Source organism: Oreochromis aureus, linkage group 7 (assembly GCF_013358895.1).
Source record: "Oreochromis aureus strain Israel breed Guangdong linkage group 7, ZZ_aureus, whole genome shotgun sequence".
Lineage (NCBI taxonomy): Eukaryota > Metazoa > Chordata > Actinopteri > Cichliformes > Cichlidae > Oreochromis > Oreochromis aureus.
The window spans coordinates 65855220-65979852 of NC_052948.1; the positions used below are offsets into that span (position 1 = coordinate 65855220).

At 46.4% G+C, this 124633-nt stretch overlaps 5 protein-coding genes across 9 annotated transcripts in view; 4 read left to right on the forward strand and 1 right to left on the reverse strand.

Annotated features, from left to right (window-relative positions):
* The first annotated feature begins 32125 nt into the window (after positions 1–32125).
* Positions 32126–78574, forward strand: LOC116331652 (carbohydrate sulfotransferase 8-like). Its single transcript, XM_039615806.1, has 4 exons — positions 32126–32417; positions 47768–47953; positions 75099–75139; positions 76601–78574. The coding sequence occupies exons 2-4, from the start codon at positions 47791–47793 to the stop codon at positions 77624–77626; spliced, it is 1230 nt and encodes a 409-aa protein (XP_039471740.1). The 5' UTR covers positions 32126–32417; positions 47768–47790; the 3' UTR covers positions 77627–78574.
* A 2907-nt stretch (positions 78575–81481) lies between these two features.
* Positions 81482–88755, forward strand: LOC116331635 (BTB/POZ domain-containing protein kctd15-like). 3 transcript variants are annotated; one of them, XM_031754381.2, is made up of 5 exons: positions 81728–81891; positions 83839–84014; positions 86643–86787; positions 88011–88313; positions 88402–88755. In XM_031754381.2, exons 1-5 carry the CDS (start codon positions 81865–81867, stop codon positions 88561–88563), a joined length of 813 nt encoding a protein of 270 aa, XP_031610241.1. In that variant the 5' UTR covers positions 81728–81864; the 3' UTR covers positions 88564–88755. The 3 variants fall into 3 exon arrangements, with proteins under 3 accessions (XP_039471517.1, XP_031610241.1, XP_031610242.1); XM_031754382.2 differs by lacking the exon at positions 81728–81891 and adding an exon at positions 81906–82374; XM_039615583.1 differs by lacking the exon at positions 86643–86787 and having other exon boundaries at positions 81482–81891.
* Positions 88756–88757: 2 nt separating this feature from the next.
* LOC116311356 (transcription initiation factor TFIID subunit 4-like) lies at positions 88758–106039 on the reverse strand. The gene is made up of 15 exons (XM_039615580.1): positions 104818–106039; positions 103780–103946; positions 101095–101181; positions 100541–100729; positions 100339–100461; positions 100161–100250; positions 99882–100073; positions 99526–99589; positions 99145–99253; positions 98052–98221; positions 97584–97714; positions 97279–97404; positions 95623–95679; positions 93339–93455; positions 88758–90894 (listed from the first exon to the last, which is right to left on the reverse strand). Exons 1-15 carry the CDS (start codon positions 105857–105859, stop codon positions 90733–90735), a joined length of 2826 nt encoding a protein of 941 aa, XP_039471514.1. The 5' UTR covers positions 105860–106039; the 3' UTR covers positions 88758–90732.
* Positions 106040–106649: 610 nt separating this feature from the next.
* lsm14aa (LSM14A mRNA processing body assembly factor a) lies at positions 106650–112111 on the forward strand. 3 transcript variants are annotated; one of them, XM_039615581.1, is made up of 9 exons: positions 106650–106939; positions 107854–108017; positions 108316–108463; positions 108848–109051; positions 109370–109552; positions 109638–109803; positions 109881–109922; positions 110011–110254; positions 110439–112111. In XM_039615581.1, exons 1-9 carry the CDS (start codon positions 106819–106821, stop codon positions 110460–110462), a joined length of 1296 nt encoding a protein of 431 aa, XP_039471515.1. In that variant the 5' UTR covers positions 106650–106818; the 3' UTR covers positions 110463–112111. The 3 variants fall into 3 exon arrangements, with proteins under 3 accessions (XP_039471515.1, XP_031584323.1, XP_039471516.1); XM_031728463.2 differs by having other exon boundaries at positions 106651–106939; positions 109884–109922; XM_039615582.1 differs by lacking the exon at positions 106650–106939 and adding an exon at positions 107494–107559.
* Positions 112112–122807: 10696 nt separating this feature from the next.
* The window catches only part of gpia (glucose-6-phosphate isomerase a), an 8219-nt gene continuing 6393 nt past the window's right edge, over positions 122808–124633 (forward strand). Inside the window, exons 1-3 of the mRNA XM_031728464.2 lie at positions 122808–123052; positions 123885–123975; positions 124240–124308. Of these exons, the coding sequence (XP_031584324.1) occupies positions 122934–123052; positions 123885–123975; positions 124240–124308 (279 nt within the window). The 5' untranslated portion in view covers positions 122808–122933. The remainder of the gene's footprint in view (positions 123053–123884; positions 123976–124239; positions 124309–124633) is intronic.

Consider the following 124633-nt stretch of genomic DNA (forward strand, 5'->3'; position numbering starts at 1 on the left):
TGGCACAAATACTATGTTTTAGCACAAAAAATATGTTTTGGCTCAAAAACTTGTATTTTGCAGTTATACTATGATTTGGAAGAAAAACTATGCTTTGGAAGAAACACTATGCTTTGGAACAAATACCATGATTTGGCAGAAATACTATGAGCAGTAATAATATAACATAGCAGAAATACTATTATTTGGGTGAATGCTATTGTTTGGCACAAATACTATGATTTAGCACTGTACAGAATGGTGTACGTCAGTTTAATGCTGGGTGGTGCTGCAATAGTAGCTATCCTCGGTCAGAAGGAGAGGCTGGCATCCAGGGATTAGATTACCACAGGTGGAGTTTATTGGCAGTCAGATGGATGTTACAGGGAGATATGGCATACAGTAGGAGGATGTGGAGGGGTGATATGGTGTGGTTTCTATGATTAAGAACAGGGTGTACATTACAACATGAATACGGATTAAAGATTAAAGAAACTGGCAACAAATTCCTCCACTACAAACCAGTCTGATACCACTTCTTGCAGTGTTCACATTTACTAAGGCACTACCCAAAAGGCGTCACAAGAGGGCACTCCAACACAAGAGATGACCTATGTACACTGATGCACTTAGTAACAGTCAGCCTCCTACTTAGCCACTACGTAATACAGCGATATTACAGTGTACAAATTCACATAAATATGATTTGGCAGAAATACTAAAGTTTGGCTCAAATACTATAATTGAGTACAAGTACTGTAAGATAACAGAAATACTATGATTTAGCAGAAATACAATGTTTTTGCAGAAACACTGTAATTTCACTCAAATACTATGAGATAGCAGTAATACTATGATTTGGCAGAAATACTATGTTTCAGTACAAATACTATGACAAAGCAGAAATACTATGACTTAGAAGTAATACTATAACAAAAGGGATTCCTCAAAATAATATGAAATTGCAGTAATTCTATGATTTGGCAGAAATACTGTACATCGTACAAATACAATGCTTTGGTACAAATACTATATTTTGATTTGAATACTATGATTTGGCACGAGTAGTATGATTTAGTACAAATACTACGAATTGGCAGAAATACTGTGACCTAGTAGTAATACTATAACATAACAGAGATACTATGATTTTGCAGACAGTCTATGTTTTTGCACAACTAGCACAATATGGCAGAAATACTATGATTTGGCACAAATACTATGATTTAGTACAAATACTCTTATTGGCACAAATACTATGTTTCAGTACAAATACTACGATTTGGCAATAATACTGGGTTTTAGCACAACTACTGAGATTTGGGTGAAATACTATGATTTAGAAGAAATACTATGACTTCATTACAAATACAATGTTTTGGTTCAAATAATATGATTTCCAAAAATACTATGATTTGGTACAAGTACCATGATTTAGTACAAATAATACAATTTCGGTCAAATACTATGAAATTGCAGTGATACTATGATTTTGAAGGAATACTATGATTTGGTAAAAATACTATGCCTTAGTAGTAATACTATAACATAGCAGATATACTATGATTTTGCAGAAATTCTATGTTTTGCACAAATACTACAACAACTACTACTACAAATACTACAAGAAATACTATGTTTGGGCAGTAATACTATTATTTGCTATAAATACTATTATTTGGCACATATACTATAATCAGCAGATATACTATAACATAACAGAAATTCTACGACTTAGTAGTAACACTATAATATAACAGAAATTTTAACTGGGCACAAATAACATGATTTGGCACAAATACCATGATTTGGCAAAAGATACCATGATTTGGCACAAATACGATCATAGTGCAGAAATACTATGATTGGGTACAAATACTATGATTTGGCACAAGTACTATGAATAAGTACAAATACTATGATTTCATGAAATACTATGATTTAGCAGAAATACTGTTTTAACATAAATAATATCTTTTCAAAGAAATTTCTGCTAAAGGTACTATTTCTGCTTTTTAGCAGAAATACTGTAATTTTGCATAAATACTATGATTTGGGATGAATACTATGATTTGGCAGATATACTATATTCAGCACATAAACTATAACATAACAGACATTCCTCCACTTAGTAGTAATCTCATAACATAAAATAAATATTATGGTTCTGCCCCAAAACCATGACTTGGGAAAAATACCATGATTTTTCAAAAATACTATGATTTAGCAGAAATACTATGATTGAGCAGAAGTACTAAGATGTAGTAGAAGTACTTTGATTTAGCACAAATACTATTATGGAGGAGTAATACTTTAACATGGGAGAAATATTGATATACACACACACATACACATAGAGCAAAGTGTACAGGGGCTGTTAAGAGTCTGGGCTTGGTATATCTAGGTCAGCTAAATTAGCTGCACCTGCTGTAATCAGCACTTACACACACAGACACAGAGACAGCTATGAGTTTTCTGCAGTGTATTTCTCACATTCAGGATTCCCCTCGAACAAATGGCCATAATTTCCTAACCGTAGGGGCTAGAACGCTCATTCTGACACCGTTTTGTTCAGAAGAGATGGGGAAAACTTCAGGCCTTCATAATTCAGAGATAAAATATAAATTATTGAAGATATATGACTTGTAATACACTGTAACTGAGTAGAGGCGAAGCAAAACTGCCTTGACTTGCCCTCAAACAACGTTTTGTAACTCTTAATCTATATGGAGCATCAAAATCATTCTTTCACCGTAAGAAACAGCAGGCTTTGGTGAACAGTCATGGAAATTTTCAGGTCTCTGTTGAAATCAATCAAAAGATATGACGAGAGAAAAAAAGTGCCTCATTTCCAGAGTTTGAAATCTGAAGTAATCTGAGCGAGGGACAAATTTCCTACCCTCAAACAAGTGTAATTCATGGCCAAACGGTAATAGGTGAGGAAAAAATTCTTGAATTGTGAGCATCAGGGATGTCTGAAGATATATTGGCACAAGCATCATGTCTCAACTTTGTTTCGTTAAGGAGATATGACGATTTGAAAATGCCTCTCATTAGAGAATTCCAGCGCTGATTTTGAAGAAACTCTCCATTGAGTTTCTATGGAGAGTTTTGAGACTTTATGTTACTCTGAGGAGATTTGCAAAGAATCTATAAGTCCCACAACAATGATAGTGACATTTTCTGAAAGCCAGCAAAAATACCTACGTTTTGATGTATAATTTGTGGGGGTTGAGTGGAAATTGAGTGAGTAGCAAGAAGTTGTTTAGACATGAAGAGAAAATTCAGAACGGACCAGCACTCACTCTGACTTAATTGCATAGCAACCATAGCAACGCATGTATTTTCTGAAAAATCTCAATTTTGCAACTGAAAACTTAAAGAGAGATAAGATTAAAACGGTAGAAGATCTGAAAAAGCTGAATCAGACAGGAATAGCCCAATAATCTGAGAACATTTTAAAGTTTGAATGGAGTTTCTAGGTGAAAGTATGACAAAGTAGTTAAGTTTCAAAGACAAGCAAGTTTTAGCAGAATTGTGGAAGTTTTCCATTCATTTCAATGGGACAAATTAAAGGAAAAAAGTGTAATATTTTAAAAAGTATAACAGTAATAAACACCAAAAGTCATAGCCGGCATTAGCAGAAAGGGCAGAACAGTTTAGAGTTTGAACGGAGAAAATCGGCTGAAAACTGAGGGAGTAGATAAGTGCCAAAAAGTGTACGGAAGCAACTGGAATATAGTGGAATAAAGAATAAAGAGAAACAGGAACTCAATAGTGTGGAAGCCCTTTAGGGCATCCACACAATTATTGTGCAGGACAGTTTGGTTAATCTCAGCGACTGTAGAAAACTCTACAGGTGGTTTTAAAGAGGAAACCACGGCTGCATTCATCACGTTCTCCTGGTTCCTCATTCGTCTGCCCGCCTCTCGGTCCTGCTCATCGGTTCTTGCTCTCTCACTATGATCAGCTGATTTCAGTCGGTGTGTAGGAGGAAAGTGGAAATTACTTTTATTTTTATTGCACATAAACGTGATGGTGCAGTGGCGCCTGCTCCAGAACAGAATCTTTGCTCTTTGCAAGCACCTGCACAGGTAGCATGCTAACGCTAAGGATCATTTGTTGAAATTACAGCAGAAACATTCAAATCTGAACAAACATCCATTTTTTTTTCATCATCGTTTCGGTCACTTCCTGTCCAGTGTAGTTTTAGCTCCTCGCTGCCCCCTGCTGGGTGGGCAGAGCTGTGTGGAGCTGTGAGCTGACTCTCCACAAACATCTTCATGTTTACACTTCCTGAGAAACGTCTGCAGATCAGGGGTCCGTTCTTCGTACCTCGCTAAGTAAGTTAGCCGGATTTGAATGTTGACGATTTCGCGTGATCTTGGATCGTTCGGTTCTCCGAAGCTCATCTGGGACTTGCTGTCATAGCAACAGATCCGTAAGCGTAAACCTGCTCGGGAGCAGGTTTACTTTATGTAAACAGGATTAGATCGCGGCCTCTCAGGTATGTCCGCTGCAGTTATATGAAAGCAAGAGCGATATTTCGCCACTGTTTTACCATAAATAAATATTATCAATGTAACTAAAGATAATGCAGCATTTGATTCTTTTATTGATTTCATACAGATACATACAGGTCATTTCCGAAAAAAAGGAAATGTACTATTAATCATTCTATTACATGTAGTAGATCATGTCAGATGTAATTCATATTTTAGAGTAGTAATAGTAAATTACTACGTGCAATCAAGATGAGAGACCACGACTAAAAAAGCGAAGGTGGATTTGGGAAGTCTGTCGCAGCCATGTCCTGTCCGTTTGTACGCGAGCAAGGAAGGTGCAAGATTGATAAGGAGAGTTTACAGAATTTAGCGGATATTGCGGGATAGACAGGATCCTTTAGCTCAGCGTGACAGTGTGCTCATATAGAGATATCGATTCTCCCGTGAGGGTATTATTTACTTTCTCTCCTCTCTCTCTCTCTCTCTCTCTCTCTCTCTCTCTCTCTCTCTCTATATATATATATATATATATATATATACTACTGTACTGTATATACTTACTCCCAACTTACTGTGCATGCTTCAGTCACTCCTTGCATGGGAACAGGTAAAAGTGATGGAGTGTTATGTCAAACTACACACAAAAACCCACAATGTCAATAAATGTCACAGTACAAAAGGGGTGTGACGAGGGGTGCAGGACCACCACCTGTCTTTATTTGCTCTGCCCTTTTCTTGGTTGCTGTTATAAACAAACAAACAGATTATTCCAGGGTCTCTTGTCATAGACTAAAAGCAATATAAGTGATAAATATTACCATTCTGTGGAATATTTTTATATTTCACTTTACTTTTCCCATGTTCTAGTGGGTCCTGTTGTGGCTCTAATGTGAAAGAGGATATGATGTAATATAATATAATGTGGTATAATATAATATCACATGATATAATATAATATAATAAATTACTTACGAGTTTAATTTGTCAGCAACTTTCTGCCAGCCCTCTCTCCTTGCTTTTGCAGCCTTTGCAGTGTTCCCCTGCGTTTTAATTAAACTCTGAAACTCCTGATATCCCTCAATCAAGAGTTCTTGGTCTGCTGCCGTGAAATACTGTGCGCGCTCCTTCGACATCTTCGCCGACCAATCACAGGGTTGCCGATCAATGTTTCTACTATCGATGCGTAGCCCCTTTTAAGCCACCCAGTGATCTCAGATTACTTCATCCTGGGCCCTGTTTCAGAAAGCCGGTTTAGAAAACTCAGAGTTAAAAATGATACTCAGGGCTGAGTAACCCCGAACTGTCCAACTCGGAATATTCGGTTTCAGAAAGGCTGATAACAATTAGTTCAATCAACGCGGAGTTGCTTTAACCCCAAGTTAAGCGCCGCGATAAAAGCCCTGATTAGTGGAGCACAGATTAAGCGAGTCACCATGGAGACGGAGGGAAAGAAGGCGCGGTCAATGTATTTTACAGCGCTTGAGGCCGAAATTCTGATGGCAGCATATGCCGATAACATGCAAATTTTATGGAAAAAAAGTAACACAGCCTCAGCTGCAAAGAAAGGGAGCATGCATGGCAATGCATAGCCGACAGAGTCAATGCGTGAGTGTTAATTTAAACATTGATCTAGGGATTTCCACCCATTTAACACGTTATTTTATTATATTTCATTTTATTTTTATTTTATACATTTTATTTTGTGATGTGATGTGAGCGCATGTGCAACCCAACAGGCCCCAAACGTTCCTGGCAGCAAGTAAAAATGAAATATAAAAATGTAGAGGAAGAGGGTCCAGCCACTTCTCCAACAAACCTTTCCTCAGTAAAATGTTCAGCACTGATTTACAACCAACCTAAGTGGGCATGTACTATGAATGTCAATGCTATTTTCTGTGTTTCAATAGCTCCCTGTAAAGCAGCTGTACAAGACCTGTTTGATCAAGAAAATAAAAAAATGCTTTTTGGAAATGGAACACTTCAAGCAGCAGAATGGAATGTGAGTGCCATCTATACAGCCAATCACGCCTGGGAACCCTGAAAATAAATGTAAAATCTAAGTAGTAGTGTTAAAATCTCCCAATTCTTTTAATCTTTGGGCTGAAGGAAGGACAATACTCGGTGTATAAATGCTCAATCAACAATCATTTATTTCCATACAATTCAACACTTTTGAGCATAAAAACCATCATGATGGGGAGACCTGCCTGCAGAGGGTCACAGCAACTCTCAAAATGGTGACGGGTTACTCAGCTTCTTATAGCCTCTAGTAGCCCCCACCTAGTCGTAAAAGCCTAAACATTCACATTCTTTCTCTCACACGGCGCCTAAGTTATGACCTCGGCTCCCTGTCTTTCTGCTCTCTGTAAAGGTGGGGGTATGGAATGTGGTCTGTCTCTTCTGCTATCAGAACAACAAGGCCTTCTGCACCCAACATTCTCTTCATGATTCAGCAGTATGCAATGTCAAGAAACCATGTAACACGTTCAACAGTGTCAAATAATACAGGTCAATCCAATAGATCTAATGATTTTCACACTCTTTTAGGTCAGAAGTATAATGCAAACTAAAACTACATACTGATCACACACTCTATATTAAGGGGTATAATATGATCTACAGCAGTATCATAATTCAACTACTTTGATTACATATATATGGTAACATATGATAACAGAATAATCTCACAGTAGTTCAAGTATCACCACATCATGAATTAAGTTTTGTTCATCCTGATACCTGCAATTTTGTGGAATCCTCTTTGATAAATCTTGTGGGTCTATGACCGGGAACACCACAAACAAGTACAGGAGACGTTTCAGTGCAACTGTAACATTCCTGACTGCCCGACAGACGGTAGCCTTGGAAACGTGCTCAGCGTCACCAATATTATACAGAAAGCTCCCGTTTGCAAAAAAAACGAAGTGCAATACAAATAATATGTACAGAACTGAGAGAATGTCCGCGATGTGTCACATGAGCAATATAAGGCCTGAGGATGTTATTCAAATAAATTATGGATTGTGCTGAAAAACGGTAACGTTCACACAGAAAATCATCAGGAAATGATAAAATGTCCAAACGCGCTCTAATCACTCTCTCCCGGCGGAGAGCTCTGTGGAGAATTTGGGCTTCAACATCTACTGGCTCTTCAAGGAAGGGGCACGCCATGTCTGACACTTCCTACAGTCAGGTTTCCGACAAAGAGGCGGAGAAGTTCAGGGTTAGTTGAAGTAAACCTGCTAGGGGGCAGGTTAGCTTCACGGAGTGTGTCGTCATAGTAACTCACTCAGAATTAATCTAAACTTGCTTTGTGAAACCGAAAACCCAGAGTTTTCGTTAACTCAGGGTATACTTACTCAGAGTTTGCACTAAACCGGCTTTCTGAAACAGGGCCCTGGGGTCCGTTCTTCGTACCTCGCTTACTACATCCAAGATCAAATGACACATCCAAGATCAAATCATCGCGCTAACCTTTAGCTCGCTAATCCGGTTCTCCGAACACACCTGTTGTTGACGATTAGTATAGCTGGATGAAGTAATGCCAGATCACTGGGTGGCTTAAAAGGGGCTACGCATCGATAGTAGAAACATTGATCGGTAACCCTTTGATTGGTTGGCGAAGATGTCGAAGGAGCGCGCTCAGTATTTTACGGCAGCAGAGCAAGAACTCTTGATTGAGGGATATCAGGAGTTTCAGAGTTTAATTAAAACGCAAGGGAACACTGCAAAGGCTGCAAAAGCAAGGAGAGAGGGCTGGCAGAAAGTTGCTGACAAATTGAACTCGTAAATAATTTATTATATTATATTCCATTATATCCTCTTTCACATTAGAGCCACAACAGGACCCACTAGAACATGGGGACAAGTAAAAGTGAAATATAAGAATATTCTACAGAATGGTAATATTTATCACTTATATTGCTTTTAGTCTCTTGAAAAGAGACCCTGAAATAATCTGTTTGTTTGTTTATAACAGCAACCAAGAAAAGGGCAGAGCAAATAAAGACAGGTGGTGGTCCTGCACCCCCTCGTGTGTGTGTGTGTGTGTGTGTGTGTGTATAAAAACACCCAGCACGCCCCTGCGGGCGGTTTATCCTTCAAGCTCGGGTCCTCTACCAAAGGCCTGGGAGCTTGAGGGTCCTGCGCAGTATCTTAGCTGTTCCCAGGACTGCGCTCTTCTGGACAGAGATCTCCGATGTTGTTCCCGGGATCTGCTGGAGCCACTCGCCTAGCTTGGGAGTCACCGCACCTAGTGCTCCGATTACCACGGGGACCACCGTCACCTTCACCCTCCACATCCTCTCGAGCTCTTCTCTGAGCCCTTGGTATTTCTCCAGCTTCTCGTGTTCCTTCTTCCTGATATTGCTGTCATTCGAACCGCTACATCGATCACTACAGCCGTCTTCTTCTGTTTGTCTACCACCACTATGTCCGGGTTGGTTAGCCACCACCATTTTGTCCGTCTGCATCTGGAAGTCCCACAGGATCTTAGCTCGGTCATTCTCCACCACCCTTGGGGGCATCTCCCATTTTGACCTCGGGACTTCCAGGTTATACTCGGCACAGATGTTCCTGTACACTATGCTGGCCACTTGGTTATGGCGCTCCATGTATGTCTTGCCTGCTAGCATCTTGCACCCTGCTGTTATGTGCTGGATTGTCTCAGGGGCATCTTTACACAGCCTGCACCTGGGGTCTTGCCTGGTGTGATAGACCCCAGCCTCTATGGATCTTGTACTCAGAGCTTGTTCTTGTGCTGCCATGATTAGTGCCTCTGTGCTGTCTTTCAGTCCAGCTTTGTCCAGCCACTGGTAGGATTTCTGGATATCAGCCACCTCCTCTATCTGCCGGTGGTACATACCGTGCAGGGGCCTGTCCTTCCATGATGGTTCCTCGCCTTCCTCCTCTTTCTTGGGTTTCTGCTGCCTGAGGTATTCACTGAGCACGCTGTCAGTTGGGGCCATCTTCGTGATGTATTCGTGGATGTTTCTTGTCTCATCCTGGACTGTGGTGCTGACACTCACCAGTCCCCGGCCCCTTCCTTCCGCTTAGCATACAGCCTCAGGGTGCTGGACTTGGGGTGAAACCCTCCATGCATGGTAAGGAGCTTTCTTGTCTTTATGTCAGTGGCTTCTATCTCCTCCTTTGGCCAGCCTATTACCCCAGCAGGGTACCTGATCACGGGCAGGGCGTAGGTGTTGATGGCCCGGATCTTGTTCTTACCGTTCAGCTGACTCCTTAGGACTTGCCTGACCCTCTGCAGGTACTTGGTGGTTGCAGCTTTCCTAGCGGCCTCTTCATGGTTCCCATTCGCTTGCGGGATCCCCAGGTACTTGTAACTGTCCTCTATGTCTGCAATGTTGCCTTCTGGTAGCTCGATCCCCTCAGTTCTGACTACCTTCCCTCTTTTTGTTACCATCCGACTACACTTCTCCAGTCCGAACAACATTCCAATGTCATTGCTGTATAGCCTGGTAGTGTGTATCAGTGAATCGATGTCTCGTTCACTCTTGGCATACAGCTTGATGTCATCCATGTACAGGAGGTGGCTGACAACTGCTCCGTTCCGTAGTCGGTATCCGTAGCCAGTCTTGTTAATGATCTCACTGAGGGGTTCAGGCCTATGCAGAACAGCAGTGGGGACAGAGCATCTCCTTGGTAGATCCCGCACTTGATGGTGACTTGTGCTATGGGCTTGGAGTTGGCCTCTAGTGTTGTACGCCACATCCCCATTGAGTTCCTGATGAAGGCTCTTGGGGTCCTGTTGATCTTGTACAATTCTAGGCATTCCAGTATCCAGCTGTGGGGCATTGAGTCATAGGCCTTCTTGTAATCAATCCAGGCAGTGCACAGGTTGGTCAGTCTGGTCTTGCAGTCTCGGCTGACCGTTCTGTCTACCAGTAGCTGGTGTTTTGCGCCTCTGGTATTCTTGCCAATCCCTTTCTGTGCCCCGCTCATGTATTGACCCATGTGCCTGTTCATCTTAGCCAATATGATGCCTGACAGGAGCTTCCATGTAGTACTGAGGCAGGTTATTGGTCGGTAGTTGGATGGGACCGGTCCCTTCTTCGGTCCTTGGGGATCAGGACCGTCCGACCTTCGGGTTAGCCATTCCGGTGTCTCTCGTTAACTAGCAGCTGGTTCATTTGTGCTGCCAGACGCTCGTGGAGTGCAGTCAGCTTCTTCAGCCAGTAGGCGTGAACCATGTCGGGCCCTGGTGCTGTCCAACTCTTCATACTGGAGACCCTTTCTTGGATGTCTGCCACTGTGATGGTTACTGGACCCTGTTCAGGGAGGTTGCTGTGGTCTGCCCTCAGATCCACTAGCCACTGAGCATTGCCGTTATGGGTTGCGTCCTTCTCCCATATGCTCTTCCAGTATTGCTCCGCCTCCAGCCTTGGTGGTGCTGTTCTGTTATTGTTCCCTTGCCACTGAGAGTACACCTTTGCTGGTTCTGTGAAGAACAGCTGGTTTATTCTCCTGCCTTCTCTCTCTCTGGTGTACCTCCTCAAGCGGGTGGCCAAGGCTGTGAGTCTTTGCTTGGCAGTTTCAAGGCCTCAGGTATGGACAGCTTGCTGTATTTCTTATGCACCTTCTTTGTCGCGCCTTTCTGCAACTCCGTTAGTTGGCTAACCTCCCTCCGTGCTACTTTGATCTTGCCCTCTAGCCTCCTTCTCGATGGAGGGTACTGCCCCTGTGGCTGTTCAACTTGTAGCCAAGCATCTCACTGATCACTGCTGCCGTAGTGTAGATCAGCTTGTTAGTGTCGGTAATCGTGGTTGTAGGTATCATCCGTAGTGCTGCATTAACATCATCTAGCAGACCTTCTGAGGGTACTTCACGTAATCTTGGTAACCGGCTATGGGGGATCCAGGTTTCAAGCTTGGCCATGATCCTATCTTTCAGGTCAGTTCCTCTCGCACTCAACGATCCTTCTCCTATCGCACTTGGGGCTATGTACCCAATCTCGGGTGGGGTGATGATATCTCCCCTGACCTGGCGTCCTGACTCCTCTTTGCCGTAGCATTTATGTTGTACCTCGTCAATCTCTAGCTGTGATAGCAGTCCCTTCTTTCGAATGTTGGAACACTGAGCTACTAGTTGTTTCGCCGTCATTGTGGATATTGGGTATCGAAGAATCCATAGGCCCCTCATCCTATTCATGTAACCCCTTCCGCCAGGGTTACTTGCGTAGTAGCATTCCAACAACGCCACCGATGCCTTCTTGTTCCAGTAGCCCACTTGTCGTCAGGGTGCCCTGGTTCCTCAACACCTGACGCGGACCTTGTTGATCCGGGCGACGTCCGAGCCGGCATGCCTTCATATTTATCTGTCTCGCTCATGTCTGCGGTAGGCTCGCTTAGCATAGGGGGTCTAGCCTTAGGACCCTTACTGGATACAGATGCCCCAGGCAGGAATCGAACTTGCGATCCTCTGCTCCAAAGGCGTGTAGTCTAACCGGATCCTGTCTATCCTGTCTATCCCGCAATATCCACTGAATTCTGGAAACTCTCCTTATCAATCTTGCACCTTCCTTGCTCGCGTACAAATGGACAGGACATGGCTGCGACAGACTTCCCAAATCCACCTTCGCTTTTATAGCCGTGGTCTCTCATCTTGATTGCACGTAGTAATTTACTATTACTACCCTAAAATATGAATTACATCTGAAATAATCAAATACATGAAATAGAATGATTAATAGTACATTTCCCTTTTTTTCGGAAATGACCTGTATGTATCTGTATGAAATCAATAAAAGAATCAAATGCTGCATTATCTTTAGTTACATTGATAATATTTATTTATGGTAAAACAGTGGCGAAATATCGCTCTTGCTTTCGTATAAATGCAGCGGACATACCTGAGTGGCCGCGATCTAATCTTGTTTACATAAAGTAAGCCTGCTCCCGAGCAGGTTTACGCTAACGGATCTGTTGCTATGACAGCAAGTCCCGGATGAGCTTCGGAGAACCGAATGATCCAAGATCACGCGAAATCGTCAACAATCAAATCCGGCTAACTTACTTAGCGAGGTACGAAGAACGGACCCCTGGAGTTGGACACCCCTGATTTAGGGGCTTCCCTTCACTCAGATCTCAAACTGTGTGACTGTCATTCTTGTTGGGCTGATGTTTTAGCTTTTATTCACAGTTAGAAATAAATTGCAGTACATTTTTTTATCAAGAATATTTTTCTCTGATTCCAAACCAAATTCATATAAATGTTTGAAAACAGCTGGCCTGAGTGTGGATGCCATCAAACTCCAAATAACTATAGATTTTATTGGACTATTCCACTCCGGTTAAAAACACACAAAGAAATAAATGAACACCTCTTTAACACAAGATTCAGCAGTATGTTTACTTTCATTGAGACATGTTGGCTGTCTTATTGGTTCTGCACAGAGACAGTGGACAGAGAGTGTGTGAGGCTGACCTGCAGATCTGATGTCATCACATCTGGAATAATTTCATCAGTGTGAACACAGACCCATCTTTCTGTCATTGCAAACTTTGAGTTAGTAAAGCTCTCCAACACAGTGATCTTGGTTTTTCTTACACACTGCAGGTATCTCATGATTAAAGCTCCCAGTATCAGAACACACAGTGTCACTTCTTCTCTCTCAGAGTTCTGAGCATTGAACCCCACACTGACTGAGACCTTCTCCTGTAGTACAACTGTCCTCCCTCACAGATGTTATCGATCTTCTGCAGCAGCTCCTGGACCTGATCCTTGTTTTCCATCTTGTTGTTAAACACGTGGTACACACCGCTGCAGCTCTGCAGCAGCTGCTGGATGTTGTCGTCCTCTCTGGTGAGCATCTCCATGTCGATGTCGGTGTTTTCCAGTCGGTCTCCGTAGGTGAACAGCAGCATGGTGTGTTTGGAGACATCAGGGCTCAGCATCTTCTGCAGAGCTTTCAGTCCTTCCTGCTCCTGTGGGGTGAATCTCGCAAGCTGGAGGACGAGGATGAAAACGTGACGACCTGGAGAGCTCAGCTGGACAGCTCTTTCTAGCTCTGCTTTCACCTCGTCTGCAGACAGCCGAGTGCTGAAGAGTCTGGGGGTGTCGACCACAGAGACTCTGTGACCCAGAACATCAGCTTGTTTCTGCACACTGCTCAGGGTCAGAGGGCTCAAACTGATCCTACAGTTAAACTCCTTCTTTCCCAGGATGGTGTTTCCTGCTGAGCTCTTCCCCACTCTCTCCTGATCCACCAGCACCACCCTCAGGTCAGTACCTGAAACAACACAGGGCATCAGCAGGGAGGTATGCATTGAACAGTGTATCAGCATCAGTGCAACCAAAAAATGACAAGATGGGAATTTAGCTTCTTTGATTAAGTTCAGCTTTATTTTGATTGCACCAGCTCCCAACAACAGTCCTCTCACTTTAGAGACCCCACAGCGTTACAGAGAACCCCCAAAGTCAGATCATCACCTATGAGCAGCATTTGGAGTTAGGATTCAGGGTCACCTGATCTAGGCCTAACTATAAGTCTGAAGTCTAAATCGTTAAAGTACAAAGAGTGCAGCATTTTGTTTAAGAACATTTGTCTCATAAAGATTGTAACTTACCAGCTTTGTTTTTGTTAACAGTAAAAAGTACATGAACTATATTCTCACTGTCATTCTCTCTACTTTCACTAAACATTTCAAAACATTTTTATTTTCACTGAAATGTTTCATTTCAGCCTTTTAAAAACTTTTCTTTACAGCTCCTGTAACACAGTGAGCTCCCGAACACCAACAGAGCGATCACGTCCCTGCTCTTCATCAGTGATGCATGCTTCAACAAGTCTAGTGCAACACTGTGAGTCACAAACATCCCATAATTACACCATGAGAACAATCGTCACGCCTCCATCAGCATCGTGAGGCACATTTTTATCTTTAATTGCTTACTTTGATCGAGATTGTTTAGTTCATTTTTTTAATCACTAAAAGGATTTCAAGAGACTCAAGAAACTTATTGTCATGTCGTATGGTGCTACCCAGCCTGAAACGAAATGCTGTTTCTCACCAGCCTCTACAGTGCAATAAGCAATACAGTTTAAAAAGAATAAGTTTAAAACAGAGCAGCATGAAAAGGCATAAGTAGCATAAAATATAAGTTGGAAGTTGGAATACATCACGGATCAGTTGGCTGCGGTCGCGAGGTCTCAGAATCTGCTCTGTGAGCAAAAGAGTGACAAGATCTCGGATTCGAAGGTAAATAACATCATGGAAAAACTCGCAGCTATCCAACGGATGATGGAGGGACCAGTGTCGGAGTGCTAAAAGAAACAGCTCGAAATTCTCATGAGGTGGTTGGAAGACAATTGCTATCATAATCTGGCTACCCCTCCGGCGCCAGCTGCGGGCTCAAGGCTGGAGCCGATCAAACCAATCCCTGATAACGACTATGTTGAGACTGTTCCTTCCCATCCCATGCAAGGCCACCTGGGTTGGCTGGAAGACTGTTTACTTAGCCTGGCAGGGCGAAGGACACTGTCTCAGCTGAACTCTGGACACACACACATACATATACTGATACTGATAAGCACTCACCGACGCATCACCCTCCCTACCCCGGATCCAACGCCACCTCCAACGCTTACCTCCCCTCTGATGTGGACATCGGGTCAGTTGGAGGCGCAGTCGAACGATTGCAGCGGTCCCAGATCAGATGTACACACTGGAACTCTTTTCCATGTTGCTCGTCTGTGTTTTATTGTGCTATGGTGTGTTGATATCTGTGCATTCCTGTATTATCCTTTTGTGTTACACATTTCGATGTTTTTCCTCGCTACCTAGCCTGACCTGTCTCCCCAATGTGATGTTGTGTAATGTATGTACGGTCGGCAAGGTCTGTCATCTCGGTTGCGGGCAAAAGACCTGCAACTGACAAATAAAGGCTATCTCTCTCATCTCATCTCAAGTTCTAAAACAAACTCCGGTCACATTCTTTCGGGTAGATAGTAGCAGTCCTTTTATTTTATAACTCATACACACAAACTTTCTTTTGCTAGAAAGTCCAACAAGGACGTGATGTTTGAGAAAGACACCCAGCAGTTGGTAAAGTGATGTCTCCGATATTAGAAAAGCTTTTATTCTGGAAGTCCATCAGCAGGCCTTTGACTCAACACAGGAAATGTGTTCAGTTATTATTTTCAAAATCAAAACAGATGTTAAATTACAGTTGAAATATTTTCACGCTTAAATATTTTCTTGTATTTTATGATAATCTGGATTTAATCTTTTGCAGCTAAAGCAGATTATCACTGTGTAATGTATCCCATCTTTTTCATTACTAAAGCTGCTGCTAGCACAGCGCCCCCTGCTGTCATAACAGCACCTCACCTTTAATAAAATTGATAAAGCTCTGATTGAATGAGTTTTTTCTCTCCGCCTGTTTTCTTGCTTCTTCTGGCTTCATCTTTGGATTTACTCTCAGATGTCTCCTTATTTCTTCATCTATGGCTTTCCTGGCCTCCGTGAACATTTCACTGGTGTAGTATCTTCCTTCATTTTTCTGAACCATTGCATTGATCTTCTGCAGCAGCTCAGAGACTTGAGTTGGATCTTTTTCTTTGTTGTCAAAAACATGATATCCTGCATGGCATTCATGAACGAAGTCTTTAATTGGTTGAATTTCACTCATTAATTTTTCTATGGTGACTCCTTCAGCCTTCAGCTGAAGAGAACTCTACTCATACTGAGCTCCTGGTGAGAGAGCAGTCTGAGAACAGAAAACAAAAAGAGAGTGTCCCTCCACCCAGTAAAGGTAAACAGTCCTCTAGCCGACCCAGGTGGCCTTGAAGGGTGCAGCACAGAGAGTCAAAACAGTCCTGTTATCAGGGAGAAGATTTTGTTGTTTTCAGCCTGCCTCGGCCTTGGGGCCTTCCAGCAGCGAAGGCTGATGAGAGAAATTATGTTTGGTTTAGTGTGAACAAACTGCATTAAATTTTACAGCCAATCTAAATGTCCATCACTGGTCACCAGGTCTCTCAATTTCCCACTGAAGAGCCGTGAGCTTTTCCAAGATCTTTTCCATGTTGTGTTCAATAAGCACAGTCTGAGTACTCACAGCCCTTCCCATTACATTGATCATAGCGGCCAGCCTTGTGGGGTATTGAACAGCATTAACCACTTTCTTCAATCTGAGAAAGCCAGGTCTGAGCCGGCTCCGACCAGCAGGAGCCCTGTTGTCATCGTTCAGAATAAGTATAAATCTTCAATATCCTCAATCGGCCTGCTGTGAAGAGCCCATGTTTGTCTTTCTCAGGCAGCTGAGCTGTGATGGATCAGTGTGAATTTTACTGAATGGTTTCACTTTCACCTCCACCCTTTTATAATCTGTCTCTAGTCCCCTCCCTTTAAGGTGGTGTCACAGAAGGTCTCTGTGTGGATGTCACACTTTGCCTCGTCTCAGGTGAAGTGGACGCCTGTGCTTCAGTTGTGGTACCAGCAGGGGGCGATCATTTATTCAAAGCCAACAAACGCTACTAATGGAGGGAGGTGTGAAGTACAGTCCAGGTGCCATGTCTGATATGTTTTTACCTTTAAATGTGTGACTGTTGTTTCTTTTAAATGTTTCCTATGGCTGCATATGTTTGATCATTATATGTACAACATTAACGAGCTAGCTCCATTAGCATGTAGCTGTACAGCTGCTAACCTCCTTCTAACAGGTGTCCTGTAAAGTTCAAAGGGGGGTGTCTGAGTTGATGACCTGCGCTGTCACAGTGTAACATCAACACATTTTTAAAGTACGCCAGCCCTGATTGGTCGGGTTGTTTTAGCAGTCTGAGCCATAAATATGTGAACATTTTAGCTCAAGTCGAGACTTGTGAAGCTACTCTGACTGCTGATATTCTCAAATAAATAAATACACATCCAGTATTAATGAGCACTGGACATAAATGTCTCGTGGTTGCAGTCACATGACTAGATGGTAAACCTGTCATAACAGCAGAGGCTGCTGCATTCATTAGAGCATGTCTATAAAAGGCTTTGGTTACAACAGGTGCTGCTGTATCAGGATGAATGAGATGAAAACTGTGCACCCAGTTTGTCCAGCCAAGGGTTTTTGGAGAGGAGGACTTTGGAAGATCAGTGTGGGCTAAAGCGCGTGAAGTGGGACTGCAAGTGTCGCCATTTTATCTGACTTTTTGCTAACGTTTTACTTCCAAATTTACAGGCTGGTGAAGCCTGGAGGTGGATGTTTGCAGACAGAGAGTGCTACTCAGGGCCCTCGACATGCACAGGGGAGAAATACTGTTGCTGCAGGAGGAAGAAGTCATCGTGCACCTCCATCAGAGGGCTGGCTGGAAGCATCAGGACAACAATATCAGAAATGTGTTTAGGCAGAAATCTGGCTGAAAAATTGATATTTATTTCATGCTCAGTTGGATTAATTGAATTTGAAATGATTTGTCTCTGACACTAATTTCAGGATTTCCCGTCCTAAACTGTAGCTTTGCTCTCAGGTCCAGCTCGTACTGACGCTGGGCTCAGACCCGTGGCTTCCTGACGAACAGTAACTCAAAGGTAAAAAGTCCCGTGGAAGCCTGGGGCCCCTCCCACACTGCAAACAACCCAACTGCATTCATCCTCCTGAATGAATTATGGACCTTAAGTCTGATTCAGCCACTCCAACAGCCCGTCGGTCTGCGGGTGGTAGAGATTTAATAATTCAACTGTGATTCGTGCAGTTCTTTTAGTGTGCGAGATGGAAACAACACGCCCTGGTCAGTATCAGGATGACAAAGTAATATCTACGTGAGCTCCGCCCCGATGACGTCCATGCTGGTGCACTCAAACAGGACCTCCACTCTAGGCACTCTTTGAGCAGCCAGCTGGGTCAGCGGCTGATGTTCCAGGCGTCCATCCTCGCCCACCCTCTCCACCAGCTGAGGCTCAGCTTCGTCCACAGACTGCGCTTCAGCTCCAGGACCCAACAGACGTAATCCTGCAGAGAGACAGCAGGAAGTTTCATCCAGGATGGAGTTTAAGGAGAATCCAGGAGAAACAAAGAACACCAAACACACCCTGCAGTCAGCTGAGACTGAAGAAGTCACTTGGATGAGTGACGAAACATTTCTCCCACTGAAAACGCTACGTCCAGATGAACAGATTCAACTTTTGGAGATTTACTTACCTGGATGATTGACCATGCATCAAGACAAAAAAAAGAACACCAAAGGTCACGCCGCCGTGCTGTCTCCCTGCTGGTGACGCTCAGCAGCTGTCTGTATCTGTGAGGACAGAAGAAGAAGAAGAGGCTCGGTGAGCAGAGCGACTTCCACTGGAAGTCTGACTACTTTTTACTTTAATCCCTACATTTATACAAATATCTGAACTTTCTGCTCCTCACATTTTCAGACAGACTCGTTACTTTAAGTTTAAGGTGTTTGAGGGCAGTTATGATTTCATCACTGCAAACAGAAACACATTTATGTTGGAATCACCAGGATGGGGCATAAGAACAGATGATGTGTGCCACAGTCAGGGGTTAAAGTGCACCGCTGTGGTTTTATTTATTTACTTGTGTCCATAAGTTACAGTACTTCAGCATCTAGCTCCTGAAGAGGAGCATAAAGGGAGTAACGTTTGTTTTTTAATTTGATTGAGTTTTCTGAAACACCACAGTCCACTGTAAATACATCATGCAAAGATTACATCAGCGTAATAGCAGAGCAATCGGGAGAACAGGACCAAACTAAAGGGGGAAAAACCAGCCGACCTTTATGTATGTGGGACTCGAGACGTCCTCAGTCTCAGAGGACTCGTTAGGATCCCAGTGTCTGTCCCACTCTGGGTTTTAATTTGATCCTTTTATTCTGAAGGATCCCACTTCAGGTGGAAACGCTCCACTTCCTTCAGAAGCCTGTATGACAGACACTGGCTGTATCCCAATTCAGGGTCTGCAGCCTTAAAGGCCACATTTTAAGGCCGATTACATCACAGCGACGAAAGCTCTCCCAATTCAAAGGCTGCTCAAAATGCGGCCCTCAAATGCGTCCTTCATTTCCCTGAATTTTAAGGCTGTGGCGGTGTAGACTTCGTAGCCCAACATATCCCACAATTCATAGCGCGGCGGTGGGTGTGGATAATTTTGCAGAAAAAAACGGTGGAAGCGGAGCGGCCGAAGAGTAAACTTTTAAAAGTAAGTACTGAATATGATGTCACTTATTTATGTGCGAATGTTTAAGAACATTAAAACATTACTGTTGGCCACATGTCGGCAAAGTTATGTGACATTAGTGATGTTTGTACTAACTTGGTTTTAAAGCCTTTACTTTAAAATATACGCCGTTCAATAGTCGACCTTAATCTTACAGAGAATGTGATGATTTTATGGATAATTAAAGTCAGTCATATATCCACAAACACAACAAGCTGAAAGTCAGTGATGCTGCTCGGTTTGCAGTCCTGAATATGACGGCACAAGCAGGATTCACTGCACTGTTAATGTTAGCTATGTTATATTGCTGCCTCTGTTCGGTGGTGTCGAGCCAAACGGACTTTAACGTGTGTTTGAACGAGCTGACGGTTCACTCGTTAAGCTGAAAGAAAGATGCTTTAATCACAGGAGTCACACATGTGCCCACTGGACCATCTGGAACTCTTCTTGTTTAGCACTCGTAATAACACAAACACTAAATCCTCCGTCTCTTGTGCTGTTTTGTAGCAGTGTGTACACCTGAGACTGTCACCTGTCTGTCTGTCCTGCACTCTCTCTCTGTTTCTTTCTCTCTGATTGTGGAATAAAAGTATGAACATGTATTTATAAGTTACACTTGTGTTTGAATCCTGCAGCTTATCACACATTTGATTTCCATGTGTGACAACTGCAAGTGTCCAGAGTGAGGACAGACTGAGGGACCCACTGCTGCACATCATCTGTGAGGCTTTGCACCCTGATGATCCACCAGGACAAACTCAGCAGTGTGTGAGGAAGAGGAGGAGGAAGAGCCAGCAGCAGCTGACAGATGGAGAGAATAGACAGACTGTTCCCTGTTTGTGAAGGACTGCTAGGAAAGTTTAACATAACTAATTGTCTGTCCTGAATCAGTCTTATTAGGTAATGTTCAAATAATGTTATCATCCCAGTGTTTTCAGTGTGGGAGAAAGTACTCAGGGCCTTCAAGTTACACACTATGAAAGGCAGCAACAAGTTTAATATTCAGAAACCTAAAGTATGTATCAGCAGCAGAATGGAGCTAAAAATAAATGTTTGTTTCAGTTCTATGAAGCTTTGAGTATTTTGGATTAGTAGCACTGCTGTGTTTGTTGCATCATATTGCTGTAATTGTTTATATGCTTTATATATTTTGAGCTAAGTTGATCTATAGTGTTACATCATATTCTATAAGGATGTTATGTGTTTGTAGACTTTCTGCCCAGTTTGACCCATTTAGCAGAAGTCAGCCTGTTTAAGGCTCTGATATCTATTCTGTATGACTTAAAGCAGTTATGACATGGTCTGATTTTCTCACCCAATAAAGGAATATTTCATATATCAGTCTGATCTTCATTCTATCAGAAACAGTTTTCACAGCTCGTACATTTGCTTTTTACACATATATGTAAGCATTGAGCCAAATTTAGTAATGCCAACATACTGAAAGAACAATGTTTGTCTTTTATTGTCACAGTCTGGCTGAGGCAGACTGTATGTGTTGTGAAGAGCGGACCCAAAATGCAGACACGAAGGAACTTGGACCAAAACTTGAGTGTCAACAAAAAGCGAGCCGTTTAATATGCAGTGTTGGGAAGGTTACTTTTAAAATGTATTCCATTACAGAATACTGAATACATGCCCCAAAATGTATTCTGTAACGTATTCCGTTACGTTACTCAATGAGAGTAACATATTCCGAATACTTTGGATTACTTAATATATTATCATGCTGTTTACAACTACGTGAATGTCCTATTGCTGTGATTTATTACTGTTACTGAAGGTCCGCGGCTCCGAAACGTAGTAAAGGGACCTCTGGCTAATACGTCGGGTTCCGTGTCGGGCTGGTAGCCGAAAACTAGCTTTACTTTGTTGTCTGGGTCAACTTTGCTTGCGGGAGACAGAGAGGCGTTGAAAGGCTGCTCCAACGGAACTTATTTTTCCGGAGGAAAACACGAACACAGTGTACAGTTGAGTCTTAATAGCTTACTTACAGCTGGGCTCGTCAGGCACTCTTCTTGGCTGCTGTGGTTATTATTATATTTACATGCTTCCAGCTCCGCTTTTGCTCCGTGACAGCTCGGACTTTTCCTTTCTCTCCTCCCTCGCTCACAGACACATAACGTGTATGGTAGTCCATTCTCCTGCAGCACAGACTACACTGCCCATCAGGCTACATGCTTTAGGGCCATGCCTGTAGCATTCTGCCTTTTAGCTTAGCACAACAACAACAACAAAAAGGCGCTCTCTCACCCAGGAAACACGCAGAGAGAGAGCGTCACCCTGTAACCATAGCAACCGTAACGCTGCCGCCTGGAACAACAGAACGTAGCTGTCAAACAAACCCAAACAGTCCTGACCCGCGACAATATGAAACAGGGAAGTACCGCCGTGTAATCCATTTATTTCAACAAAGTAACTGTATTCTGAATACCACCTTTTTAAACGGTAACTGTAACGGAATACAGTTACTCATATTTTGTATTCTGAATACGTAACGGCGGTACATGTATTCCGTTACTCCCCAACACTGTTAATATGGCTGATAAAAAGTACAAAAACAAAAGGCAGATGCACACAAGAAAGAACCTAACTACAACTAAACTGGGAAAACTAGATGCTAAACACAAAAGGTAAAGAACAAAACCTTGGACATTGCGCAAAAAAAAAAAAAAAAAAAAAACCTAAACATGGAAAATCGTAGAAACATGACGTGGAACAACAGACGACCTGACAAAGAATGAACAGAAACACACAGACTAAATACACACAAGGGTGATTAGGGGAAGTGGAAACACATGGGGAAACAGCTGACACTAATCTGACATAACAAGACAAAGGAAGCAAAGTTGACTACACTGACATAGGACACAGACCTTCAAAATAAAACAGGAAACGTGAAGCAGACATGACAATACAAACTTGATAACATAAGACACGCAGTCAAAACAGCCTCACAGACAAAGGGTGAGGGAAACTTAAATATAGGGGAAGAAGACACAAGGGGAATCTAAATAAACAAATGAGCTTAGATAACCTAATGAACTTAAAAATAAACCATAAACATCAAAATAAACTAAAACTCAAAACACTGGGTCAACAGACCCAGGAACGTGACACTTATACATAATACATCTGTATATACACTGTCACAGATACTTGTCTTTGAGTGAAGATTTAAGGTGATAGGAAATATAAATAACTGCAACTTGAATCTTTACTGCAGCTCAGCATTTGACACAGAGTTCAAACTCAGTGCTGTAATAACGAATAATGATTAATATAATAACTATAATATTGGCCATATTATATTTACATTAGCAAAGTGAGATGACTTTAGTCTCATGAACAACATCAGCTAATTGTTATTTACTAACTAATCTTAAATGACTGTTCAGTACAGAAATGAAGCCCAACTATCATGTTTTACAGTCCTGTGGTCTCAGCCTCAGATACTTATCAACTCACACAGAGCTCATGTAGAAACAAACGAACAAAATATGTTCTCCTTCATTTCTGTCAAACAAAGCTGTATGACACGTGGTTAGTATCATGGTTGCTAGGCAACCTGGGCAGCGCGACGCAGGCTAGACCGTCCCATTTCACAAGCCTCGCACTTCCGGCCTTAGCGGTCTTTGAGTATGCGGCCTTTGAGGACCGTTGAGGCTGCGTATTTTAAGGCTGCAGACCCTGAATTGGGATACAGCCGTTCTAGCATAGCTCCATAGCTGATTATACCACGGAGTAACAGGTGGGGTGGGAGGGGCCCTCCACTGGGAGATGATGAGCTTACCCCCCAGCGTCAGTGCAGTCTGCACCCACTCAGCGGCTTTAGGTGGAAGATGTTTAGAGCAAAAATCAGAGGACTCAATGGGCAGCCGTGTCTCGTACCTCTGAAGGTTAAAGGACTGTGATGACACGATGCGTTAGTATTCAGAGCCCCATTTATTCTCACCCTTTGTGACGTGTCAGGTAAAAAGTATAAAATCCAGCCCACCAGGTTTTTCCTGATGTCAGACTAAAAGTCTTTTGACTAAAATATGGGACTGTGTTGTATTAGAAGCAGAGGAGAAATAGTCCCTTTACTCTCCACATGTTTGAGACTCAGATTAAGTAGAGTCAAAAACGTGTCCTCCACTCCTCTAATGGGCCTCTATGCAAACTGCATTGGACCCAGCTGATCTTCAGTCTCTTCCATAATCACATTTCAAGTTTTTCAAAGACTTTGATCATGACTGAGGTGAGAGTGACAGGCCTGAGAGGGCACGTGTTGTATTTGCAAGGATTTATTAAAACTAACCTGAAATATGGGACTGAGTTCTTTAGCACAAGGTGTAATCAGGCAGCCACTGATGTTATCAGGACCCTGGCTCTTGCTCACATTAACTGTATGAGAGGCCTTTTGCTCATCACTGAGTTCAATGATAAAGTGCTGAGTGTGTTTCAGTTTCTGGTGCTGATGTTCCTGCTGTGAGACTTGGATGGATGACCCGTCAGAGCTGCAGCTGCAGACAGAAAAACAATGATGAGCAGGAGCTGTGAGCTGGACACAGAGGTGGTGTTTCACTGAGCTCCTCACTCTGACTGTAAAGGCCTCAGAGGTCAGAAGTCACCGCTCAGAGCCTCTCTACCCTCTCTCAGCAAGGAGCTGTTTACCTGCCTCAGTGACCTCCCCAGCGATGGGCGGGTCCTCGGACTGCTTCCTGTGCAGTGGGATGGACACACTGAGCTCCTGCTGCTGCTCTGGTGTCTCGTAAACAGGTCACATGACCTCTGCACCCGTAACAGGTCACCGCAGGTAAAGGTGGACTCAGTCCTGTTGTGCCTGTGTGAAGCTGTGCAGCTTCTTCCTTTGTGTTTCAGGTTTCTTTGAATCTGAGGAGCTGCAAACATCCACCAGCTGCTTGCTGAGGCGGAGGTCCCCAGAGAGGAGGAGGAGGAGAGCTGGTAAACAGCAAGGACGAGGAGGAGCAGGAGGGAGGAGGAGGTACGCACACACACACACACACACACACACACACACACACACACACACACACACACACACACACACACACCACTGCTCTACAGTCAATTTACCACAATAAGAGTCTCTGCTTCCTGTCCTGCTGGTAAATAAAAGCATCATAAACCTGCTCAGATCTTCATTGATTTTTCTAAATGAGGCATTTTTATTCACTGAACCTGAATTTGAGGTTCGCAAGTTTTATTTTTGTCATATTTTTTGTCACAGACATCTGCACACAGTCAAACTACAGGGAACATAAAAAGAGAGTTAAAGGAGGAAGCAGGAGGAGTTTCGCCAAAGCCTCCAAACTGTTTCAGCTTTTTCACGTTTCTTCATGAATAACTGTAACTGTAGTTTTATTGACTGTATTTGTGCTGCTGTGGCAGAATTTCTGGAACACCGTGCAGTATAATAACACTGAGGTCACATTAACGTGCTGTGCATCAATGATATAACTGTTCATGTGTCATTACATGAAATTCTCTTACTGTGTGTGACTGCACAGATGGACTTGTATATAAATGTCAAAGCTAACATTCTGTTGATTGTTTTCACATGGTTTAAATGGACAGACCTGCAGCTGTAACAGCTGAACTCATTTAAGTTAAATGAATTATTCAAACAGGATGCTCTCCTAATGTTTCTCTCCTAATTCATAGTTAGGATTAGAACAAACAATAAAAACTAATAAACACAAATTTGCCGAGCAGCAGTTTAAACTGTGCTAATCATAACAGTTAAATCTGTGACGTCACTCTGGTGTGTGTCTGCGTTACAAACTACACCAGATTCGGGAGGAGCCAAGATGGCGACCTGTGTGGACGCTTCTCTGTAAGCTCGTGAATCTCTGATGTGTACCTAACCTTTTAAATGATCTAAACGGACTCAGATAATTCTTTTTTTAGAAGTGACTCACTGCACTTGTGTTTTGCGTACGTACAGGACATCTAGGCCAAACTGAGTTTCTTATTTTCCTGCCGAATCCCGACACACTGGAGTGTTAGCTTGTATTGAAACATTTAGCTAATAGCCACGGGATAAGTTTGCAAAATGGCCAAAAAAGAGGCAAGAAGAAAGGAAGGACTGATAATGGACTTGGAGCCAGATAAAACCTTTGCAGGCTTATGCAAACCTCTCCTCAGACTCCTCTCAACAGCCCCAACCCAAAGAAGAGCCGCATCGAAGCGCGCATGAGGTGAGAGAGAGAAGCTGTATCCAATGCCGACATCTTAAAAGCTATTAATGGGCTGAATGACAGATTCTCCAAATTCGAACAAATGGTGAACAAAAACACGGCGGAGATTATTGCTGTGCGGGATCACGTGAAAGGTCTTGAAATACAAAGCAAAGAGACAGAGGTTACTGTGAAGAAGCTGAAAGATCGCATTGCTGCACTTCAGGAGAAACAAGAGGAGACGGAGAGATACGGAGAGAGCCGGCAGTGGAACCTGCGTTTGCTGAATCTCCCAGAGCATAGTAACGAAGATATAAGAAAAGAGGTGATGGATATAATCGCCCTAATCATCCCTGAGGAAAAAACCAAATTCGAGTTCATGATAGATACTGTTCATAGAGTTGGTCGAACAAGAGATGAAAACAGCTCACGCCCCATCATCATACAGTTCGCCATGCGCACCTTCCGACACAAAGTGTGGAGAGCTTCCCTCAACTCTGATGTGATGAAGAAGAGGAATCTCAGGTTGGCTGAAGATCTCACCTACATGGAAAGACAGTGCAGAAATAAACTGTGGCCAACTGTCAAACAAGCTCGTGATTTAGGAAAGAAGACCAAATGGATTGGTCCTGTGGCCATCATTGATGGTGTAAGACACACTGCATAAATAAGAGGTTATTAAAAGGTCAGCAAGATGACTGAAATACTTTAAGTTCACTCTGTAAGTTACCTAACATTAACAGGTATTTCAACTACCTCAGGCTCTCAATGTTACTGTTCAATATTTAATAATTTTGAGGCACTTGTATATTGTTTTTTTTTGTGTGTGTTTTTTGCTTGAAATACCTCAGGTTCATTAGGTAATATGTTTACAACCAGTAATATCCTCTTTAAATTTTCTATAAAACTTTCATACCTCCAAGTTAGTTGTACCAATGTTTGGTAAACATTATTATGGTTATGCTTGAACTTGCCTATGTTTTACAGTGTGAGTAGTTAAACATCCTACTTTTATTGGAGTATAAATGTTAATTTGCTTAAGCATCTGGGTCACTTCATCGGGGAAAAGAAAACAGAGTCTGAAGACTTTATGTAGGTACTCAACACTTAGTGTTCCCTTTTGAGAGTATCTTCTTTAGGTGTTTATACTTAGCACCTTATAAGTTTCTAGTTAGTTTAACAGACATCCAGTTCACTTTATTCATTCCCTTCTTTTCTTATGGCAGACTTACATTTCAGTTCCTTAAAAATACTATCCCTTAATGTTCGAGGTATTCGTGACAGTACCAAAAGAAAGTCAATTTTCATTTTCTGTAGACGGAAAAATGCTGATTTGATTTTTCTACAAGAAACTCATTCAAGTGATAATGATGTAAAATTCTGGAAAGCACAGTGGGGTGATCAGTGTTATTTTTGCCACGCCTCTCAACATTCAGCAGGCGTAGCCATTCTCCTTAACAACTTTAAAGGTAATATTATTGAATCATTGTCTTCAGATGAAGGAAGATGGATTATTCTGGTTTTCAAATTGGACAACACCTTCTTTATAGTCTGTAATTTATACAGTCATAACAACACAACTCAGGCCAAATCTATGTGCATACAATTATCTGAGAAACTTGATTTTTTAAAATCAAAATATAAGGGAGCCCACATGATTCTTGGAGGAGATTGTAATGATGCTCCAGACGATCTTATAGATAGAGTACCAATAAGAATATCTCAACACTCAAGATTTAAAAGCACGGCATTTTTCTGTGAACAACTTGCAGTTATAGATGCATGGAGATTCTTCAACTCTAATACAAAAGAGTTTACCTGGAGCAATGCAAACGGATCTCTACAATCCAGAATTGATTTGTGGTTAATATCTTCTTCATGTTTACATTTTGTTTCAGAATCTTCTCATGATTTTGCTCCATTAACTGATCACAAATTGATCACAATCCACTTAGTTGGCAATAAACAAAGTCAAAGTAAACTACATGGTTTTTGGAAGCTAAATAATAATTTATTGAATGATGATACATTTTGTAGTATAGTGGAAAAAACGGCAGAACAGATATTCGGGGATACCAATATGAATCACACACTAAAATGGGAATTTTTCAAATTCAAAGTAAGGGAAGCGGCAATGAGGCGAAGCAAAGAAATTAAAAAAAGAAATGACACTAAAGAAATCAGTATTATGAATGAATTAAACATATTAATGAAGAAAGATGCCCTATCAGATGATGAAGAAATTAAATTGAAAAGACTAAAGGAAGAAATAGATAATGCATATATTAACATGGCTAAAGGGGCCTTTATAAGGTCCAAAGCAAAATGGCTAGAACTAGGTGAAAGAAATTCTAGTTACTTTTTTGCTCTTGAGAAACTAAACCAAAGAAGAAACAATATATCTGCTCTTAAGATTGATAATAACATAACCACTAATCATTTAGATATCTCAAAACATGTTGGTTCATTCTACAAAGATATATACAAATCAAACTGTAATATCAATGATTGTGATAGATTTATTGAGTCAGTTAAAAATTTTGCACCAACTATCTCAGAAAACTTTAAAACTAATTGTGAACGTCCCATAACAAAATCAGAAATTTCAGAGGCAATTCGATCAATGAAAAAGGGCAAATCTCCAGGCAACGATGGTTTGTCAGTGGAATTTTATTTACAGTTCTGGGATATCATTGTTGATCCTTTATTAGAATTATTTAAGGAATGCCTTGATAGAAAAGAAATGTCTACAAGCATGAAACAGGGTATTATAACTTTAATTCCTAAACCTGATAAAGATCTTCTTGTTATAGAAAATTGGAGACCTATCACGCTTTTGAACATAGATTATAAGATTATCTCTTTGGTCTATGCCAAAAGGTTAAAGAAAAATCTTGATGAGATCATAGCTGAAACGCAAACTGGATTCATGACCAACCGCCATATCAGTTCAAACATAAGGCTTATTTTTGACCTATTAGACTACTCTGACAATATAGATGATGATTCCCTTATTGTGTTTCTTGATTTTTATAAGGCTTTCGATACGGTAGAACATTATTTCTTATTTAAAGCACTCAAAACCTTTGGTTTTGGTCCAAACTTTGTGTCAACTATCGAAATGTTTTATAAAAATATTGACAGTTGCGTCATACTATATCCAAATACTACTAAAAGATTTCCAGTCATGAGATCTGTTCGTCAGGGATGCCCAATTTCCCCCTTTTTATTTTTGATTGTGGCTGAACTACTTTCATTACACATTTTGAATAGCCCAGTTATTAAAGGTTTATCTATTTTTGGTAAAGAAATCAGAGTGGCTCAACTAGCAGATGACACCGTTTTACTCTTAAAAAACAAAGATCAGATTGAAAATGCTATTTCATTAATAAACGAATTCTCAGTTGCCTCTGGATTAAAACTAAATAAATCTAAATGTGAAATTTTATGTTTGTACCAATCAAATGTCAAATCCTTATACAATATTCCTGTCAAAACCTGTGTTAGATACCTTGGTATTCATGTCTGTAAGAATGACACAGAGCCTCAACAACTCAACTTCTCTCCCAGGATGGAAAAAACTAAAACTATACTGAACTTATGGCTCCAAAGAGACCTATCAATTTTTGGTAGAATCCTTTTGACTAAAGGTGAAGGTGTTTCCAGATTTGTGTATCCAGCCCTTTCCCTTAATGTGTATGATTCCACATGTAAAAATGTTAATAACTTATTTGTTAACTTTGTATGGAAGAATAAGCACCATCATCTAAAAAAATCATTGCTTTATGGACCTAAAGATAAAGGTGGTTTTGGCCTTCTGGACTTCATGGACTTGAACTATACATTTAAGGTGAAATGGATAAAAGAATGCTTAAAATCTCCTGGATCATTATGGCATTTCATTCCACATAATATTTTTAGAAATGTTGGAGGTTTGCAGTTCCTATTGTCTTGTAATTACAGTATATCAAAGTTACCAGTTAAAATGTCTGCATTTTATCAACAGGCATTGTTGGCTTGGAAATTATGTTATTCACATAACTTTTCTCCACATAGATCCATTATCTGGAATAACAAATGTATTACTACGAGGAACAAATCACTATATCTGCAGAATTGGATTGATAAAAATATAATCTATTTAAAAGACTTATTTGACTCTGAAGGCCAACTACTCAGTTACAATGACTTTATTACAGAAAAAACATTCCCTATCAAATTTAAAGATTTTAGCTCAGTAATAAAGTCCGTTCCTAGCGGACTGAGTTGATGAAAAGTTACAAAAAACAGAACACACCACATGCATCTGTTAGCACTCTTTATATAAATGGTATTGATCTCTTAAGCAAGAAATGCACCAATAAACATATTGTGGAGGTAAGCATCAACGACACAGAGCTCTCAGTTCTCACTCCTTCTTTATTCGTCTCTAACATCAACTGCTCATATCGCGCCACAAAAAAGAGGAACACACTTCCTCAACACTGGGTGTGAGTGGAGCCCTCTAGTGGTCCACCACACATGCCCTCCCCGAACACCCAGCAGAACTAGTCCAGGACCCGGGGCTTAAGCAAACGGCCGGAACGGCTGAACCGGGGGTGGGGAACTGACAGAGGGCAACCCAGCCCGGAAGCGAGGCTGGCACTGGCGGTCAGAAAAAGCTGCAGACGACTCGGACTCCGTTGATTGTGGGTCGCTCCTGGGGGAAAAAACAGAATCCATCAGCCCGGTGGCAGGTGGGCGGCCGTGGCGAGGGGCCTGGGCCGGGACCACCTGATCCTCATGCATAACATGTGCAGGCTTAAGTCTGTCAACAGAGACAACCTCCTGCCGACCGCCAAAGTCCAAAATGAAATGTTTGTTGCCTGGTTTAAGAACCCTGTATGGCCCGTCATATGGGGGCGCAGCGAGTCCTATGGGCATCGTGCCTGGCAAAACGAAGCGAGCAGAGTCCAACGAACTCGGAACAAAAGTGTCAGGCAGGCAGTGGTGCACAGGACCAGGAACAGGAAATGAGTCTCGTGGGGGCGAAAAGGCAACAAAGAGGTATCAAAACATGGGGAGGGCTCTCAGGCAAGAATTCCCGGGGACCCGGAGGGGCTGGCCGAGACCAGTTCAGCCGGGGAAACCCCGAGGTCTTCTTTAACCGCGCTACGCAATCCCAGCAAAACCCATGGAAGACGGTCGACCCAGTCGCCACCTGTTAAGGAAGCCCGGAGCGCAGCCTTAAGAGACCGGTGAAACCGTTCGCACATCCCGTTAGCTTGCGGGTGGTATGCTGTGGTGCGGTGGACCTTGACCCCCAGGCCGTCAGCCATGTTCTCACTCCTTCTTTATTTGTCTCTAACATCAACTGCTCATATCGTGCCACAAAAAAGAGGAACACACTTCCTCAACACTGGGTGTGAGTGGAGCCCTCTAGTGGTCCACCACAATATTAGAGAATGTTTGTATAATGCGAAGAAAATAACTCCAAGAGTGAAGTTTTTTTGGAATGCTATTTTTGATAACATCAACTGGGATAAAGCGTGGCGTGTTCCTTTTAGATTTTGTATTACAAACAAAGTTAGAGAATTACATTTGAAAATATTACATAACATATATCCATCCAACACATACATTTCAAGGTTCTGTGACATTGATAGAAAATGTACCTTTTGTAAAACTGAACTTGAAAGTGTTATTCATTTGTTTTAGGGCTGTTCATATAGTGCTACATTTTGGAGAAAGCTTGAAAATTATATACTGTGCAAAACAACATACAAAATCAAAATTGAAGGAAAAAACATTATCACTTATTTTGAAACTAAAGAAAAAAAAATATGTACCATTGTCAATCTTTATATCCTATTAGGGAAATTCCATATACATAAATGTAAATTTCAAAACTCAACCCCATCATTTAATTTGTTTTTGATTGAAATTGAATATTACTTAAACTCGCTTAAATTAACTTCCAATAAAAAAGGTTTATCACTGATTGAAATTCATTCAGAAATGTTTAATGAATGAGCTGTCACAAATATAACTTTTAAGTACAAAGTTGTTATGAAGTCTGTCACATCCCTCCTTTTTTTCCTCTCTTTTCCTTTATTTATTTATCCTTCTTATTTCATCATACTGTATATTGTTACTGTTATTTGTCTTGTTTGTCTACTGTACAAACTGAACTGGAATGACTGACTGTTCACTTTATAATTTCAAATAAAGTTGTTAAAAAAAAAAAAAAAAAAAACTACACCAGATTCACCTCTGCAGCCCTGACCATCACGGGCTTTTATTTTGAAGATTTGGCGAATGCGGACTTTTATTGTCGTGGTCTGAATAAACTTCCTCCGTGTCTCTCGGAGCTTGACGCCCGGGCTTCGCCGCCCTGCTCTCCCGTCCACAGTGAACTCTCAGTCCGGTCCTTCGGCTCCGGGGCCGCTAACGAAGTCAGCCCGAGGACACCGCAGCTCACCCTCAGCTCTGCGCCCGTTAGAGCGTTTACTGAGTACCGGAGGAGGAGGAGGGACGCCCGCAGACTTTCCGACGGAGCAGAACTCCGCGGACTGCGTCCATGCTGAGCCGCACACAGGTGAGCGCGGGCGGGGCGAGGACCGAGGGCTCCCGGGGGCAGCGGGCGCACGTTCAGTCGGTACTCCGGGGATACTGTGACGTAGGCCGGACAGCCCGACGGCGACCTGCGGGGTTGTTTCAGCTGCAGGGGAGCTTAAAGTAAACCAGGTGTGTTCGGAGCGTTTACGTCATTAACACTGAACGTCCTGCAGGCGGACCCCGCCCCCCGTTAACAAAGATTTAAATCGCGGTTTTTTCAGCCCGTGAAAGGTTACGGGCAGGGGCGGATACAGAGAAACGGGGTCCGGGGCACAGGTAAGGAAAAAGCCTTTTTGTCTGGTTTTGAACGGGGCAGCTGATTGGATAGCCGTGTTTGATGATCAGCTTGTAGTTTGTGCTGGAGCGGCCCTGATTGGTGGACGTTTCTCACATCGGTTGACACCTGAAACTCTTATTGTGGCGCTGTGTGTTTGCTGCCTCCTGATTAGGTTTCACCTAAAGAAGGATCAGAAATCCAAACTTTTACTTTTACTGAAGCATGAAAAACATTTTAGGTAATCAAAGAAGTCAAATGAACACAGACTCTTTTGTTTCTGTTATTTCATTAATTTTTTTTTACGTCATCCAGATGTTACATTTTTTGCTCCTCTCTAATTGTTTCCTGTTTATTTCTTCGTGTTTTTATGTTTGCTCTGTTGGTATTTGTTTAATCATGACAACAAGATGAATAAAGTTGATCTGATGCTGAACGCGAAACAGAAATGATCTCTCGTTTACTCGTCTGAGGGTCTGACGTCAGTCGCAGGGGGGCGTTGCAGGTTGTTGGGTGATGTTGCCGCGTCTGTTTCTGTGATGTCAGTGGCAGACTGAGCGCGTGCAGAGCTGCTGAAAACAAAGATGAAGATGTTTGGTGTGTGGATCCTCAGCAGCTGATCAAACAGGAAGTGCAGCGCCTGATCTTCAGGCTGCAATATCAGCTGTGGGTGGAGCCTGCACAGGTCTCAAATCCACCTGTCACATGCTGACGGAGGAGGAGGACGGCTGCTTCGTCTCCTTTGTCAGCAGCAGCTGAATGAAACGCTGCGATCGCGCTGAATAATTTCTCTCCTCGTGTCTAAAAATAGCCGCTCAGCTGCTCCACCCGCACACGGAGCTCTGCTGCACCTACGAGGACCCTCGAAGTCACCTGACCCCGGCCGTAAACAAACTGAACCAAAATAAACCGGAGCGATGGCAAGGCTGAAATAAACCCGAGCACCTCAGAGCAGGCGGAGGGATCTCTGTGATTTATCATTCATAAAACACAACGTCGAGTCTGATCTGTGTGGTTTTAGGACGAGCCACAGATCAAACTGAGGTATTCACCGATCGATCATTTTATAGATATTATCTGTTAACGCTCGCCGTCTGACTGCTCGGTTCGGGGGGTCCTGCTGCTGGGTGCGTTTGTTTCTCCAGCCCGGCGCGTCCCACCCTGAGCTTTCATCTGCTGGGTTTCGGTGACATCACGTAGACGTGGGCTGGGAGTAAGAACAAGAACACAGGCGAGGTCGAGTTCTGTGCAGGTTTTACACCTGAGCTCACCTGAGACCGAGTCTGTCATTAATGGATCCGTAACACTGGAGAAAACGGGACGCCGAGCGATGAGGGAAACGTCTGAGCGTGCAACACCTCGATCACAAGGTCACCTGATGGGAGGTGACCTGTCTCTGAACAGGTGTAACAGGTGTGCACAGCGTCTCTTGGGCAGCTTGTGTCAGAGCCAGTCAGCAGGAGATTGCCCCCTGCAGGAACTGAGCATCACTGAGTCTGTGTTTGAACCTGTGGATTTATCACAGGCTGGATGCCAACATGACCACGTCCACTCACAGAGACGTGTCGGAGTCGCTTTAATGATGGCAGCTGATTGGTCGCAGACCTGGTCCCTGTCTTTAAAGCTCACCAGATCATTGCAGTCTCAGTAACTGTGGTGGTGTCGTGGGCTCTGCCCACTGCTCTTCCAGGTGTATCTATAGTGTAACCCTCTGCTGCAACTTCTGTGTCTTGTTCCACAGTTGTGTTGTACATGTACAATAACAATAAAGGGCTATTCTGTTCTATGTTTGTAATCGTGGCTCCATTTCTAAGAGTTTATGACCTTCAGTCTGTGGACGTCACAGACGTCTCTGTCTCATAAAGGTGGTTCGCTTGGTTTTCTCGTCCTTCTGTCTGTGAGGGACTGATCAGTGCTGCTGCTGATTCAAGTGCATATTAGCCTACTGTAATGTGTGTGTGTGTGTGTGTGTGTGTTGGATAAACTGACAGTGTGGTACCAGGTTCGTGGCGGTTAATCTGGAGGCGGGCCTGCGTGCTGCAGTTTCCTTTGAAGTGGAGCAGGACGTGTTTGTGCGTTCCTCTGACAGAAACAGTCATATCGTGTGTTGACTCGTTCCAGCTGCACTTTCACCATGTGAGGATTCAGTTACCATAAGCACCTTTAATCTGAGCTGACGGCCTCGCCAAGGGAACTCGATCCCTCCTGCTAACGAGGAGAGTCGCGCTGCAGGATGCTGAGGCTCTTCGTCCAGGCTGCCAGCATGAATAACACATGGGAGAGGGACACCTCCGCTCCTGCAGAGCGCCTCCATCGTTCTCTGCAGGAGCACAGGGTCCTGAACAGTCATCTACTAACCACAGCCCAGGCAGCACCGAGCTGCACCGGAGAGCTCTGGGTGGTGTGAGAGTCTCACCTCACGATTATCACTGTTAAACTGATTAATCTAGTTTAGAAAGTAATGACAAATCTGTCCATCGTCTCATGTTCAGCTGTGATTTGAACTGAGTGCATGAACACAGACATCGTCTGGCTGGTGTTTCCGTTTGATCGGATGAAGCTCTCTGCGACGTGCAGCAGGTCTCTGCCTCTTTCTTTAAGATAAAACTCTCCAGCTTTTCATCAGCTCGGTTCACGTGCAGCTCGTCTCTCATGTGATGGAGTTTCTCCGCCCACCAGGGTCCCTCAGCGTCAGCTTTAATAAGAATAATTTATCCTCCATCCTCTGTGCTGATGAGCTTATATGTCTGGTTTTGCAGGGTTTTCAAAGCGCAGCATGTAACAGGAGTAAACATGCTGTAAACATCAGCAGCAGTGTTCATTTCTCACAGGCTGGTGTCCACACACCTGTGCAGGTGTAACATAATGAAACATAAGGAGGAAGGTGGAGGGTTGTTCTCACCGTTTTTAAGTGTTGATTTTATGTTAAATGGGAGGTGAGGAGCTGGGTAAGGTTTTCCCTTCAGTGTATTTGACCACCTGTCCGCTCCACCTGTCTGCTCCACCTGTCCGTGTGTCAGACGGGGCTCTGCGGGTCTGAATGAGTCCTTTGTGTGGAAAGTTTGCGCCGGTCATCGTAGTTAATCATTCGCTCTCACTGTGGCGGCGGGAACGCTGGCGATCGATACTGCCGACTTCTTAGTGATTAAGAGTAGCTGTGCAGCCGGCGGGCTCAGAGGATTAGTGACATTAATGATGAGAACAAGGCGACGCTGCTGCTCAGCAGCTTGTTTAGTTCTGCCTTTCAGCGCATTTCATTATTTATTTGGCTCGCTGGAGCCAGACTGCTGTGACCCACTGCTGTGGGAATGAGCCGGGCCTGTATGGATTTATTTAGACTCAGAAACACCCCAGAGAATTAAAATGGGACCAGCTTAAAGCCACGATCACACATTTATAGAAACTCCTCATCCAGCTTCTTCTGTCTGCTCCACTCGCAGCAGGAAAAAAACCCTCCAAACAGACTCAATGGGAGAAAAATGGACCAAAGTCTCTGTGCTGGTAGCCGTTTAATCAAGTTAGAAACTCAGGGTCTTTATCCATCACCAACAGACCCAGTGGTCTAAAGTCCAAACAAACAACTCCAGGTTCGAAAAAGCCCAAACGTAGGCAGTCCATCTCCAAGTACACAGCCCAAACCAGGTCCAAAACCAGTTCAGTAACTGGGTCCATGTCCAGCTATAGGTCCAAAGTCCAAAACAAGATTTAAAGCAGAGAACTAAACTAGCCCCAAAGTCCAGGATCGGGTATGACTCCAGGACAACAGACAAGACTGAGACCAGGTCTGACTGAGACCAGTTCTAAATCGGGTCTGACTCCAGATTGAAAGCAAACAGAAAAACTGGCTCCAGCAGTCGGCCCCACGCCCCGGGTCCCACACCGGTCCACAGCTCTGGGCGTGGGTTTGTGTGTTAGTATGATGGAGAGGTGCCTCTCTTCTGATAACCTTCAACTTTTACTCATCATATAAATCATGACATTTATCACGTGACTTGATCAGCTCGTCTGAGTTCAGGAGAAGCACGGAGAGAATGTAGGGAACAGATGGAAAAGGTGACGATAAACCGGAGTGACCTCACACTTAATGCAGGACCTCCACCCTGCTGTCCACCTCGTGCTGCAGCTTGCGGATAAACGTGAACAGAGGTGGAGATTTCCGTATACATTATCCCATAAGATTAGAATCCCATCACGGAATGACAGGGATTAATCTTCCTAGCTCGCATTGAGGGGACCACACGAGGCCTTTATTGTGCCGGAGGAGGTGGCTTATCAACTCATCGGATTTGCAGATTATATTCCTGATTATGTTTATTTCATATTTCTGTGCAGTCGCTGTAAGGACTGACAGAGTATTTCAGCTGAGGTGATTCAAAGATCAGAAAGCTGCATCGCAACAAATGCTCCCGTCAGAGGCGCAGTTTGACATTTCTCATGAAATGTGATGCTTATAATAAATCCTAAATACTTTATTTACTAAATGTAGCTTTATTAAAATAAAAGATGTCCATGGGGACGTATGTTTCTTTTTTGGTGGGTAAAAGACAGAGAGATCCAAGAAAATTACATTTTTATTCCTGGATAAATGGTGGAAACATGAATTAGAGTTTAAATTCTGGATTTAACAGGAAGCCAATGAAGGGAAGCCAAAACAGGAGAAATCTGCTCTCTCTTTCTAGTCCCTGTCAGGACTCTTGCTGCAGCATTTTGGATCAGCTGAAGGCTTTTCAGGGAGTTTTTAGGACATCCTGATAATAATGAATTACAGTAGTCCAGCCTGGAAGTAATAAATGCATGAACTAGTTTATCAGCGTCACTTTGAGACAGGATATTTCTAACTTTAGAGATGTTGCGCAAATGGATTTTCAGCTGATCATGTGACACGCATGAATGGAATTTGATCTGAATTAAGAAGCAGAAAGTTAGCGGCCATCCAGGTCTTTATGTCTTTAAGACATTCCTGCAGTTTAACTAATTGGTGTGTGTTACCTGGCTTCATGGATAGATAGAGCTGCGTGTCATCTGCATAGCAGTGAAAATTTATGCTATGTCTTCTAATGATGCTGCCTAAGGGAAGCATGTACAATGTAAACAGAATTGGTCCTAGCACTGAACCCTGTGGAACTCCATAATTAACCTCAGTGTGTGAAGAGGACTCTCCATTTACATGTACAAATTGGATTTTGTCACCATCGAGGAAACCGTGGCGCTAAACTCTTTCTGTTTTAGGCTCTGAGCGTGCTCCCATTAAATGAGGTGTTTGAATCTTTTTCATCACCTCCTTCAGTCAGACACAGTATCAGAGGAACAGGTGACCCAGAATAAAATGGTGAGACTAACATAAGTGCTGCAGAAGAAGAATGCAGCACTTATGTCAGCTCACATGGTAAACAATCACTCAGTGCTGTGTTTATTTCTTCAAACTGGACCCACCTGCTCAGCTTGGTCCCACAGCCCGATGAAACACTGGGTATATATAGTGTTTGTTTTACTGACTGAATGTTCACTGTGATAAACATACAAACAGGTGATCATCATCAGTTACCATGGTGATCTGTCTGCATTAAACACCGTCATGAAACTGAAATCTCTGATTTATCTGATAAGTGAATCTTGTTTCATCGTGACACCCGCTGTGCCACAACAGCGGACGGAGTTGAGAAGGCAGGAAGTAGAAAACTGGTTTGAGCCAGTCTATAGGGCTTTGGAGTTGACGTCACACCGCAATGTATTGTGGGAGCGCGGCGCCATTTTCGGGGTCTACGAATCAAAACAAACACACTGTGTTGGAACCACGACGACAAGAAGCAGCTGAAAAGAAAACGGACTGTATAGAGACCGATTGCGTCCAGAGGCGAAGTGGCGGTACTTGCAGAAAATAGCGTGCATTGGAAATGTGGACCCGTATGAAATACGGCCGTGGAGTAGAAACCCTGAAGACCAAACCGCTATTGATGTAGCCTGATATATTTTCATACCTTGTCTGTGGAGTCAGCGCGTACAAGTCGTCATCCAAACAAAGGTAAGTCAGCTTGAGTACTGCGAGTGAAATGCGTTTGATTTTCCCCCGAACATTCAGATTAGTGCAGCATAAATTCATTCATGAGGGGAAATTACAGTGAGAACATGTGGAGGCTCTGTTAGAGGGATAACATAGTGAGTTCAGTGCATTGATGTGACATTGTCCTGAAGGATTTAGTTATTCTCTATGGTTAAAGAAATTGCAATGATTTATTCATATTTGTTATAAATAATTCTAATTATACATCTTGCTTCAATATTTGTATCTTGTGTCACTAAAAATACATCTTTAGTTTTATACATTGATTAATGACCTGCAGAATCTCCTTATCATATTAAGTGATTCATAATTGTCACTTTATGCTTTCTCCATCTCTAAAGTGATGACATCCTTGCATTACATACTTTAGGTTCATTTTCTGCAGGCAGGTTTCTGACAGAGAACAGGCAGATTTACCCTATAACATGCAGCGTTCTATAGATGGACACATAAAGAAATGAAAAATTACATGTATGTGGTAACTTTCTAAACACTGTCACATTTATGATAAAGTAGATAAAACACATTTATGTCGGCCTTGGCTCATAGTTCTTGTCTTTAAATTAACTTTGTCTGTGTGTGTTTCAGGTGCTGCACTCTCAAAGACTGAATGAACCAGCATTGCAGCCATGGGTCACTGTGAGCATCACAGGGAAGGTTGAAGCCGCCCACTGCACCTGTATGGCCGGAGTCGTGGAGACCTGCACCCATGTCGCTGCTCTTCTGTTTAATGTAGAAGCAACAGTGCGGATCCGTGGCACAAGGACTGTTACAGATGAACCTGCATACTGGGTTTTGCTGGGTAATGTGACCAAGATACAGCCAGAGGTTGGCCATAAGAGACTTCTCCTCTTCAGCTGCCCAAAAAAAGGCTCTTGATCAAAACATAAACAGACCATCCGTATTGAAAGGTAAAAGGAGCCGTCCTCAAAAAAGAAAAATCCCACCTGCTACTGTGGAGGAGTTGTCACTGCTATAATGCCATAATGTTTTATATAGGGGTCTAGATTTATGCCTGTAGTGCACTGCCATGTAAATTATTTGCATTTACTGAATATGTACTGACTGAGTACCACTGTTCAAAAATTCAATAAAGAAACAAACTAATTTTTGCCTCTTTTTTTTTTTTTTAATTAAAACCACTTTATAGAACATCACATCAGTTACAGTGTAGAGTCCATGTCATTTATAGTTTATAAAATGTTTACATAAAATCATGACAGTGTTTACATGATATCACACACTACTAACATTATTTACTGTATCTTTTGGAAAAAAAAAATACCACTATTTATACAGCAAAAGACTTAAGAATATTTAACAGGAGCAAGTTTCATTTTCCCTGGTTTTACTATAACACTGTTCAACAAACGCAGCAAACCTTCACCATCTTATCCAGAAGGGTCACCTCTTCACCCTCACATGGAAGAAGTAATCTGATTGGCATGGTGGTATGTTTGAAGCAGGTCCCTTATGTAGCGCTGGAACCCAGTCACGGTGTGTTTCATCCATTTCATAGGCTGGTTTGCTGCAATAATGCCAAATAATTAGAAACTCTATAAATAGAAGGTAGTTCTGCAGAATCACTCAGTAGGATATTTGTTCTAATTTGCTATGACCTCAGAGCGCATCGAAAATAAAACTAATAGGCTATAAAGAGTGATATGAACATATTTAGAACTTACCGGAATGAAACTGTCTGGAGCACCAACAGATATTTGGAGGTGGAAGAGAGCTGGATATCAGCTCGTCTCACAGCTGCTATCCAGGCTAGACGCCTTCGTTTGGTAACATCGATACACGAGCTGCCTCATGTTGCTCCCAGGTTGGGAAAGAATGAAAAGATAAACCATTTTCAAGCTTATTGTCTTGCCGGTCGTGCGATCGAACATTGCAGCCGACCACACAGCAAATACGAACCATGGCTGTTGTGTGTGCCTTTGCTCCTTTTTCGCTTGCGCTTTGTTTTGACCCCGAAAATGGCGGATCAGGCCAAAATCCTTTCCACGCCCACCCCCGTGACATCACGCTCCAAAGCCCTATGAGTCGCGAGGATGATCCGTTAACATCCATGTACATGGCAGCAGCACAGAAACTCCTGCTGTGTGTCCGAGCGCTGTGCTGTTACTGCTGCTGAGTGTGAGAAGCTGAACTCAGAGCTCAGGGAAGCACAGTGGGAAGTCCACAGATAACAAACAAGCCGCAGACATGCGACTCGTGCCTCAACTGCACTTTCCAGCTCGGGTCACCTTCATTTCAGGGGCAGCGTGGGACTCTTTGTCCCCGAGCTTGGGCTCGTTTCTCAGCCCGCACGCCCTTGGCCTCATCCTGAACTCTGAACAATTAGCACTAAACGGTTTGAGCGAGCCGCTGCAGCCTCGCTCACGCAGGCCATTTTCTGTCTTTGTATCTGCACACAAAGCAAAGCGAAAGACCGACTGTAACCGTGATGATGGAGGCCGTCTCAGCGTCTGTGGTTCAGCTACACAGAGGTGAAATGTCTCTGTGAGCTGCTTACTGTTAAAAATTACTTCTTTATCTGCTTTCTTTGCCCTCCTGGGCAGCCGCCACCTCTCATTTTATATACCAACTGTATGTGTCTCTCGTTAGCAGCCTGAAAACTTTGACTTCAACCAAACCGGCGTGTGAACAAATCAAATCAAATCAAATCACTTTTATTGTCACGTCACATGTGCAGGTACACTGGTACAGTACATGTGAGTGAAATTCTTGTGTGCGAGCTTCACAAGCAACAGAGTTGTGCAAAAACACGTCCTGCAGGTACGATGCTGCTGAATGATTCCTGTAGGAACCATGTGAATAACTCAGGATACTCTCACAGTCCTGCTGGAGAGCACCGCAACGACAAAGTTGGGGCACGTATTTGGTCTTAAAACACATTACTTTCAGATATTAGGGGAACAAAAAGTTTGAAGAAAAGTGAAGAAATCAGGAGCTTCTGCAAACATGTTGCTGTAGCTTGATTCCAGCTGTTGGTGGGACTCTTCTTCATCCCGCAGCTGTGGAGGAACACGAGCCCAGACCAGCAGAGACTCTGTGGTTTCCCTTGTACTGTTTCACACTTTACTCCACAGTTTCGTTGTAGTTTCTCCCTCAGTGCAGTTAGCGTGAGTTCTCCTGTTGCAGTTTACCCTGATTGTGGTTTCCTGTCGTTGACTCTCGTTTGTTCCGTGGTTTCCGTCGGCGTGTTAATAATCTGTCAGTCACAATATTGACGCAGCTCGACACGTCTGTGGCGATTCGATGACAGCGGGCGTTTCCTGTTTCAGAGCGTTGATGATGTCGCTCAGGGAGGTGTGATTGTGGTGGACGGCGTGGAGCTCTGCCATCACACTGCAGGATATCATGTTAATCTGGGCACGGCGGGATCGAAGTGTCCTCGCGGAGCGGTCAGCTGGAGACGTGAGGAGGGGTCGTCCTCTCGACTCTTCGCTGTGACTCGTTCCTCTGAGTTTCCTGCCGTGTTTTTGGTTTTCTGAGTAAATGAATCTGTTCTTCAGTTGGGACTGCGACCTGTTTGGGGGAAAACAGTGAGAAACCTGATTATTTGTTCTCAGTATTTCATGCTTCATTAGACGCAGCCTGATGGTTTTTCTTTAATCCTGCCAACAAACACTCAAACCAGCCTGGCTGGATTATTTCTGCACGCAGCATCTCATTCTCAGCCTCCCTGTTTTATTTAAATGCAGGCTGTTTTATCCTCGTTTCAGCAGAATGAGCTGCTGGAGCGTGATGCTGTAAATCATCAGCCACTCGTCTCTAATAGAAACCTTAATAACACATTTATTACTATTAGAGGGACAAAAGTTTCTGCTGTAAAACTTCAGAAAACAGAACAAAGCGTCTCAGCGGCGATCTCACACGTCGAGGTCGTGCTCGACCCGTCTGCGGCTGAAAATGGTCCTCATCACAAACAGATTACAGCTGCTGCTTTAAGAGCGATGATAAAAGCAAAGTGGCGCTCCTCGTTTCCTGTGATATGAATCAGACTGTTGGAGTGAAAACACTCGCCATTTACTCTCCGAGCTGCAGCAAAGCTGTGAAAACCAAACTGAAAACCGACACCGGTCACATTCAAAGTAAAAGCTGTGCCGCACTGCTGAAACCAACATATTTCCAAAGGCAGGACTTTTACTTTGACGGTCTCTGTTTCTGGTTACGAGGTTTTGGTGCAGCTCCACCAACCGACCAGTTGAGGAGTGCATGCTTCCCTAGCAACGGTTGCCAGGCAGTCACCTGTGTAACTGAGGCCTCAGATTTTCCGTGGTAACAGTTTCCATGGTGAAGCTGGCGTGCTACAGAGCCGTGCCTTAAACGAAACATCGACGCAAAGAATGTATGTCAAGTTTTTTATAATTAAATTATTTGAAGTACTCAATGAGTCATTGCAGCCCTTCTATAATATAATATAATATAATGTAATATAATATTTTTTCAATTAATATAATTTAATACAGTGTTTCCCAACCACTGGGCCACAGGACATAGGTGTGCCGTGAGAAATGATCAGGTGTGCCGTGGAAGATTATCTGGTTCCACCTGATTAGTACTCTAAGGCAGCGGTCCTCAACCTTTTGTACGCCATGGACCGGTTTATGTCCAACAATATTTTCACGGACTGGCCGTAAATACAGCAAAATAAAACCAGTGCTGGTACCAAAGAAAGAAGATTTATTCATAACACAGGGAAAAGACTCAGGGAAACCAAGTTAACGATAAAAAAGATTAAAAAAACAACGATAAAAACCCTGAAAACCAACTCAACTCTCGCAGCCCGGTATCAAACGTACCGCTGCTCTAAGTAATCAGCATAAGTAATGGGCAGAACAATGACATTCTCTTCCACTAGAGGGCAGTACAACTACCTGCTCCAATTCAATGGGTCGCCAATCCGGTTGTTCAGTCTGACGTCACTGGCCGTGTCTGGGCCTAAACTCTGCTGCAGCTCCATATATCAAACGATCACTGTGGCATTACTGAGAGTTGAAAAACTGTCTAAAGTCTTTCATCTTTAATAAAATGATCAGTGTTCTGCTCTACCAGGTGTAACAATTGAGTTTAACATCCAGGCATCCATGAAAACAGAATTTATGACATTTAACGGAGTTAGAAGTTAGCAGGAAGTTAGCTCGCTAGCTTCCATCTAAATACAATATAGCATGTCCTGACTGCAGGGGTTTAGAAACAAATTCAAACGTAAATGAAGACAGAAAACTAAACAGCAGTGACGTTTGTAGGGTTACTGAAGTTTGGCTAGCTGGTATATAATGATGTGCTACGTGACCGCTAGCGACACAGCTATGTTAGCATAATATAAACAAGCTAACTTTTTTTCCACTCGATAAAAGTTAACGTGAGTGTTCTCGGTGGTCAGGAACAAATGTAATCGCATGGCAGGATGCTGTAAAAGGACCAGACTTCAGCCAGGAGAACAAGTGAGATAATCCATCCACAATACGAGGTTAGTCATTCATATACTGCTGCATGGGCTGTGCTGTAGTTACATCGTAAGGTTTTAAAAACTGAGCTTTAATAAATGATTAGCGGTAATAAAAGCCGAGGGAGGTCAACAGTGATCACTGACTGTTTTTAGGAGCTTTTTGAGATAAATAGAAGAAAATACAAAACATTAAACATGTTAACAACACAAAAGCCATATTAAACGCAGACTACTTTAGGCCCGGAAGTAGGATTCGTCACGTCATCACTGAACAACCGGATTGCCAGTAAAACAGAAGAAGAAATGACATAATAGTCATGCTGTGAGACGACGCAGTGTTTAATATTTGAAAAGAAACAGTAGTCAGTGTGACCTGGTCCTGGAGGAAACGCCGACCCTAATGAAGGCCCGAGCATGAGTCGTGGTCAGAAGGAAGCAAAAAAGGTAAACGGGGGACAAACCGAGCCAGTTCTGCTCTGCCTGGTGTGCGGGGGAAAAATTATCAATATGCTTTGTGTGACATTTTTGTTTGGTGGTGTGCCGTGGCTCCAAAAGGTTGGGAAACACTGCCCTACATTGCCCAAATACTTAATAATTTATTTTCATTTTAATCATTTCTAAGTCTAAGGAAGTCCACTCCACGCCTCCTAGGTCAGCTCTTCCCACTGGGCAGAGGACCGAGGATAAACCCGGCCACACTGCAGAGGTGATCTCTCTCAGCTGGTCTAGGAACGCCTACGTGCCAGAAGGAGGAGTTGGAGGAAGAGCAGGTGGAGGCTGGGAGGCCTGAGCTTCTGTGGATAGACCCTGAGCTGGATCAGCAGCAGAGGATGGGTGGAATAGATAAACAGACTGATTGGCTGTCAATTCATGCGTGTCACATGATCGGCTGAAAACATCTGAAACCGTTGCCGAGCACAAAACACAAAAGTTAGTTGGTCTGCAAATACAGCACTGTGTGTGTGTGTGTGTGTGCGTGTGTGTGTGTGTGTGTGAGAACAGATGTTCCTGCTCGGCCTCATGGGAGCAAGAAGTGTGCAGTCAGCAGGAGAGAGAGCTGCGCAGTAAAAACACACACACACACACACACACACACACCAGGTTCAGTAAACAGCCAGTGATAACGTTTGTTTCTGTCCTGTGACGGCGCCCTCCTGTGGTCATGTGAAAGTCTACCTGCTTGATCAGTTATCGTCATAGAAACCAGGATGGAGGCGCTTCACGTGTCCCTATAAGTCATATCCTCGCCTGTTTAGGCGCAGTGCTGCCACCTAGTGGTGCAGGTGTGGTCCAGCACAGAGTTCGTGGAGCCACCTGTCGTTAAAGATGACTCCGTGTACGAGAGTGAGTTTCCGGCACAGTCAGGAGTTTTCAGGAGTTTTACTCATCTGCCACATGGATCACAGTCATTTGACTTTCAGGCTTTTTTTTTTTGGTGGGGGGGCAGAAGGACGTGAGTGTGTCAGGATGGAGTAGGGCTGTGTGATATAACGATATATATCGGATAACGATATGAAAACATCTATCGTTTCATATCACGCTATCGTTTGTTTCGTGGTGTCACAAAATAAACTGTTTACGGCAACATTTTTTCATGGTTTTGATGGTCAATGTAGAAACCATCGCGTGGCTCCGCTGTCCACTTGTTTACTTTCCACATAAACCTTTCACAATAAAGCTGAAGATCCTGTTGAGACTTTTCAAAATAAACTGAATCACATGGTGGGCGGTGGTGATAACCTGCAGGTTGCTGTGCATTGATCGATGCTGTGGAAACAGAAAATAAACTGGAGGATCTCTAAAAGCTCAGTGTTGAAGACCTACGAGAGCAAGAAACCTGAGAACCAAAGTCTAATGAAGACGTTATTAAAGGAGCGTCTGAGTGAGCACAGCTGATCGATCAGCTGATTGTTTGTGAGTTTTCAGGAAGCACTGGAGGACCAGGAGCAGCTCTTGTTTTCCTCCCCCACCACTTGTAAATCACCCTCATGTTCTCCATCATTCTCTCGGTCAGAGCGTGAGTGGGCGGACACTGAAATGATCCTCGTGGGGAAAAGAGTCACAGGAAGTAGGACATTGTGTTATTGCACGTGCTCAGTTCCCACAGAGAGAGCAGGTTTGTGATGTCCTGACAGGAAGTGAAAGTGTCACGCTCCACCAGACTCCATTCACAAAACCAGGAATTTAACCTCCAATGAGCACCGAGCTGTCGGAGGCCTCTGACAGTGTGTCACTGGTTTTGCGTTTGGCTGTGGTCAGTGTCACAGCTGGTAGCACGAGGTGACACCTGGAACCTGCAGAGGCTGCACAGGTCGTTCAACTCCTCCAGGATGGCACATCAGTACGTGCCATCGTCAGGTTTGCTGTGTCTCCCAGCACAGTCTGAGGAGCACGGAGGAGACTCTAGGAGACGGACGGTTACTGGACTGGGCTATAGAAGGCCTTAACCCATCAGCAGGACCAGTATCTGCTCCTTTTTGCAAAGAGGAAGACCTGCTGCAGGTCACTGGTGTGAACATCTCTGACCAAACAATCAGAAACAGACTTCATGAGGGTGGCCTTAGGGCCACATGTCCTGTAGTGAGCCCCACGTTCACTGCCATAAAACACCAGGACCGGCAGGTCCACCGCTGTCGCCCGGCTCTGCAGAGATGAGGGCGGGCTCAGCCTGAGCACATGTGTCAAACCTGGAAGTGTCTGGAGAAGCCGAAGAGAACGCTGCCTCTGTGGCTCGGTGGTGGGTCAGTGATGGTTGGGTATCCAGGGAGGGACACAGACCTCTACAGGCATGTTGCCATGGTGACTTCTGTCCTTTGTAGGAGGGGACAGCTACAAAATAATGTAAACAATGATGCGAGAGACTTACTGCAGACGTCCATGTTCGAAGAGAATGATTCATTTTAGTGTAAACACTCACAGTGAAACTCTCCTCTATGGCCACCACCTCCTCCCCATCCTCAGGAGGTGTAGCACGGCTCCAACTACCAGCCCGACCTTCACCTGCAGCTTCTGTGGAGGTTTCAGCCTATTGGCATCCAGCCAGCGTGCAGCTGTTTGGGGTTTTCATGTGGATCTTTCCGTTGTGTGTGTAATGGCTGTGGGGTGTGGTCATCACCCTGCTGGGTGGGCGGTGTCGACACTCATGTTTGTGAGGTGATGGAGGGTGCGTGATAACAACCTGAGGGTGAGGCGGTGTAAGATTTTTCACATTTATACTGCAGGTGGAGCTGCCAGGAGGCTGACAGGTCACATCCACAGCACCACTATTTGGACACTTACCACCACTGGGGGGGGCACTGCTGCTCTCAGGTGTGCATGTGCTCAGAGAGAGAATAAAGGTACTGAGGCAGCAGGAGTGTGGTTGGAGGAGGTGGAGCAGGTGACGGTGTTTAAAGGAAACATTAGAGAGGAACCGCGCTCAGAGTGAAATGCGAAAGCTCGACCTCAGAGCGTCCGATGGCGTGCAGTCGCATGGCGAACAACAGGTTTGCATGTCTTTATCAGACCTCGTCTGAAGTGTTTGTGTCTCCTCAGGTGCTCGCTGTGGCTGGTCCAGGATGAGCCTGCTGGGCGTCCGGAGGAGGCTGCTGTTTGCTGCCGTGAAGCCGCCCTGCTCCCTCTGCTGCTCCCTGTGGTTCCTCCTGCTGCTGGGAGCCGGATCGCTGCTGCTGCTCGCCCGCCTACAGGACCTCACCAAGCCGGTCCTCCAGCAGCGTCCAGGTTAGTTCTCCTCCATGTTTTCTTCGCCTCCTTTCACTCTGCTGCTCGTTACGTCGCCCCCTGCAGGGCGTAGAAACCTGCAGCATACTGTATCTTTGCATGTTCAGCACCACCTCTGAGGTTTTAGGAAGGATAAAGTGCGTTCCAGCCCCCACCTGAGGTCATATGATCGACACAGTGGATCAGCTGAGGTTCCTGTGCAGGTTGTCTAAACTCAGGTCTGCAGATGCAAGTCACAGTTCTGCTCCTCTAAAACAGCCAGCAGGGGTCAGAGATCACAGAGGAGCATGGAGCAGCAGCTCCTCCTGAGAAGCAAACCCACCAACAAACGTCACGACCTTGTGTCCAGCTTTCAGGCGCATCTCAGGTCGATGCCGTATGTTGATGAGTCATAAAGACGTGAATGAGTGTCTGAAATCTGCTCTTGGAAGCAGGACCAATTCTGTCCAGTCACGATCGAGTATTGAGCGCTGTCCCAATCTTGGTGGTGTGATGCTCCCGTGTTCTGTGGGCGGACCCGTCCGCTCAGTGGGACAATTCTTTTTTTTTTTTTTTTACAACAATATGTTTATTGAGTTTTTAGAACACACAAAATACAAGTCAAATAAATCGTATACAGAAATATGAAAGAATATTCATCAAGGAAAAAGGAACGTAAAACAAAGACAAAACAAAACAAACAAACAAACAAAAACCAAAAAGAAAAAAAACCCCGATGGACTACACAAAATGTCATTCCACCATATCCCTCAGGTTATATCACTTATATCACATTATGTCTCTCCAAATTGTGTGACTCCAGGTTCCCCGGATTCCACCAACATACATTGACCATGTTCGAAATAATAGGATTTCCTATGCGTCTTTTAAGAGTTTTAACTGGCGCTGAGTACAAATATGCACTCAAAGGCAGTTCTGAATTGAGTAAGAACGATTCCATGTAAACCCATGCCGGAGGTGGATCAGATGAAAAATAGTACATCATCATGCGCAATTGTGCAGCCCAATAGTACCACTGAAAGTTAGGAGCCTTAAGCCCACCCCTGTCAGATATAGTAGAGTTAACTGAAGCCGATGGCGACGATTTTGCCAAATAAAATTGGTGATAATTTTCTTTAATTTAAGAAAGAGACCTACAGGTACTGGTAGAGGGATTTTCTGAAGTAAGTAGAGGAGTTTAGGGAGTACACTTATCTTCACAATATTAATCCGCCCAATAGTTGATATCGGTAGGTTTGCCCACCTATCTATCAATTCAGTAATACAGGGTGGGCCATTTATATGGATACACCGTAATAAAATGGGAATGGTTGGTGATATTAAAGTCCTGTTTGTGGCACATTAGTATATGTGAGGGGGCAAACTCCTCAAGATGGGTGGTGACCATGGTGGCCATTTAGAAGTCGGCCATCTTGGATACAACTTTTGTTTTTTCAATAGGAAGAGGGCCATGTGACACATCAAACTTATTGGTAATGTCACAAGAAAAACAATGGTGTGATTGGTTTCAACGTAACTTTATTCTTTCATGAGTTATTTACAAGTTTCTGACCACTTATAAAATGTGTTCAATGTGCTGCCCATTGTGTTGGATTGTCAATGCAACCCTCTTCTTCCACTCTTCAATTCAATTCAATTCATTTTTATTTATATAGCGCCAAATCACAACAAAAGTCGCCTCAAGGCGCTTTATATTGTACAGTAGATAGCACTCTTCACACACTGATAGCAACACCGCAGGAGAAATGCCAGCACAGGCATCCAGTATCCGTAGTTTCAGGTGCTGCACATCTCGTATCTTCACACCATAGACAATTGCCTTCAGATGACCCCAAAGATAAAAGTCTAAGGGGGTCAGATCGGGAGACCTTGGGGCCATTCAACTGGCCCACGACGACCAATCCACTTTCCAGGAAACTGTTCATCTAGGAATGCTCGGACCTGGCACCCATAATGTGGTGGTGCACCATCTTGCTGGAAAAACTCAGGGAACGTGCCAGCTTCAGTGCATAAAGAGGGAAACACATCATTATGTAGCAATTTCAAATATCCAGTGGCCTTGAGGTTTCCATTGATGAAGAATGGACCCACTATCGTTGTACCCCATATACCACACCAAACCATCACTTTTGTTGGTCCAACAGTCTTGGAGGGATCCATCCAATGTGGGTTAGTGTCAGACCAATAGAGGTGGTTTTCTTTGTTAACTTCACCATTCACATAAAAGTTTGCCTCATCACTGAACAAAATCTTCTGCGTGAACTGAGGGTCCTGATCCAATTTTTGTTTTGCCCATTCTGCAAATTCTGTGCGCCGATCTGGGTCATCCTCGTTGAGATGCTGCAGTAGCTGGAGTTTGTAAGGGTGCCATTTGTGAGTAGCTAATATCCGCCCGAAGGATGTTCGACTAATGCCACTCTCCAGTGACATGCGGCGAGTGCTACGCTGTGGGCTCTTGCTAAATGAAGCTAGGACAGCCACTGATGTTTCTTCATTAGTGACAGTTTTCTTGCGTCCACATTTTGGGGGGGGGGGTAGGGTTAGGCCCTCTTCCTATTCATGCTGCTATTCATACTATCATTATATTAATGCTGCTATCCTGTATATATCGTACTTACTATTGTTTGAGTACTTACGATTGTTTTATTGTACATTTTATATTTTACATTTATATTTATTATCGCATTTTGCACCAAGGGAGTGGCACTCCAATTTCGTTGTACCCTGTACAATGACAATAAAGGCCATTCTAATTCTACTGAAAAAAAACAAAAGTTGTATCCAAGATGGCCGACTTCTAAATGGCCACCATGGTCACCACCCATCTTGAGGAGTTTGCCCCCTCACATATACTAATGTGCCACAAACAGGACTTTAATATCACCAACCATTCCCATTTTATTACGGTGTATCCATATAAATGGCCCACCCTGTAGATTGAACAGTAGGGTCGTAGTTAACCTGAGCTGTCTTGTTAACATCTGGTACTATACGAATTCCCAAGTAAGTCAAACATTCCGATGGTTTGAATGTCTGAGGCGAGCTGAGATAATTAACTCGCTTCGTTTCATTCAGCAACATTAAAGAGGATTTCGAGTTGTTTACTTTGTATCCAGAAAACCGTCCAAAGGAGCTAATCATGTTTAATAAAGTTGGAATTGATCTTTCTAGTTGTTTTAAAAAGAGCACAACATCGTCAGCATTAAGTGGTATCCGGTTTTCTTGGTTGCCCAATTTAATACCAGTAATGTCTACGTGCTCCCTAACAGCCATGACAAATGGTTCTATGGCCATCGTGAAGAGAAGTGGCAATAGAGGACACCCTTGACGGGTTCCCCGAGAGATACTAAAGGCGAGGGAGATATTATTATTATTATTATTATTATTATTATTATTGTTGTTATTATTATTAGTGAGAATTTCAGCAGTGGGCTGAAGAAGTTTACCCATTTACAAAACTTATTACCACATCCAAATCGAGCCAATACATCAAATAAGTAAGGCCATTCAACTCTGTCGAAGGCCTTTTTGGCATTTAGCGACAGAACTGCAGTATCACAAGCATCTCTGTTTTCGTAGAGGACATTTATTAATCTCCTCACATTGTGAGAGCCTTGTCTTCCTTTAACAAAACCATTCTGATCTGTATTAATCACTACTGGGAGACGTTCCTCCAATCGCAGGGCCAATATCTTGCAAAGAATTTTCATGTTCGCATTCAGTAAAGAAATTGGCCGATAGGACTGACAAGCATCTCTGGATTTTTCAGGTTTAGCAGTGGGACAAATTAAAAGTCCATGATGGAGGCACTAGCCAATCACAGAACAGCAGGCGCGCCGACGCCGCGCCTGCTGCTCCATCAGGCTCATCTCAGGTTTCAGCACCGACCTTCACTGCTCCTGTTTTCCGATAACGTCTGTCTGCAGGAGGCAGGCGGTGACACTTGTGCTGAGGTGACGGCGGAGATCAATGAGTCGCCCGCCTGACGCATCGATCAGATCATGAGGCGAGCGGCTGATTTCCTGAGGGGGCGGGCAAATGTTGCGCTCGATTCTCAGCTGTTGCAGATTTGCTGCTGAGCTTCAAGCCTCGTCTGTTTTTGCCAAACACATATACCTGTTGAGTCTGTTTCTACCTGTGCTGTCATGAACTTTGACCTTTAACTGAGGCCCGTAGAGTCTGAGATGGAGCTCCTGGGTGACGTCAGGTGACTGTGCTGTCCTGACTGCTCTTACTAACTGATATTAAAGACGTCTCTGCGCTCTTTGGTCTAATTCATGCTTTTAACGTGACACTCAGGTTGTTCGTGTCTCTTTAAACTGGTTGTTTGATGGTTGTCTGATGGTTTTCCTGACACTGGGAGTTCAGTGGTTCTGTGAGCAGAGGAAGCTCTCTGTCTGCTGTTTGCTGCTGGCCGTCTGATTTGAGATTAATTAGTTTATCCTCTGATCCTCTTCTCTGAGATATTCTGTCATCATGAGCTCTGACTGGACGCCTGAGGCTCACATTACCATGTGTGTGTTACTGTAACAGACCTGAGTGTTAAAGATGATTTGACCTCATCTTCATGCAGCAACAGCCGTGGCGCTCAGAGTGGCGAGCGTGCACCTGAGCAATAAACCACAAACGTGTCAGCAGAGTCCAAACAGACGAGTGCGAGTCCATCAGTGCAGCCGGTCTGCGTGCTGATGGACGGTCTGGGCTGCGGGGGTGAAGGATGGACGTCCTCGGGACATGAACATAAGATCATAAAAAAACTGAAATATCACCTCCAGAGCGCCGTGAGTGCACGCCACGTCAGCACAGGTGCCGCTGACTGTGTGTGTGTGTGTGTGTGTGTGTGTGTGTGTGTGTGTGTGTGTGTGTGTGTGTGTGTGTGCGCGAGTGTGATTCTGAGTATTGCGAGTGTATCAGCTGAGTTTGGATCAGTCTCATGTCCTCGTGTCCAAAATAAACTCTCGCTGTCCTCGATGTTGCTCTCATGAATGATCAGATATCAGCGATCGATCGGCTGCATCACTGCTGTGGAGCTGTGATGTCATAAATTAAGTTGTGTTATGGTCGCTGCCTGAGAGCAGACATGGTGAACCTCCTGCAGCTCGCAGTCAGAGCTTTAAATGCTTCTTTTCTTGAGGTGAGCTCGTCCTATCATCTGCCGGGTCCCCGTGAGAGCTGCTGAGAGTCAGCTTCCTGTTTGTCCTCATGCAGTCTGAAGGTTTGTGACACGCGTGTGTGCGGCCTATTTCAGTCCAAACAGAAGCATGTGGCAGCACGCCCGGCCTCGTTTCTGCACTCCACTTTAATTAATGTTCTCGGGGGGGCGGGGTCAGAGCTTCAGCAATGGCGCTCAGCCTGTTTCTGAATGACTCAAGTGATCCCTCGCCACCTCTGATCAGCGGAGCTTACATTCTGCTTTTCTCACCGAGCTCACCTGAGCCCGCCTGAGTCCACCCATGCTGCACTGAGGAGGACTGAATATTTCAGTCAGGCTTGAGCTCGTGACTGGAGCGTTTGTGTTCTGACGTGTCTCTGTTGCTGTCAGCTGCGACAGCACAAACAGTCCAAGAGTCTCTTCAGCGATGAAGTGGCGGCGACTCGACCGTGAAGCCAGCACGGACAACGGTGGAGGCTTTTCTGGACTGCAGTCCGAGCTTTAAACCACGTCAAATATAAACCAGGAGGAAACTGAAGCAAAGTATTACAAACATTTGGCAGCGAGTCCACAAAATTTGCAGTATGTTCATAAATGACCTCCAGCTTCCTGATGTGCGCAGGACTTCAGCCTGAACACGTGAGAGTATCAGGAAACGTCATCTGTGAATTGCTTTGTGCTGCACAGCCTCACACCTGACTCTCATGTTCTGCTGTCCAGACAAATACTTTGTGCTTTTAAAGGATGAAAGTTGCGAGCAGAGGCCACTGGAGGCGCCGGACGAGGTGATGGAGGAGGCGCTGGAGGAGCGAACGGTTTGAGTCGTGCATGTAGATTTAAACACGTGGTTGGTGTAAAAGCGTAAACATCGACTCGCTCGTGTTTGGGGTCGAATCAAACTGTCACCGCTGCTTTTAAGGGTTTTACTGGTTTCCATGGTTACACCTCATGAACTATACCGACTCACAGAGCTGGGCGATATATCGAGTTTTTTAAAAATATCGATATATTTTTATACGAGATATAAGATGTGACAATATCCTTTATATCGATATAGTCTGTGTTACGTTATAATTATAGTTGCGGAGCCGCAAGTTTGCCTCTCTTTCGTCCACTTTTGTCTTTACGCAACGTTACTCGACCTCGCCTCTCCTTCACTGAACACAACTCCCCCTCCTCCCCCATCGCTTCACCTGCAGGCAGCGACAAGATGGACACAGCAAATCTCCGTTAATGAGTTACTGCGCATCGCCCCGTGCGTGGGGCTGGACGGCGTCAACATGTTAACGAGCTAACCACGCTAACGAGCTAGCCACGCTAACGCCATGCACGGCCTGAAATCCTTTCATTCTCTCAAAAGTTGACTGCGCGCCTTTTGTATGAATTCTGGTTGTGCTTGATGACCGCGAACCGATTTTATGTGACACACAGCGCTCAGCAATCTGTCAATAAATGTTTTAGTTCGACTTTGGTAAGCTATGGAGCTGCACCGCTTGATGGATTGTCGGAGCATTACGGCTACCGAGGAGCCTCGCGGAGTGATACGTACTGTGCTTCAATGTAATATTACCGTATTGTGTGTGTATAAGGACCATAAATGGCACCTGTTCAGAGACATGGTTACGAAGCGGATTTCAAACTCCAGGCTGTCAGTCACGCAGTAGAAGTTGGGAACAGAGCAGCTGTGAAATCTGTCTTTGTTATTATGCTCAGCGTCTGTTAGTTTACATTTTGACTGCACAATTGTGAGCTCTTTGTTATGCACAAAACAACATAGTTTTCTTTTATTTATAGAGCATCATTATTTAATAAATGCTCATAATTTATTTTTGAGTAGTTTTTTTCATGTACATCTATGCTGTATGTTAATAAAAGTGCCTGTGTGACATCTGGGACACAGCTTTGACTAAGAACTCTCTTTTTGTTCTTACTTTATGGCTTTAAAAAAATATCGAGATATATATCTTATATCGCCATCCAGCTAAAAGATATCGAGATATGAATTTTGGGTCATATCGCCCAGCTCTACCGACTCACATTCCCGTCTGTCCTCACCAACAGACAGACTGATGTTTTTGACTTTTTCACCTCTCCTTGTAAACATACCATGTGACTGACAAAAACGCTGTGCTGTGATTGGCTGCTCCACAGGAATAAGAGTCAGCGCCACAGCGACGTTAGCCTGGAGCGCTGTTATCGGACGCTGTTTCGAGGCCCCGAGGAAGACGTCCTGCAGGTGTTCTTCACCTGAGAGCGGCTCAGCTGGGGGTCAGCTCGGAGCCCTCCTGCAGCTAGTCAGCAGCTCGTCTTCCTGTAATGGATCCTTTTTGTTATAGATGGCGCCGGTGTACGTGGCTGCTCGTCTGTCGCTGTTTGTTTTAATGTTGCTCCTGCCATGTGTCACTCAGGAAACCCGGCGAAGGTGTGGAGGTAGCACGGAAGCAGGAATCCACAGGGTCCTCGAGCCTGTGGATTCCTGCCTGATCCCTGTGGTCTGCTTGGATGATGCTCCGCTCCTTCGTGACCCCTGTTCTCTGCCGTCACTGCCGTCAGGCTGAGCGGCTGCAGACTACCTCCATCATCTGATGTCCGTGGGCTGGACGACGCTGATGATTAAAGATGCTGCAGGAAATGAGGAGGCCCCACCCACGCTGAGCACTCGTATCTGAGGACGATACCTGAGAGTCTCTGACCTGCACGGAGTCTGCTCATATCACGGCGTCGGATGAACATCAGCCTTGAAACCGTTACTTACATCACCGCCCCTCCCCACCCTGAGGCTCATGTCCAACCTCAGCAGGTTGGCGTGATTACTTATTCAGAATACGACAAAAAATACACCATAAAAATGAAAACAGTAAAAAACTCATTTGAAACCAGTGGGGGAAAAAAAGTCAGTGCAGCAGACGGTAAAATAGTGACAGTGATGGAAACGAACAAATAAAGTGGGCTGTAAGGAGCCGGCCTGCCATTCTTTATTCAGAGCTTCCTCCTCATGGATACACGCCAATAAAAAATGCATTAGCTTTATTATAGAGCAGGAAGCATCTGCTGCAGGCTGAAGAAGAGCAGGCGATATCGTGATGGAGGAGGCAGAGCCGCTCTCTGAAGATCAGGCTTTCATCTCCTCGTCTCACAGCCACAGGCCCACTGGAGCAGGTTTTAAAAGCCTGGCACTCAAAGATCCCACTCTTATTATTCTTTGTCTCCTTTATAGTTCAGGCACAGGTTTGAAACCACAGTTCCCATGATGCTCTGCCATAAATAAACAGGAAGTACGTTCTAAGAGTCCTGAATGGAAATCAAAACTCTGGCCCTCAGACGGCTCTCAGTGAGTCAGTCGTAGTAAAGATGGAGGTCAGCGTGCTTCTTTTCTCTGAGATTACTGCTGTTTGCTCCGCACTGTTGTGGGAGGAGCCAGAGGCAACTAGAACTAGAAAAATTTGCATTTCCTGCGAAAATGCTGTGTGGATGCCTTAACGCTGAAGCTGTCTGCTGAAAAGCTGAAAAAGATGAAAAGTTGCAAAAAGTTGTATGGTGGTGAAAACAAAATGTCACCATGAGCAGGATTCGAACCTGGCCCTCCAGGTCTCAAGGCAGCGACTCATCTCACTGACCCAAACTCATTCTCACAAAGAAAAGGTGGACAGATTGACAATTCTGCTGAAATTAGCAGAAGCTGCTGAGAATTGTGCTGATAAGAGGTGAATGAGCAGAATTTCTGCTGAAAAGAGGCAGAACAACTTGTTTCTGCTCAAATTCACCAATCAGAGGTACTGCTTCTGTCTGCTTCATCAGGCTATGTACTTGTATGTATTTCTGCCATGGAGCGTTAGCAAGAATCTGAGGTCCATATTAGAAAAGCTGCTAAAATCATAAAACTTTGCAGAATTGTAATAAATTAGCAATATAAATTACAGGTCTGTGATAGTGTATAAATTTGTAGTGAAAAAAAAAAAAGTTGAACAAAGTGGGATTGAACCCACGACCTTTGAGCTGCAGAGCCGTGTCATTACTGATTGCGCCACCTGGAAAGGGGGGGGCGTCTAAAACACAGAGACTTGAGCAGCAGTTGCTGAAAACAACAAAAAAAGCAGAATTATCTGCTAAAAAAGAGGTGTAGACGCAGACGTGCTTGATGAAGATGGCTTTATGTGTAAGGGTACACTGAAGAGTGTCAAGAAAGCAGAGTGCATGCAAGCGGGGAAGATGTGTAGCAACTGTCACAGGTAGGACTTGAACCTCTGCCACCGGGTCTCACGGCAGCTGCGCAGCCCTCTGAGCCAAATGAGGTCTGGTCACAAACAAAGATATGATGAGAGGAAAAATGTGCACTGTGGAGCACAAGCTGAAATTAGCAGAAAAGAGGTGAAGAAGAAGAACTTTGTTCTGAAAAGAGGTGAAGAAACTGAAATTTGTGCTTAAAACAACTGAAAAAAATTGAACTTGTAGCTGACAAGAGGTGAAGGAGACGAAATTTTTACTAAAAAAGAGCTGAAAAACTGAAAATTGTGCTGAAAAGAGGTGAAAAAAGCTGATATTCTTCCAAAAGAGCAGAAGAGGCTGGAACCTTTCAGCTACTCATTGAGCCAAACTGGTTCTCACATAACTGAAAAAAGGTGAAAAAGCTGACAACTCTAATAAAAACAGCAGAAGAGGCTGGGATTGAACCCACGAGCTGTGAGCTGCAGAGCCGTGTCATTACTGATTGCGCCACCTGGAAAGGGAGTGGGCGTCTAAAACACAGAGACTGTGTCCCAATTCAGGGTCTGCACGCTTGAAGTACGCATTTCAAGTGCGATTACGTCACCGCCACGCGACGACGGCTGTCCCAATTCGAAGTGTACTTCAAATGCATACTCCAAATGCGCCGTCGATTTCCCCAAATATCAAGCGTGGTCCGGTGCACGCTTGCGGGTTCATATATCCCACAATCCATAGCGCGGCGGTGGGTGTGGATAATTTTGCCGCAAAAATACGGCAGAAGGGAGCGGCAAGAGTGAACTGTCAAAAGTAAGTACTGAATATGATGTCACTTATTTATGTGCGAATGTTTAAGAACATTAAAACATTACTGTTGGCCACATGTCAGCAAAGTTATGTGACATTAGTGATGTTTGTACTTTCAGCGGTAACTTGGTTTTAAAGCCTTTACTTCTAAACATATATATATAGTTGACTTTAATCTTACAGAGAATGTGATGATTTTATGGATAATTAAAGTCAGTCATATATCCACAAACACAACAAGCTGAAAGTCAGTGATGCTGCTCGGTTTGCAGTCCTGAATATGACGGCACAAGCAGGATTCACTGCACTGTTAATGTTAGCTATGTTATATTGCTGCCTCTGTTCGGTGGTGTCGAGCCAAACGGACTTTAACGTGTGTTTGAACGAGCTGACGGTTCACTCGTTAAGCTGAAAGAAAGATGCTTTAATCACAGGAGTCACACATGTGTCCACTGGACCATCTGGAACTCTTCTTGTTTAGCACTCGTAATAACACAAACACTAAATCCTCCTTCTCTTGTGCTGTTTTGTAGCAGTGTGTACACCTGAGACTGTCACCTGTCTGTCTGTCCTGCACTCTCTCTCTGTTTCTTTCTCTCTGATTGTGGAATAAAAGAATGAACATGTATTTATAAGTTACACTTGTGTTTGAATCCTGCAGCTTATCACACATTTGATTTCCTTGTGTGACAACTGCAAGTGTCCAGAGTGAGGACAGACTGAGGGACCCACTGCTGCACATCATCTGTGAGGCTTTGCACCCTGATGATCCACCAGGACAAACTCAGCAGTGTGTGAGGAAGAGGAGGAGGAAGAGCCAGCAGCAGCTGACAGATGGAGAGAATAGACAGACTGTTCCCTGTTTGTGAAGGACTGCTAGGAAAGTTTAACATCACTAATTGTCTGTCCTGAATCAGTCTTATTAGGTAATGTTCAAATAATGTTATCATCCCAGTGTTTTCAGTGTGGGAGAAAGTACTCAGGGCCTTCAAGTTACACACTATGAAAGGCAGCAACAAGTTTAATATTCAGAAACCTAAAGTATGTATCAGCAGCAGAATGGAGCTAAAAATAAATGTTTGTTTCAGTTCTATGAAGCTTTGAGTATTTTGGATTAGTAGCACTGCTGTGTTTGTTGCATCATATTGCTGTAATTGTTTGTATGCTTTATATATTCTGAGCTAAGTTGATCTATAGTGTTACATCATATTCTATAAGGATGTTATGTGTTTGTAGACTTTCTGCCCAGTTTGACCCATTTAGCAGAAGTCAGCCTGTTTAAGGCTCTGATATCTATTCTGTATGACTTAAAGCAGTTATGACATGGTCTGATTTTCTCACCCAATAAAGGAATATTTCATATATCAGTCTGATCTTCATTCTATCAGAAACAGTTATCACAGCTCGTACATTTTCTTTTTACACATATATGTAAGCATTGAGCCAAATTTAGTAATGCCAACATATTGAAAGAACAATATTTGTCTCTTATATATAATACATCTGTATATACACTGTCAGAGATACTTGTCTTTGAGTGAAGATTTAAGGTGATGGGAAATATAAATAACTGCTACTTGAATCTTTGACCCAGAGTTCAAGCTCATATATATATATATGATCTGACAATACATATAATATTGTCCATATTATATTAACATTACCACAGTGAGATGACTTTAGTCTCATGAACAACATTAGCTAATTATCATTTACTAACTAATCTTGAAATGACTGTTCAGTACAGAAATGAAGCCCAACTATCATGTTTTACAGTCCTGTGGTCTCAACTAATCAAAATGATGTCATGACAAAAATGAATGAACAACAAAACATTTTTTCTCCGTCATTTCTGTCACACAAAGCTGTATGAAACATTTCTTGCGGTTAGTATCATGGTTGCTAGGCAACCTGAACAGCGCGACGAAGGCTAGACCGTCCCATTTCACAAGCCTCTCACTTCCGCACTTCCCGTGCTTGTAGTATGCGCACCGTGCGTAGTGCAGCGTGGTGTCGCGTGCTTCAAGCGCAGCATACCCTGAATTGGGACACAGCCAGAGACTTGAGCAGTCAGAATTAGATCGCGGTGAGAGGCGAAAAACGCTGTTTTTTGGAGTTACAAAACGTTGTGTAACTCAAAAACTAGGTGGGATAGAAGCATAATTCTTGTACTGGGTGAATCAGCGGACTTTGGTGTACTTTGACTGCGATTTTCATTGCTCTTTGTACCTCCGTCGCGGAGATATGACGAGAGAAGAAACGGCTTCATTTTCGGAGTTTGAAGACTGAGAGGAGGACAGATTTCCACCCCTCAAACAAACGTAATTCATTGCTCAACGGTAAGATAATTGTAAAAACTGCTTCCACTGTGAGTGTCAGCAGTGTCTGAAGATATATTGGCACAAGCCTCATGTCCTAACTTTGCTTTGTTAAGGAGATATGGCGATTTGAAAATGCCTCCCGTTACAGAATTTCAGCTCTGAATTTCAAAACCTCCCCATAGACTTTGAATGGGGAGTTTTCAGACCTTGTGTCACTTGAGTTTATCAGTTTTGATGCTTCAAACTCAGTTCAGTTTGATTTATATAGCACAGAATCACAACAACAATAAGTGAATTCTAAAAATAGACGTCAAAGTGAAAGTAATGATGCTCTGACGTGAAGCTTCATCTGTTTGGATTAACTCTGCTCGACTTGGATCTCATTGAAATCGTTTCCGTGCTGTTGATGGGCCTGTCCACATCCCGCTAACAGCAAAGTTGTCCTCGCAAACAAATACAAACATATTTATAGAATAAGCTTCATTAAACTTTAAGATTCATTTAACATTATTTCATCCCTCTAATATTGATCAGTGTGGGAAACATTTTCTCCAGAATTGTACAGTTTTATGTGAGGTTTCACTAAAGGAATGATTCTAAAAGATTCCTCCAGCACTCACCACAGTCAGCCAAAAATGTTTAGATGATAACAACAGAAGTGAAGGAAGGTGCGCAAAAAGGTGAAGACATCAGACTGACAGAGCCGTCTCACTGATGTGTCACACCGCCACAGACGGAGGATTTCTATCCAGCAGCTTTGACAAACGAGTCTTTTAATGTGGCGGAGAACGAGAACAGGCTGGAGCATCCTCTCAGATACGGCACCTACGCATTGTTACCTTCGTCATACCGGCACTGCTTCGGAGAGAATCGCACGACTGGCGTTTTCATTTCAGAGACTTATTTTTTTCACACTGGGTCATTTTTCATGGCTGTTGTGTAAACACGAACATCTCCAAGTATGAAAGGTTCACTCAGAGTTCAGCAGTTTGGAGGAAGCTCCGTCCTCCTCATCTTCAGTCTGGAGCTCCTCCCAGTAAACCTGTAGACAGATGCTAACCCCGATGCTAAAAGCATGTCCCAGCTGTTTGGCACAGACGTGCTCAGACCTTGTCATGATGAAAGAGGGTGGTGTGATGTGATAAGCTGCAGGCGGGTGCTGTGATGGATGGGTGTGATAGAGGAGCAGCGATGGTGCATCATCGGCTTCGTCACCTGTGTGATGCATCGCCGCTCACGGACAGCGGCGGTGAGGACACAGAGCGTGTGTCAGCTGTTCTGTGCAAACAGCCAGACCTCCACCCGTGTCCCCTTTGCACCACCATCCAGCAATTTAGTACCGTTTGTTTCATTTTCACCAAAAAATCAGTTTTTCTGTGAACTGACAGAGCGAGGGCTTCGATTCAGATTTGTGGGGTCAGAGGTGAGGTCACTTCCTCCCACAGGTGAAGTGTGAGGAGGTTAAAACTGTTGCTGACCCGTGGCCTTCATGAATCACAGCAGAGACCACGTCACCATGGCACGTTGTAGACGGCGTCTCTTTGAAAGGTTCGATGGCCTTCAGTCCAAACCAGTGACGCATGGCGTTTGTTGCAGTGCAGCGCTCATGTACATTTCGTTTTTATAACAGAAGCTCTTTAGTTTGATCCGTTGGACATTCACAGTGCTGTGATGATGCACAGGTGTCCTGTCAGTGGAGACAGGTGTGCCTCCGTCTGCCTTTCAGGGTTAACGTGAACCACGTGAGCGCTGCAGGTCTGAGCTGTTCGCCTTGTCGTGGTCAGGTAAGCAGCCTGTAGGATCCTGTTACATACAGGTGTAGATGCGACAGGTAGGACTGAACCGTCGCTCGTGGTCTGGAGCTTCCAGACCGAGTCGAGGGTCAGGGTTACCCTCCACAGAAGCTCCATGTCAGTGCCGGTACAGGGTCTCCCTCTGCGCACCGATGGATCAACGTCGGTAAAACCGACAGAGCCGTACCCTCGACCTGGCTGCTGTAACAGGAAAATGAGAGCTACGGCACGGCGAGTATAACGGTGCCGTTATTTGTGTCAGAGCCGTGTGAGGAGCAACAGATGCTGCAGGTGGGTCTGCAGCAATTGTTACCAGCATCTGTTACCATGGCGACATGTCCCTCCTTATAAACACTGAGAACAGAGCGAAACCACAGACTCTGCTTAAGTGATGATGTCATCAGTGCAGACAGAGAGGTTTGTTTCTGATTGGTGTGTTTGGGGTGGGCGTTACCTGCCTGCTGCTCACCTGTAGGCCTGAAGCTTCCTTGTCGCCCCGCCTCCGCACAGCCTTTAGATGACCTTATTGGCTGATTTCTAACCTGTGATTCTCCTCGTGTGATCCAACGCAGCACTTTATCTCCCGCTGCTCGCCTGCTGCCCCAAAAGCTTTCCTGCTGCTTTAATGTGTCTTTCTCACCTCTGAGACGCCGAGGCTGCCACCCAATTTATCCCCCGTCAGGAGGCAAAGACGCGATCTGAGAGCCATGTGTCAGTGGGCGTGACCTCGTGTTTTAACCAGCTGTTTGTTCCTCTCCATCGCCCCCTGCAGGTGTGTCCATCCCTGCAGTATAACAGTACACAGCCACACAGGCTCAGGATGATAACACATCAGTGATGCTGATCGATCGCTCTGTTGTTTTTAAACAATAACAATCATAAATGCAACATAACATAAAAGTCTGACCGTTTCATCAACGTCTAAAGAAGCTGAAGCTGTTTTCCTTCGTGCTCTGACGCTGAATTTTCAATTCTAATTGTCTTTTTAATGTTTCGCTCAGCAGGGAGGGGACTTATTACCAACAAGGCAGCAGCACTCTGACTCCTCTTATTTCACAGATTTGTAGTTTAGAGGTGAAAAGCTCAGAGAGGTGCAGCAGGCCCGCCGTGTCACACGTTCAAATTTTCATTATTTTCTGTGACTGTGGGGGAATTTACAGCCATTTTAAACCTGATGCTGCAGTTTATTTGTGCTTATTCTTGTTTATTTTTGTTTATTTTTGTGCTGGTTTTTCATTCTGCAGAAACAGGAGCAGATTACGGGAACATTAAACCACACTGGAGAACAAACTGACTCTGCTGCTGCCTTTGCTCATGTTCATATCTCAGGGACTAACCATGCTCTTATACTGAAGGCAGTTTCACGGCCCCGCCCACTCCACATCACTACGGGCTGCCCGCCATGGTTAATGAGGGAAGTCACTGCATCATGGCTCAGGTTTGGTAGCAGCTTATTAACACAAACAATCAGAACTAAACCAGTTAATCCAATCCAAAGACGACGTGCTGGGAACGTTTCTGTGACCCGGGGACGGACGGACACGCTGCAGCGTTACGTCAGTTCATTCCCTCGCGTTGTTGCAGGATTGTGTTGGCAGTGGGCGGAGGTGGTGACGGAGCGAGGAATCTGAAGCTATCCTCCTTCTTGTCGGGCTCGCACTGACGGAAGCGCTCCACTGGTGTGCTGATGGCGTGTTGGGAGAGTCGGGCTGGCGGAGGAAACCCTCCCAGGTAATCTCAGAGGCCGCTCAGTGACAGCAGGACTCCTCGCCGTGCTCGCCGTCTTTTATTGATGAGCAGGAAATGAATATTTGAAGGCAGAGCCTCGGTATGAGCGTGACTCTGAGGTAACTGAACTCCTCACGCTCAATTATTCAGGAGCTCGCAGCGACACCGAGCACGGGGCCAGGAACGGATGACACTGGCTTAGCTCTGCCTCCCAGAGAGCAGAGGAGTCCAGTACTAAGGCCTTACTGGAAACCAGTAAGTGAAGCCAGCAGCTCACGTCATCTTGGTTTGAGTTTTGGCGCTCCTCGCCACAGGAATCGTGTCACAGCGAGGAGGCTGGGCTTCATCATAATTTTCAAATATTCATTGTTCAATGATTAGCGTGAGTACGGTGCGTTACCACCACGAGCAGGAGGAGGAGCCTCTCACCGGCCTCCACTAAACATCAGGAAGAGCGCGTTAACAACGACACACTGCACCGATGACATCATCGATCACACGTCCTGTTTGACAGCCGGAAACAAAGCAGACCGCACCGTCTCACCTGCAGTCAGACAGGAAGTAGAGCTCAGAGACCAGAGGCGCTCTCATCAGTGTTTACTGCTGTTACACAAGAGGAGAAGAGGGCGGCGTCTTTGTTGAATCCGCCTTCAAACATGGCGGCGTTCCTCAGTGAATCAAAACAAACCTAAACCTCACGCTCGCCCACCGATGACCAGCAGCTGCAGTGATGCTCTGCAGGAGCACGTGTCTGTGCCACAGGGGTTTCCATAGAAACGTCACCATACAGCGACCTCCTGCAGCAGCTTCGACGGCGTGCGGAGGCTCTGAGTGGGAGGGGTTACCTGTCATGTCATTGCCAGCAAACTGCGTGTAACTGCCAACTCGACCCCACCCACTCAGACCGATGGCACGCTGACTCCGCCTTATCGCCACCCCGATGCCTGACGTTGCTGACCGAAGCACCCAGCTGACGTGCTCGTTGCAGCGCTGCAGTGATGCTGTTGCTTTGCTCAGTGAGTCTGACTCGTCAGCTGGGACGAGCTTTACTGTGTTTTATTTTCTGAGGAATAGGAACACTTCTCCATGCTGTAATCTGAGGGGGGGCGCCTTCTGTGTGAGTGCCTCTTTCGAGGAAGTGCTCGTTGGCGAGATAGTGTTGCTTGGTGCGGCGTAGGATCTTAACGAGATCTGGCAGGCGTCCTCAGGATTAATGTTCAGGAGAAGGATTAAGGCTTTAAAGATGGCCGGGCTTTGCCAGGTGATGATGGTAAGCCGCTCGGTGGCACCGCGCTCTCTACGCTGAGTTTACAGAGGTTTGAAACCTGAGTGGAGGCTGAGCGTGGATGATGAGACGCCGCGCAGCAGAGTCACATGATGCCATCAAACCTGCTGCTGAGTCTCAGTCACCTTCAGGGAGCGTTTGGAGGTGGGGTTTCAGAGAAAAAGAGCTTGTCACTTGTTAATGTTTGCTTGACAGCTAACGCAAACTTCATGTTCCTGCACTGTGTACGAGTCCTGAGTCCCGCCTCCTTTATTTATCGTAGTAAACATACACGCAGATCCAGATTTCTTTGGCGTGAGCTCCGCCTCAGCAGGGCTCTGCCTATTGTCAGTGTCTTCCTGACGGACGCCATCATCATCATCAACACACCGCCATCATCAGGAGAACAGGCAGGTGTGACTGCACCTGCACAGGTATGCTCTGTTAGCTGTGGCTAACCAGGTGTGACGGGGTTATGGTGTTATGTCCATCATCACGATGACTGTGTCACTGAATGTGGGCGAGGCTTAAGAGAACACCGGCGTGTGTCTCAGAGGAGCAGCTCGTGTTTTTGTGACTGGAGTCTGGTGGAGCGTGAGTGCCGCAGATGCGCTCCATCTGCTGAAGGGGGGCGGGGCTGGTGGAGACGGTGATAAATGGCTGCCGCAGGCCTGGGCGGAGCTGGCGCTCTCCCGTGCTCTTGTTAGCTGCTTCCATGCTCTCAGGGCCCTACGCTTGTGTCACCCTACGGCTCACGGGATTGGCTGAGCAGATGCTGAGCTCACAGAGGTGAGGTCATTAATCCGACTCCTGAGGGAGCGGTCAGGACTCTGTAAACACACCTGTACCTGCTGCGGTTAGCACCGCTGGGACAGGTAACACACAGAGCATGCGCAGTGCGCCACCCTGCAGCTGAACTGTGCAGAGCTTCACTTTTCCTGATTATTGATCAGCACCTGCTGGAGGACTAACCTGTGACCTGCCCTACTCCCAGGGCTCGCACACTGACGTTTACAGGGACAGCGGCCAAAATACCTGAAACATCCGGCTTTGCTCCAAATCGGAGATGGTGGTTTCTGTTTGACCGCCATCTGCGGTCAGTGTGGACGATCGGGCTGCACAACTGTGGCGTCACCGTCCCAACAGAATCTGCAGCTCAGGACGAACAGCTTCTAATCAGGTCCTAGCTCCTCCCACCTGCTCATCAAGCTGTTTGTGTGATTGGGTGAAGGCCTGGAGTAAAAAATACTTCAAGTCCTCGGAGTAGAAACATGACCGCCACATCATTCTGACAGGTCTGATTAGCTGGAGGCGGAGCAAATCTGCAAACCAGGCTCCTCACCTGTTTGGTGAGGTCACTCAGGTGAGGCTCCTGTAGGATGTGTCAGCAGTCCGAAGGCTCTAAGAAGATGATGAAGATGGTGGGAGCACTCCTTTCTGGACTCGTCGCTTTGTGGCACCTCAGCTGAGTGATGAAGACTCTGCTGGAGGAGGGATGAAGAAGAGGGCTGTAAGCTTTTTGCCCTGAGACGACCTCCTCCTCCTCCCCCTCCTCCTCGTGATGAAGCAGCAGTCTTCGTGCTCCGAGCAGCGTCTGTGATTCGTGACTCATGAGGACCTAAAACAGACTGAAGCACCAGCTCCCGACCCCCCTCTCTACGTCCACCCTCACCTCCACCAGCAGCACCATCTGTAGTGTAAAAATAGCTCCAACCCCTGAGAGCCAGCAGTCAGAGAACTGACGGATGCACTGGGTGGAGGCGATTCCACACAAACACACGTCAGCTGATTAGAAATCACACGCAGACCCATCAGTTACACACGCAGTGTGACAAAAACATGGCTGCTGTTAGTGGGCGGGATCTATCAGGAAGCAGATGGACACGCTGACCCCCGACGACCGCCAAAAGCACCAACATCAGAGCTGGACCGCGGCGCAATGGCAAGCCGGCGGCGGCAGGGCGATGCTTTGGGCGATGTCCTGCTGGGAAACCTTAGGTCCTGCATCCATATGGATGTTACTGTGACACGTACCACCGACCTCAGCGTTGATGCAGCACATTGGCCTTTCAATGTGTGACTGACACACACACACACACACAAGCCTGTTCAGCTATCTTAGTGAGGACCTTCATTGACATAATGCTTTCCCTAGCCCCTTACCCTAACCTAATTGTAACCCTGACAAAGGGTTCTCAAAGGTCTTCAAACTTGTGAGGACCAGTGAGTGTGTCCTCACAAGTGACTGTTGGTTCTCACAAGTATAGTAGAATGCAGATTTCGGTCCTCACAAAGATAGCTAGACAGGAACACACACAGATACACACACACACACACACACACACACACACACACAGAATGTGTTTTTATTAATGAATCAGAGTTTAATATTTCATCTGCTCTCGTGTGAAACAGCAGAAATCCGGCGACACAACAAACAAGGCGCCGGCTCAGTCAGAAAACAAACAAGGTTCATCTTTACTCTGATGTTGTTTTGTCACGCCGCTCTCTGAACGTTGGAGGGTGGAGGTCTCCATCTGTCAGAAGGCAAACTGGCCGGGCTCCATTAGGAGGAGCGGAGTGGCTGCAGAACTGAGCTGGCTCTTTATCCAGGAGTACGGGGCATTGGCCCGGTGTGACGAGTCCTCAATCGGAAATGGGTGAAGGGCCAACTCCAGGTGTGGGACCAGCTGCTGCCCCAGATGGAGGAGTTTAAGTATGTCAGGGTTTTGTTTACGAGTGAGGGGAGGCGACCCTCGTCCCCTGTCAGGTGGACTGGGGTCAGCTTCAGCCCTGACTCGGGGTTCCACCTCAGAGCTGGAGGAGGTGGCCGGGGAGAGGGAGGTCCGGGATCTCTGTTCAGACTGTTGCCTCCATCATTCGGGTGGAGATAAGTGGCACAGGATAGATGGATGGTTAACTCTCTAGCGTCCATCAGGGGGCGACTGCTCGCGTTGTGGATCAAGTCTGATTGGATGGATGTGAGGAAATGAGCCTCCTGATGAGTTTCTGGCTCAGTCGCTCTTTCAGGTGAGACTGAACAAAGCTTACTGTGGAGGTGACGTTCTGATCAGAGTCAGAGGAGCAGGGTTAGGGCGGGGCTACACCAGGCGTCCTCGGTCACACCCGTCCCTCACTCGTCACGTCTGGTTTGAGAACACAAAGCTGAAGAAAACGCCGGCTGGAGGCTTTGTCACATTCATAACTGAATGTTTTTGCACGTTTCTGTGACACGCTCTGCTGAAGCTTCAGTAAAGCTTTTCTCAAAGAAGCAGAGGAAAAACGTCTTAAATCACAGAGAAGAAATAACACCATCCAGGGCTCTAGAGTGCAACCAATTTGGTCGCAAATGCGACCAAATTCTTCAATGGTGCAACTAAAAAAAAAAAAAAATCCTTGGTCGCACTGGTGCGACCAACTGTTGCAGTAAAAAAGAAAAAAAAAGTCTCCGCAACTCTGAAAGTCTCCGTTTGGTCATCTACTGACACACATCATGCCCCTATCATGTGTCCGAATCAGAGATAGTCAGGGGCGGGACCTCTCTGATTGGCCGTGATCCTGTAGTCGTCCTGTAGTCCTTTGTGTGTACATTTGAAAGTGCAGGCGGATAGAGAGAGGTGAGTAGCTTGAATAAAGCGATATCAATTCATTAAATCCTGAATCGGCGTTTAGATATAAACATATTTTGCCAGAAACGCCAGAATCTCAGGTTAAAGCTCACAAAATTATTTGCACAACCACCAAACAATAAGTGAGAGCAGGCACACGGATTCCACACAAAGACGTAAACACAGAGCGGACCCGACGCATCAGAATCAGCTTTGTCTTTCTCGGCTTTCTCACCCCACGGTCCGAACACGGACACGCCGTCGGGGCTGAAAGCCGACAGCTCACTGATTCTGATGCGTCGGGTCCGCACGCTGTGTTTACGTCTTTTTTGTGCGAGATTCTGAGCTGCAGGTTTTGTCTCTCCAACCAAAATTCACTGAACCAGCAGCAAAAGAAGCAGCAAACTACGCTTCACATTTGATAGATGTCATTAATCTTCTCTGACTTTTGCTGTTTTGCTTCCACCTCTCTGTACTTCAAGAACAGTTTCCTGTCTCAAATCTCTGTCTTCAGTATTATTCATTCACTTATTACCCACCAGTCTACCGTTGTTTACAGTGCTGCCTTTTTTTTTTTACTTAAATCACCTTGGACAAGAATATACTGAAGAAATGTAAACTTTTTTAAAATTATGCAAAATTGCAGAATATTTTTAAGGTTATCTGCTCTAAAAAGCATGCAGGCCAGGAAAATCTGCTTCATGTTTTTCTGAGTTTTATCCTCAGTTACTTTGACACAAAGGCCTCTGCTGTGATCCTCACACCTCTGATGAAGTCTCACATGTATCAGTGCTGATAAATGATCAGAATTATAATATTTCTGACTGTCTGAGGCTAAATTGAATCGAATCAAATGGATTATAGAAATCAGTGATGATACCCAGTCATAGTGAGCAGCCTAGGCCCGACAAAAGTGGATGTAGCTGTGGGTAATAAGAAAAGATTAAAAGATCTATTGATAACTTTTTTGTTAAGTTAAGGCCTGATCGATCTGAAATTCATAGGCAGCTCTGACACGGAGCCATCAAGCTCTGACGCTGAAAAATCACAGTGTATCCAGGAAACACATTATATGCTGCGATAAATGCCCAAGTGTCCCCTCTCCCCACTGCCTTTCAGCAGCAGGCAGCAGCAAACAGGTCGTCAGAGGAGCCGATGTGATGATTCAGTTTAACATTGTCTACAGTATTGCCAAAGAGTGCCAACGCACTTTAAGAACAAGCACTTTTTCAGTAACTTATCTTTCTGGTAGAAATGTGCTCCAAATAAAGAACCTTTTTAGATTTAAAGAAAGCATTCGATACAGTTGATCACAACCTTTTATTTAACAAACTATGTACATATGGGGTCAGAGGGGTGGCATTATCATGGGTTAACAGTTACCTTAAAAACCGTAAAGAATTTACCCAAATAGTCAAAAGTCAGAACTAAAACCTGTTGTGTGTGGGGTTCCCCAAGGATCAGTTTTGGGGCCGCTGCTTTTCATATTGTATATTAATGAGATATGTGCTATTTCAAAGTCTTTGAAAATAATATTATTTGCGGATGATACAAACTTACTGTGTAAGTAAGTAAGTAAGTAAAATTTATTTATATAGCACATTTCACAGATAAAAATCACAAAGTGCTTCACAATAAGATCAGACATACAAGTTAAAATTAATTAAAAGCCTGTTTGTATAAAAATGTCTTCAGCTGCTTTTTAAAGGAGTCAGTAGAGTCTAGACAGCGTAAAGACAGCGGCAGGGAGTTCCACAGCCTTGGTGCCTGAAAAGCCCGATCCCCACGTGTTTTAAACCGAGTACGTGGGACCACCAGTAGCCTCTGACCTGAAGACCTAAGTGCTCGGGATGAAGCATGAGGTTTCAACAGGTCAGAGATATACTGGGGAGCTTCACCGTGCAGAGCTCTAAAAGTTACAACTAAAATTTTAAAATGAACCCTAAAATTTACTGGCAACCAATGAAGAGAAGCCAAAACTGGAGTAATGTGAGACCTCTTGTTTGTACCAGTTAAAAGTCTTGCCGCTGCATTCTGTACAGACTGAAGGCGATCCAGAGCTGATTTGTTGAGACACGTAAAAAGACTGTTACAATAATCCAAACGAGAAGAGATAAAAGCATGAATAATCATCTCAAGTTCTGCCTTTGACACCAGTAGTCTGAGTTTAGAAATGTTTCTTAAATGATAAAAACAGTTCCGGACAAGTTGTTTAGAGTGTTTCTCAAGAGACATTGAACTGTCAAATATAACACCTAAGTTTCTGAGACTCGACTGAAATGAAGGGTCTAAAAAACTGATATGCTGCTGAATTTCTGAGAGCATGTGATCAGGTGCAATAATCAAGGTTTCTGTTTTATCTGCATTTAACTGGAGGAAATTGTCATTTAACCATTGTTTGATTTCTGACAGACAATTATTTAAACAAGACAATTTATAAAACTCAGAAGCTTTGAAAGAACAGTATAACTGAATGTCATCAGCATAGAGATGATAAGAAATATTACTGTAACGTTTGATAATTTGGCCTAGAGGGAGGATATACAGCAAAAAGAGAATAGGACCTAAAACAGATCCTTGAGGTACCCCAGAAGGCAGAACTGACGTTTCAGACAACACATGATTGATACAGACAGTAAAGGATCTCTCAGACAGATACGACATGTGCTGTGGAAGTAACTTGGAAAAACTTCTGAATGAGCTAGAAAATGAATTAAATAATCTGAAGACCTGTTTTGACCACAATAAATTAACATTGAACCTGAGCAAAACAAAATTCATAATATTTGGGAATCGCACATATTCTACTAACAGTAAACTGGCAATAAATAACACTGAATTAAACAGAGTATCTGAGATAAAATTCCTTGGTGTGATAATACATCACAAACTATCCTGGATTCCCCACATTACTCATATCAAAGGCAAAATATCAAAGTCTCTGGCAGTTATCTACAAGGTTAAGGATCTCATAAATCAAACATCATTATATACTCTTTATTGTTCTATTATACTGCCGTACATGACATACTGTGTGGAAGTGTGGGGAAACACTTATAAAACATCCATCCAATATACATTCTGCAAAAAAGAGCAATAAGGATAATAAATAAAACTACTTCAAGAGAACCATCAAATCCACTTTTTATCAAATTAAATATTCTCAAATTTAAAGATTTGGTCGACCTCAGAACTGAGCAAACAATGTACAAAGCAACAAATAAATCTTTGCCCCACAACATTCAGAACTTGTTCCAAATAAGACCAAATACTCCTGACCTGAGAGGAATCCTTATGTTCAGCAAGCCAGTAGGAAGGACAAATGTAAAATATCAGAGCATTACAGTCAGAGGAGTTAGTGTGTGGAACACCTGTACAGGTGAGATATTTAATATTTAATTTAATATTTATTTAGGACAGTGCATGTTAATGAACATAAATGTAAAAAAATTACATGAATGTAAACATGCCAGATTATAGCCAAAGGCTAATTTCCATCTGTTGTCCTTAAACATAAAAAAATAGACATAATAATTCATAAAAATTCATCATTCATTCATAATAAAAACTCCATCACCAAACTTACACATACACACCATTCTGTTCCCAAATAAAACATTAAAACTATACAACTTATACATGATCACACACTTGATTTGTCCATAACCAGTTTTTAACCTTTGCCTTAAACAAGTTGAAAGTCGAGCATTCTCTAATGGGTTGAGGAAGACTGTTCCACAGATGGCCGCCCTGGACAGAGAGGACGTTCTGCCCAAATGCTGTCCGTCTGTGGGGTATAAACAAGTCTCCTCGGGTTGTAGCTCGAGTGGTCCTGTCTGAGCTTTCTTTATGCCTAATGAACTGCTTTAGTGGTGGTGGAGCAAGGGAGTGTAAGACTTGCTCAAGACAAGTACATCAATACAAAAACTCACACGATTGTTCAAAAATAATAAATTGCATGAATATAGGAAATCTTCCTCTCAGTGACTGAGTCGTCTCATTGTGTCCTCAGTTTTTATAGATCAAGGCCTGAGTAACCCAGGCTTAAGTGTTCATTAAGGTGTTTGTCACATAGATATAAAATAAGCTCAGAGGTTAAGCAGGTGTTAAAGACAGGGTGATTAGTTTATGTAAAAATGTAATTTGTTCTGGTTTACATGCTGAAAATGGTTTTATTTGTGTATGTTCAGTTTGTTAGACTTGTACATAGTTAACCATATATGATCAAATAATGTTGAATCCTGGATATGGATTTGTAAGCAATGAAATTTGAAATAAGGGGGTAGAAACAAGAAAAGTGTAAACTTCATCCTACTCCTTTTCGAGCACACGCATTCTGTAGACAGATATATACATGAAAACTTGATGATTTTTAAGTTTTGTTTTTTGTTTTTTTTCTGTTGTTATTTCAATTATATTTTCATGTTCGGAATAAAAATTCTGTCTGTCTGTCTGTCGACAAGATTGTTAGTTAATCATTTACAAATTAATATTGTCTGTATGGACAGCAATTCCCCAAAAGCGAACATGTAAAACTGCGGTCTTAAGCGATGCGGTGAAAAATTTGGGTGCGCCTAACTTTTGTGCTGGTGCGCCTAAGAAAAAAAGTTAGGGGCACCAGTGCAACCGTGGCAAAAAGTTAGTCTCGAGCCCTGCCATCAGTTCAGGTGTTCAGGCTCCACACAGCCCTGACCTTTAACCTCACTTAACGCTGATCAGTCACACCGAGACAATAAAACACGGCGTAGCTTCAGCATCTAAAACATCCATCCGCTTCTCCTTTCCAGGGGCGCTGGAGCCTATCCTAGCTGTCATAGGGCGAGAGGCGGGGTACACCCTGGACAGGTCACCAGTCTGTCGCAGGGCCAACACACAGGGACAGACAACCATTCACACTCACATTCACACCTAGTGACAATTTGGATTATCCAATTAACCTATCCCCTCAAACTGCATGTCTTTGGACGGTGGGAGGAAGCCGGAGTACCCGGAGGGAACCCACGCAAACACGGGGAGAACATGCAAACTCCACACAGAAAGACCCCGGCCTGATGGTGGAATTGAACTCAGGACCTTTCTTGCTGTGCGGCAACAGTGCTAACCACCGTGCCACCCCATCTAAAACATGAAGCCTTAAATCTGCATTGTTTCTAACTGTGTGTGTGTGTGTGTTGTCACAAAGGCCTGGATTAGTCACATGTTCTCTCTGTGTGGGACAGTGAAATGCACTCTGGGTAATAAATAACCAGGAGCTGCAGCGGGATGCCACCACTGCTAACCTTCAGTGTCAGGAAACTGCTGAGAGGCCATCTGGACCCGCCAGCGATGTGTGTGTGTGTTAGTCATGTTGCGTGGACACAAACCAATAAAACAACAGCAAGCTCGAGTGAGGTCAGCCAGTTCAGGTTTAAAGTTAGTTTGATCAGACGTTCAGCTCTGTGAGGAGGTTGAGTCCTGAGTTTCAGTCAGGTCGTCACATGACTGTTGGAGGGCTCTGATTGGGTTTCAGGGTCACACGGATGTATGACATGGTAATACACATGTATGTGTGTGTGAAGATGTTTTGACTTTAACACAGTATAGAGGAGTGTGTCTGTGTGTGTGCGCGCGCCTGTTATGAATACACACCAACATGCCACAGGAAGGACGCCCTCCTGTGTCTGAAACACAGAGTTCAAAGGTCACACGTTGTGTTTTTATGTTCCAGTGATGTCACCGCGTTTCCAGCGTGTAACCTCACACACATGCAGAAACCACATGAAGCAGAGGGTGTTGTGGGCGGGACCAGTTGTAATTCATGTGAAATGATGGTTCCTCCAGGTCATGTGACTCGTTGGTTGTGTGGTGTACGAGCGTCTCGCAGAGCTGCGCTGAATAAACTCGATTAGAATGATGATTTAAACTGAGAGCGCCGGCTGTTTCCAGCAGCACAGTCGCTCAGGTTAGCAGGTCTGTGTGAGGCTCATCCATCCACAGCATGACGAAGGTCACCGCAAATGAGTCGCATCATCTTCATCATCCTCAGAGCGCTCGCAGCACGAAGGCAGCGTCAGCCTGCAGGGAACTCTGAGGAATGAGCTCCAGGAGCAGCTGCAACCCGACCTGGACTCAGCATTTATCTCACACACACACACACACACACACACACACACAAACGTGTTGCAGTTTGTTTTCAGCTTCATTAAACATTCCTAGCAAACCAAAAGTGAACGTGTCCACATACTTCTGCTCCTGACCATGCTCTCCCTCTCTCTCTCCCTCCCTCTCAGGTGTGCAGGTGCTGACGGCTCCCAGGCGGCCCTCACAAGAGGTAACAGCAGCTCAGGCTTCACTGACAGCAGCACAGCGACACCTGCTGGACTCACACAGCATCACATTTTCCACACAGAGTAAACGCACAGAGAAGAACCCAGATTAGAGCGCCACCCAATGTCCACAGCCAGCATGACTGCTCCTGTGGTTAGACGTTCATATATTTTAGTGCAACAGGAAGTTCCTAAACAGTTTTTGTGAGTCTGAGATCATCGAGGACCTTCTGCGCCACCGTCTCTAATTTACATAAACGTTTCAGGGTCCAAAGTTTGAGGGTTTATAATGTTGTTGTGAAGTTTTAGCTTCATATGGTGCGACCGTGGCTCAGGGGGTTGGGAAGGGCACCTGTAACCGGAAGGTCGCCGGTTCGATCCCCGGCCTTTCTGTCCTGGTCGTTGTGTCCTTGGGCAAGACACTTTACCCTACCGCCTACTGGTGTTGGCCAGAGGGGCCGATGGCGCGATATGGCAGCCTCGCTTCTGTCAGTCTGCCCCAGGGCAGCTGTGGCTACAACCGTAGCTTGCCTCCACCAGTGTGTGAATGTGAGCGTGAATGAATAATGTCATTGTAAAGCGCTTTGGGTGCCTTGAAAAGCGCTATATAAATCCAATGCATTATTATTATATATCAGAAACATATCTATTTTTGAAACATGGCCACTCTCTTTCAATAAAACTCGGGTAATGTTTAAACATGAATATCAGACTAAAATTGTTCCCTCGAGCTGAATCAGGGTCTGTAGACACATACATGAAACATGAGCGTTGGCTGATTAAAATATAAAACAAAAGCAGGTCTGCATTGTCCAATATTTGAGCTGCACCTTCACACTGAAAACGCAGTTTGTAGTTGGATGTAGGTGGATTTCATAATAATGTAAAATAAAGCATGTAGAATATTTTTAACATGAAGAAACATCAGAAGATTCGGATCTAAGCTCAGCTCTGTAGGTTTCAGACGAGGACGTATTTAACTATTTAATTTAAATTGAATATGCACATATTTGGTCCTGCAGAGTCTGACGACACCCAGATTCTCAGAAAGCTGATTCTGTTCAAATGCAGGCTTTCAGAAACATTTCATCATCATCATCCTCAGCTGCAGGTTTCCAGCCTCGTAAACAGTGTTTGGACCACACACACACACATACACACACACACACATACATGTTTAGGTTGGAGACCTGCGGCTGAGACTGAAGACGTCCTGACCTGCATGATTGATCAGGATACTCACAGCATCATTTCATGTTTATTACTCGTTTGCTCTCAGATGGAATTAAGATTATCAGGTTCAGAGAGTAGAAGCTGCAGAATAGAAACCCGCAGAGTAGAAACCAGCTGATCATGGACGCTTTACGTGCAGGAAATGGCGAGCGCGGCGGCACTTACAGACGACGCTCTGCATGATGGGAAACGCCCACTGATGACATGCCCTGTGTTTCCTGTATGTGTTACAGGAAGCCATCGATCCAGCAGGACATCGTCTCGTCTCTCCGCCCGCTCTCCGTCCCCAGCCACCGTCCTCCTCGCTGTTCTCTGACTCGCTGCTCGGCTCAAAGCAGCCGCTCACTAAACGCCGCAGGAAGCTGCTGCTGAAGAGCAGTTTGGTGGCGTCCAGCGCCCCCACGGGCCAAAAAGAGGCGGCGCTGCAGCTGGCGAGGATGCAGGAGTCACGGCACCGCCTGCTGACAGATATCTGTGCCCAATACCAGCCGGACATGGGCAGGCGGCTGCCGTCACAGCGGCAGGTGTCGCGGGTGTACGTGGAGGAGCGGTTCCGGCTGCTGTACTGTGAGGTGCCCAAAGCCGGCTGCTCCAACTGGAAGCGGGTGCTGATGGTGCTGAGTGGCAGCGCCGCGTCCACACGGGACATTCCCCACGACGCGGCGCACTACGACAACCACCTCCCGCGGCTCAGTGGCTACGATCGCGCCGGCATTGCTGAGCGGCTTCGCTCCTACACCAAAGTGCTGTTCGTCCGGGAGCCCTTCGAGCGCCTCGTGTCAGCGTTTCGGGACAAGTTTGAGAGCCCCAACTCATACTACCACCCCGTGTTTGGACGGGCCATCATCTCCAGGTACCGAGCCAACGCCACGCGTGCTGCATTGCGCTCCGGCGCCGGCGTGACTTTCAGGGAGTTCGTGCAGTACCTGCTGGACGTGCAGCGGCCCGTGGGGATGGACATCCACTGGGAGCCGGTGAGCCAACTGTGCAGCCCGTGCCTCCTGCAGTACACCTTCATCGGGAAGTTCGAGAGCCTGGAGCGTGACGCCAACTTCCTGCTCCGAAGCGTGGAGGCGCCAGCCAACCTCACGTTCCCGGACTTCAAGGACAGGAACCCACTGGCGGAGAGGACGTCCTCCAGCATCACGCAGAAGTACTTCTCACAGCTGAACGCCACCGAGCGGCAGAAAGCCTTCGATTTCTACTACATGGACTACCTGATGTTCGGGTACCCCAAGCCCTTCAGCGACCTGCACTGAGCCACCGCCGCGCTCAGCTGAGGATGAGCGTTTGGCTCTGTTAACGTGTCAGAGGGCTGGGTCTAGCTGAGGCTGCGTACCTGTGCAGGTGTGAGAGCTGCAGACTCAGAGACTGATCTTTGTGTTTATGTGTTCTTAACGACTTCTGTGAAGTTTTGTTGAGCTGCGTCTCTCAGAGAGAAGCTGTCAGATAACAGCGGGAATCACATAGATGCTTCTGGGCTCAGTCGCCGTGATGTCACATCAACAACTTTGAGTCCGTTGCTCGCGCTTTTGAAGCATCAGCCAATCAGATCGCATTTAGCCAAATCTGCTCCAAACGCGGCCATCGGCGAGAGAGGCTGGGGTGGTCTGCACGTGTGCGGAAGAGGATGAGAAGATGAGCCGATGTGGCGGTAACAGACGTCTGCTGACGGTCACCTGACTCTGTTTTATTGATATGAGGATCACGGCCGCCGTGAGCACTGTAGCATCCGAGTGAATCGTGCGTTAGGATGGAGGAGGAAGATGAGGACGATGGAGCGCTCCCAGAATAACGGCTTCCATAACCTCTGACCTCGGCTTTGTGGCAAAGACGCGGTCGAGATGCTGTTTAAGAATTTTCTTTAATCCGTGAATCAAGCACAAAGAATATAAAAATGTTGTTTTTCACAACAATGTGATTTTATTATTTAACCCAACGTTATGAGAGGAAACAGGAAGTATGATGCTGCGGACGGACTGAGCTCTGGATTATTTTAATGCAGACCTTAAATCTGAAGGCCGCTCGGGTGGGGGGGGGAGTGGCTCAGTCCATCATTTATGTACAGTCTGTTTAAAGCAGGAAAAGGAAGTGGGGTAGGAGGTGATGCTGCGAATGTGTATATGGTGATTATTAGAGACGACCTCGAAGCCTTAACACTGCCTTCTCACCTGTGACCACAATAAATGAGACTTTGACCACCTGGAGACTCGCCTCTTATTCTGACACTCACAGCAGGCTGACCTTTGACCTCTGTGCTCAGGTCTGGGTATAAATAAAGTTTAGCTCCCCTAACATCACCTGCAGACAGTCAGATTTATTATTATTCACCTGTATTTATTCATCACTGGCGCTCTCCCTGTGGACCCAGTTTGACCCTCTGGTGGCCAGTCCAGGCCTGGGAGCCTCATGTTTGACAGCAGAGGCCTGCACTAAGCTGGGTTTAGTCTAACCTGTGTAACTTCAGGCTTAACCTGGTTTCTGTACAGATAAATCAATGTGGTAATTTAAGATCCAGATTAAAGATAAATAGGTATGACATCACCGCCTACTGACCAATCAGATCTCCAGAAAATACCATTCCTGGACGATCCCTCAGACCTCTGAGCTGGAACAGCAGGTCTGTAGTTTTTTATCAAGGTGCGATGCCTCGTGTTTCTCCGCTGATCAGGGATTTTTAAAAAGCCGTTACCTTAGAAACACACAGCAGCACTGAGCGCGCTCAGTGATGAGATAATGAAATGTAATTAAAATGTTTACTTGTGGAGCAGCAGAGTCGTGATTTGTGGCAGCGAGCTGGGCCCACGTTCTCTAACCCAAACAGGAAAACTGAGTTGACACGAGAAAAAAAATTTGAGCTGGATTAACGAGTGACATTTAAAACGAGGTTAATGCGTCACACTGTGACTCACAGCATCACCACCGGGGGGCAGAGTTTGACCTGTGTGTGCACCCACTGTTATCATCTTCAATGCCCTGTACCAACACAGAGCAGAGCAGCTACCTGAACGCTACTCCAACAGAGGTCGATCATCTTGTTAATAATTTTACCTCCTCACTACGTACGACTCTGGATACTGTAGCTCCTGTGAAAACTAAGGTCTCAAATCAGAAGTACCTGACTCCGTGGTATAATTCTCAAACACGTAGCCTAAAGCAGATGACTCGTAAGTTTCAGTCAGGTTTCAGAGCTCATCACAGCACAGAAACAGCTTTAGTGAAGGTTACAAATGATCTTCTTATGGCCTCTGACAGTGGACTCATCTCTGTGCTGGTCCTGCTAGACCTCAGTGCTGCGTTCGATACTGTTGACCATAATATCCTATTAGAGCGATTAGAACATGCTGTAGGTATTACAGGTACTGCACTGCAGTGGTTTGTATCATATCTATCTAATAGACTCCAATTTGTACATGTAAATGGAGAGTCCTCTTCACACACTAAGGTCAATTATGGAGTTCCACAGGGTTCAGTGCTAGGACCAATTCTATTTACATTATACATGCTTCCCTTAGGCAGCATCATTAGAAGACATAGTGTACATTTTCACTGCTATGCAGACGATGCACTGGGTGTTTCTTCTTCACTCACTATGTGTTAGTAGACCTCTCTGCATCGAATCATATCTGTTATTAATCTCTGTCTCTCTTCCACAGCATGTCTTTATCCTGTCTTCCTTCTCTCACCCAAACCGGTCACAGCAGATGGCCCCGCCCCTCCCTGAGCCTGGTTCTGCCGGAGGTTTCTTCCTGTTAAAAGGGAGTTTTTCCTTCCCACTGTCGCCAAAGTGCTTGTTCATAGGGGGTCATATGATTGTTGGGTTTTTCCCTGTATGTATTATTGTAAAGCACCTTGAGGCGAAAGTTGTTGTGATTTGGCGCTGTGTTAATAACATTTAAACTGAATTGAATAAATCACTTAAATAGAAGCCGTGCAACAAAGTGAAGCAGGCTAAAAGATGTCAAACAGCAGTTTAAATTTCAAATATTTTATAATAAGTCAAAACTACAAACTCACTCTAACTAACTGAAGCCTTTCATTGAGCGACCAAACACACTGGTCCTCTCTGTGCACACACGTGGCAGCACTGCTGCTGTCATTGTGTTTGTATGTAACAAAATCAAAGTGCAGACATAAGTGTGCACATGAGTTTGTGACTCTGTCACTGAAGGAACAGCCGATCACTCAGCATGTTTGTACTCTCTGCTCATGTTGCCTTCATATTCAATATCAAACAAATCCTAACGAAAAGTCACTTCGAGGACCAAACTGTATTATATTTCTTTACGCCAGTATAAGGGCCGCAAGTAGAGGTGATGTGGGCCGCAAGTGGCCGCGAGTTTGAGAGCCTGGTCTAAAAGGTTACAGAGACATTTCTAAGGCTTCAGGACTCCGGTGAACCACGGTGAGAGCCACGTTCCTGGGAGTGCTCAGCTGACAACATCTAAAGACCTGCTGGCTGTTCAAGTCACATCTTCATCAAACTAACAGCGTTTCATAAAGAGAATGTCACAGCAGCAGCAGACGATGGTCTGGGCCGCTCTGCTGCTTCAGGACGACTTGCTGTAACTGAGGGAATTCTGCTCTCTACCAGAGAACCCTGAAGGCAGCAGGACAATGATCAGGTACTGCAGTAAGTCCACCTCTGATTGGCTCAAAGAACAAAGGGAAGTTTTGGAAGTCTGGAATAAACGGTTTGACTGTAAACAGCTGTTGATTTTGGAAACCTATGGAGAGACCGTTGCCTCAAAGTGGTGCCAAACCAGTACGACATGATCCAGGTGTAACTAAGATTTACAGGTGTGCGCGCTGATCTGTGTGTAACGTCTGAAGACTCACAAATGTGTTCATCCAAAGCTGAATAAATTCAGACCTTTACAGTTAATTAAGTTCAGCCTCATGAATCGGATTGTTAGCTTCAATAACGTCTCACAGATCCGCAAATGTGAGCTGCGTTCAGGTCACAGTGTAAAACTGGGATATCTGGGTTTCCTCTGTGTGGATCAGATCTGAAGGAGGAGGGCAGAGCGTCGACATCCAGTTTGTACCACAAGATGGCGCAGTGAGTCAGTGTTAGGGTCATCTTTTATTTACAGGACAGTGTGGGAATATGAAAACAACATCAAAATAAACCGCGGGTGGGGGGGTGCGCGCGCTCTGCAGCTGAAAATGCTTTCGGGTGAGCGCGCCGCTCTCCTCTCTGAATGCGCAGGCTGGAGGCGCACGTCTCCATCCAGCAGTGCGCAGTAATTGAAATGGCGCATTTGGCCGGGCGGGTAATGCGTGATGGGACACGTCATTCCGGAGGGGGGCGGGCACTGCGGGATCTCACCTTTGTGCGCGCGCTGCCTCGGTGGGGTCGGGACTATGACCTGGCCCCGGGGGGGTCTGCGGGGCCCCGGGCGCTCCTCTGTCGGCCCTCCTCTCTGCTCCTCCTTAGTCTCTCCGGAACCGCAGCCCTGCCGCCGGGACGGAGCTCTCTCTCACGCCGCCCTCCATGTCCTCCGTGTCGGTCTCCTCTCAGGTGAGTGAGCGGGGCGAGAGGGGGGCACAGGTGCTGCCGTGACGCTCATTTACAAAGTTTGCTAGTTTATGACGTAAAAACTAGAAATTCAGACGCGTTTCCGCGCAGAAACGCCGCGCTGCTCCGTTCTCGCCGCCAGACTCCATTAAAAAAACGTCCGTTTTAAGTGTTCCGGGGTGCCGGTGACAAACACAACCACCACACCACACATCGTCGTGTTTTCTAGTGATTTCGTAGCACACTCTTCACATCGGCACAAACAATTATTCTGACATTACAGAATGTTTTAGCGCAGTCGGAACCTTTGCCGGTAGCGCGTCTGGTTTCTGGCCATCCTTTGCCGGCTGCTCCGCCGCTGTGGACGGAAGTTATCTCCGTTAATTTGGGGTTAAAGTTACGGTTTTCTAGAATTAACCGGGGGTCGGTGAAGTATCCAGATTTCACCAGAAGCCCGCACATTGTGGAGAGGAGACCTTCACACAGGTAAGGAGACACCTGGCTTCGTTGGATTTGCGAGGACACGTTAAATGTTGGGTTTTTCTAATGTCTGGCCGTATGTTGGTTTAAGTGTGGGAGTGGAAGGGCTTGATGTTCCGAACCTTAAAGTTCAAACACATGGTCTCACGTGCAGGTCAAGTCTTTATTTCAGGGTTTGATGAAAGTCACGGACTGATCTCAGGTCTGTTATTTCCTGACATTTGAACGCACCACTGCAGACAGGCAGGTGGGGGCGGGGTCCTACGCCGGTGTGACCCGGGGCAATGTTCACCTTTCATGCTCCATATCCCAGGGAACATGGAGCGGGCGGGGGTGGGCGTCCAGCCTCGTTATTTACATTTATCTCAACCAGAATGAAAAAATTTGGAACAAAACTTCTGCTATGACGGGGGAAGAGCCTCTGCCCCCTCCCCCACAGACTGAGTGACGGTTATACCTGAGTGAGGTGGCCTAGGTGAGAGAAACACTAGTTGGCGCTGCTCCTCTTCCAGCTGGTTCAGTAAACAACAGCAGAAGAAGAAAACTAGACGTAGGTTTAACACACGGCGAATCCCCTGCTGGTCGTGTAGGGCAGTGTTTCCCAACCTTTTGGAGCCACGGCACACCACCAAACAAAAATGTCACATAAAGCATATTGATAATTCCCCCCCCCCACACACCAGGCAGAGCAGAATTGGCTCGGTTTGTTCCCATTTTACCTTTCTTGCTTCCTTCTGGCCACTGCTCATGCTAGGGCCTTTATCTGGGTCGGAGTTTCCTCCAGGACCAGGTCACACTGACTGTTTTTCCTTTTCAATTATTTATCTATTGCTATTATGCGCTGCGTCATCTCACAGCATGACTATTATGTCATTTCTTTGTCTTCTTCTGTTTTACTGGCAGTTGGCGACCCATTGAATTAGAGCAGGTAGTTGTACTGCCCTGTGGTGGAAGAGAATGTTCTGTTGTTCTGCCTGTTACTCAAGCTGGTCGTTTAGAGTACTAATCGGGTGGAACCAGATAATCTTCCACGGCACACCTGATCATTTCTGACGGCACACCTATGTCCCGCAGCCCAGTGGTTGGGAAACACTGGTGTAGGGGTACAGCCCATAGGCTGTATATAAAAGTTGGAAGTTGCCGCCTTACTTCGCCTCTTGGTTCGTCACTTTATGCAGTTCGTGCTGAGCGTTTTCGGCCTCGCCAGCTTGGAGTAGGGTTTTAACTTGACCCACAGGTCAGGATTTGAAGGGGCGGGGCCAGGGCTTAAAAGAGGTGGAGCTATAACAACTAATTTCCGACTGTATCAGATAAAGGAGCATTATTTTGAGCTGTGAATCATGCAAAGCTGCTGAAAAAATCACTTAAGCGTTTTAAACTCAGCAGGACACACCTGGTTAAATCCAGGTAAAGCCTCTTCAAAATACAACGGGTGTGTTCTGAATTTTGACCAGCTGTTATTTGTGACAGGAGGGGCGGAGCTTGTCCAGGATGTCTCTGAGCCACTCACCTGTGTCGCCCATGACGGCCCAAGGTATCCCGTTGCCCGCCCAGCTCACCAAGGCCAACGCCCCTGTCCACATCGACGTAGGCGGGCACATGTACACCAGCAGCCTGGCGACGCTCACCAAGTTCCCGGAGTCCAGGTGAGAGACGCGAGCCTGGGAGAATACTTGGGCATTAGGGCTGCCACAAACGATTATTTTGATAGTCGACTAGTCACCGATTATTTTTGCGATTAGTCGACTAATCGGATCATGCATCCATTGGACGTAAAACGTACAGCTTATTGCACCAGCAGCATCTGCTCTTATATAACATTAGCTTACAGTTTTAAGTGTTTAGGGTATGTGCTAACTAAAAATAAAGACAAGATGATAGTTTATTCAATTTAATGAGATTTACAGATTGTTTCGGTAAAGTTTAATAAACTCCTTGCTATCTAAAATATAACGGGACACCGGAGTATATTCTCGAACATCTCACACTTCTGATAATCAGTTGTCTGCTTGACGTTTATTCAGTCGTGTATAAACTATAACTTTAATCTCAGCCAAACCGATTTACTCAGGAACAAATAAAATACTAAAAAAAAAAAAAAAAGGCCAAACAATAACATTTTTAAGTTATCTAACTGACTTATATATGTTTAACCTGAGTAGCGAAAAGACAGTGGTGGGTTTGAAAACGATTTGCGGGAGTCCGGTGTTCTCACGGGCTCTAGTGAGCCTTGCCCCGGCTAGCTATCGAGCTAGTGGGTAACAGACGTCTCCAAAACGTCGGAGCACTTTTGAAAATATGCAGTGTCTTGATAAACTGAGCAGATATTTGAGGTTTACACAGCTACATTCTCGCCTGAAAATATGTTAAACGTTTATTTTGTGACCCAGAAAGATTAATAAGAGTAATATTAAAACTAACTAGCTGCCGCCATTGTTGAAAACTGAGCAGGGCCGCGCTATGAATTCTGGGACACTGCTGCTTCTTCTTCTTCGGAGTGTAACGGCAGCTGGCATCCTTGTACATGCAGTGCTGCCATCTTCTGTTTCAGTCCGTTATTACACTCTTAAATCCTACTACTTATTCCTGCATCTTTTGTGATCTTACAAAGCTTCAAACGACGCGTCGACTATTAAATCAGTCGTCGACGATTTTGATAGTCGACGTAATCGTGACTAGTCGACTAATCGTGGCAGCCCTATTGGGCATGCAAGTGTGTTTACTGAAGCGAGATGAAAAGCATTCTGGGTCCTTAAAGTGAAGACTGGAGGGAACATATATATTCACGCTGGATGACAGAGGGCTGAGTCACGTGGTCGATGCTGGACGGCGTAATGTTCTCAGATGAATGCTAGTTTGTGGAACAGTGAGGCCAGTGCCGCCCTGCTGGACAAACTGTGCTATAACAACGCAGCATTTTTCTTTTTGCTTCCTCTTCTGTATAAAAAGTTTTCTGATCTTTGCATATCGACACCCACACAGGTGTGTCTGAGTTGGGCCAGTACCAGCAGGTATCTACAGCCAATCAGGCTCTGATGTGGAGTTTTTCTCCGTTACCTGTATCCGCCCACAGCGCAGCCATCAAAAGCACACTGGAGGTTTCACTTCCTGCTTTAAAAAAGTAATCATGACCTCTCACAAAAACAGCCATAATAACATGATTGATGATAATGTGTGTGCGCTGTATGCTAATATTGCTCTGTGGTAAAGTTAAAATATTAACATTAAAATGAAAAACAGGCCCGTGGCGGGGTGGGGCCTTCCCCTACGGCGCCCGATGAGGCACGGTGTAAATCAGTAATAATAACAGTTTCTAATTCTTCAGTTAAAGATGAGAAGGAGCATTTAATGGTGAAAAATGTGATGAATACAAACACCTGCAGCTGCTTAATGGCGGGAACAGGGAGTTTAATGATGCCGTGTTTGATCGCTCTTCGCTGTACCCGAGCAAAGAGAGCGAGAGAAGGACAGAGGAGCTCTAATTTACTTTTGAAGGACAGAGGAAGCGACGAGGAGGCAAAGCAGATAAGAGGAGGAGGAGAAGAGATTCAAGCTGCAGAGACTCCACAAGAGCCTGACCACATGATCTGCCTCACTGAGCATGCTCAGACTGGGGTGGCTGTAGCGGATGGCAGAGAGATGGTAGAGCAGATCAGCTACTGACTGGAAGGTTGGTGGTTCGATCCTTGGCTTCCCCCAGTCTGCATGCCAAATATCCTTGGGCAAGATACTAACCTCAAGTTGCGTCCATTGGAGTGTGAATGTTGGTTAGATTGGGTGTGAGTGTGTGAATGAGGCACGTTGTATACAGCGCTTTGAGTACTCCAGCAGAGTGGAAAAGCACTATATAAGAATCAGTCCATTTACCATTACTCCTCCTCATCCTCCTCACTGAGCACGCGCAGACTCCTCATCTTCTCAGTGATTCACAGCTGCTGAAGTTTGGAGCTTTCGAATGAACACGCTCAACAACAGACAGTTTCTATGACATCATCACCTTTATTCTGTCACTGATCAGTTGTGTTGAACTGATCCAGATGTGCCTCTGTAAAGACATCCGCACAGATCCCAGCATGAGCCTGTCCTCCTCCACTTTGAGTTTGTGAGGTGAAATCAGGATTTTCTGTTTCTGGCGCTAACCGAGAGAACGCTTCAGTCTCAACTGCTCTGCATTCCTCAGATCTTATTTTTTTTGGCGCTCTGTCTGCATGTTGTTGACATTTGACCTCGGGCAGTCTGACATCAGACCGTGACCCTGGCTCGTGTCTCCACAGGATCAGCCGGATGTTCAGCGGTGCAGAGCCCATCGTGTTGGACAGTTTGAAGCAGCACTACTTCATTGACCGGGACGGCGACATCTTCCGCTACATCCTCAGCTTCCTGCGCACCTGCAAGCTGCTGCTTCCTGAAGACTTCCAGGTGAGCCCCTGCAGCTGCCAGCACAGGTGAACGCCTGTTCACGGTTCAGACCAGTCGGATTACTGGTGATCTTTATATGGCCGCCCCTCCCTGAACCTGGGTCTTCCTGTTGAAAGGGAAGTTTTCCTTCCTACTGTCGCCAAGTGCTCGCTCACAGGCAGTGGTCCGCCTGTGGGTTTCCTGTTATTGTGCGATCCTCAGCCTGAAGTATGAAGCTCCCTGGGGCACACGTGTGATTTGGTGCTACATTAATGAGCCTGTAACTGTATAAATAACCTGTGAGCTTCGTCCAGACAGTGACCAGCAGAGTGTGAGAGGACCACATGCTGAGCAGAATCTAAATAAACTAAACCGAGACAACCAGCACTCGGTTTAGTTTATTTAGATTTCACCGTTTCCATGGAAACAGCTTATGTTTATTTGTAAAGTACTTTCATGGTCAAATTTCACAAATGTGTAAAACAAACTCTGTGAGGAGGAGTGAACAGTGTGACTCAGAGATGATTGGTTCATACTGAGACTCGTTGTTTTAGCTCGGACTCTGTAACGCGCCGATGCTGTGGCGCTGATGCTGGCGGTGGCGGCGCAGACGAGTGTGTTTTACTAAATGAAAGCAGGAGGTGTGTGTTAGCAGCATATTGTTTCCTCTCATCTGTGTGTGTTGTTGCTGAGATACTCGGCTCACAGTGAGTCAGACGGCCCGCGGACACACCGCCTCTTTACAAAAACCCATCCACACCCACTTCCACCGGGGGGGGAGGGGGAGGAGGCTTTGATGCAGCAGGACGCCTGAGGCAGTGAGAAAAAAAACAACAACAAACTTCCATCTGAGTGTCAGAGAGAGAAAATCAGAGGCAAGGGAATTAAGTGTGCTCAGGTTTTCAGAATAAAAGCACCAATACAGGCAGGAAGTGAAGGTCAGGAGAGTTTTCTTTTTTAAAGGAAAGTAGGAAGGAAAGAAATGGAGGAAACAAGAAAACAAAGACAGGAAGGAATAACTGGAGAGAGGATGTGATGTGGAGCTCCTCCTCCTGCTGGATTTCTTCTCTGTGATTGGTAGATTGAATCTACATGCTCCAGCTGTTGATCTGACAGTTTTCAGACACCACCCAGGAAACAGGTCATGTGATCAAATAGCTGCCTATATCATCAGGCTGATCAGTAATTAATTGATTATTATTATTATTGTTGTTGATCAGCTGATCCTGTGACTCTCTCCTCAGGACTTCCCCCAGCTTTACGAGGAGGCTCAGTACTACCAGCTTACTCCGATGGTGCGCGAGCTGGAGCGCTGGCAGGCGGAGCGCGAGGCCCAGCGGACGGCGCCCTGCGAGTGTCTGGTGGTCCGCGTCACGCCCGACCTGGGCGAGAGGATCGTGCTGAGTGGCGAGAAGGTCCTCATCGAGGAAATCTTCCCCGAGACCGGAGACGTGATGTGCAACTCAGTGAACGCTGGCTGGAACCAGGACCCCACCCACGTCATCCGTTTCCCTCTCAACGGGTACCTGAGGCTCAACTCTGTGCAGGTGAGTCCGCTTGCATCGCCAAACGTTCTCCCCACGCCAGGAGCCGAGGAGAGGCGGGTCTCATCTGTGCCTCCTTGTCTCCCCGCAGGTCCTCGAGCGCCTCTTCCTGAAGGGCTTCGGAATCAAGGCGTCCTGCGGCGGCGGTGTCGACTCGTCCCAGTTCAGCGAGTACATGCTGTGTCGCGACCTGCGGCACAGCCGCTCCGTCACCAGCACGCCGATCCGGATTAAGCAAGAGCCTCTGGACTAAAGAGCAGCGGTGACCGTGTCACCTGAGCACGCCGAGCACACCTGCAGCGGAGGCTTCAGGAGGTGGAGCTTGGCTGCCGTGTACATAATGGTTTTTCTAAGTGTAATTACATTTTTATAAAGTGCTGTTTGTATATTTAATGTCTTTGTAGCTCAGTTGTTGTTCTCATAAAAAGAAAACACACAAAGCTCCGCCCACTTTCTCCTTCTCTTTATTTCATTTTTTTTGCAAAGGTACAAACAACTGTAAAACGACAATGTAGGAAATATAAATAGTCCCAAAAATGGCGTCCTTCAGTTCATTGGGCTCCACGCCATCGCCACGCAGACCGACATTAAAGCGTTAAAAACCTTCCGGAAACTTTCAAACTGCATTTTGACCACGAGGCTCGAGTCCAGTCGCACGCAGCCGCTGCCGCCTGGAGGAGGAGCGCTTCCTGTTTCACCTTCATTTAAAGGGGCAATCTGTCAGTTTACCTGCTGAGAGTCGTGACGTTCAGACCCCGCCCCCTTCCAATGAAGCCACTTGTCATCAACATCCAAATCTGTTGAGACGCCTCAGTCTGACGTCGACTGTTTTTCTAAAGAAACAACTTCATGAGGAAAAATGTTTTTGTTCCTCAAACTTTTACAAAGTTGGAATTTTAGGCTACAGTTACGCCACGGTAACCACAGTTGCTAGGGAAAATAAATAAATCGTGATCGTGCGGCCGATGTTTTCCAAACTGCAGGGAAACCACGCAGGAAGTGGTAATAGTTCGCCTTCAAAGTAAAAGCTTTGTCGTCGCAGGCAACAAGATTTTAGCGAGTGTTTGCAGACAAGCGGCGTGTTCAGCAGGCGATCACAAGGACAACCAGTGGTTACCAGGGCATCAGTCTGCGTTAACAGGATATTTGTAATTTCATTATCGAAAAAAAGAGCTGGTTAATCAAAACAAACTGAAAGTCGGGACTGAAGCTGGAGGTTGATTTTTCTGATCGATAAAAACTTGTCAGGTTGTGAAATCAGAGGAAACACTTGCTGCGTTTTGTGTTTGATTCGCCCGAAAACGCCACAGCTTCACCGATCTGACCGTCCGGCTCTCACACAGATTTGTCTGAATGTTAAACTGTTCCTTTGACGAACACGACATCGTGAAAAGAAGCTCCTCCCATCACGTGACGGAACTGAGCCGAAGGATCTGAGTGCGATCAGAAAACTTTCAAAACAAAACGATGAGCCTGCGAGCCCGGCGTCCTGAGTGGGCTGACAGGAAATCTAAACGAGAGGTCGGGAAAGTTTCGACTCAAAGGCACCTGTTCAGGTACAGCGCTGGAGTCTGGAGGCGCTCGCCACCTCATCTCACAGAAGAAGCTCAGTGTCACGCTGCACGCCCGTCAGCTCAGCTTGCTTTATATGGCGTCACAGGAACACTTCACATGAAACCGCGGGAGGCGCTTCAAGTGTTGATCGGCGGACTAATTGAGCGGAGTTGCAGCGGAGGAGGAGCTGTGGACGAAAGGTTTCTAACAGGAAGAGAAATCATAGCATTATCCGAAAACATTGGCGAAGAACGAAAGGACCCAAAACAGCGCCCTTAGGAACTCCACGCTGAAGTAGTATTTGCTCAAACGAGTAATTAACAGAATAATTACAGGTGATGTTCCTCAAATCGGCAGCTAAAGACACAAAGATCTCCCACACAGCTCCTCGAGGTCCAGCTGGATCGTGGGTAATGGAGCGGGCGGACTTAATAAGGCAGTTTATTTCCTGGTCACATGACTTAAAACAGTATTCAACAGCAGTTTGTTCCAGACATCACTGCTGGACTCACCTACAGGGGTGGGCGTGGCCACAGCTTCGATAGCGTAACCCAGGCCATGTTTCACACCCTGTTTTAAACCGCATCAACAAGCAGCCGAGCACCAAAACAGACCAGCCTTTCAGCCAATTAGAATCTGTCCAATCAGCCTGTGTTTGGATCTGGTTTCTGATTGGTCTGATCTGGATAAGAGCCGTGGAGTGCTCCGCTAACGGAAGGGTGAGCTGAGGCGGGACGTCCTTTTCTAAAAATAATCGTAAAAGCAGAGCTGAGCGTTAAAAGGTGCTGTAAGGACTGAAGACTAGAATCAAACACCTCCCCTGAAGGACTGGAGGCGAAGGGGGACTGTGGCGGCGGCAGCTCCCTCCTCACTTCAGCAGAGCCTTGTAGAGTATCAGAGAGCGGGCTGTGGGCCGATCGTGCTCCATACAGAAGATTAAGTCCCTGAGGTTAACTCGTGTGATCCGTTGGCGGGGCTGCTGGCGGGAGGAGCCGGCCACGGAGGGGCCGGCAGCCGAGCCCGAGGACACCTGGAGAGAAGGAAGAAGAGAAAGAGGAGGCGGAGTCAGTGAGCAGAAAACAAACATGGAAGGAAAAAAAATCCTGATGAGCTAAAGCTGCACTTGCTGTGCGACCTCTAACACACCATTTGTCTCTGTGGTCTTAAAAAGTGCCTGAAGCACAGTGACCTTTGACCTCCATGTTTGGAGTGTTTACAGATGGTGGGTCTACGCCGAGGCTCCGCCCCGTGTCTGTGCAAGCTCTCCCACGCTGCTTTAATCCCTCGCTGGGTCCAGACCTGCTGCCGGGCCACACCTGCGTGCGGAGGGAGCGCCAGGAGCCCGCGGTCAGGTGACTCCCAGCCCTGCAGCGAGCAGTCAAAGTACTGAGCAGCTGCTGCTCCAACATGCCCGTCGCAGCGGTTCCAGTCACACGGTCTAAGGTGAGCCAATCATATTCAAGCATCCAAAAGAAGAGAAACTGGTTTACCCCCCCGCCAACCCCCCAGACCGAAAAGGCCACAATAAGCCTGAAAGGCCCTGAGTGAGGGTTCTCACAGAGGTGCAGGTATCTGCTGTCAGCTGATGGCGAACGTGATGGCGAGCTGCAGGCTGTTACCCAGTTACCGAGGCCGACCAGGCTCATGTTGGCGATGGATCCAGAGCGAGCTGCTCCTGAGGATGACGGATGCTCTTCCTCACTCTGCTGGATGTCATATGAAGGAAGATGGACTTCCTGTTTCATTCAGAGCTGACATCACCTCTCAGTGAAGCAGCTGACAACGCCACAGTGACACCTGCGTGCACGCATCTGTGACTCCGTCCTGTCAGCACGTGTCATGGCGTCGGAGCGCTGCTCCCTTTCCCACTCGGCTGGAAATTTCCAGCACAAACAGATTTGTGTTGCCTCTTTCTAATCTGCCCCGGAGCTGCAGCAGTTTGCCCTTCAGCATCCACTGCAGGCCCGATCAGGCTTCAGATGGGTCCGCCCACCCCTGTCCCACCCCGCACCGCCTCAGGCTGTAGCCTGCTTTGAATTCATGCCTGCAGACGCCGTGTTTCACCAACAGGAAGCACAAACGCTACCTTTCATTCGGCTTTGATTGCCTTCAGGCTCAGTTTGAGCTCCTTTGTTTTCTAACAGCGGGGCGGCATTCGTGAGAACACCTGAGCAGGTGTCACGGCACAAACGCAGACTCTCTCAGCACCAACCACAGCTGCTCCGACACTGCCTCGCCCCATACAAACCCAACCTCTGTCCCTCAGCGGGCCGTCTAAGCTCATACCATTAACACTGATGGTGTGTGACCTCACGCTCAGCCGGGGATCAGGTCAAAGTTCCATCTACACTGACACCCCGCGGGATCGTGAACGCCCCTCAGGGTGACTACAGGAGCCACGGCGGTTCACTCTGCAGGGCTGCTGCCACATGGTAAGGTTTGACTTTCTCATTGAGCTGACTCCTCTGAGCTCTGAGCGTCCACGAACACAAACGGTGTCTGATGCTAATCCAGGGTGAGCTCAGTGAGCTCGCGCCACACACTCCATCGCGTGGTCATTCCTCTCAACCTCCAATCAGGCGCTTCATTTCCTGAGAAAAGCCCTGACAGCTGCAAACATCTGGAGCCCCCCCCAACCCCCCAAGTTCATAAGCCAACGAGCATGGCGCCAGCACACTGTTACTAAAACATGAACACAGCACCTCGGACCGGAGTGCCCCGCCCCCGCCTCCAAGCTTGCTGCCAGCTGCTCTGTATCTGCTAAACGAGCCCAGAAATCCTGGATTTCTCTGCAGGGGCTCGGCTTTGTCTGCGGCTGCTGGGGGGCCAGCCTCAGGCAGGACAGGATGGGCAGGGGGGCACCCCCCACCCCCACTGTCTCAGTTCATTTCAGAAATGAATGGCTGCCCTGAGGGGAGGGGAGCGGGAGATGGCAGAGGGGGAGAGTCACACCCTCACAGTCCCCCAGGCACACACTGACCCCCTTCACTGAACTCTGCTCACATTCACAGCGTGGACTGAGGGGGGGGGGTTTACATACACACACTCGCTCTCTCGTGATTGGTCAGACACGCTGCAGGTTCTCCACTCTGTGCCATTAAAAGAGCAGCAGAAGAAGAAGTAAACCTACAGTTCCTCTGACAACCACCAGAGGCAGCAGTGAGTCATCACCTGTACAGGGTGGGGGTGGAGTCTATGACTCACCTGTGCAAACTTTGTTCAAGCTATCCTTGTTATCAGTTCTGCTGGTTATGTTCAGCAGGGTGGATGAAGGTGGAGGTTGTTCAGTAATGAATTAAACTGTTCCTGCAGGCGCTCTGAGCAGTAGCGCCCCCTGCTGCACAGCTGATTGGAAAAACAGCTGAGCTAGCAGCTGACATCATCATCACACATACGCACTGATGATGATGATGATGATGATGTGATTCCCTGCTGTGTTCCGTTTCCTACACCACCTGTGACCTGGTGTCTTACCTCGGTGCCAGCTCCGCCCGGTGAGTCCAGCTTGCGTTTCTTACGCGGGCCGATGGCGGCGAGCGCAGTGAGGTTGGCGTCTCTCTGTCGCATCTGAGCGAGCTCCTGCTGCTGCATCTGTGGGAACAATCAGAACATCAGGAACGACAGGCGCACAGACAGACAGACAGACGGGCGCACGGAAGGACAGACAGACGGGCACACGGACAGACAGACAGGCAGACGGGCGCACAGACAGACAGACAGGCAGACAGGCAGACGGGCGCACAGACAGACAGACAGAAAGACAGACGGGCGCACAGACAGACAGACGGGTGAACAAACAGACAGACAGACAGACAGACGGGCGCACGGGCAGAAGGAAAGACAGACAGGCGCACGGGCAGACAGACAGACGGGCGCACGGACAGACAGGCGCACAGACAGACAGACAGACGGGCGCACGGACAGACAGGCGCACAGACAGACAGACAGACGGGCGAACAAACAGTCAGACAGACAGACAGACGGGCGCACGGGCAGAAGGAAAGACAGACAGGCGCACGGGCAGACAGACAGACGGGCGCACGGACAGACAGGCGCACAGACAGACAGACAGACAGACAGACAGGCGCACAGACAAACAGACAAACAGACGGGCGCACAGACGGACAGACAGACGGGCGCACAGACGTACGGACAGACAGACGGGCGCACAGACGGACAGACAGACGGGCGCACGGACGGACAGACAGACGGGCGCACGGACGGACAGACAGGCGCACGGACAGACAGACGTGCGCACAGACAGACAGACGGGCGCACAGACAGACAGACAGACGGGCGCACAGACAGACAGACAGACAGACAAACAGACGGGCGCACGGACAGACAGACAGACAGACAGGCGCACAGACAGACAGACAGACGGGCGCACGGACAGACAGACGGGCGCACGGACAGACAGACAGGCGGGCGCACGGACAGACAGACAGACGGGCGCACAGACAGACAGACAGACGGGCGCACGGACAGACGGGCACACGGACAGACAGACAGACGGGCGCACAGACAGACGGGCGCACAGACAGAAAGACAGACGGGCGCACGGACAGACAGACAGACGGGCGCACAGACAGACAGACAGACGGGCGCACGGACAGACAGACAGACAGACGGGCGCACAGACAGACAGACAGACAGACGGGCGCACAGACAGACGGGCACACGGACAGACAGACAGACGGGCGCACGGACAGACAGACAGACGGGCGCACGGACAGACAGACAGACGGGCGCACGGACAGACAGACAGACGGGCGCACGGACAGACTGGCGCACAGACAGACAGACAGACGTGTGCACAGACAGACAGACAGACGGGCACACGGACAGACAGACAGACAGACGGGCGCACAGACAGACAGACAGACGGGCACACGGACAGACAGACAGACAGACGGGCACACGGACAGACAGACAGACAGACGGGCGCACAGACAGACAGACAGACGGGCGCACAGACAGACGGGCACACGGACAGACAGACAGACGGGCGCACGGACAGACTGGCGCACAGACAGACAGACAGACGGGCGCACAGACAGACAGACAGTGGGGCGCACAGACAGACGGGCGCACAGACAGACAGACAGACAGAGGGGCGGACAGACAGACAGACAGAGGGGCGCACAGGCAGGCGCACGGACAGACAGACAGACAGAGGGGCGCACAGACAGACAGAGGGGCGCACAGACAGACAGAGGGGCGCACAGACAGACAGACAGACAGAGGGGCGCACGGACAGACAGACAGAGGGGCGCACGGACAGACAGACAGACAGACAGACGGGCGCACAGACAGACAGACAGACAGACAGAGGGGCGCACAGACAGACAGAGGGGCGCACAGACAGACAGAGGGGCGCACAGACGGGCGCACAGACAGACAGACAGACAGACGGGCGCACAGACAGACAGACAGACAGAGGGGCGCACAGACAGACAGACAGAGGGGCGCACAGACAGACGGGCGCACGGACAGACAGACGGGCGCACAGACGGGCGCACAGACAGACAGACAGACGGGCGCACAGACAGACAGACAGACAGACGGGCACACGGACAGACAGACAGACAGACGGGCGCACGGACAGACAGACAGACAGACGGGCACACGGACAGACAGACAGACAGACGGGCACACGGACAGACAGACGGGCGCACAGACGGGCGCACAGACAGACAGACAGACGGGCGCACAGACGGGCGCACAGACAGACAGACAGACAGACAGACAGGTGTACCTCTTTAGCCTTCTGCTTGAGTCGAGCCTGTTCAGGATCCTCTTGTCTGGCACGACTCTGGAAGTAAAAACAGAGTAGATGCATTAATCTGCTCACCTTCACCTGTCAGACACCTGCCCACAGCTCAGGCCGCCCCCTTTATAAACCGACAGATGACGTTATTACAGTCTGGGGTCAAGGGAGCAGGTAACCTCGGTAAATGACATCACACAAAGAAAATCTTGGGTGACGTTACAACACCATCCATGGAAATGGAGGGAAACAGTAACCTCAGGCGTGTGGCGTTATGGTTCTGGAGTTTAGTGGGCGGGCGAAAACAAAAACGCTGGTGTCAAAGGAAGAACCCAAAGTTAAACGGCGAAAAACGGAAAAGAGAACGGCGAGCTACGCGACCGGCTCGTTTTTATGAGAGCAGCCAGTCAGTGGTTTGTTCCAACTGTCGGCAGCAAGACTACGAGTTTCACTGTAGGAAAAAAATGTGAAATTATCAACCAGAAACGTTCTAAATGAGGAGGAAGAGGAAAGCATCATTCGAGGAATCACAGCTGTGGGGGTTACATCAGTCTGTTCAAGTACGCGGGGGTGACGGCCAATACAAAATGTTCTCCCCATTTTTTACCTACAGTCTGTTCTTTCAAATCAGAATGTCTAACCTCAGGCGGGGACAGAAGCACGGCGCGATTAGTATGAGCTCATCAGTGATGAGCAGAGAGACGCCTCACGGCACACAGTGCAGCAGAGATCCTTACAGAAATGACCTTTTCTCCGTCAGAGAGGACAGAAGATCTAGGACCGCAAACAGAGCTCCTCAGTTTGCACTTCCTGCAGCAAACACACCTGAAATCTAACCTGCGTGCACGCTGAGGGCTCAACACCAGCCTGCAAGCCTACTCCTTCATCCAGGCGGCTCACACACTCATTTTAGAGACACACCTGAGAGTGAAGGTGTGCACTCACTGTGATTTGATTTCATGTCTGCAAAATTATATCCTTTAGAGAAACATGAATTTTCTTGGTGAGTTTTTACACACAAACATCACATGTGGAGTTCCACAGGGCTCAGATGTGGGTCCTCTGCTGGTGGATATCCACAGACACACACATCTACCCAACGTCTCGGTTACTGCAGCTCTTTATACGTTGGCTCTGATCTTACTTCACTGTATGCAAGCTGTTTGTTTTTTAAGAGTCTCGATGGACCAGCTTACTTAGCAGAACTCCTGAAACCATATAATCCTACGAGCCCTGAGGTCCACCAACCAGCTGCTCCTGCAGATTTAACAACCTTCCCATTGGCTCCTGATCTTTAGAACAACTTACCTGCCTGGTCTCTCAGAAGCAGAAGCCTGGCCTTTTCCACAATCGCAGTTTGATTTACTTGTTTCATATTGTTTTTACTTTAGTGATCGTTTCTATTTAGTGTATATTTTGTATAACTTTGCATTAAAATGTGCTACATCGTTAACTTTGACTTTCATTCACAAACTCGGGAACCAGAGTCCTGATGATCAGCTGAACCTGACCACGACACACGAGACGAGCTCAGGACAGGAAACAGGAAGCTGGTCCTCCAAACTCAGCTTCTTACAAAAACATTCATTTTAAACTAAACTCTTCAGAAACCTGTCTGATTCAGGTTCGATCAGATGGACGTACCTTGGCGGCCTTCAGCAGCATCTCTCTCTCCTGCTCGTCTTTCCTCTGTTTCTCCAAACGCTCCAACTGCTCGAAGAAACGCAGCTGAGAGCGAACGTCCGACGTCTGCTCGTAGCGCTCTTCATCCTGATGGGGGGGGAGGAGAGAAACGGGACATGTAAACCAGACTCCATTTAAATATCTGCTAATTTAACATAACCCTGCGCGGCTCAACAGTAACAGCACATGTGCAGCAGAGTCGTCCTGAAACAGCCCGACGGCGGCTCGATCTAAACGCAGGTGAGGCACGGTCCGAGTGTTCTCACCTTCCCGCCGTCCGTGCGGTGCTGCGCGATGGCCGAAACCTTCTCCAGCAGGGTGCGCAGCCTGGACTGCGTGGCGTGGGAAACCAGGTTCACCACTTCTGGCGGGACCTCGCTGACGCCGAACTTCTTAGCTGAGGACGAGAAAACAGAGAGATTATCAGGATGGGACGCCGCTGCACGTCAACAGGCGGTTTCTGCAAGGCGATCATCCCTGCTTCATTTTCTTTCTGAACTCGTCTTCATGCTCTGCAGCACCTCCAGCTCTCCTCCTGTCCTCGGACTAATTTTAGACTCCTCCCTGCATCCTTCACTAAGAACAGCCGACAGGGGAGGAGGAGGAAGAAGAGGAGGTCCAGACTGACTGACCTGAACTTTGAAGCTGAAGGTGAAACAGGCTTTCAGACGTGATACCTGAGCAGGTACAGGAGAATCAGGAGAACCGCTGATTCACTGAGTTTTCACACTGACCTGTGTCCAGGATGCGGCGGAGCAGCAGGCCGCTCGGCAGGAAGGACTCGTCTTTACACGAGCGGATCTTCGTCCCCACGAGCTCCGAGCTGGTGGCGAGGATTCGGGCGTTCTCCTCGTTGAGGTTGACGCCAGCCATCGAAGCCACGTCGTTGATGTCGTCGTCATCTCTGCGGGTTAAGAAAAGTTAAGTGGAAAGGTTAGGAATGTCGAGGCTGATGAAGAATGTGTCAGAGCTCAGGTCCACACTGTGAATGAAGCACAGCAGTGTTCCCCAGACTCATTGGCCAAAAGATGAAGTCACTTCCTGTTTATCTTTTTTTAAAAGCACAAGCTTATTTTTATTTCAGTGTATTAAAATGTGTTCCTCTCACACCAACACTCAGCTTTATTCGCTGTGCCGTGGGCACACACTGCCCCCTCCTGCCTCATCTGTGAACTACACGTCCAACAGGAAGTGGTGACTAGTCTTTTTCCTGTTGGAGCCCCCGCAGTGTCAGAGTAACACCTCTGTTTGTAGAGCCGGGTCATCACGACCCCTCTGACCCAAATCAAGAAAAAGTCAGAGCCAGAGACGCTGGACAGTCACTTCCTGTTTGGAACTCTGTTCATGGTGATGTGACGGCAGATGTGAGGTCACGTCATCCCTCTGGCCGTGTCAGATTAGCCTGAAAGTTTGGGCAGCTGTCCTCGCAATGAAGCGCGCCTACCTGCTGTCACAGATCACGCGTGCTTCATCATCGTGACCTGTGCTCACAGAGGCCCAACCTTAAGAACGCTGACCTTTAACCTTTTCCAGACTGATCCGAGACGGTCAGGTGTTCTCAGCTGATGTTTTTAAATGAATGTCACCTGTGCCATTTCAGGTGAGGCGACCCTCGACCTTCCTCAGTAAAGCGGACCTGTGTGACTGAAACAGCTGTTCTGCACTTCTTGTTTTGAAGCTTGTTTTTTGGCGTTCCGGGGCCTCCGTATCTCTGTTCGACCTCCGGGACGAGTTTATCCATCATTCTGTGTCCATCGTTAGTTTACAGGTGTCACAGGTGCTGCTCTCAGTTCACGCTTTTTACTTTTTAAATAACGTTTTGCTCACCTGAACGTCCCGCCCCCCGGATCGCTCAGCTTCTTTTGATTAGCCTGAGCTGCAAGGTTCACGGGGCTTTTGCTGATGATGGTTGTGGGTCCTCTCACCTGCAGCGTAGCTGAAAAGAAAAAAAAGCCACAGGTGATGCTCATTAAAAAAATTTATTATTACCATACCATACCAATTAGTACCAAATGAGCTACTCCCACCAGCTGTGAAACAGGCCTGATAACCCTGCAGTCTGCTGCCACCTGGTGGTGGCGCTTGCTGATTTTTTTAACCTTTAAAACAGCCGATTTATTTAAATCTGAGCAGCTTAAGCTGCAGGAGGCTCCACCCCTTAAAACAAAAGTGAGTCTCCAGGTGTGCCGAGCAGCTCAATAAACTCACCCTGAGGTCTGAAGACAATCGGCGCCCGAGTCTGCACGGTCTGCACTCCAGGTCTGCACACAGGCTGCAGGAGAGCATCATGACATCATCATTAGATCATCAGAGAGGGCTGAGCCTCAGACTTCCTCTGAGGGGGTCAGCGTTCGCTTGTTTGGTGACGGCGAGTGGCCTGCTCACGGTTACTCGCAGCGCTCCGGTGAGGACGCTGACCCCGAATAAACGAGTCTGATGCAGGTTTGCAGTTGAAGCGTTTTTCCAAATTAAAACATCCGAAATGTTTTCATATTTACAAGGTCAAAGGTTACAAAACTCTTCAAATTAAGGTTTTTGTTGACCTCTGACCTGACGATTCTTACCAGAGCCGCCGTGCCGATGGGTGCATTCAGACGGACGGTGCCGCCGGCTGGGCTGACGGGCAGCCGCGGCCTGATGGTGGTGGCGGTGACGGAGCCAGGGGTGGCTGGAGGTGTGACCACGGCGCTGGGGGGTGCAGTCATCAGAGACTGCTGGCTGTTGAGCAGCGTCTGCCGCAGAGCGGGGAGGCTTTTCTGTGGAGACACACACGCTTAACACCTGCAGTAAAAGCAGTAGTAACAGTAGTAGTGGTGGTAGTATTTGCAGTACTACAGAAGTACCTTGAGGAAGGGGATGAGGTAGGGCTGTGGGGAGGACTTCAGCTCAGCCTGCAGCCGAGTGGTGAACTCCTCGGGCTCAATCTTGGCGTCCTGAACACATGAAGACGGCATCACATGATCACATGACCCCACAGATCCAATCAGGCAGCAGTGAGCAGGAGGAGGAGGAGCTACTTACGAGCAGATCCTGCACCAGGGCTTTCACGTTCTTGGAGGTATCCGGCGAGGGTGAGTTGTGGGACGCCAGCTTGATGAGTGTGGCGAGGAAGTTCTTGCATTTCTTCACGTTTTCCTGCATTTCCTGAGGACGACAGAGGGTCAGAGACAGGAAGTGCCTCCATCACAGCAGCCCAAAACCTGATGGATACACCTGAACCCACCTGGGACACTACGGTGACTCTGGCGGCGGCTGAAGCTGCAGGCGCCGGTGTGCCGGTCATGGGGGTGGACGGCACGCCGGCAGGTTTGGCGACAGGCGTCCCCCCCGTCGTGATCACCGTCGGCGTCTTCTGGGGGGTCGTCATCTTCACCGAAACCGGCGTGACACCAGGTGCCACTGCAAGCGCCTTCTGTAAAGCAACAGAAAACAGACAAGTCACATGACCGCCATCAGGCTGACCCTGGATGTCACACGCCGCCGTTATCGCTCTAAATGGCCTGGTGTGAAGATGGTGGTCTGATGCGTTTTAAAGGTTTAAAGCTCAGGTGTAAAAGGTGAGGCGGGGTCTTTAACACGTCTGTCGCCTTCATCACAGGCGAGCAACCACACAGTTTGACCCACAGCCGTGTGGTACCTGGTACTACGAACGTACCTGGTACAACCCCACACACGCTGAGGTGGTACTAAATGTTAATGGAACATTAGAGACTGGTAGAAAAGAGGCTTAAAATAACCCTCAGGTGTCACATGATGTGCTGCCAGCAGGAAACACACCTGCACTGCGGCGGTCGTGGAGGGAGGCTGAATCATTCTGGTCTGAGTGGGCGTGGCCAGGCGGACGGTCTGAGGGGTGCCCGGAGCCTGCCGACAGCAGGGAGGAGAAAAAACAAACAAACAAAAAAAAACAAAAAAACAACACACCATCAGGTAACATCTACTCCACCAATCACAGACAAGGACTACAGAAGGACTTCCTTTTTAATTCATTAAAGCCCCTCCCCAGAGCTTTAAAAGGGGAGGGGCTTGACTTCTGGCTGCAGCAGTATATAAACTGAAGAGTAAGGCTAGGTTTCGATCCCGATTCACAAGGTCCCGATTCGATCGATTCGATTTGAATCAGGGAAATTTTGCCTCAGACAGTCAGAAAAATAATAATTCTGATCATTTATCAGTACATATCCATATTTTTACAGCTATAAAAAAAAAAAGCTGATGCTTGTGAGACTTTATCAGAGGTGTGAGCATCACAGCAGATGCCTTTGTGTCAAAGTAACTTGAGCATACAACACAGAAAAACATGAAGGGGATTTTCCTGGCCTGGTTTTTTATAGCAGATAAGCTTAAAAATATTCTGCAGTCCATCAAAAACAGAAAAAAACCATGAATCAACACATAAACATTACCTGATGCTGCTGAAGTGAAGTAAAGTTACAGAGGTTTGATTAGAGACACAGCTAAGCGTTTTGCAATTTGGCATCAGGGTTTTAATAGTTTTGCAATTTTCATTAGTTTTTATTTTTATTTCGTTTTGACTTCAGATTTTCAATTTTATATCAGTTTTAATTAGTTTTTACTAATTGTTTGCTAGTTTAGTTTAGTTTTTATTTTTTGGAAAATCCTTAGTTTCAGTTTAGTTTTGATTAGTTTCAGTTATAGTTTTAGTTGTGTTTGCAATAAAGTGTAACAAAATCCCAGTTTCATCATATCAGTCATTCTCTTCTGCTTATCCTTGGGTATGTTGCTATTCCAGCTACCATACCCTGCACCCTGGACAGGTCGCCTGTCTGTCGCAGGGCTAACACGCAGAGACAGACAACTCACATTCCCACCTATGGGTTCTTTAAATAAATAAATAAAGGCAGATGAACAACTATTGATACCAGGCAACTATAAAACGTATATCTTGGCCGCAATGAGACTATTAACTCTTGCAGCACCGGGTGTTAAGACAATTGACTCACACAGTTATGTAGATATCCCAGTCCTGTTGTCTCGGGATGCATCACGCTGCCTTGCCTGGGGTTAGCTTCTGTTTCTGGGGATGAGGGTTGGACGTGCTCCCTTACCTTCTCCAAGTAAGCTAGGTTAGCCTTCTTGTGTGAGCTTTTCAAGTGCACTTTAAGGTTTGTGGGATTTTTTTCCTTTTAGAAATGTCCCTCATAATTTGTCTCGTTCCACTACAAGACACTTGCTTTATCCAAAACACAGTCATATTCAGAGTAATCCCAAATTGGAAGCTGGGGCTTTCTCCAGACTTTTCCTGACATGATTCTGCGCGTGGACGGAGCAGCGACACAGACGACTCGACTAACGTACTGCCACCTGCTGGCATAATGAGACACAGCAAGAAAAAAAAACCTGGAAACTAAACTTCATTTTCACCCTTGACTATTGTATGACACGCACACATCAACGAAAACTAAACACATTTTTGCTATAAATTCAGTTAATTTTAGTTAGTTTTGTGAACACTCATTACAGTTTTAGTTAGTTTTCCTTTTTTTGTTTTTATTTTTATTTCCGTTAACGAAAATGTTTTTTCACTTCTAGTTTTCGTTATTTCGTTAGTTTTCGTTAACGATAATAACCTTGTTTGGCATCATTTTAAAAAGTTTAAATTTCTTCAGTATTGAACAGCAGAAATAACAGTTTCTTGTCAGAAGTCAGTTAAATTAAAAAAAAAAACAGCAGCTGACAGCGCTGTACATAATGATAGACTGGTGCGTAATAAGCAAGCGAATAATGCTTGAAGTACACAGAGCAAGAGAGAGAGAGAGAGAGAGAGAGAGAGGGAGAGCTGTGCACGAAGTGTGATTTTATCGTGGTGGAAGCAAAACATCCAAAGTTAGAGAGAATTCATGACGATGTTTATCTGAAGCGAAATGTGAAGCTTTGTTTGGATCTTCTGTTGCTGGTGGTTCAGTCAAATTTGCTCGGAGAGGGACAAAACTGCCGCTTCAGAATCGAGCGCAAAAAAAGACGTAAACACAAAGCACGGACCCGCTGACGCATCAGAATCTGTGAGCTGTCGGCTTTCTCACCTGATGGCGCGCACACGGGCACGCCGTTGGGGCTGAAAGCCGACAGCTCACTGATTCTGATGCGTCGGCGGGTCCGCGCTTTGTGTTTACGTCTTTGTGCAGAATCCGTGTTCCTGCTCTCATTTACTCTTTTAGCTGTTTGGTGGTTGCTGAAACTTTATGAGGTTTAACCTGAGATTCTGGCGTTTCGCGGAAAATAAATGTATATTTAAAAATTGATTCAGGATTTGAATGAATCAATATCCCGTCACTCAAGCTAGAATCAATTTTAATCAGAAAATCGATAATTGAAACCCACCCCTACTGAAGAACTTGACTGTGATTGGTCAAGCTCATCAGATTGGGAGTATGACAGTGAAACAAAATTTAAATGTGAAGTAAAAAACTCTCGTAGCTGCAGTGTGTGGGCGGAGCTTACCGTGGGGGCAGTGCTCACCCGGATGGTGGCGCCGGCCGTTGGCGTGGCGGGTCTCTGCGTGATGCTCGTCACCGCCTGGCTCTGCTGCGTCTTAGCCTGAGCTTGAGCAAGGACCTGCTGGGGGACCATGACCAGCTGACCTGTCTCAGTCCGGACCAGAACCATACCTGCAGGAGGAGAAGGAGGGGGGCAGGTGAGGACATTTACTGCTTCTGTAAACCGAGCGCATGCAGTCGGGCAGCACGCTAATGCTCCCGGCGCCAGTGTCTGTGGAGGGTCAGGCAGTCTCACTGAGGGGAGAAGCTTAAGGAGAGGAGACCACGGAGACTCAACGACATAACGTAGAAACGCAAATCATCCCCCTCTGACAACTGCGGGCCAAAACACTCATACTGAGCATGCTCCGATGACTCGATGCACGCTCTCCTCCAATGGCACAGCAGAGGTTCTACGCCTGAACGTAACACCTGACTCGTCACTTCTTGTCTAGGCTCTCACCTTTGACCAACCCACACAATCAATAATCAATCGTTCTCAACAATCTGCTGAATATGGTCACGTGACCCTGAGGAGCTGGAGACTCGAGCTAGTCCACTGATCAGAATCCTTTATTGATCACTGATGTGGTCGCCGTCGCTCACACAGCAGGAGCAGGAACTCAAACAGAGCCAACCTCGATCTGATAATCTGCCTGCCAATCAGATTATTGATTAACATTCACAAAATAAAAAAACTCAAAGCTGCAACTATCAAACGTTCAAAATATTCGATTAATCAGGTACAAACTGATCAGCAGCTGATCACTTCATCAATAACCTTCCATCAGACGCCGCCAGCTCTTAGCAGATCGATCAGTAACTGAACAGCATCAGGTCCTCCTCAAAGGGACGATCGATTACTACTGTCCACTGATCGGCTCACAGATCAGCTGGGAGACTGTGGGTCACCTGATGTGTCTGTGTAAGTGTTACCGAGTGTGTGTGTGGGGGTGTGTTACTGAGTGTGTATGACTGTTACCGTATGTGTGTGTCTCCTCACCTTGGGGCATGGTGAAGCCCTGGGGCAGCTGGATGGTGGTCTGCTGCTGGGGCCGGACAGCCAGCGAGGGTTGCGAAGTAGCGACCCGGGTGGTGGCGGCCACCAGCCCGGGTCTCTGCTGCGGGATGGAGGTGGCCACCACGGCCGGTCCGGGAGGCCTCACCACGGCCACAGCGGGCTGGGACACCCCGTTGACTGCGGGCTTAGCCCCGGCGGAGGGTGACGTGCTGGTCCCGGTCTGAGGGTGGCTGATGGGGGCCTGGACCGGAGGGGGGTTGCCGGTCAGGATGACCGAGCTTCCGGTGGCGGGCTGGCTGGGCACGAGCACCTTGGTGTGCATGAGAGGGCTGCTGTGGTTCACGACCTGAGAGGCGGGGGCTGCCGGCGGACCGCCCTGCGGGTCGAGCCCGTTCTGGGCCGCCGGGCTGGGGAGCCTCTGCAGGACCGCGGAGGGGGAGCCCCCGGAGGGCTGAGGTACGGGGAAGCCGGGCTGTGAAGTCGCGGGGCCAGCCCCGGCGGTCGCAGGAACACCGGGAGAGCTCACCAACTTGGTGGCTCCGGTACCGCCGTTCACGCTCTGCAGTCCGGGGGGAGAGCTCCTGACCGCCTCCGCAGCGCTCGGACCCGGGACCGCAGCCCGGGGGAAGCTAGCGCCGGCGGCCGGAGCGCCGAGAGGTCCCGGTCCCGGAGAACCGGCGGGCGGAGGCGGTCCGACCGCGGCCAGGCTGGCTCCCGCGGGCCCGGCGGAGGTAGACGAGGGCAGCGGTGCGGCGGACGGCGGCTCGCTTGCGGCGGGCTCCGGGGTCAGCCCCGCTCCGGGATGTCCTTGTTGCGGCTGCTCCGCGGACTCCGCTCCGCGCACTTTCCCTGAGAAGTGGCCCGCGGCCGACGGAGCCGCGTCTCGTTTCCCGGCGGAAAACGGAGGCGCGGGAGGCTTCTGAGACTCTAGCTGAGACTCCAGAGAACCGACCAGGTCGCTCACCGCCTTCTCGTCCACCTCATTGAAGAGCATGTCCTCCAGTGGGTCGGAGGCTCCCGCCATCTTTGATGCTGGACCGTTGTGCAAATCGTATTTTAGAATGTACGCATGCGCCGAGGATCCGGCTCGCTTCCGAGCATAGAGATAGGAGAGGCAGATTTTCCATTAGAGCCGCAGCTCTTTGTGTACAGGTGAGCTCGCAGGTCAGGGCAGAGTCCAGCCACGCAAAACTTTTTTGAACACAGATGTTTTAATTCAGCTAACGAGGACAAAGACTCTTCGTAAATAACCCGTAAAAACAAAAGTGGAGTAAAAGAAAACAAAAGGACCCAGGAAAGACCTGATCAGATTCTATCTATCAGTCAGATTTCTCAATAATCTGGTCAATAAATCCTGCTAATTTTATTCCACACAGGTTTACAACTGTGAACTGTCACCATCCACCACCTCAACAGATCAATGCGGCTGTTCCTGCTTCCGTTTTTTAGAGGTGGGCGAGGAGCTCCGGAGGCAGCTGAGATAGTTCGGGAGGATATTTCCTAGAGTTAAAGATATCTGACCTGGGAAGAGCTCCCAGGAGAAGGTGGAAACTGGCCGCGCTTCAGACAAACATTGGATGGTGAATAAATAAAAACAAGATGACAATAAAAGAATATTAATAAAAGATCAATAAAATAAAATTGATCCTCTAATTAAGCGTGTTTATTGGTTTGATGCTATGGCAGAGTAGTTCTATTGTTCCATATGAGGGCCAGCAGTTTCCGTCTCTTCTATCGTCCTCAGATCTACAGCTGACGAAGCCGTGAAATATCGCGATGCTGTGTAGTATCGTTAGCCCCCGCGCTCAGAGCCTCAGATGGAGGAGCAGGTAGCCATGTTGTAGCCGCGGAGCGCAGTAGAGTCAGCAGACACAGACCACCACCCCCCCACCACCACCCGGAGGACGGTTTCTGCTCCGCGTGCACTTCACACAAGAAGCCTGTCCGTTTGTCTGCTAGAAGCTCCCAGTCACGGACAGCACCATGAGCGGCGGGACCCCCTACCTCGGCAGCAAGATCAGCCTGATCTCCAAGGCCGAGATCCGCTACGAAGGCATCCTCTACACCATCGACACCGAGAACTCGACAGTGGCGCTGGCTAAAGGTAGCACTGCCGCGTGAGCGGAGGGCTCGCGGCTCCTCTCTTGCTCGGTTTAAGCTCTGTTTGTGTTGCTGAGCTGCGGCTGCAAGGGAATAAACAACGGTGATTAGCAGTTTTAGCCGAGCTTAGCACGCTAAGCTAAACCCATTGGAAAACACGGTTAGCTTGGCTAACACTATCATGCTAACATTTGTCACAAAAGCCTTGTCTGCCGAGCTAGCATGAAACTGCACCGACTTATACGGGTTCAAGCGGATAAAGGGAGGCTAAACTGCTGTGAGCCGCAGAGCTCTCTTTGCGCAGGTAGAGTAACAGGTGATTCGCTAACCGGCTAACGCTAGCCAGTAGAGGAAGCCGACACCAGGCTCGTTTCCGGTCAGCCTCACCTGCTCACCGCACACTCTGACGTCACTGAGTGCGCGTCACAGACCGGTGCAGGCGGAGCCCAGACAAGTAATATAGTGGGTGGCGTGGTTTTGTGGTGGTATGTCCAAGAATTATGTTGTGTGAGTGAAGCCCGGTGTCACGTGACCTGTGACAGAGCAGGAACAAAAAAAACAAAACGACACACACCAGAGTGAGGACTGTGTGTGTTTCCTCAGATTTCTCAGAGCCGTCTGCAGGTATTCCGGGTTCTCCTCCCAGCTCAGACCACAGCTTCATTTACTGACCTCTGACCCCCATTAGGTGCCTGACATCTGATAATTATCAATAACCAGGTCACCTGATGCACTCCTCTCTATAGTAGGGGCATCACCTAGTCTGCTGTTCTGCTCTAATTGGCTGTTTGGTGCTCCATTAGGGTGAATTTAAGAGGGGTGGTTTGAACCCTGATTGCCCTTTGACCTGTGATTATTTTTTATTTGTTTTTTGTTTTTTGTTTTTTTTTAACAGCGCTTTGTTTCCTCCTCTGATAGTTCGTTCGTTCGGCACTGAAGACCGGCCCACCGACCGGCCAATTCCGCCTCGGGATGACACGTTTGAGTACATCATCTTCAGAGGCAGCGACATCAAGGATCTGACTGTGTGCGAGCCACCCAAACCCACCTGCTCGCTGCCCCAGGACCCCGCCATCGTCCAGGTATGCCCATCCTGAAGAGGCAAGGTCGTGTTTGGCCTGTGGGCCGTCTGATTGGACTCGGCCCCTCTGATCTGAGGGTCCTGACCCGATCCACTTCCAGCCCATTTTACGTTGAAATATTATTTCCACCACTTCCTGTCAGCTGAGCTGTGTGTGAGAGCTTTATTTTAATCTGTTTCCTCTGCTATTACAGGACTTTTACTGTGAAGGGGAAAAGTTAGGCTTCCTGTTTCAGTTTTCTGTGAGACATGAAACGAGGAGCCGATCTGACCTTTAACCTTTCTTCCTCCTCCTGCAGTCATCTATGAGTTCCAGCTCCTCGTCCGCCGTGGCGCCAACCCCGTTCCAGTCTGCCGGTTCCTACGGCCTCTTCAGCCGAGCCCCGGTCCCTGCCTACAGCCAGTTCAACAGCAGCCCGTTGGTGTCACCGCAGCTCGGTGCTGCAGGTTAGCGGGGGGGGGGGGTTCTCGCCGGGCATGAAATCCAAGGGTTGAGGGTCTGTCTGTGACCCTTGTGCCACGTAACTCATGCCACAGGAAGCGAGCAGGGGTGGTTTGTGGCATTGGCGTGACTGAGCCATCAAGGCCTTCATTTCCTGCTCCACATGACCTCCACGCGGTCCAGAAGATTAAAAATCAGCTGTGATGGTGAAGCTGCCGTTTCTGTTTGCCAGTTGTTATAAGAAATCCGGACTGCAGCAGAGACGCGGCGAGAATGTCGCCTTTACTGTTACTGCAAATATTTGTTTCACTTAATCGTGTCATGGACCCAATCGCAGTTTGCCTCTAGTTAGCGCCGCGCTAACTGTGACCTCTCCCCCGGTTCTGCAGGTCGAACCAGCCCCGGTAGCCTGGACCCTCTGAGGAAGAGTCCGGTCCTGGACCAGGCAGTCAGCTCCGTCCCCTCAGCCGCTACCACTACTGCACCGGCTCCCGGCCTGGGACGCAGAAGCCCCGCCCATGGCCGCACAGCCTCCTCAGGACAGAGCAGCCAGAAGGCGCAGCAATCACAGGACAGCGTGGACATGAGGAGAGGTGAGGCTGTGAGGGAGGGCTGGCCTGTAGATATGGCGTCGGTGCCGCGCGTACCGCTCTGTGTTTACGTCATGAGCCAATCGGAGCGTGGTGATGTCCATCCGCACGGTGTCCTATCAGGTAACGGGAAGTCAAGTGTCACCTGACTTCCCGTTACCTGCATGTGTGATTGCTAACATGTGACATTACCTCCAAGTGCTGCGAGGTCGTCCGTCATCGTGGATGTGCCTGAGTTCTCGTGTCTCCCCCTCTCTTCCTAAGTCTGGTTAGTTACCACAGTAACTAATAATGTCCTCCTCTTTCTCCCCCATTCTTCAGCTGCCGCGGGGGCTTCGTCTAACAGACGTGGCAGAGGAGGCGGTCACCGCGGCAGAGGACGCTTCAACGTGCGTCGGGATGGCCCAATGAAGTTTGAGAAGGACTTTGACTTCGAGAGCGCCAACGCGCAGTTCAACAAGGAGGAGCTGGAGCGCGAGTTCCAGAGCAAGCTGAAGCTCCGAGGTGAGGTCACTAACAGTGGGCCGAAACGTGGCATTAAGCGTAACGTTCATCTGAGCGTGTCCTGTTTCTGTTTTTCGCCACACAGACGAGAAGGCCGAGAAGGCACTCAACGGCGAGGATAAAGGCGACTCTGGCGTGGAGACTCAGAATAGCGAGAGCAACGCCGACGACGAGTGCGACCCGCTCGGGCCCAACTGCTACTACGACAAGTCCAAGTCATTCTTCGACAACATCTCCTGCGATGACACGAGGTACGAGTGCTGTCAGTGTGGACGTGGCTTCTGTACACTGATTGGGGCGGTCACTAAGTGAAATGTTTTCTGTCCAGCAGGAAGACGAGCGAGCGGTCCGGAGGGTTGGGGTTCCCGAGGTGAGTCGCTTTAACCAAAGCCCCGACCACTTCCTGTTTGTAGCGTGCTGTGTGTCTCCCTCACCGCCTCCTCTTGTTTCTCTTGCAGGGAGCGGAGGCAAACGTGGGCGGAGGAGCGGCGGATGAACGCTGAAACCTTCGGCATCCCGCTGCGTCAGAGCCGAGGACGCCAGGGCTACCGCGGCCGCGGCGGGACAGGTTATCGCGGTGGGCGGGGTCGCCCGGCCAGCCGGGGCTCCTTTGGGCCGCCGCAGGGAGGCGGTGGCGGCTACAGGGGAGGATACAGAGGAAACCAGGCCGGCCAGGAGTTCGCCGACCTGTCGGCGTACCGGGTGAGGTCACGTTATTGTGTTTTAACTTCGAGACAGTGAAGGGTCAGGGGGTGGGGTTAGAGGACTCCTGTCACACCAACACATGACTTGAGGAAGTGGTCATGTGTCCCTGTCCTTCCGACCTTAAAGTCCAACTTCGCCTCTCGGCACTAACGTTGGCGTTTGTTCCTGTTTTTTCTTGCAGAAGGACGACAAAGTGGCAGCATAGTACCGGCGGGAGGAGTCGTCGGCACAGAGGCGGAGCTTCTTCACAGGAAGACGAGTAGTTGTTGCTGTTTTGTTAAAAATAATGAAGTTGTGTATTTGTCACCAGCACCGGTGTCGATGCTTGATGCAGCGTAACCTTCCATATCTGTCAGCAGCGGCGGCGAGAAACCCTCACAGGCAGCCGAGGGTAGAGTATTTGCGAGGTGTTTCTGTCATGCCGTCTGTGACGACTCGTCTGACCAATGCCTGCTGACGTAGCTATACGGGCACAGGGATTTGGACTTTCCTCTAACTTCATCGCCGAAATGGCCGCCAGCTTACTCCCACCTTTGTAATGTGTATTTTTCTACTGCTGCGTAGACTTCCTGCGTTCTTCTTCGTTGCCGACCCACTCGCCCTCATGCGTCGTGACGTCTTCTCCTCGGACTCGCCGTTTCTTTCCCGCGTTTCCTTTGGTTGTCACATAGGTTTGGCGTTTCCTCCCTCTGTTGCAGTCTCACATTAGCGTAGCCGCTGGCGTGCACACTTAACTGCTGTTTCTTTTTCTCTTTTTTTTTTTTTTTCTTCCCGGGTCACACACTAACCGAAAGGTCAAAGTTCACCTTTCTGTCGCCATTTTGTTTTTCTCATTTCTCTGAGTTGGAGGCGCTGGGGGTAAGTACGGAGGACGTTTAATGCTTAAATTAATCTGCTTCCACAGATTCATTCGAATTCCATACTTGTTGTATGGAAGGTTTAAAACGCCACAGTTTAGGAAATAACTTGTAGATGGTTCACTTCCTGTTCCTTCAGCGTGTTCAGTGATCATAGTTCAGGAAAGACGTCAAATAAACTTTATAAAGAGTGAGAAATGAAACCTGCAGCAGCATGAAGTGCTATAAATCTTTAAATTCTGACACATTAAAAACGAACTAAATCAGGTGTGATATTCGATGTTTGCTGTCAGCTGTGTGTGGCGTAAAGACGCGTACAGATGACTGAATTCAGATTCTGACACATTAAAAGCAGACAAACTGAAGCTTTTTCCTTTTTCTTGTTTTAGGCGTTTAAAGTCTTCCGTAGCCGAGTGCGTTTTGCACTTTTCTAATCGTTAACTCGTTCGTACACTAAATAACTCTGCGCTACATTTACCCTGAAGCGCGAGCCCGTAGCCGCTGCAAGAAGTGATGTCAAGTAGAACAAGCACGAGCTCGCTGTAGCGTCGTAGGTTAGCAATATTTTATACTCTGGGCAGGTTCTTACTAATGTGAGTCCTGACTCCGCCCCCTCGCAGCCAGGCACGTGCAGTGTGACCTCAGAGGATGCATTCAGGGTTTCCTTGGCGGCGACCACATCCTCTCAGTTTGATTCTCGCTGCTGTGATTGAAAACGGGTTGATGTAGCCGGCGTCCAATCACAGAGACGTGAAGAAGAAGCAGCGAGAGATTTTGGACTCGATGTGTCACAGGACTTGATTTAAAGGCCAGTGCGGAAGCTCATCAGGGCCAGTAAAGGTGCGGAGTAATGGCTGGATGGACTGGAGTTTATTTTTGGCCATGATGGGCCTCCGTAGGTGTGGGAGCTGCGCTTTGACACGTTCAAAAATCAAACTTGTTGAAAATAATTTTGTTTTTAATGATGACACGAGCAAAATAAATTGAAGTCACTGATTGTGTCCGCCTGCTCATTGTGTCTGCTGGAGGTTAGAGGTCATCCTGAACAATTTGGTGTAAAGGTGATTGATCTGTGTCGCGGGGTTACAGGCTGGGGCGGGGTCATCGCGAGGCGCCACAGGTCATTGGTGCACGTCACTGCTCGGTGGTCATCGGGGTCTTTGGCTGCTCTCGCCTCAGCATTCCCTCAGGTGAGCTGTGTCTCCACCTGGGTCTGATGATAATTACAGGTGTTTGAGTGCAGAGATGCTTGGACAGGTGACGGAGGTTTGTGAGCTCCACCCTGCGCCCTGGTCCAGACAGGTGGGGTCAGGTGTGTTCCTCCAAAAGCTGCGGCAGCTCAGACTGAACGTGAAACGAACGCAGAGCGGCATCTGAACCGCTCTGACGGTGGGTTTGAAGCGATCAAGTCTTTCTGTGGCTGGTCTGAAACAAGCACAGAGGCACAGGAACAAGCTCTGAGCAGATCCATAGAGGCTGGGGTCTGTCACACCACGCTGTGTAAAGATGCCCCTGAGATGATCCAGCACATAGCAGGGGGCAAGATGCTAGCGGGTAGGGCATACATGGAAGGCCATAACCAAGTGGCTGGCGTAGTGTACAGCAGTGGTTCCCAAACTGTTTTTGCTAGACCCCCCCCACACAAACACATCTTCCAATCACACTCACCCATATTTTGTTTTCAACTCTGTTGCAGTTTATTCCACACCTCAAACGTTTTGTACACAAATAAGTTAACTGCAATAAATTACAGGTTGCAATTAAACTACTGTCTCTTTTGAATAAAATAAAAACAAACCATCTTTATAGTGTGTGTGCGTGAATGGCTGGATGACCGAATGTAGTGTAAAGCGCTTTGGCGTCCATAGGGACTAAGTAAAGCTCTATACAAATACAGGCCATTTACCATTTGTCATTTTTTACGTATAGTTGGGTTATTTTCACTGTGTAAGAATATTCAACACTGCTATCAATACATCAAAAAATGTCATTGTGCAGAATGGGTTTAAAAACACAACTGTGGGATACTGTCTGTCCGTGATTTGAACCGGGGAACAAGCCATGGCAGGATCAGTGTTGTGCCAAGGTCAGTGTCACTGACAAAATGTGTTCCCCTGCGTCACGAGCATTCACTGGGCACGGAGTGAGGATCCAGCCTCCATTCCAGACATTAGACGTGGAAGGAGTGATGTTTTAGTTTTGTGAAAAATTAGTGTTACATTACCATTCAGTGTGAGGGTTACAACAGAAAATGATATATTTATTGTTCTGTAACTTTACTGTACAAAGACCTAAAACTTCCAAAGTTTCAGGAGTAGTTAGTTGTTATAGGAAGTGTTTGTGAACTAAAAATCAAGAATATGGGATACTGTTTGTCCGTGATTTGGAAAGCCCAGCGTGTGCTCCCGACGCAGGGGAAACAAATCCTGTTGGGCAGACCTACCTTGGCACTACAGCTGCTGTGCAGGTGAAGCCAAAGGCGACATATGCTTCATCATATGTTCTAGTTCTTGGCTTGGAAGCATATTTGGCGATGTTTCAGCCTTTGCTTTGTGTTTGTGTGGGAGCCCCATCAAAAACCTGTCCATTATGCTAGCAGTGTCCAAGCATTGTTTACAAAAAAAAAAAAAATTAATACCGCACTCCCTGCAATGGCTCTGCACCCCCCACTTTGGGAACCACTGGTATACAGAAACATCTGTGCATCTTTGCTTACTACATGCAGAACTCAATCTGCTAAAGAAAAAGATGAAAAAACTTAGCTTCTGATCCTCCTCAGTGTTATTGTGATGATCAGGCTTTAAAAGCTGGTGTTGCTAATTCCTACAGCTACAAACCCCTCTGTGGTACCATACGCTCGTGAGCATCAGCTGAACGGTATCGTAGTGCAGAAAGTAGTGTGATGTGAGAAAAAGGCGATTAACAATGGAAGAGAGACAGACCATCATAACACTTATAAATGTAGGTCTGTCCTACAGAGAAACTGCAAAGAAAGTCAAGGTGTCAGTGAGTCCAGTTTCCTTCACCATCCAAAGGCTCAGAAACAAACTGTGATAGGAGGGTAGACCCAAAGACACAACGGACAAGTTTCTGAGAGTTAACAGCTTGTGTGATAGGCGGCTCACAGGACAACAGCTTCAGGCACAGCTTAATAATGGTCGTAGTAAGCAAGTCTCAGTTTCAGCTGTGAAGAGAAGACTTCAAGCTGCAGGTTCTTTAGTTCATCACACAGGATCTTTGTCGAATAGGTTAAAGGATGGTTCCACAGTGTAATAGAGTGAACTGTTGCTCCCAGTGGTAAAATACAGAAGTGCCTGTTACAGGGCTAGTTCTTGGCTGGCCAACATATAACAAAAAAGGTAGCTTGTACACCGCTAAGAAAAACAAGTGTTTTGAGTTGTTATGTCCTGCTGTTCAATAAAGCACGTATCCACGTCCTTCCATGCTGATCCTTTCAAAGAGCCTAACCCAGAATATCAGAACTGGCGACGAGGATTCTAAAGATTTCCACAGCGTGACAGAGGCTGTAGAGGGACTGTGTTCAAATGTAAGGGAAAAAAAAAGATGTTTTCTTCACAGCTGCAGCGGAACAGCTTTGGTGAGCTAACATGGCAATGCATGTGGGTCGTGTTGAAGAGTATAATGAATCGAAGGAAGATTTTGAGTCGTATTTGGAGCGGTTGGAGCAAATGATGTTTCCGATGAGAAGAAAGTGTGCACGTTTCTGTCTGATCAGAGCAGATACATACAGGCTGCTTAAGAATCTTGTCTCCAAGGGTACCAAGTACTATGGGATATGCAGCGCTGACTGAAGCATTAAGTGCGCATTATAAGCCGACTCCAGTGGTGATAGCTGAGTGTTTTCGTTTTCAGAAACGTAACCAGAAAGAAGGGGAGGCAGTTTCTGCCTACGTTGTAGCCCTAAGGCAGTTGTCAGCCGCATATAATTTTGGACAATATTTGGATGAGGCCCTGAGAGATCGCTTTGTTAGTGGGCTGCGTTCTGATGCTGTGCAGCACAAGCTACTATCGGAACAAGATCTTACATTTCCACATGCATGTGAGATTGCCATATCCATGGAACTCGCTTCAAAGAATATGATGGAGTTCTCAGGACACCATGAACCTCACCAAGTAAAGGCCTTGACAAATGCTCCAAATTTCTCCAACAAAGGATGGAAAGGACAGAACAGGCAAGAGGGCAATAACAAGCCAAAGAGCTGGAAGGGACCTAAAAAAGACACAGGAGCGAAGCAACCATGTTATCATTGTGGTGGAAAGCATTCAGCACGTGAGTGCAAATTTAAGAGTGAAAAGTGTCATGTTTGTGCAAAAATAGGACACATTGCACGTGCTTGCAGGAATAAAAAATTCAGTCAGCAAACTCAGTATGTGGAAACTGAGGATGAATGCTCAAGTAGAAATGATGAAGCTGAACTTTTTGGAGTATATTCAATGTACTCCATCACCTCCGGTGGTAAGGGATACACAGTGGATGTTGCGCTTGGAAACAAGAACACCACCATGTTGCTGGATACAGGATCAGCAGTGTCGGTGGTATCAGACAAGTATTATCAGATGCATCTCACTCATTTCCCTATAAAACCAACCAGTGGGCTAAAGCTCAATTCCTACTAGGGCCAACACATCGCTGTGCATGGATATATTATGTTACCACTACAGTATGAGACCCAAAACGTCACCCTACCACTGATCGTTGTTCAGGGAGACAGACCAGCTCTGACTGGACGAAACTGGTTAAAGAAACTACAGCTGAACTGGAAACAGATTTTCACAGTACACAAGGTACTGGTGCAGAAAGAAGCAAAGCCAGGAGTACTAGGAGTGATTCAGCGTCATCAGGCAGTGTTTTCGGATGACCAAGGCTGCATCAAAGGATTTAAAGCTAGAATCCACACTAAACCAAACACCACACCAATTTTCTGTAAAGCTCACCCAGTTCCTTATGCACTAAAAAAACCTGTGGAAAAAGAGCTGGACAGATTGGAAAAGGTGAAGTTCATTTCAAAGGTTGAGAAAAGTGAGTGGGCATCCCCTATTGTTACTGTGCCAAAAGCAGACAAAACAATTAGGATATGTGGTGACTACAAAGTCAGTGTCAACCAGTGTGTTGAAGAGGAAGGATATCCACTGCCTAATACGGAAGATTTGTTTGCTACTTTAGCTGGAGGAACATCCTTCAGTAAACTTGAGCTTTCTCATGCCTATTAGCAGCTGCAGTTAGATGAAGAATCAGAGAAGTATCTGGTCATCAACACACACAAAGGTCCCTATAAGTACAATCGCCTCAGCTATGGTGTTTCCAGTGCCCCGGCTCTTTTCCAGTCTGATGGATCAAATCCTCCAGGGGATGGATCATGTGACCTGCTTTTTGGATGACATCCTCATCACTGCTTCATCTGAAAGGGAGCATTTGAAGAGGTACTCACATGTCTGGAGAAGCATGGCGTCAGAGTGAAGCTTTCCAAGTGACATTTTCTTCAGAGCAGTGTGGAGTACCTGGGACATCGTATTGACGGGGATGGACTGCATCGTTTAGAGGAAAAGGTAGCAGCCATAACAAATGCACCAGAACCAACAAATGTCACTGAACTGAAGTCTTTCCTTGGTCTTCTAAATTACTACAGTCGATTTTTGGAAAATCCATCCACCATTCTTCAGCCTTTGCATAACCTGTTGAGAAAAGATGCTAAATGGATTTGGACCATGGGATGTGCAAAAGCATTTAAAGATGCAAAAAGTCTACTGCTGCAGAACAAAGTGTTGGTGCATTACAGCACAAATCATTGAAGTTAGCCTGCGATGCGTCACCTTACGGGATGGGCGCGGTCATTTCTCATGTCATGGAAAATGGAGAGGAAAGGCCTGTGGCATTTGCATCAAGGACATTAACTGAAGCTGAGCGGAAGTATGCCCAGATAGAAAAAGAGGCCCTTGCCATAACTTTTGGAGTCAAGAAATTCCATAAATATCTGTATGGAAGGAAATTCACCCTCATAACAGATCACAAGCCACTGCTGGCTATACTAGGGCCAAAGCCAGCGGTCCCAACACTCGCTGCACTAAGAATGCAACGCTGGGCTCTTCTAATTCTAATGGCATACAACGATGACATTGAGTACAGAAGATCAGCTGAACATGCCAATGCAGATGCGTTGTCATGTTCACCTCACAACACACCAGACAACACTGCAGAGGAAGGGAGTATCTTCTATTTCTCACATGTGGAAGAGCTACCCATAGTAGCTAAAGACACTGAGAGAGCAACCATGAAATATCCAATTCTCAGCAAGGTCTGGAGCTACACCATGAATGGGTGGCTGAGTTATGTGCAAGATGAATCACTTAAGCCTTACTTTACACGCAGACACGAGCTGTCAGCAGAACAAGGATGTGTTCTTTGGGGACAACAAGTTATCATTCCACCAGTTTACCAACAGAAAGTGCTGGAAGACCTGCATCATGAACATCCAGGCATCTGTCATATGAAACCACTTGCCCGCAGTTACCTGTGGTGGCCATGCTGTGATGGTGATATACAAGAACTGGTTCAAGGCTGCTCAGTCTGTCAGGCTGTACAGAAGTCACCAGCTGTTGCACCACTCCATCCTTGGAAGTGGCCTGAGAGAGTCTGACAACGGATTCACATTGATTTTGCTGAAAAAGACAAGCAGTACTTTTTAGTTGTCATTGACAGTCATTCAAAATGGTTGGAAGTGTTCCCTATGTCATCCATTACCTCACACAATACCATTGAGGTTTTGAGAGGTTTATTTGCTTCATATGGACTTCCAGAAGAGCTTGTTTCAGACAATGGACCTCAACTTGTGTCAAAGGAATTCAGTCAGTTTTTGGAGTTAAATGGGATCAGACACACAGCTGTACCGGTTTATCATCCTGCATCAAACGGGGCAGCAGAGAGGTCAGTACAAATCCTGAAACGATCCCTGATGAAGAATGTGCTGGAAGCAGATGGTAAGGCCACATTGTCACTCAGTCATCGATTGGCAAACTTCCTTATCATGTATCGCAGTACACCGCATACTGTGAAGGGTCGTATGCCAGCAGAGTTGTTCCTGAAACGTCAGATCCGGACTTGTTTCAGCCTGCTCAAGCCTGAACTAAGCAGACACATTGAACAGAAACAGTCTGAGCAGAAGCGACACCATGATCACAGAACCCAACCTGTTCGTGTTTTTTCGGAGGGAGATGTTGTGCATATCCGAAACTTCGTGTGTGTGTGTGTGTGTGTGTGTGGGGGGTAAAATGGACTCATGGAACAGTTCTGAAGAAAATGGGAAGTGTTACTTACCTGATACAAGAGGGACAGAGAACACACACAATACATGTGGACCACCTTTTGCTGCAGTTACAGCTGCCAGTCTTTTAGGGTATGTCTCTACCAGCTTTGCACATCTACAGACTGAAATCTTTGCCCATTCTTCTTTGCAAAACAGCTCCAGCTCAGTCAGATTAGATGGACAGCGTTTGTGAACAGCAGTTTTCAGATCTTGCCACAGATTCTGGATTGGATTTAGATCTGGACTTTGACTGGGCCATTCTAACACATGGATATGTTTTGTTTTAAACCATTCCATTGTTGCCCTGGCTTTATGTTTAGGGTCGTTGTCCTGCTGGAAGGTGAACCTCCGCCCCAGTCTCAAGTCTTTTGCAGACTCCAAGAGGTTTTCTTCCAAGATTGTCCTGTTTTTGGCTCCATGCATCTTCCCATCAACTCTGACCAGCTTCCCTGTCCCTGCTGAAGAGAAGCACCCCCAGAGCATGATGCTGCCACCACCATATGTGACAGTGGGGATGGTGTGTTCAGAGTGATGTGCAGTGTTAGTTTTCCGCCACACATAGCGTTTTGCATTTTGGCCAAAAAGTTCCATTTTGGTCTCATCTGACCAGAGCACCTTCTTCCACATGTTTGCTGTGTCCCCCACATGGCTTGTGGCAAACTGCAAACGGGACTTCTTATGGTTTCCTGTTAACAATGGCTTTCTTCTTGCCACTCTTCCATAAAGGCCAACTTTGCGCAGTGCACGACTAATAGTTGTGCTATGGACAGATTCCCCCACCTGAGCTGTAGATCTCTGCAGCTCGTCCAGAGTCACCATGGGCCTCTTGGCTGCATTTCTGATCAGCGCTCTCCTTGTTCGGCCTGTGAGTTTAGGTGGACGGCCTTGTCTTGGTAGGTTTACAGTTGTGCCATACTCCTTCCATTTCTGAATGATGGCTTGAACAGTGCTCCGTGGGATGTTCAAGGCTTGGGAAATCTTTTTGTAGCCTAAGCCTGCTTTAAATTTCTCAATAACTTTATCCCTGACCTGTCTGGTGTGTTCTTTGGACTTCATGGTGTTGTTGCTCCCAATATTCTCTTAGACAACCTCTGAGGCCGTCACAGAGCAGCTGTATTTGTACTGACATTAGATTACACACAGGTGCACTCTATTTAGTCATTAGCACTCATCAGGCAATGTCTATGGGCAACTGACTGCACTCGTTCAATTTCTCACGTGTACACCACTTTGTGTTGGTCTTTCACGTGGAATTCCAATAACATTGATTCATGTTTGTGGCTGTAATGTGACAAAATGTGGAAAAGTTCAAGGGGGCCGAATACTTTTGCAGCCACTGTAAGTATAAAATCCACAAAACTACACAACATGAGGTGTTTCAGTTACAAACATGGGTCTAACCTAAGTTGGTTTGGGGGTTTTTTGTTAGAAAAAATCAAATTGTTGCTTAAATTCACACAAAGTGTCAGAAATCTGCAGTGTGATGAAAACACTGGTCACCAAAATTTAAACCTAATTTTTCAGGATTTGTTGGGTTAACCCTCTGAGTCCAAAATATGATTGGCCATTGTTGACTACAGTTTGATTTTACCTTTGTATTTCAACTTTAATTTTTTCTCCTTGTTTGGTGTCGTTGTTTTCAGTGTCTGAATTTGCAGTTATTTTGTCACTGACATGCTGTATACACAAAACTGATCTGAAATCACACAAAAACAGAAAATCCTAGTAGTTTGTTTTTTTAACTGTAAAAACCAAAGGCATGTTTAGTAAATTATTTTCATAACTTCAAATGTAAATATAAATTGTAATTTTTAAAAACTTACGCACAAATTTTGCAAACAATAAAGTTATATACAACTATTTATCTAAAAATTGAGCCAATGCATCTGGCCTTTTTTTATACAACTGCTTTAAACTAAAATGTGATAACAACCAGGAGTCACAATAACATGCCCCACAAATTATTTGTGCCACTAAAAAAAAAAAAAATGGGAGGAGGACACCACAGGATAAACCTGCCGGTCTGACAGCAGGAGGTGTATCCAACAAATATACAACACACTAACTACACAGTAACTACACACTCCACGCTAAACGTCACAAATCTCTCGCATCTCAAAACTCCCCATCTCTCTCTCTCACTGCCATTATTCCCAAAACTTCCAACTCTTCCTAAACAACCAAATCCCACGTGATGCCATATTTTTTTTGTTGGTCGACATGGTACATTTTTTGTGATGTCCTTAGAAAATGCTTTTTTTAACATTTCTTCCAGCACAAACGTGACAATAGTACTCAGAAAAAAAAATCACTTATTTATATAAATATATACCTATATCTACCTACCTAGATATAACACTGTGCAATCTGGTATTTAAGTCTGACATCATTAGCCATTTCCGGGTCCAAACTGCATCACTGAGAGTTACAAACTATCTAAATTCTTTCATCTGTAATAAAATGATCAGCGTTGCTGCTTTACCAGGTGTAACAATCAAGTTTACCTTCCAGGCATCCATGAAAACAGAGTTTATGAAGTTTAACGGACTTAGAAGTTAGCAGGAAGTTAGCTCGCTAGTTTCCACCTAAACATGATATAGCATGTTCTGACCGAGAGATTTCTGAAACAAATTCAAGCGTACAGCTCTGCTATCACTTCCAACATAAATGAAGACAGAAAACTAAACAGCAGTGACGTTTGTAGGGTTACTGAAGTTGGACTAGCTGGTATATAATGATGTGCTACGTGATCCCTAGCAACACAGCTATGTTAGCATAGCATAAACACAGTGAAGCTGGAGGATGAACGCTAACTTTTTCCCACTCGATAAAAGTTAACGTGAGGGTTCCCGATGGGTAGGGACAAATGCAATCGCATGGCAGGATGCTGTAAACGGACCAAACTTCAGTCAGGAGAACAACTGAGATAATCCATCCACAATACGAGGTTAGTCATTAATATACTGCTGCATGGGCTGGGCTGTAGTTACATCGTAAGGTTTAAAAACTGAGCTTTAAAATGAACAGTGGTAATAAAAACGGAGAGGCCGACAGTGATCACTGACTGTTTTAGGGGCTTGTTCAGATTAAATAAAACAAGATACAAAGCATTCAAACGTGTTAAAAACACAACAGCCTTATTAAATGCAGAGTAATTTGGACCCAGAAGCAGGATTCATCAGGTCATCACTTAAAGACCGGATATATTCAGCTTTAATTGTTGCTATAGCCTATAGGCCTATCCAGTTGTTCAGTCTGACGTCACTGGCCGTGTCTGGGCCTAAACTCCACTGCAGGTCCATATATCAAACGATCACTGTGGCATTACTGAGAGTTGAAAAACTGTCTAAAGTCTTTCATCTTTAATAAAATGATCAGTGTTCTGCTCTACCAGGTGTAACAATTGAGTTTAACATCCAGGCATCCATGAAAATGGAATTTATGACATTTAACGGCGTTAGAAGTTAGCAGGAAGTTAGCTCGCTAGCTTCTATCTAAATACAATATAGCATGTCCTGACTGCGGGGTTTTGGAAAAAAATTCAAACGTACAGCTCTGCTATCACTTCCAACATAAATGAAGACAGAAAACTAAACAGCAGTGACGTTTGTAGGGTTACTGAAGTTTGGCTAGCTGGTATATAATGATGTACTACGTGACCGCTAGCGACACAGCTATGTTAGCATAACATAAACAAGCTAACTTTTTTTCCACTCGATAAAAGTTAACGTGAGTGTTCTCGGTGGTCAGGAACAAATGTAATCGCATGGCAGGATGCTGTAAAAGGACTAAACTTCAGCCAGGAGAACAAGTGAGATAATCCATCCACAATACGAGGTTAGTCATTCATATACTGCTGCATGGGCTGTGCTGTAGTTACATCGTAAGGTTTTAAAAACTGAGCTTAAATAAATGATTAGCAGTAATAAAAGCCGAGGGAGGTCAACAGTGATCACTGACTGTTTTAGGAGCTTTTTGAGATTAAATAGAAGAAAATACAAAACATTAAACATGTTAACAACACAAAAGCCATATTAAACGCAGACTACTTTAGGCCCGGAAGTAGGATTCGTCACGTCATCACTGAACAACCGGATAGGCTCAAAGTGTTCATGCTAGCTTATTTTAATAAACAACAGTGTCATATGCAAAGCTAGGGTGGCACTGGGGGTGGCAAGAGAGCATTTTAGGGTGGCACATGCCACCCCATGCCAACCCCGTAGATCTGCCCTGTCGCAATATTGACGCAATATCGTCACTAATCGGCTTCCATACTTCAGTCCCGCTGCCTTTGAGGACGTGACGGGTCGGGTCTGTGGGCGGAGCTCGGGCGGTGGGTTCTACGCTGTGATTGGTTGGGAGCGGCTCTTTCCCCGCGGTGCTCCTCTCTCTCTCTCTCCCCACCACATTCAGTCAGTCCAGCACCGGCCGCGAAGGCTCGAGTCTCACCAGGAGTGTGTTCAGTTTGTCTGCATCGAGCATCGAGCAGCCGCCATCATGGCTCTGACCGCCGACGCAAACTTCCAGAAGCTGAAGCAGTGGCACGAGGCGAACGGCGCGAGCCTCAACATGAGGGCCCTGTTCGAGTCCGACCCGGAGCGCTTCGGCCGGCTCAGGTGAGGACAGCCGGATGACGTATCCCCGGGGTTGGAGGTCCTCGGCGCTCCGCCCGGTTATCGATTCTCCTTCTCGGACTGTGACCGACAAGGTCACCTCTCCGCGCGTTTCCGCTGTGAGCCCCCTACCCCCCCGTGTTCCCTTCGTCATCATCACCGCCCCCCCGCCTCGGTACCGAGCCCGAAACCCGCAGACCAGAGGCCCGACACCCGGTGGATCCCTCCAGTACCGATATGGGCTACCGTTAGCTGCGTGCTAAAACGACTGCTTCCATTATCGGACAGTCTCCACAGATTTCCTGTTTGTGCCGAACCTGCGCACGTGCTTACTAAGCGTTCACCAACACACCACGAGGCCCTCACAGGTGGGTCTCAGGTGTGGGGTTGACCTCATACTGACGTGTACGATGCAGGCTGTCACGGGAGCGACAGGCAGCCCATGGCGCGTCTGTCCGATAATGGAAGCAGAAAACCTGAAGGAAGCGGACCTCGGAGGGGGGGCTCGCCCGATGTCAGGGCGGGATGCGGGCGGTAATGAAGCACAGGAGCCGGGGGTGGGGGACCCGGGAGAACCGGGCACCGGAGGCTATCCGCGGGTACGTGCGCTGTGATGCATCCACAGACAGAGTCATCGCGTGAGAGAGGCCCACGTGCTGAGGGAGTCAGAACCACCACAGGAGGCGGTGTGAGGCGTTTCCTGGACCCTCACACTGTGAGCTGAGGGTGATGAGGCGTTCAGGGTTTGGCTCTGTTGTTGTTCAGGTTCTATGTTTTTTGCTGCTCTGTGCGTGTCTGTGAAACTGGGTGTAAATAAAGTATTTTGGCTTCACAGCACCACCCTGCAGACGGACGATGGCGACATCCTGATCGATTATTCCAAGAACCTGATCAACCAGGACGTCTTGGCCATGCTCCTGGCCCTGGTGAGAACACACTCCGTCTTTTATTTTGAAAGGCAGCTGGAGCTCACCTGTAGCAGCAGGTTCAGCTAAAAGTGAGCGGAGGAGGTGTGCTTTATCTGCTCAGAGCTTCAGTGAAACGGGAAGGTTTCCACACTTTATTTGGAAAGAGAAGTGTTGCGCCACGGCACCAGCGGCGGGCGCTGTGTCGACATGTCACCGCTTCCTGGTGGTGAAATGAGCTTCCTGAAGTCACCTGATTGCTGCCCGTGTGTTTCCTGTGTGCAGGCCAAGTCTCGGGGGGTGGAGGAGGCGCGGGAGAGGATGTTTTCTGGAGAGAAGATCAACTTCACTGAGGTAACGCCTCCTCACACGTCCACGTAGAAACTAAAAGGGAACGAGGGTCACGTGACCGCATTTAATCGCTCTACAAAGGTTTGTAGAGCGATTAAATAATTCAGCCCTCAGAGGCTCTGGGGTGTGTATGCGTGTGCGCGTGCGTGCGCACTCACGTTAAAGTAAACCTGTGTAGATTTCAACGGACACTCAAACGCACCACGATGCCTTTATTTTGTTGGTTTCAGAGACGTTCTTCATCCTCCACCTGACACCGCGCAGACTCAGAGCTGCTGAGTCACACACACACACACACACACACACAGGCTGAAGGTTCATGTATTGA

Coding starts and splice junctions, on each gene's coding strand:
- LOC116331652 (XM_039615806.1), top strand. CDS start 47,791: ATGAGCCTGCTGGGCGTCCGGAGGAGGCTGCTGTTTGCTGCCGTGAAG. Junction 47,954..75,098: donor GGTCCTCCAGCAGCGTCCAG/GTTAGTTCTCCT, acceptor CCTCCCTCTCAG/GTGTGCAGGTGCTGACGGCT. Junction 75,140..76,600: donor CCAGGCGGCCCTCACAAGAG/GTAACAGCAGCT, acceptor TATGTGTTACAG/GAAGCCATCGATCCAGCAGG.
- LOC116331635 (XM_039615583.1), top strand. CDS start 81,654: ATGGGACACGTCATTCCGGAGGGGGGCGGGCACTGCGGGATCTCACCT. Junction 84,015..88,010: donor ACCAAGTTCCCGGAGTCCAG/GTGAGAGACGCG, acceptor CTCTCTCCTCAG/GACTTCCCCCAGCTTTACGA. Junction 88,314..88,401: donor TGAGGCTCAACTCTGTGCAG/GTGAGTCCGCTT, acceptor GTCTCCCCGCAG/GTCCTCGAGCGCCTCTTCCT.
- LOC116311356 (XM_039615580.1), bottom strand. CDS start 105,859: ATGGCGGGAGCCTCCGACCCACTGGAGGACATGCTCTTCAATGAGGTG. Junction 100,251..100,338: donor CCCTGGTGCAGGATCTGCTC/GTAAGTAGCTCC, acceptor TCATGTGTTCAG/GACGCCAAGATTGAGCCCGA. Junction 99,590..99,881: donor CCATCGGCACGGCGGCTCTG/GTAAGAATCGTC, acceptor GCTCTCCTGCAG/CCTGTGTGCAGACCTGGAGT.
- lsm14aa (XM_039615581.1), top strand. CDS start 106,819: ATGAGCGGCGGGACCCCCTACCTCGGCAGCAAGATCAGCCTGATCTCC. Junction 108,464..108,847: donor ACCGCAGCTCGGTGCTGCAG/GTTAGCGGGGGG, acceptor CCGGTTCTGCAG/GTCGAACCAGCCCCGGTAGC. Junction 109,553..109,637: donor GAGCAAGCTGAAGCTCCGAG/GTGAGGTCACTA, acceptor TTCGCCACACAG/ACGAGAAGGCCGAGAAGGCA.